Raw genomic sequence first — 117,663 nt, forward strand, 5'->3', positions numbered from 1 at the left:
CCTGGTTACCAGCAGGAATTCAAGGGGTTAGTGTGGCCATGCTGGAGCCGGCAGTGACCTTGTCCAACAAAAGAGACCTCACCTGAATGTCACGTAGCACTGGCAACATGTGCCCAGCTCTATAGTAACCAGCCCTGGGAGAGTAACCAACACGCCAGCAAGCCCCAGAGCAACCTAACAGAGCGATCACTGCAGGTGAGTACGGGCGTGAAGGTGGAAGGGGAGCGTGAGGTTTAACGCTGATTGTGCTCCCTGGCTGTGGTGGGAGCAGGGGCCATCTGGTGCTTGGTGAACGAGGGGTTAAATCCAGCTCAGCTTCCCTCCACCTCCTGGGAAGGTGCTCAGGGAAAGGGCTCTGAAAGTGGTTGCTTTGGAGACAGTGGAGGGATTCTTAGGGTGTTTGACTTCCCATCGCCCTTCCTGCTGCAGCCGTTTGATGTCTTGTTATTAACGCTTCTCAGACCTTGCTAACTGCAACTGGCCTGTTGTCTGCTGGGTCACCCCACCAGCTAAACATAACACTGGGGAGGAGAGTTGATCCAACCCCTCTCTGCAGAAGGAAACCTGGTCAGGGTGTCAGTCTCCCTTTGTGAAATCCAAAGGCGACAATGTGTGTGAACGGTGCGTACAAACGTCCCGCAGTTGTGCCGCGTGACGGTTCGGACTCTTGGAAGGTCAGGTGTAGCATGGGCATAGACGGGAGGCCTTTTCAGCAAGAGCAAGGATTTTATCAGTGCATGTCTTTTTGGCTGCTGCACAAAAATGTCTCCCTGGCCAAACACCTCCAGCAATTTCTATAATAAAATAAAATACAGTTTTATCCCGAGCCAAAATCCATCTTTGTTCGGTACTAGGAGGAAAGGAGTACTTGTGGCACCTTAGAGACTAACCAATTTGTTTGAGCATGAGCTTTCGTGAGCTACAGCTCACTTCATCGGATGCATACTGTGGAAACTGCAGAAGACATTATATACACAGAGACCATGAAACAATACCTCCTCCCACCCCACTCTCCTGCTGGTAATAGCTTATCTGACGGAGGAGGTATTGTTTCATGGTCTCTGTGTATATAATGTCTTCTGCAGTTTCCACAGTATGCATCCAATGAAGTGAGCTGTAGCTCACGAAAGCTCATGCTCAAATAAATTGGTTAGTCTCTAAGGTGCCACAAGTCCTCCTTTTCTTTTTGCGAATACAGACTAACACGGCTGTTACTCTGGTACTAAGAGGGTGCGTTTACACTACAGCATTTCATGCGGCTGAACCTGTATTGCCACCAGCAATGATGTAAGCAGCAGTGGAGATGGGGATGAGTTTCATGCTATCAGGTTGAAGACCCCTGTGTGCGCTTGGTCTAAGCACCCTCGTTTTCACAGTCGCTAGCACTTGTTGGTCGCACTGCTGTTGGCCAACGGTCATGCCGTCTGCTAGCCCAGGCAAAGCAATCTGAGGTTCGCCCTGGGTAGAGCTCTCCCAGTCTGAAGCCATACTACCTGGTGCTGGGGTACTGTGCGATCACTCAAACTAAACAGGGCCAGGCTTGGGTCAGCAGTTGGCTGAGAGACCTTCAAGGCACAACCCTGGCGATTCTCTAGGTGGTGCTCTTCCCTCTGAGTTACTGCTGGCCCAGTCGTAGGGGGCTTTACACATGAGATGCTGCTATTAAAAAGCCCAAACAATGAGGAGTCCTTGTGGCACCTTAGAGACGAACGCATTTATGTGGGCAGAAGCTTTTGTGGGCTAGAGCCCACTTCTCTTCTGCCCAAATAACTGTGTTCGTCTCTAAGGTGCCACAAGGGCTCCTCGTGGTTTTCGCTGATACAGGCTAACATGGCTGCCCCTCTGAAACCTGTCATTAAAAAGCCAGAGACACTATTTTCTTTCTTTCTTTTTTTTTGGCGGGAGTTATGCTTATTAGCGCTTGTGTCCTGGCCAAATTCTAACATGGTTAACCTGGGCCCCGTTTTGTCTGAGAATGGGTCGTGTATTGTTCTCAGGTATCACCTGATGGCTAGAAGTGAACAAGCTTCGAGCCAACGGTTCAAGATTTCTCTCTCTTTGGGGGCAGTGCTTCACGCCTAGCCGGTTTCACTGGTTGATTAATCGTTAATTTCGCTTCCTGTCTCCTGCATGGAGCATTTTTATGTCACTTTTGGTTTTGTTGCCACATCCTGGGATTGAGTCCACTAGCACAGGTCTGGGATTGTAGGATCAGGGCTTAAATTAGAACAAATTTATGTAGACTGTAAACTGTTTGGGGCAGGGAAACGGGGTCACCAGCATGCTCTTCCCCAGCTGGGTGTTAGCCAAGAAATATAGCACCAGAGCTGCTGCAGTTTGAGTTTGGGTGCAGGACAGTTCCTTCTCCATCGAGTCAGGGCAATGGCTAAGAGAAGCTCCTTCTTTACTTCCTAGCCCCCTGCGTGGAGCTCGGAAACAGTGGCAGCGAGAACTTGTGGTGGAGCTAGGGGATTCTTTTGCAGATCCCATGTTTAATGCTGGGCTCTGCATCTCTTCCATGCTGATGCTGAAGAGGCCACCAGACAGTTTTGGGGAAGTGGGGAGAGGATAGGAGTGGGGCCTGAGCATCTTTAATAGTGTTATTCTCAGGCCTTGGCGCTCTCCCTTCCTGGACAGAGAATCAGCTGAGGAGTAGAAAAAGGCACTGATGCACTTTTTGAAAACAGATTAAAACCTTCCAGTTTTTCTCTATAAGGATCCTGCTTAAAAAAAAAGCTAGTGAATTTCAAAGAAATTCAAGCTGGTGTCCCTTTAAGTACATTCCATCTCTTTAAACCTGCCAGGGAGGAAACCATTATAAATTTCCTTTCCTATACTGTTTTATAGTGTTAATGTGGACTGTTGAACATCTGCCACATTCCACCCCATTTTTGCACCATGTAAAATGATTCCTGTATATCATTTAAGTTCTCTCAAATCCTTTAGGGCGAATACTGACCATTTACATTTCTATAACAACCTTGCAACTGACTGGCTATATAACCATGGTCATGTTTCTACACCTCTCTGTGCTCTAGTTACCCCCTATGTATAATATAGATGACACTTACATTGACCCTGCTTTGTAAAGTGCTTTGAGATCTACAAATGAAAAGCATTGTTTGTATCCAAAATCTTAATACCTTGCTGGACAGTTTTATTGCTGTAAAATGTTTCAGAGCTCTGAATTCAGGGCATGTCACTGAGATGCCTTTAATCAAGAAACTAAACTTGTCTGGAGTGGAAGGGAAATGTAGATGATAAATGAAAGCTGTTATCCAATCAGAGGGACAGAAATTACCATGTGCCTTAGCTGACCAATCATACAGCTCAAATAGCTGAATATCAAATGAGCAGCCGAACAGTTCCTCCAAAGCTTCTGTAGCTTCCAGGTGTTTGTAAAAGCTATTGGTTAAATAGCTTTGCATGGCAAACACATCTGTAAAGCGTTGTGAACAGAAAAGTAACAAGCAGAAAAAATGGCTACATTCCTCAAACACATTGTAACTAACAGCTCCACCAGCTGTAGTGATCTCACCAAACGGGGGGGAAATGCCCGGAAGTCTGGCAGGTCTCCTGGGCTCCTTCGAGGGGAGGATACAGTTAAGTAGGAATGGCCCAGTGCTTTGTCAAACCCAGCTGCTAATATCTCCCTTGTGTGTGACGCTCGGAGCAGTTTGCAAAGCATGGGAGACAAGACTTATGTGTCGACACAAGCTCAGGAGGATTTAACAGCTTGAAAACGGCAAAGTAGGGGGCACGGCCAACCTCCAGCCCTAGTGTAGTCCAGTTACTGAGGCCTTTCAAGCTATGGTGATCAAGTTATCTGGTGAGAATGTATTGAATTTCATGGATACGTGTAAGCTTTGTTTAATGCTGAGGAAAGTAAGTACATAGAAAGTACCATGGAGTACTAGATGGAGCTACTATAAGGTGGGTGCATAACTGGTTGGGAAACTGTTCCCGGAGAGTGGTTCACAGTCATGCTGGAAGGGCATATTGAGAGGATTCCCATAAGGATCAGTTCTGGATCTGGTCTAGATCGTCATCAGTGATTTAGATCAGTGGTTCTCCACCAGAGGTCTGGGGCCCCCAGGGGACTGTGAGCGGGTTTCAGGGGGGTCTGCCAAGCAGGGCTGGCATTAGACTTGCTGGGGCCCAGGGCAGAAAGCCGCCGCCCCACCGCCTGGGGCTGAAGCCCAGGGCTCCAAGCTCCGCCATCCTGAGCTGAAGCCAAAGCCTGAGCAATTTAGCTTTGCAGGGCCCCCTGCCCCCACAAGCAACTGCCCTACCCCCTAACACTGGCCCCGACAGTTGTTGAGGCACAGGTGGGCCGTGGAGTTTTTATAGCACCCTGGGGGGGCCTCGAAAAGAAAACATTGAGAACCCCTGCTCTGAGTAACAGCTATCACACTGGTTCCTTGTACTCCCCCAGTCTGTCTGTACCCAGCTGTTTGTCTCTTGACTTATGCTTAGATTATCAGCTCTCTGAGGCAGAAACTTTGTACAGATCCTCCACCCTGAGGTTCTGGTCCGTGACTGGGGTTCCTAGGCATTGGGATAATACAAATCATATATAATAATCTGAAGCGTGTGCGGGCCAAACACAACAGAAGATATTGAGGGACTGGTAGCCAAATTGGTGAAACTGACTAGTGCAGATGGGGGGGGGGGGGGGGCTAAGCAGGCTACTAAAGGAAGCCAACAGTAGCCCTGGTGAAATCTATGCTAGATGGCAACAGTTTCATAATAGCATGTGCACTTCTGCTGTTCAACCCAGGCACGGATTGGGCTTTCGGTGCACTCTGGATGAGCCTGGAGCTGGTGCGGAACCAGGGTGCTGGTGGATGCAGGGCGGCCCCGATCCCTGTGCATGTAAATTGGACCCGGTTGAGGATTCCAGTACACAGCCTGGCCTCATTCTACTGTAGGTTTTTTTATGGGACATGCATCGCTGTGGTACCAAAGGGCCAAACTGGCTTAGAGGAGTCAAGTCCTCCATGCATGTATAGGGGCCACTGGTGCACAGAGCCAGGAGGATGGGTATATGGGGCAGGACCCCATGAAAACAAGAGTGGCCTGGACTGGGAGCATTCTGGGGCGGTGGGGAGACCCTGAGGGCTTCACCCCCTTAGTTTTGGGAAGGGAGAATGTGGAGTACATTCGGGGACAGATGCAGGGGTGGGATGGGGCCAAGGCATCCCTGTGGGGTGGGACACGGAAGGAGGGAGATCTCACTAATGGAGCATGTGGGGAGACCCTGCCCCAGGGGTATTGTGGGGGCAGCAGGGCAGAGCACCCCTATTTGTGTGGGGTGTCCAGGGGCAGGTCTCCCCCCTCTCTGGGGGTTGTGGCGGGAGGAGGCCCCCTGGCTCTATCTGTGAAGGGGGAAGGGCAGGACCAGACCCCTGCTGGGGGCAGCTGCGTTTGGCCCTGCCACTGGTAACCCTGTAACCCTCCTTCTCCTTCTCTGCTCGGCTGGCTCCTCCCTAGCTTGCTCCCACGCCACGTAAATACAACACTCTGCAACTGCTGGGGGCTCTGGCGCTGAACACAAGGTGCCTAGTGACCAGCAGGGCGCTAATGACCTTGCTGCCCATCTCAGTGGCACGCCTGGCATCTCGCACATCCGGGAAGAAATGCCCCTCAAGAGCTCCGTGTGGCTCACACGCTTGTCTCTTTCACCAACAGAAGCTGGTCCAATAAAAGATATTGACTCCCCCGCCTCCCTCTCCCATCACAGCTAAGGCTCCCATCGCAGGGTCAGGAGAATCGATTTATTGATGGACTCTTGCAGCCGAAAGGTTAAATCATAGAATTAGCAACACGCACCTGGCATTGTTGTTATCTGTGACATCTTCTGGCAGCCTGGCGGGATCCCAAGCCACTGGGCTAGGTGCTGTTCCTCAGCAGATCTCTAAGCATTTTGCAAAGATTCAGTATCATTAGCCCCATGTCACAGAAGGGGAAACTGAGGCACAGAGCAGGGACATGACTTGCTCAAGATCACTCAGCGGACCAGTGGCAGAACTGGGACCAGAACCAAAGTCTCCTAGGCCCTGTGCCACTGCTCTAGCCCCCAGGCTACACTGCTGGAGAGCACACATGCAAGACAAAAAAACAGTCCCCCAAAAGCTTGCTGCTATCCCAAATTACGGCCCTTTACACCTGAGGCCTGTGAGCATCCAGCTTAATGCTGCTTCTTCGGGCGCGTTACTGCTGTCGTGAACTATTCTGGTTACCGGAAGGCAGGGGAGGCCTGCACAGAGGGATTATATTTGCACAGACTGAGCAGTAATCACCCGGCCAAAGCACTGCTGGGGTCTGGATCAAAACTACAAAGGGTCCAGATTTACCAAACCCAGTCTCCTTCCCCATCAATCTTTCAGCTCCCATGACCTTCCCCCCACCCTCCCCAGTTCCCATCAGATACTCTCGGCTGCCTCGATCCCAAGCCTCCTGCCTTAATCCCCCTGCTCCCTCCTTTCATGATGTCTGTTCTGCGTAAACCTGTCTCACTGCTGAGCCATCTGCTGCTGGTGTGTTTGTTTATTTGGCTGACGCGCAATTGTTGCACTGCTTCTTACCGGCGGAGGGGCCCTGCAAAGAGTAACTCAGTGCAGGCAGGGATGGGGGCGGGTCTTGGGGGTTCCCTAACCTACATTGGACAGCACGGTGTTACGAATTATACCTGGTAGGACACGCACACAAGTGCTACGAATTACACCTGATAGGACACGCACACAAGTGCTACGAATTACACCTTGTAGGACACGCACTCAAGTGCTGCGAATTATACCTGATAGGACACGCACACCAATGCTGTGAATTATACCTGATAGGTCACGCACAGTTCGAATCTAGGCTGAGGCACAGAAATAAAGTCCACAACTGCAGAGTTCCCAAAAGACACTAAGTTTATTACGCTCGAGCGTGGTGCCCCCCTGCTAGCCAGGAGGGGACCCTGAATACAGATTATACAAAGGTTATATACTTTTTAGCAAAGCATGTTGCCCTTGTGCATCGGAAACCTTAGCCAATAAACAAACCCTTGTCTTATCTACCACCTATCCCTGCTTGGTGCATTCCTCGTGCTATACCAGTAGGTTAATTACACAGCATGGTCCTAAAGCCATGCATCAGTAACCTTTATTATCAGGATGGGAGGCCTCCCATCAAGGCCAAGAGACAGGGAGTTAGAGACTGACAAAAACCAGATCCTGGGAATCAAGGCAGGCTGGAGACAAGGAGGAGGATTTTCACATGGATTCAGTATCTAAGGATTACTCCTCCTGGTGTATGATGTGCTGGCATTCAAACAATGGTGGGACCCAAACCAAAATGGAGTCACATGTGCTAACTTTTCCTTAACAACGGGAAGGATCCAGATCCAGAATCACCCTGGTTCAGGGCTGCACGGCTGCCCTGCAGGGTCAGCTCACAATATCATGAGCATCCCCGCCTCAGGTCAGCAGGGCTGGGTTTACGTGGTCGAGAGTCAGCCGTGCTGTCTGTAAACCCAAGGGATGTCCGCAAAGCCCGCTGCGGGAAGAGGCGCTGAGGTCAAGCCAGCAGAAGGGTTGGGGTAGGGATAGGTCTGGGACACCTGTACCTGATCTATGTGGGGCTTTAAGTCGCCGGCTTCTTGTTTGGTTACCTTGAGAGCACAACCCTGGTTTGCAAAGTGGGTCTCCTCTAAAAAGTGACTCTGGGCAAGTGGCCCCCATTCGATTGGCCCCAGGGGCATCTCAGCATCCCTGCGCCACTTGTTAGACCCTCACATACGTTTTTACTCCCGTTTCCCTGTAGGAGCCAACGCGGCTGGCAGAGGGGGGAGTTGGACTCTATTATTCCTTGTGTGTTGTTTGCTAAGTTCCGGTCAGTTACACTTGCACAACCCCACTGAAAGCAGTGGGCATGGCACAGCTGCCGGGGAAGGCAGAACGTGACCTGATGGAGCTCTATGCCTGGCGATGTCTGAGAAGGAGAGGCCAGCTTGACTGTGAGTCTGGGATGATTCTGCAGGGGTGGCAGTTAGGGGAAAACATAGTTTTCCCTTTGTAAACTGAGCACCCCTCTCTCTGCCGTAGGCACTTACTGCATCTTGTGTGAAATTGAGCCCTGACCTTGCAATTTGCTCACCCGGGTGCCTCAGAGTGGTTCTGCGTGGCCACCAGGGCTCACTTGCCTGATTTTTAGGGCAGGATCAGGGCATTACGCTGCAAGCTCATTGGTTTAGGGACTTGATGTTGTTTGTACAGTACACCGTACTATATGGCCTTGATCCTAATCTGGGCACCACTGTAATATAATAATAAGGGTGGTCGAGTTGAGGCCACATTTCATCGTCATGTCACACGGGTCATGTTACTGAGGCCTGGTCTACATCTTAAAACAGATCGACCAAGCTACGTTGCTCAGGGCTGGAAAAAATTTTGCGCCATAGTGAGGTCGACCTAACTCCCACTGAAGATGTAGGTAGGTCAATGGAAGGATTCCTCAGTCAGCTGAATTACCACCTCTTGGAGAGGTGGATTAACTGCATTCACAGAAACCCCCCTTCCACGGATGTGGGAAGCACCGAGGCTACAGTGGCCTGGCTCTGCCCAGCTTGTCTGGCTGTGTGTGTCTGCTCATGCAGAGTTCTAGCCCCGCTGCCCTTATTGACTTTCAGTGGGACTCAGCCGGAGGCTCACCTGAGCTTTCATTGTGTAAGGATGGGACTCTGGGGGAGAAAATCCTGTGGCTTTGAAGAGCCCATCGTCCACGTCCCTCAAATGGCAGAAGTTTTGCTGGCTCGTGAGCTTTCCACCCTCTTGGACTGGGAGCCAATTGGACCTAGAAATCAGGGTTCTTCTGCCCTGAGATCTGATTTAGGATCAAAGCACCTGGCGGGACAGCCTTTGGGGGGTTTGAATCCAGTGTCTGCCATTTCTCCCATGAAATCTGGGGTGTTTGAGATCTGAGCAGTCAGCTCCAGAACCAATCTGTCTGTCGTAGGAGTTTCTAAAGGAACACCTACGTATAGAGCACGGCAACATAGGTAGTGCTAACAGCAGTGTCCCAAAAGGGTGTTTCTAGCGTGGACATGCTGACAAGCAGAGACAGCAGGATTTCTGGGCTTAGCTGCAGCTGTTAATTTCTACCTCATTCATTCTCAGTTTATTTGTATGAGATTCTCTTAGTTTACAGGCTGATTTTAAGATGAAAATACTTTTATGTTTGGGAAGGATTCTTACCAACCTAACCTCTCTACAGATGGCCTGGTGGGGAACACTGGGCTCTTCCAACCTTTGCTTCTACTTAAGGCCTTTCATTTTCAGTTGTTACTCTTTTTTTACAGAAACATTTCCAGGTTTCACAAAAGCGGTTGTTCCATTTTTACTGATTTACAGCCAAATTTGGGACCACTTGGGTACATGAAAATACTGATTATGGTAAGGAAATCTAACCACTCCATTAGGTGGGAGCGTTTATGTTAATAAGAAGTCAGTCGAAGTGTTAAAAACGAGGCTGTCTGTTAAAATAAGGCAATGTAGTGGAAGACACACGCATGGGTGTGCAAATAGGGTTCATGTCCAATTTATGAAGTAAACCACAATATTAAACTGCTTTGACTTTCAATACTTTTACTTTTTTCTATTAGTTGCTTTTTTACTGTCCTCCCCTCTCCCTATAGTAAATCTGATCTTTATCCTGAAAATTGTTAATTTTTTGCACTGATTTTCACCCGCTGTTTAATTTTTGTAACAGAATCATAGGAGGTCATCTACTCCAACCCCCTGCTCAAAGCAGGGCCAAACCCCAATTTTTGCTCCAGATCCCTAAATGGCCCCCTCAAGGATTGAACTCACAACAGGCCAATGCTCAAACCACTGAGCTATCCCTCTCCCCTACTAATAAATACTGATAAGTTACCAGGAAAGTTTAGCAAAGTAAAAACTGAAATCAAAGGGCCTCTCTTCTGCTTAAGCGCGATCAAGGTCTGAAAAGGCGGGATTCTTCAGCGTTGGAGTTTGCCCACATTTGTATTACCATAGTAATGGAGGTTTGAGGTTGTCATAGTGATGGTTGCTTAGGGGTTGGGTGAAGCACCATCTCGTATATCCCTCTCCCCCATTGGCTTGATCCCCCCCTTCCCCCCCTCCAAAGCCAGGCTACTCTTGGGTCCTAGTGCACCCTGCTTTGCCTTCAGCTGATGATGCTGCTGACACCAGAGATGTCCCCTTGGAGCCTCGTCCACGGGAGGGCAGGTTAGCTGAGGCGGTGGTGATAACACCAGTGACAGGCCCCTGTTAGGGTTTGCACGATCGCTAGCACCAGCAGAGCTGCCCCAGCGCTAGTGCAGCAGTGGGAAATTCTTCTAAAAATGCTTGTGCCAGAGACAGCTGAGAAGTGTAAAGTCAGGGTCCCCGCTGCGAGCCCAGCAAGACTGTGTGAATCCTGTGTCTCTGGGTATGTCTACCCTGCAGTCGGAGGCGTGAGTGCAGCTCGGGGAGGCATGCCCATTAGGAATACGGCTAAAGAAATCAGTGAAGATGCGGTGGCCCGGGCTTCAGCCTGGCCTGGGCAAGCCCATCGGGAGCCCCAGGTACAGCCTGTGCCGGGATCCGTGCCGCTGTGTCTTCCCTGCTGTTCTCAGTTTTGCTAGCAGGATTAGCGCTAGCATGCCTGTCTGAGCTGCAGTTACACCTCCCGGTGCAGTGTAGACATACCCTTAGATGCACTATCCCTCGGTAGGCAAGAGGACGCAGTCCAACCTGATTGGGTCCGGATAATGGCCTTTTTGTGCCAGTTGCTTCAGTTGTTGTAAATCCTGCTGCCTCTCCCTCTGGCTTCTCAGGAGACCAGGTTGCTAGGTTGAAGCTGCCTTTATTCAAGACAGTGTTGCTTAGTGGGTAGAACAGGAGACAGGGAGACGGACTCACTGAGTTCCATTTCCAGCTTCTCCCAGCAACTTTGCAGGGTGACCTAGGGCGAGTCACGTTTGTCTTTCTGTGCCTCGGTTTCCCTATTTGTAAAATGGGTCTAATACAATCCACCTGCCAGGGGTGCTGTGCAGCTTCATTACCATCTGTAAAGCGCCTTGGGCTTTTCCTGGGCAAAAGGCTCCAGAGAAGGGCAAAGTCTTCGTCTGATTCTCCCCACCCCTTAGTGGCAGGGGGCACAGAGAGGGGAGGAGTTAATGAACACATTTGAGAGTACTGTACTTTTTTAAGCATAGTGAGATTTACAGCAAAATTCTCAGGCCTGGGAGAGGTGCTGGGTTTTCTAGCAGGGTGATTTCTCTTCTGGACCCTTCTTGGGGGCTTAATCTGTCACATCAGCCTTTGACTAGTAAGAGTCTGATAATTTGAATCTGTGTTTCCTACTAGCTACTGGAAGGAAGGTGCTTTCAGGCCCAAGCTGTCTGTGAGATTCCGGGATGCTGAGGGATAGCAGGTGCTGGACTGGATCCGTCTGTCTGTCCCACTATCCTGCCTCTGATAGTGGACAGCATCACATGCCTCAGAAGAAGGTTCAAGTCCAGAGGCAGATTACAGTTTTGTGGGGCCCTGGGCCAGAGCAAGTGGGGGCCCCTTTCCACCCCTTCCACTTGCAGTCCCCCTGCCCCCTCCCCCATGCTCCTGCTGGGGAAATGGGGTTGGGCTTCCCCCACACCCCGGCAGGAGTGCCGGGCGGGCGGAGTGGGGCAAGCCCCTGTGCCCTGACCCCGCTCCCTGACAGGAGCGCCGGGCGGGCGGAGTGGGGCAAGCCCCTGTGCCCTGACCCCGCTCCCTGACAGGAGCGCCGGGCGGGCGGAGTGGGGCAAGCCCCTGTGCCCTGACCCCGTTCCCTGGCAGTAGCAGTGGGTGGAGTGGGGCAAGCCCCTGTGCCCTGACCCCGCTCCCTGACAGGAGCGCCGGGCGGGCAGAGTGGGGCAAGCCCCTGTGCCCTGACCCCGTTCCCTGACAGGAGCGCCGGGCGGGCAGAGTGGGGCAAGCCCCTGTGCCCTGACCCCGTTCCCTGACAGGAGCGCCGGGCGGGCGGAGTGGGGCAAGCCCCTGTGCCCTGACCCCGCTCCCTGACAGGAGTGCCGGGCGGGCAGAGTGGGGCAAGCCCCTGTGCCCTGACCCCGCTCCCCGACAGGAGCGCCGGGCGGGCAGAGTGGGGCAAGCCCCTGTGCCCTGACCCCGCTCCCTGACAGGAGCGCCGGGCGGGCGGAGTGGGGCAAGCCCCTGTGCCCTGACCCCGCTCCCTGACAGGAGCGCCGGGCGGGCAGAGTGGGGCAAGCCGCTGTGCCCTGACCCCGCTCCCTGACAGGAGCGCCGGGCGGGCGGAGTGGGGCAAGCCCCTGTGCCCTGACCCCGTTCCCTGACAGGAGCGCCGGGCGGACGGAGTGGGGCAAGCCCCTGTGCCCTGACCCCGCTCCCTGACAGGAGCGCCGGGCGGGCGGAGTGGGGCAAGCCCCTGTGCCCTGACCCCGTTCCCTGGCAGTAGCAGTGGGTGGAGTGGGGCAAGCCCCTGTGCCCTGACCCCGCTCCCTGACAGGAGCGCCGGGCGGGCAGAGTGGGGCAAGCCCCTGTGCCCTGACCCCGTTCCCTGACAGGAGCGCCGGGCGGGCGGAGTGGGGCAAGCCCCTGTGCCCTGACCCCGCTCCCTGACAGGAGCGCCGGGCGGGCAGAGTGGGGCAAGCCCCTGTGCCCTGACCCCGCTCCCTGACAGGAGCGCCGGGCGGGCGGAGTGGGGCAAGCCCCTGTGCCCTGACCCCGCTCCCTGACAGGAGCGCCGGGCGGGCAGAGTGGGGCAAGCCGCTGTGTCCTGACCCCGTTCCCTGGCAGTAGCAGCGGGCGAAGTGGGGCAAGCCCCTGTGCCCTGACCCCGCTCCCTGACAGGAGCGCCGGGCGGGCGGAGTGGGGCAAGCCGCTGTGCCCTGACCCCGTTCCCTGGCAGTAGCAGTGGGTGGAGTGGGGCAAGCCCCTGTGCCCTGACCCGGCTCCCTGGCAGGAGTGCCGGGTGGGTGGGCAGAGTGGGTTGGGATCCCATTTTTACGGCCCCCACCCCAGTTGTCTGGGGCCCCTGGGCATGGGCCCCGTTGGCCCTGTGGCTAATCTGCCACTGTTCAAGACCCCCCACTTCAGGGGGCAGATGTGGGGTAAACTGCCCTCCACACGGGGTCTTATCCCGCTCTTTAATAGTTAGAGATTGCCTTAAGCCCTGAAGCACGAGGCTGAATATCCCTTCCAAAGTTTTCCTTGTCAGTAATAACAACTGCAGATTCTCCATCTGGATAGAAATGTCCACTCCCTGTTTGAATCTTGAATTCTTGGCCTCAGTATAACCCTTCACCCGATCCACACTCAGCTTTAAAACGTGTTGATTAGCACGTTTTAACACCCTTTTATCCTCCTCTCCCCAAAGTTCTTGGGGGGCACCAGTAAACTTCCCCGCTCTCTCCCCCAGCGCTCGGGGCTCCCGCGGTGCCGACAGCCGGCCCAAAGCTCTTGGCCGCGTTACGCCCCGGCCCCGGGCGCCGGCCGGCTCAGGGAGCCCGCCCCGGTGTGCGCGGCCCGGGCCTCGCCCCGCCGCTCTCTGCCGGCAGGCGGCCGGGGAGCGTTAGGACCCCGAGCCGGGCGAGGACGTCCAGGAGCGAGAGCGGCAGGAAGGGGCGGGATTCCTAGGCCGCCTGCCCTCCGCCCGGGGGGCTCCCTGCCCGTGGGTCACATGCCGGAGCGGGACTTAACCCTCAGCCCCGATTCCCGGTTGCTGCGCCGTGGGCGCGGAGCAGCCGCTGTCCCCGGGGCAGAGCCCGCGGGTGGCCGCCGGCGATGGGACGCTCCTGAGCCGCTGGCAGCCGGGGAGAGGGGCTGGGCCGGCTGGTGGGGGGCTCGCGGATCTCTCGGGGGGACCCCCCCCTCCCCATGAGCGCCCCCGAGCGCGCAGCGGACGCCGAGCTGAAGCTGGAGGCGGTGATCCAGGTTGGTGGGATGGTTTCGCTTTTACCAGGGACTGGTCCAGACGCGGAGCTGAAAGGATCCGGGGCAGTGACTAGCGGGGAGGGGGGAGCGCCCGGTTCTGGTCTCACTCCGGATCAGAAACTCGGCCTGCGGGACCCCAGGGCCGTCCGGGATTTAACGCGCTTCCTCGCCTTGCAAGCGGAGCCTGTAAGTGAGGCGCCGACTCCCCCTCTCTGCCCAGGGCTCCGGCTCTCCCTGCTGTGGCTATTTAGCTATTGTACACCTCCCAGTGCCAGTGAGAATTGCTGGGGGACCCAGTGCCTGATTCGGGTTTCACACCGGTTTCACACCGCTTGCAGTGGGGCTGCTCCCGATTTACACTGGGGCCAAAGAGAGGTGAATCAGGTCCCTGGTATATTCCAAATACTTGACTGTTTGGGTAGCAACAGTGTATGTGCCAGTCCTGAAGGGCCTCCTTGAAAATGCTGGTTGATTTAAGGGTGACGTGCCAAGCTGATGCAGCTTTTAGGATATATAGGTGAAGTTTGAAAGGTTGTTTTCTCCCCCCTCCCTTTTTTTAACCATACAATTTCTGGAATATTATATCTTGCCTTCCCAGTTGTTGCTTGGACAGCTAGAGGCTCAGGGTGGGAGATGTATGAGCCAGCTATTAAAGGAGCGGTGGTGTATTTCAATCCATCCTGGAGTGTTTGTCTCCCAAGCATGTGCCAGGCATTGGAGTTATATGAGTGGTTTTTTAAAAAAACATCCGTTGCTCAGGTTTCAAGCTTGTAATCGCATCATCCTCGAAGTTCTCCTGCTGGCTGCAGAGTCCTCCAGTGGGAACGGGGTGGACAAGAACTCCGACGTCTGTTACAAAAACAGCCGGGGAGGGCCCCCTTACAGGCCTTTATCTATCTGTCTATCTATCGTAGAATGGGAAAGAAGCAGAAAAGGGCATGAGCCCAACTTTTCTACCCCCTGTGCAGGTCACCACAGTGTATTAGGGCACTATTTTTATCCCCTGAAATGAAAGCTGCCAAGGAACCAGGTTCGGCGGCAGGGCTGGGTCCGAGTCCAAGCCATTCCAGGCCAGGGGGAGAGTCTCTCTGGAAGATACCGTAGAGCTCTCAGGTGTGAGATGAGCCAACGGGTAAAGGATGCCTGTCCGTATTGCCCTGGCGGGAACGGGCGTGATGGGGCAGGGAGAGATTAGGATCGTGTTTGTAAGGGATTCTTGGGGGGTTTGCACCTCGAAAGTGTTTGCAAAGTGCTTTGCCCATTCCTGGGTTCTGGGGGTGTCACAGCTCTGAGCTGCACCCCGAGTAGCTTGGGTCCAAATCCAGGCTTCTCATGGGGTAAGTGGAGGGGCTGGGGCTTGGTAATGGAACTGGGAGCCTTTTGCCTCCAAGCTCTCGGTTTGGGTTCTGAACTGCCAGGAGCGGTGGAAGTTGCTTCCATCCTGATGGCTGTTCAGTGGCCTGTGTAAAGCGAGTGGGTTGGTCTCTGACCAGGTCCCTAGTGCTCAGATTTCCACACCCCACGAAAACCTTTCTGACCTCCGGACCCCTTTGCCTCTGTGGTGAGGCCGAGGATTGAATGGATGGTGTCCCGGTGGGAGCTTGCCCTGCCTGCGAAGGACCCACCATCAACCTCTGCGGGCTTTAGATCAGGCCCTACTTGAGGACTTCAGCCTCCTGGGTTGTCAGCCCAGCACTAGAGAGCGAGCGATGGGATGTGAGGATTGTTCTCCCCAGGGCCAGGAGCTGGAGGCTAGGATCTGGCGCCCCCTTGATTGGGACTGACAGTAAAAATCCTCTTGTCCTCTCATTCTCAGCCTGACCCCAGTGACTATCAGGTCTGGCCTGGCCCCGTGAATCTCTCTCGGGGAAGGGTGGGGTTGGTCCCGTTGCATCTGAAACAACCATCCATCGGCCTTGCTGGTGACAAGTGAAGGGGAAATGACCCAGGAGCCTGACGTGGACTTTCTCCCGCGTGATCTGAACCCAGGACAGGCAGGCTGTGACCAGGACCCCAGAGGTGCTCTCTTCCTCCCTGGGAAAAATGCTGCCACGTTTGAGCAAATGAGGATGAAAAATGGAACCCGCAGTAGCCGGCAGCCTGGGTGTTGCCAGGGATTTTTGTGGGATGTCATAAAGTCCAGTGGATTCAGTTTATTTATTTGTCCCTGGCTGAGTCCCATCATGGGGGTGCTGGGGCACTGATCTCTTACACTAGCATCTGGGGGTTAGGGGCCGCTAAATCTCCCCCTCCCCCCAATATTTCCTTTTCCCAGCTCCTGCTGACATTTCTTTCCTCTCCTGTTCGGGGTGAATTTGGTTCTTAGCAAAGCAAAGGACGTGTAGAGTAGCTGGGGGCTGTGTAAACTCCCCCATGCCCACCGCTGTTCTTGCTGCTCCTCCCTCATCTCTGCCCCACTCCTCCGTCCTGGGCCGCTTGCAGGCTTGGCCCTCTCCTGAGCAGGTGCGTGCAGTGAGTTTGCAGCAGGGCTGGATATGGGATAGGGTGAAACCCGCCAGACTTGCAGGATTTGAACCCAGGTCAGCAGGGTGGATGCTAATCCCCTGGTTCCATGCTGGCTTTGCCTGTGACGTTTCTGTGGACCTCGGTCCAATCCAGCTAGACGGAGTCTTGAGCATCCCACCCTCTTGTCTTTGGCCTCTCCACAGTGAGTCACCTGTATCCCAGTCACAGCTGGTTAGGAGGGGTGGACGGCCGGGCATTGTGTCTTGATTGACTGACTGGTGTCTGAGCAGCGCAAGGCTGCCTTCCAGTATGACCGTCTGGGGAGCAAGAGTTGCAGTCCCAGGAAGGTTCAGGGCGAGTTCAAGGGATTTGCCAAGGTGCACAGGGCCACGAAGGGCCAGGAGGAGGCCGTATGGGCTATGGAGGTCTCCTGGGGTAGCTCCTGTCCGTAGGGGGAATTAGCCTGGCTCCCGCGCTCAGCCTGCTGTGTTCATGCCCAACAGAAGCTGGAGAGCAGCGTGCTGACCTCAGGGGAGGGGAAGAGTTTTACCATTCGGAGCAGCTCTGAGGACGCGCCACCCACCCGCCTGCTCGCCCGGATCCGAGAGATCGTCGCCGAGAACCTGTCGGAGCAGGAGAGCCCAGGTAGGGTTGTGGCAGTCCTGCCCCCCTGCCGCTCTCCAGGTCCATCAGGCTAACCCGCTCACCGCCGTAGCCTACGGGGCTGAGCCTCGTGCTGCGGCAGCCCGTGGGTTCTGCCCGGCCACACTAAACCACAGCCACCAAGGAGCAGCTTCTCGGTGGGTTCTCGGCTCCTGGCCCTTGCCGGGCTGTGCCCACCTGATGGCTGCACTGGTAGCTTGCCAGTAGCCTCAGGACCAAGCCTGGATGGTGTAGAATGCAGCCGCCTTTGCAGAGACTAGACCCGAGCGTGCAGTGATCCCTCTGGATCCAAGCAGGGCAGCTGCATTGCTAAGTCCCCCATCCCCCATGCAGAGGTGAATGTCGCCCGGGCAAAACTGGTGCTTTGTGGCCCCCCCGACAAAACCTCCCTTGCTGTGGGGCCCACCAAGCCAGGGGAGAGCTGGGCCACCCATGACAGCCAGATTAACCCTTTCAGTGCCCGGGATTGTGCGCTGGTGGAGCGCCCAGCCTGGTGGCCCACTGCCAAAGGTGGTCGCTGATTTAGGCAGCAAAGCGATGCAGCCCAGGGAGGGGCTAGGAGCTACGGCTGCCTTGTACCTCAGTTGATATCTGCCCCCCAGTGCCCCCGACCCCACTTTCTTCTCCACCTCTTGGACCTGCCTCTATCCATCAGCCTCTGTAAAGTATCTCCTCTGTATTCAGTCCTGCCTCTGTCTTACCACAAAGGCCTCTACATCTCGTGCTGCCCCTGGCCGCTGCCTTGGGAGTCTTGTGTTTGAGGGCTCCCTGGAACTCCCTGCTGCAACGCTGCCCTGGGCTTGGCAGGAAGGGGACAGGGCTGGGCTAGCCCCACCTCACTCTGTGGCACCGATGGGTGCGTCACATGGAACGTGGGTGATCACCCATGCGGCCGCGTCACTCGTATTGTTGATGTCATGCCTGTTACCAAGACCTTAAACCGGGGCGATCTGAACCCCTGGTAGGAGAACCACAGGGCCAGCTTCTTCTCCAGGCAGCTGCCTCCCTGTGGCTCTGGGGTGGGCCCCCCCAGCTGGGCGCTGATGCCCATCCTGTCCTGCTCTGCTACGGTTCTCGCTCTTCTCCCCACAGCAGACTGCCCTGGGGAGATGTCGTCGCTGCTCTCCCTCCAGGAGGAGAACCGCATCCTGCAGCAGGAGCTGTCCCGTGTTGAGGACCTGCTGGCGCAGAGCCGGGCCGAGCGCGATGAGTTGGCCATCAAATACAACGCCATCAGCGAGAGGGTAGGTGTGGGAAGCCGTGCCTGTCCGGATGGGGGTGGATCCTCCCACCGCCCCCCAGGTCTGTGTTCAGGCAGGTGCTGTGTGCTCAGGGAGAAGTTCTTTGTGCCAGAAATGGGGCTTTGTAACGCGGGGGGAGGGGAGGTCGTCACTGGAGCTGGGCAAAACTTTTCATTCAAAACATTTTTTGCCCCCCAAAAGAGTTAAGAGTGACGTTGACTGAAACATTCCGCCGATTCCAGTCGATTTCACCAAAGTGTTTTGGTTGAAGTGTGGGCGGGGGAGGAACACACTGAAAAAAATTCTAAAAATGTCAGAACATTTCCTTTTGACGTTTTCCAAACAAAACATTTCAACTTTTCACTTTGAAATGCCCTTGAATTTTATGACAAAAATATTAAAGGGAAAATAAGAACATAGGAACGGCCATTCTGGGTCAGACCAACGGTCCATCTAGCCCAGTATCCTGTCTGCTGACAGTGGCCAATGCCAGGTGCCCCAGAGAGAATGAACAGAACAGGTCATCATCAAGGGATCCATCCCTTGTCTCTCATTCCCAGCTCCGGTCAATCAGAGGCTAGGGACACCATCCCTGCTCATCCTGCCTAATAGCCATTAATGGACCTATCCTCCAGGAACTTATCTAGTTCTTTTTTTGAACCCTGTTATAGTCTTGGCCTTCACAACATCCTCTGGCAAGGAGTTCCACAGGTTGCCTGTGAGTCGTGTGAAGAAATACTTCCTTTTGTTTGTTTTAAACCTGCTGCCTAGTAATTTCATTTGGTGACCCCTAGTTCTTGTGTTATGAGACGGAGTAAATAACACTTCCTTATCTACTTTCTCCACACCAGTCGTGATTTTATAGACCTCTATCATATCCCCCCTTAATGCTCAACGTCGAGCTGCCACGTTTCTTTGATCGACCCACAATCATTTTTTCCCAACTTTTCGATTGGCTGAAAATTTAGAAAAATCTTGTTTTTTCAGGTGACTCGAAATAACTCCACCCCCCCCCCCCCCATTTTTTGGCATTGCCTGCAGTGAACTGAACGATCAGCTAATTGCCCAGCTCTAGTCATCAGGCCTTAGTGAGATGCAGCAGGGCAGCTGAGTCTGAAGAAACATCCGCCCTTCCCACCCCCCGGGGTCTGCTTGGAGCCTCCTCCTCTCTTTGGCTTCCAGCGCCGGCGGTGAGGGTGCCGGGAGGGTGCATGTGCAGGAGGCCCATGCACTGGGGATGGGGCCCTGTATGTTCTGGCTTGGAAGCAAATCTTCCAGGTTCAATTTGTTTTGGCTCTGGTCTCTTGGGGTTGGCGACCTGGTGTGGGGACCCCCATCGCTTCGGGACTGTACCCCGGCCGGTCTGCTCAGAACATCTCGCCTGGTGTTAAACCCAACTCTTCCCCTTCATAAACACATTGAAACCAGCTGAGAGCTGGTTAGGAACCAGGGAACTGCTGTCCTCAGGCAATGATGCTCCTTTGCCACCACATTAAGCACTGCAGCAGGGCTAGGAAGCATGTTCTGATAGTTGGATCGCAGGGCATACAGCAGCTGAGTTTCCAGCTTGTAGAGCGTCTGTGCAGCATTTCAACTCAGCCCTCGCCAGTAAGTGCTGGGGGGAGAGAGGGCTCCTGGTTGTTGCTTCTCTGCCAGTGTACATTGTTGCAGCGGCCTTGGCTGCTCCTGCCTCGCTGGGGGGCCCGTGCAGTTGCATGCCTGGCTGATCTCGACCTCCTGCTGGGCGGAAAGTCCCAGCTCTCTTGCATTGATGTGCCAAGGTGGGAACATGCTTGCGGGGGCTGAATGGTGACGTGCATTCCGGGCTAAAGCCCAGGAGAGACATAGAGTTGCCACCCCTCCAGGATTGCCCTGGAGTCTCCAGCCATTAGAGATTAATCTTTAATGAAAGAATTATGTCATGTGATGAAACCTCCAGGAACATGTCCAACCAAAACTGGCAGCGCACAATGCAACGTGTTTCCCTGCTGGGGGGCCCTGTGCACAGCGGCCCGTCTGGGGCAGTGACCTGGTGGGATACGCAGGTTGGCTGATCCCGAGGGAAGTTGTGTGTGTTCTTGTCCACGCCTGGATCACGGGCCTGTCTGGGCGTGTTCTTGCGGGAAATGTGACCAGGGCTTGCTGGGACTTGTCCCAGAGGAAATAAACAGCCTGGTGGTTAGTGATTGGGATAGCAGCCGGTCGGTGTCCTTGGCACTCACCTTGGGGGCGGGATACTGACCTGCGCCCGACACAGCCGGGTGGGGGTTAAACCACAGAAAAGGCCCTTCCAGTGACACCGAGCATCTGATTTGAAACCAGCAGCTACAACGGAGGCTCGGAATCGCGCCCTTTGTGCGACTCCGGCTGCAGCGAAGGCCCCGCGGGGGAAGTTGGGCCAGAGGGACCCTCCCACTCCCAACTCCCGCCCATCGGGCTGCTTGAATGGAGGTTTTGTTGAGGGATTTCTCCAAGTGCAGTAACAGATCTCCGTGAAAAGCACTTAGGTCAGAGCCCCTTGGTGGGCTCTGGACCCCCGGGGAGGGAGGGTGGTGGGTGGTGGTTGCGTGTGTTCTTGGGTGTGTAGATAGCACCTGTAGTGCCGTATGGCAGCTGAACTGCACCGGGCTAATAACACGCGGTGCAGAGGAGTTTGCATGAGTAGGTCACAGTATGGACCCCAACCGAGGGGCGATTGCGGGAGCTGGAGGTGGGGAGTTGTTTGAAGGAGTGGACAGGGGTGGTATTAGGCTGTTCCCAAGTGAGGGGCAGTGGGAGAAGGGAGAAAGTTTGGAGTGGGGAAGGGGACTTAAGCTCACCGCCTCAAGAATGATCCTGTCTGCGGCCATCGGTATGTACTTGGGGCAGCTAGCTCCTCGTGCCACTGAGGCTACGTGTCTATATTTAGCATGCTAAATGGAAATAATAATAATTAATAAACCACAGCTCTGGGATAGTGCTTGTCATCAGTAGATCTCAAACCATGAAGTCAGGATCATTATCCCCTTTGTGCAGGTGGGGAAACTGAGGCACGGAGGGGGGGAAGTGACTTGCCCAAGATTACCCAGCAGGCCGGTGGCTGAGCCGGGAACAGAATGCAGGTCTCCTGAGTCCCAGTCCTGTGCCTGATCCGCGGGGCAACCTTCCTCTTTGCTAGCCCAGCCCATCCGTGGAGGAACATGTTGCCTTTCTCAGTCATTATTTCAAGTGTCGTCCTGGTTGGTGGTGACTGGCAGGTGCTCCCAGCTGCTGCTGCTGCCGTGGCCCGTGTTACAGCAGTTGCGGACGGTGGTGGGTCTGTCCATTTCCCGGTGGATTAGTGTCCCCGTTGTGAAATCACCGGCACAGCTGGCACTAACTCGCCCCTGCTGTCAGCCCCGGGGCCAAGGGCAGAGTGGCGCGGGGGCACTGACTGGTAGAGCAGAGTGCCGCAGGGCCGGGGCAGCACGCCAGTTGGGAATTGTGCAGCCTAACCCGGCACCGTTATATTCCAGACCCCCAAATTATGGGGGCTGGCGGCATCTCCGCACTTGTAGCCCAGAAAGTGGGGGAGCAGGGGCTGTGGCAGGGCGGCGCGAGCCCCCTCACGGTTTCTCATCTTCTTTGGAGGGAGCATTTTGGGCTAGCGACATTCCTGGTGTCCTTGGCAACGTGGCAGAAGAATGGAAGGAATCCCTGGTTGCTAAGGCAGCAGTTGCTAGGGGAGATGGTAAACTTTGTTCATTCCAGGGCCTGAGCCTTTGGAAAAGGCCCCTTTTACAGAATACTTAATAATACTAATAATGAGATGAGCAGAGAGGTGGGGCGGGGTCACCCCTTGAGTTTATTCCAGGCTCCACCAAGCTGGGACGATATAAACACTGGAGAGACTTGAAAACAATTGAGAATAGCTTCGAAATACCAGCGGGCCGGATCTTGGTGCCACTGACGGAAATCTCTTTGGGAGCAGGTTGGCCCTGCAGTTGGGAATCCTTTCCCCCCCATGTGAGCGGGAGGCCCCCGAAAATGAAGGCTACATGTCTGAGGCTTGGTAACTCTGGCTTCTTGGTCTCGGGGACCTTGCTTGGCTTCTCTAGGGCCACAGAGGTGGTTTTGATGCACGTAGCTGCCGTCGCAAATGCAGCAACAAAATCCAGGGGATGGGGCACCACGCTGGGAGTCGGAAGTCCTGGTGGTAATTCCCAGCTGTGCCACTGACCTGCAGCCTCAGTTTCCCCAGCTGTAAAACAGGCACAAAGATATTGACTCTTCTTTGTAAAGGGCTTTGAGACGTAGGGATGGCAGACTGCCCAATAAGCATTACGTATTGTTGTTGGGTTTTTATTTTATTACACAATTTAATTTTTTTTTTTTTTAAGAGAAAAACTGATTTTCCTTTTAGCTCCCGTTTTGTAGCCATAAGACCCAAGGTGATCTGGCTCATCTGTTCGCTTGCCTGATAATTTATTTTTTTCTTCTTTTCCCCATGATTCCTGCCCCTGTTTAAAATAATGGTTTAACTGGATTTTCAGCAGCAGGTACGACGTCTGTAAGCAAACAGGTGCAGAGTCCGGGAGCCGAGCAAACGGGACACCCAGCAAATCTGTATGTTTCAGGCTCGTATGTGGCTAGATGTAAGAGAGAATGCGTGTGACTAGGAGAAGAGGGACAGATCAGAAACAAAAATATGAATCAGTTCTAATATTAGCTCTTGTACTGCGCTCCTAACATGCCTTGCAAATATGGACCGATAATATTAACCCCATTATACTGATGGGGAAACTGAGGCCCAGAGAGGGGAAGGGACAACCCCTAGGTCACCCAGCGGGTCACTGGGAGATCTGGGAATAGAACCCAGCTCTGCTTGATTCACCCGATCTGACTGGAGAAGAAGCGGACCTGATCTCCTGGGGCTGCTGCATGGCTAAAATCCGTTGCATTTTCTAAGCATAGAAACAAGTCTGTCTTTTAAAGAAAGTGAAGTCAGGGCGTTAAACTTCCAGACAGGCACAGCCGCTAATGGGCCCTTTTCTCTGTCGGGAGGCTCGGATTGGCCCTGCGGCCCCTTCACCGGGTATTGAGTGGCCTGTCTCTCAAACCTGTAGAGTTTCTGAAGTGCCAGTTACCATAGTCTCTTGGGGCCGTGTGCTGTAAGTGTCCAGAAGTGGACATGGGAAGAGCGGTGCCACCGGCTGTTGAGATGTTGCCCCTTCTCTGCTACGTTAGCAAGCTGCCCCCCGAGCGCCGTCGCTGGGGAAATGAGCCAGCGTCTCTTGGTTTGAAACACCTCTGCCTGGAGTAGACGTAAGAGCCCTTCCCCCTTCTCTACACATCAAGCACCTCGAAGCACGTCATTCACGCAAGCGCCGTATGGGGTGGGTGCATGTTGTTGTGCCCACTTTACAGATGGGGAAACCGAGGCACAGCTGATGAGCATGTCAGGGAGTGATGAGCCTTGACATGTTCCTTGTGTCCTGAGCCCTCCTGCAGAGGCAACATGCCCTGTGGCACGGTGTGTGCAGGGGGAGCACCCTGTTCATGAGCCACCCCCTCAGGCTGGCACTGATTAGTTTGGGGGCGGGGTGGGGAGGGGCAGTGTCCTGGATCAAGACCCTCGAGGATGGAGAACCGGGGGGGGAGTATCACTGGAGCTCTCCAATACCAAACGAAACTGAACTCCGCTGAATCTCCGTAGTGACGCTGCTTGGGGGGAGTTCTGCACGGCGCTCTCTGGCTGCCTTGTGGGTCTGCCGACGTGCCGAGGACGGGGGCTAGTGTCTGTCTGTCCATGTCTGGTGCAGACACCTGGCCAGCAGTCTCCAGCTGAGCATGAACTGGCTGCTCCGCAGACCCCCCCGGCACCGGGTTGGTCACGCGACCCCCTCTGGGCCTGTGCAGGCAGGCTGGAGCGGTGGCAGGCCACGGATTACGGTCGCTCTGTGTCTCGTTTCCGAGCTGCCCATTAGAATGTGAATGCGTCTCCAGGCGGCTTAGGGGAGACAATGCACAAACTGGGCCCCGCCGGCCGCTGGATTTCTTAGCCTGTGTCTCGAAGGCGCCGGGGCTTTGTGCCTCGCTGGAGCAGGGAGAGGGAGGGCTGTGCCAGGATCTGGGCACGCATATGTCTGGCGACGCTGCCTGCAGGATGGAGCCTGAGGATCCGGCCCCCTCTGCGCTCCCCGAGGACCCCCCTGGGCTTTACGTGAAGAAGCGAGTGGAGCGGGCAAGTGGCTACAGCCTGGGCTGAGCTGGGCTCGCCGGTGGATGCCTGGGGCGGGTGGGGGTGCTGGGGAGGGAGTGGGGGCTGCCGTGTGCCCTTGCAGAGGGATGCCAGGAAGGAACCTGGGGGTGGGGGGGCAGGGAGGGTATTGACTGGGGAGCTGTATGCCATTGCCAGCCATGGCTGATCATCACTGGGTGCAAGAACTGACTTGCAGAGCCCCTCCCAGGGATTGTGGCACACAGACTGGCTTCTTACATGCCTTGCCCTAGGGAGCAGAGCTGTGCCAGGCTGTGCCCTATGGGGGCAGGGGCGGGGGGGGTCTTCCCTTCGAAAACGGGAGTAGAAAAGAGAGAATTTGGGAGGTTCTTCAACCTGCGCATTTCCCTCCCTTCCTAGAGTCCGGCAGAGGGGGCCCTGCTCTGCCTCGATGCCCTCCAGGCTAGAGAGGGTCTGTGATCTCCCTGCTCTTCCTTCTGGCCTGGAAGAGCCCCCTACAGTAGCTGGATACACCAAGGGTCCAGATCCCTGGGCCCCCTACCTTATGGTGACCCATTGGGTCAGCCGGGGGGACAGGATTGGAGTGTGCTGGCCAGGAGAGCCAATCCCTTCCGCTCTCTCTGGGACAGGCTGGCCCCCACTGGCTATAGGCCTGTCCGGCTGGCATTTGCTGGGGAAGGCAGAGTGGGTGGTGGGACCCGGCTGAGCAGGTGGTGGGAGCTGGTTGCTGGGCAGCGGGGTGGGCTCTCTGGGGAGGATTTTGTTCTGTGCACAACACCGCCCCCCCCGCGCGGAGGCAGCCGCGGGCTTGCTGATCTGGATGGCGACCACCACTGCGGGGGTTGCAATAAGCTTTGGCTTTTCGCCGCCGGGTCTCCGGCTTGAAACCTACTTCCAGCCCCAGAGGGATGATTTTGGGAGCCCTCTTTGTGCTGGCTGAGTTGACACCTTAATCCTAGTGGGCGGTTTGGCCACCACCACCCAGCTGGCCACAATTGGCTGTTTTTTCTCTAGAAGCCCCAATAATTCAGTAGGGGCTGGGGGGTGGGGTGGGGGGGATCCCAGGGTTGGGATAGCGGGCGGGGGAGCATCAGAGCAGGGTTGCGGGGCACCGGCTGAGCGGTGTTGGGGGGGGAATCCAGGGCTGGGATAGCGGGGAGGGCATCAGAGCAGGGTTGCAGGGCACCGGCTGAGCGGTGTTGGGGAGGGAATCCAGGGCTGGGATGCGGGGTGGGGGGCATCAGAGCAGGGTGGCGGGGCACCAGCTGAGCTGTGTTGGGGGGGATCCGAGGGCTGGGATAGCGGGGGGGGGCATCAGAGCAGGGTTGCGGGGCACTGGCTGAGCGGTGTTGGGGGGGAGAATCCAGGGCTGGGATAGCGGGCCGGGGGGGCATCAGAACAGGGTGGCAGGGCAGCGGCTGAGCTGTGTGTGGAAAGGGTAGGACTGGAAATATCATCAGAAGATGGTGCAGGTGACGACTGAAGCATCTTGCCAAAGCTGTACGGGGGGGATCCCAGGACTGGTGTCTTGCAGATCAGGACGGAAACACCCTGGCAAAGCTGCATGTGCGAAGCTTGCGCCGGCCCCTGTCGAATCAGCTGTTGGTACCTGACTTAAATGAACCCTAAAATGCACCAAATGAGTCGACGGCCCATTTAAAAACAAATCCAGCTGGATTCCCCGGGTGACGAAAAGCCAATGGGTGAGCTCTTTGCGTCTGGCCTGATGCGCTGGTGGAGATGGCAGCTCTCTGCGCTTGGCTCACCCAGGGCTGCAGGGGGTGGGCTGGGGATGATTAAATTCTGCTGCGCAAGCAAATAAGTCAAACTCCTCCCCCCGCTTTTCTTAAGGCCGCCCCCCCATCTCTTCCTTCTCCCCCCCTCTTTCTTTGAGTTTTCCATCGCTCCTTCTCCCTGCAGCTCAGCTGTACCGTTCCTGGGGAGATCTGGTACTTCCCCTCCCTGCTTTGTGTCCAGTTGTGGGCATGGGGCTGGTGTCTGTGCTCGGGGCGGGGCTGGTTCCTCCCGGCTGTCTGTGCTCATGCTGTCTGTTTTATGTCTCTCCACCTGCTTCCCCGCCACAGCTAGAGGAGAGCTTGCGCCTGAAGGGGACGGACCCGGTGACCAATGCTGACGTGGGTATCCTGCAGCGGAAGGCTGTTGCTGGCTGGAAAGGCATGAACCCCGTACAGCACATGGGTAGCGAGCACAGCCCTGTGACCCTGGTGCCTCAAAATACTCAAGACCTCCCCACTGCCCCGGCCAGTTGGGTACATGGCTCACCACGCTGCCGAACCTGTCTCTGATTAGAATAGCTGACGAGGGGCTTGGACCAGCCCCCTCCTGGCTGAATGTCCCACTCGACATCCCTGCAAAGGCAGGATTCTCCTCCCCATGACGGAGCAGGAGCCAAACCCGTAACCCACAAAGTTCTACAGAACGGGATAACTTGTGCCAAGTTCACACCCACTCAGGCCCTGGGATGGGCCTGATCCAAACCCTGCTGAACTCGGTGGAAAGGCTTCCATTGATTTCAGCGTGGATCAGGCCCTGAGTTCCTACAGATGCTGCTCGTAGATGGTCCGTCCTCTGACTGACTGGACAGGAGCTAGACCCCCCGCCCCCGTCTCCCGGGCCCTTGTGCCCCTCGTGAGACACAGCTGAGCCTCGAGCATGGTAGCTCATAAATCACACGTAAGGGTTCCCAGCTCCCTCCGCCTTGTCTGATGAGCCTGGCCCCGTTTTTACGTTCATGGAAGGAACCAAACCCCGACCGAGCATGTGCTTGTGTGTAACATTCCCAGGGAAAGCTCTGTGGCTTATGTGTCCTGTCACCGTTGCTTTATACTAGGAATCCCCATTGGAGGTTGGATGGCTCCTGGGTGGGAGCTCCCTTACTGAGGTCTGTGTGCATGTACAGGAGAGACTTTTATCTTGCTCAGCAAATAAATTAACAAATCCTCCCCCCCCCCCCCCCAGTAGATGATCTAATTTTTTCTGCCCTTGTTAGAATATGTGCCAGGTATTTTTAATGCTTGTTAATGTGGCATAATGTCTCCAGAAGTTACGTTTCCCCTCGGTCGGCCAGGCCCACGTCATCTTGTGCTTATGCAGCTCCCCAAGGGTCTGTGCCCAGCAGTGGGAACTGGTGTTATAGGTGTGTCCTCTCTCCACTAGCTGGGTAACCTTCCCCCCCAGCCCAGTGCAGACAGGTGGAGTCCTGTTCACTCCAGCCTGGTTTCTGACTCTGGGGTCATGTGATAACTCAGATGATATTCGATCAGGAGTCTGCCTTTCCATATCATGCAAGATGTGATGTTGCCCTGATGTGAATTGCCCTGTGTCCCCCATGGCTCTTGGAAGGGGTCGCACTATTATGTATTCTGAGGCTAGCAACCCAGCAGTCTGCAGCCACTTGCTACAGATTCCAGACCCCTTTCCTAGCCTTTACAACGGCTGCCCCTGAAGGGCCACCCCACCAGCTAAGCAGTGTTGTTGCTGTATATCCTTTCAGGCTTTGGTAGCCCAGGAGGCTAGCTATGTATATGTGATCTTTTTTGCAGTCTTCTTTGCAAGCAAAACATTTCATCGCCAAGTCCCTTGGGATCTTAACTTTGCATGCAGATGTCTGTCTACGCAGAGTTGCTGTCTTTGCTCTCAGAACTCTGGGGAGCACCGTGCAGTGACATTTTTCTCACCCAGGCAGGGGTTCGGTGCATGGTTTGCATTGCTGTGTTCTGACGCATGGGAGGGTTTGCTTTGCATGCCGCGGGGCTCTCTTTCTGTTGACAGTCAGGGAAGAGCACGCAAGGTTAGCAGCATGCAGCCCCTGTGTCACCCGGGTTCTATGCTGTGTATGTGGAGTGGTTCCAAGCACTGATCTCGCAATGTTTTTTGCTGCGGAAGCTGGAGCAAGCCATCAGCTGGAGTTGTCGGGGGTTGGGCACCAACCGCTTGGAAGAGATGGAGCTGAGGAGGAGGAACCAAATGGTAAGGAGCTCGGGATGGCCTCTGTTCTGTTGGCCGCAGTGGTGCAGAAGTGGACCCGGTCTGTAATACATTGAGTCTCTTCTCTTAGATAAGATGAATGGAAATCAAGGATTTAGAGAGGCTGTGTGGCCTAGTGGATAGGGCATTTTTCTGGGTGTCAGGAGACCTGGGTTCTGCCACTGATGCTGATCTGTCTGTGACACCTTTGGACAAATCATTTTGCCTCTGTACTGTACTGAACGTGTGATCAGCGCTTAGCATGATGGGACTCTGATCTCGGCTGGGTTCTCTGTTACAGTAGCATCTACAGATGAAAAGCCACTGGTATCTCGGACTCTGGCAAAAGGTGAATACCTAGCAGCATGGAGGGGAGTGCTTTCCAGGCATGTGGGAGGCTGGAAGTGGTGGAGACCCGACAGTCAGAGTGGCTAATCAAAGCAGCAGCAACAAGCTGTTCAAAGTGTCTTTGCCCCTTCCTGCGGAGGGGGCAGGGTGGCATGAGGTTCAGCTGGGTTCGGTGCAAAGAAACCAACTCCGACCAGAGAGGCTGGCACCGATGGTGCCATCAGAATGTGATGTGACTCAGAGAGGCCTCTGCTGCAGAGAAATAATATTTATACCTGACCCCAGTGGGAACCCCAAAGCTCTGGCCCGTGGCGGAGGGGAGCTGCCAGGATAAATACTCTGGTCCTAATAGCACTGTCAGCTGTTGAGTGGCTGCTTTGATCTTTTGCCCATAGCTGGGGAAGGTGAGGCTAGACTGGTCAGTTTCACTTTCCAGGCCTTCTACTCTAGCTTGAAGGCTGTTGAGGGCGAGATTCCTTCCCGGGTGCGAACAGCTCAGTAACGCTCTGCTCCTTCGGCAGCAGGAAGATCTGCGGAGGCGACCGAAAAGGAAGGGTCCAGAGGCCTTTCTGTGCAAACGTAGCATGTTCTCACTGAAACATAGTGATGATCCTTTCTGTTCATATTAGTTTTTTGTAGCTCTGTCTTTCTCTGCCTCCGCTGCTGGATATTTACTTCGACTGCAAGCTCTTCAGGGCAGAGGCTGCGTGTGTGGTCTGGGTTTGTGCAGCGCCTGGCACAAGGGGGTGCTGATCCGTGACGGGCCCATAGGTGCTATTGCCATGCAAAAAGTACTAAGAATGTCCCTTTAACCCTGTCCTGGCAGCAGGTTTCTACAGAGCATGAATTCAAAGAAGCTGGGCACTGTGGCTCCCGGGGGAAGCCCTGGATTCTGCTGGGGGCTAATCCTCCCAAATGGGACAGGGGACAGGGGTGGCTCAAGGGGCCAGATCGAGTGCGCGGGAGGCCGGTTGGCAGGCGCGTCTGCAGTGACCCTGTCCCCCATCTCTCCGGGCCCAGCTGGAGCAGGCCCTGCGTCTGGAGACCGGGGAGCGGGAGCGGGAGTCGCTGGAGAACAAGAGCCTGGCCCAGCAGAACGTCGAGCTGCGGCGCCACCTGGAGGAGGAGCAGGCCGCCTACAAACGCAAGCTCCAGGCCTACCAGGAGGGCCAGCAGCGGCAGGCGCAGCTCGTGCAGAAGCTGCAGGCGAAGGTGGGTGTCCGGCACTGGACGGCCCGGGGTCTGCTCGGGGGGGGGGTCTGTCTGCGGGAGGTGCGGCTGCAGCTGGAGCAGGCCCACCGGAGCTGGCTTTGCTCTCCCTGGGACTAGCCCGGCTACCTGAGCTAGCAGCGATCTCGTGCGCTGGTTCTCTGTCCGCCAGCCAGCGCACGGCTGCGGCCCCCTGTGACAGCCTCAGGGCCATGCAGGGAGTATGTCGACCGAACCCACAGAGAGCTGCATATGCCACCTACAATGGTAAATAGGTTGAGAGCCACTGATCTAGTGGGGTCCAAGCCAGCTCGGGCACGTCTACCCAGGCTGCCCTCACCCCTCCTGATGGCCGTGTAGGTGTGCCCAGGGCGGCACGGGCTCTGAGACGAGCGGCGAGGGGTGTAGCCTTGCAGTGACTTCTTAGAGTGGCTTGAAGGAAAGGAAGAAGCTGCCTGACCCAGGCAAGGAACCCTGAGGCTGCTGCAGAGAAGGCCCTTTCTGCTTTCTCCAAGCTCGTCTGCCCACTCAGCTCTGGCTTGTTTCAGTCGTTCTGATCATCGCGGTTTGGACACTCTGGGATCTGCATAGCTGGGGTTTGGAGGCTGCGGATTTAGCTGTGTATATACGGCACCCATGTGCAGCCACCTCTGCGGGGGAGTGTGGAGTGGCAGCCAACCCAGCACCCTGCACTGTACAGAATATTTTGGCTAAGGATGTCTGAGCAAAACTGGCAAAGTGCTCCGGGATCTGTAATGTCCATGCAGAGCGGGCAGGGCCTGGGCTGGAAGGAAAGGTGCCCCCGGCCCCCAAAATGGCCGGGGGCTCAGTGCAGCGGCCTCGAGGTGACTCAGTCTTCCCTGGAGTCATGGACTAGTCTCTCCTCAAAGAGCTGCTCCATCGCCGAGGGCTCTCCGTCAGATGGAGGGTGGTGGGGCATTGCGGGAGGGGGAAGGGGTTAGCTGTGGGAGAGCTAGGGCCCTGCTGGAGATAGCTGAAGATTCTCAGCTTATGGGGTGTGGAGACCAGTCTGTCCCCCTCCCCTCACTTGCAGGGACTGTGCATAATGCCTTAGTGCTTAATTCTAGGTAGCTGAACCTACCGAACTAGTGACTTAGGTGGGGTGGAAGGGGCCTGCCATGAGGGTCGGCTGATGATGGTTAGGATTTCAGGAGTGAGTGGCCTTGCAGGGCACTGTGGGTGTGGCAGGGAGGGTGGGGGCCCGGCCAGCTCTGTGGCTGTGTTTTCCTTGTCCTGCCGAGCATCCGCGGAGCCAGGCTGACAGCGGGCTCTGAGCTGCTGCGTTCCTGCAGGTTCTCCAGTACAAGAAGAAGTGTGGGGAGGTGGAACAGCAGCTGCTGGAGAAATCAACCGAGCTGGAGCAGCAGAGACTCACGGTGAGTGTCGCCCTCCTCCCAGTGCCAGCGAAAAGCCCGAAGGACCCACGCCCACTATGAAACGATGTTCCTGGCTGGGTCCTTGTCAGTGGGATTGAACCGGCGACTTCTTGATCGAACAGTAAGAGCAGCGGCTGTCTGAGCGGAAAGGCCCAGCTCCGAGCCAAGCCTGTGACTAGCGGGGACGGCACCAGGCGGCGTGGGGGTGGGTTACACCCGCCGTTGTTTTCTGCCCACCTGCCGGGGGCCGGCTGGCTCAGGGACTCGGTCACGGCAGGTGGCCCTCTCGTGTTCCTGCTTGATTGGACCTGCTGGAATGAGCCTGTCCCCCCCGGCCGGTTCCTGCTCGGGTAGATGGGAGCCCAGGCTGCACCAGCCAGCTCTGCAGCTGCTCTAACTGGCCCCCTTGCCCCAGCCTCGGCTGCCAGGCCAAGGCCTGACCGACTCGTGGCGGTGGGTCCAGGCAGGGCTGGGGTGGTGTTTGGGGGGCGCTTGCCCCACGCTGCTCTTCTCCATCCCATGGCCGAAAGGGACGGCCTGGTTCTCCAGGGCCCCTAGCCCCCTGCTAACCAGCCGCTGCCCATGCCCTCCCCCAGAGCCGGCTGGACATGACGGACTCGCGCCTGCGCCAGGATGAAGAGCACAGCAATGACCTGGAGAACGCGCTCATCCGGCTGGAGGAGGAGCAGCAAAGGTGTGTCGGGGGAGGTGGTTGGAGGGGTCCTGTTCACGGGGCTCCACCTGGGGCTCAGGTGGGTCTGGGCTGCTGCATCCTTGGAGCCCCATTCTTCGGGGCCTCTATTGCACCTGCTGCCTGGCTGGACTTCATGCTGGGCTGGGAGAGCAGCTTCCTTGGAGTCTGGGCTATGCCAGGAATCTACCATTGGAGTCCGTGCTCCTGGTATCGCCTGCACGTAGGCCCAGCATTTCCCTGCAGCTGAGTCACCGGGGGTTGTGATTCTCCAGCTAAGCAGGGTCCGGCTGGGTTCATATTTGGACAGGTGACCTCCAAGGATGCCTGGTTACTGTAGGCAGTGGTGTCGCCGGGTTTTACCCCCACCCCCCCAGGAGTACTGCAGTATTAACCCCTAGCACAGGCCTAGGGGTGCTGCGCGACTGGAAGTGACGTGTACTTTGCGGCGTGAAACTGTCCTGAGCACTTTTGCTCACTATTGGTCCCCTGGTGCTTTGGCTGAGTCAGGGCATTAACTCCAGCCTCACGGCCAAATTCCCTCGCAGGTTATTACATTGGGCTTCCCCAAATCTCCTCTTCAAATTCAATTGGACGGGCTCTTTTCTTGCTTCCTGTTGTGTGCAGCTGCCACGCTGTGCCTCAGAGGTGGCTGCCTGGCAGTGGTGGGTGAACTGATCCCTGTAGCTCCCTTATTGACAGTGGGCTCAGTTAATGCCTGGAAAGGGTCATGAGGCACTCGGCTGGAAGGCGCTTGAATTGAGGAGTGATTGTCTTATTCTGAATGAAGTGTTTGGATCTGTGTTGTTCGGTGTCTCAGAGCTGCGATGTCAGGGCCCATCCTCCACGTTGGGCCCTTTGCCCCATGCCAGAGTCAGTCTCTTGCCGGCTCTGCGCGGGCCCCTCATTTCCTTCTCAGCCCTTGCTCTCTTGGTCAGTGCCGATGCTCTCGCTGTGTCCCCGTCTCCAGGAGCGCCAGCCTGGCCCAGGTCAACGCCATGCTGCGGGAGCAGCTGGACCAGGCCAACGCCGCCAACCAGGCCCTCAGCGAGGACATCCGGAAGCTGACGACCGACTGGACCAAAGCACGCAACGAGCTGGAGCAGCGGGAGGTGGAGTGGAGGCGAGAGGAGGAGGTTAGGGCCAGAGAGATTCAGTGCGGCCCTGGTTGGCATGTGTCATTCTCCCTTGTGCATGCCCAACGTGTGTGCACCGTCCTGCTGGGCAGAGACGGATCCGCACGCATGCTGCCAGTCCCTGGAGAGGTGATTCGTCCCCTCCCCTGCAACTTCCTTTTACCATCAGTGGGAGCCAAGTCTCTCTGCTCCGGGCCTTTCTGTGCCAACGGTCACTGCGTCGCCCCAGAGGTGGCTGCATTTCAGTGGGGCTGTCTGTGCATAGCTGGGTCAAGCCCTTTGTGTGGGGGAAGGGGTCCTGCAGCATCAAAAACTCTGTATAAACTTAGCTCTTGCTAAGAGTCCTGCCTGGAGCTGCCAGTGAGGTCAGCGGTGACTGCGCCTTCGGGATACCGAGAGCAATGCAGGGCGCCCCAGGGAGCAGGGCTCACTCACTTGTGGGGCTTTATGGACGATCAGGGCCAGGTGCTCTGTATCCAGCCAGGCAGCGAGTGCCTTGCTGTGCCCTGTGCTTCCCCCGGGGTGCGCTGGCCGTTCCCGTTAGCGCGTCGCTTTGAACGGGGGCGTGGCAGCATGGGGGGGGGTGCCTGGGGAGGGGGATCTGGCTGTCACTGCTTCTCCTCTTCTCTCCCTTCCCAGTCATTCAACACCTACTTCAGCAACGAGCACAGCCGGCTGCTGACCCTCTGGAGACAGGTGGTGGGCTTCCGGCGCCACTTCAGTGAGATGAAGACCATGACCGAGAGGTCAGGAGGAGTGTGGGGGCAGGGTGTGTGCGTGGGGCAGGCGATCGCTGGGCTCTTTTTCTTTGAAAAGCACAAGGAGCTGGGCTTGGGAAAGCTACCTGAGCGGCCCAGAACTCCGTGGCTTACAGTGCCTCCTCCAGGATCCCTGTGAGAACAACCTGAGTGCAGAACAGCCCTCCCGATCTCCCCCGCACCCCCCAGACAAACCCGTTAGCCCATTCTGGGAGCCATGTTTGGCTGCCCGGCCTGATTTCCGCTTCTCTGCGTGTCCTGCCTGGGGGCCTTTAATGACCTTCTCCCTGGCAGGGGCGGTTCTGTAAGTTCTGCAGGCAGGGGAGGCGGTGTCGGTTCTGAACACTCGGGCTCCTGTGGGTTTAGATCCCAGCCAAGCCCCCTCGGAGGGAGATGCCCTGCAGGTTATGGGGCATGGGGTTCTGTAGATCCCTCAGCGTGGGCTCCTCGGGGTGCCCGGGCCCCCGGAAACGCCCCTCTCTTTGGGACTCGGGTGCAGGGACCTGTCGGAGCTGAGCAACGAGCTGTCCCGGTCCGGCCGCACCATCCACGCCGCCTGCCTGAACCTGAGCAGCAACTTGCGCCTGTCGGAGAGCAGCGCCGGCGCGGCCCTGGAGAAGCAGGCCCTGCTGCTGGCCCAGCTGGAGGAGCAGCTGAAGGACAAGGTGCGCGACATGATCCAGCTGCAGGTCAGGTGTGACATGGAGAAAGCGGAGCTCGGCACCAGGTACGGATGCCCCCGATCAGGGCCAGTGTCCCAGGCCCTGAAGCTTGGAGCTCGCCGGTCTGGGAGATGCACCGTGCATCCACGGGGAATCGGAGCGCTGCCCCCCCTTGGAGGTCCTTGGCTTGGCGGATGGGGCTAGTGGGCTGAGCATATCCTGCTCATGGGAGAAGGAATGGCAGAGGTGGGCCCGTCTGTCCCATGTTATGACCATCTTGGAGCCTTAACTTCCCACCGGCCCTGCAGAGCGGCGATACTCAGACCTCAGTGCCTGGCTCTCTAGCTCAGGGGGTTAGCGCGGTGGTCTCAGAACGTGGAGGTTGCCGGTTCAAATCTCATGTGGGCCTGGGTAGCGGTGTTGGCCTCGGATCCTCCAGGAGTCAAATTAGCAATTGGTGTTACCCAAAAGAGCCCCAGCCGTGGGGGTTCAGTGTTTCATTTACTATTTATATATTCTTGGTTATTCGGACCCAGTGTTGTTATTTTATCAGCTACAATTGGTTAATAACACCGGAAAAGCCTCCTGATTGGTTAATAACTTAGGTCAATAATTACATCCCGTGGTGTTTAATATTGTGTGCGGCAAAGAGCCGCAGGAGACACATTAACGAGCCGCTCGTGGCTCTGGAGCCGCAGTCTGAGCATCACTGCTGGAGAGTAACATGGTTCCTGGTTCCAGCCGATCAGGGGCTCCCCGCAGAGCCATTCGTTTGGGTCCCCAGGTGCCAGGCCCAGGACATGGGGTGTGGCCTGGTCTCCCCCCGTCTCTTACTAGACATCAGCTGGGCAAGCTCAGCGCCGTGGGGAAAGGGCTGGGGGAGGGGACGTGGTGTACGTGGAGGATGTTAGTGGGACATGGAGAGGAGAGGAAGCTGCCATGTGCCCCAGCCAGGGCTGAGATACCGGGGTGGGGGTTTTCCCAGGGCACTGTCGTCATGAAGCATCTCGGTCCCTGGACCAAATATGGAGTGGTAAACCTCTCTCTAGCACGGCTGGGGGTCCCCAGGGATCTCCAAATGCTTGACCTGGCCCATGGCCGTTGAGTTCTGACCCTGTGCCGTGTAGTACGGGCCCCTGGCCATTCCTCTGCTTGCCCTGACCAGCCCCCCTCCCTTGCTCCAGAGTCGCTGAGACGACGGCCACCGTGGAACGCTTGAAAGCCCAGAACTCGGAGAAGGAGAAGACGGTCGAGACGCTGACCCAGAAGCTGGAAAATCTGGTGAGAGACTCAGCGTGACTTGGCTGGTTGCCGGAGGAGATGGGAGCGTCTGAAACCAACATCCATCTTGGTGTCTGTGCTCCAGCGAAGGGCCCACCAGCAGTCAGCCTGCCACTCCCCGGCTGTTCGCAGCACAGTGTTGGGCCTTCTGGAGAGAGCTGCGAGCTGGAGCCAGAAACGAGCCGTGGAGCGGACGTGGGGGTCTCGAGCGCCGCCTGGCTGATGCCGTGTCTCTGCTTTCAGGAGGCTGCGCGGGCGCAGGAGCAGGCAGCGCTGGAGGCCGAGGAGATCGAGGCCTTGCGGACGGAGTCGGAGATGCTCCAGCAGACGCTGCGAGACCTTGCTCAGGTACAGGGCGCGCGGGTCCCGTGAGCGAGGCGGGGTGCCCCAGAGAGCAGGGTTCTCCGACTTGTGAGCAGTTACCGAGTCGTAGAATTGACAGTCAGAAGCAACCCCCCGATCATCTAGTCTGATCTCCTGTATAGCTCAGCCGCCAGCACCCGTACAATAAACCCAAGAGCCGAAATGAGACCAACGTTTTACAGCCCACAGGAGACTAGACTGTTCTGTGCCACAGGCAGAGAACGGGAGGGACCCCGGGGCACCAGTGCCCGAGGCTCCTGCAATGGCAGGAAACTGATCAAGTGAGATGTACCCAGGTAATCCCGGCAAGTGACCTGCACCCACATGCTGCAGAGAAAGGTGAACTCCCCCAGCTCTCTGCCAGTCTGACCTGTGGGGAAAGATCAGGGAGAGGCGCGGGCCTGTCACCCAGCTGATGGGCAGGGCAGCAAATGGATCACCTGGAGGGAGGAGCTGCCCCTCTCTGTTTTCTCGGAGTCATCAGGGGCTGAACTGAAAAATCCAGAGGAAAAATCCGGTTCAAGTCAAACCAAAACAAAAAGGTCTTCACGTTTTGTTTTGTCCACTCGAAAAACTAAAAAAAAAAAAAAGAAGTTTTGAATGGACCCAGAACGTTTTGAGTCGACTCAAAATGATTTTTTTTTTAAATTCAGTTTTGGGGTGGGGGGTTCCCCTTTTTAACCTGGCAAAACTTTGAAGTTGAAACAAAAAAAGTCGCAACCAAACTTTTTGAAATGGTCGGAATGAAATGTTTTGACTCTTTTTACATTTTCTTTTTCCCCTGAAGCTAGTGGTCGAATTCACCCTGACGCCCGTGGGGAGCTCCGGGCCCCAAAAGCTGTTGATGAAAAAACTAATTTGCTGGGAAAATGTTGCCCTGCTCCAGTCGGGCTTTGAGCAGTAGCGGTGTCGCGCTCTGGAGGCTGGCGGCCTAGGCCCCCGGCTAGCGGTGTCTGGCGACGGGAGCCTAGAGACCGGTTTGGCATCCTGGTGCCTGTACCCAGTGGCTCGCCATTGTCTCTCCCGCTCAGGCCGTCCTGTCCGACGCCGACAGCGCCATCCACCTCACAGGCACAGAGCGAACGACGGACGTTTCGGACAGCGACGCCACGGGATTCAGCCTGCGGGGCCTCTCCTCCAGCCTCCGCACCCCGTCCCCGCTCCGGCGCTCCTCCCCCCGGCGCAGCTCCTCCCCCCGGCGCAGCCTCTCGCCGGCCTTCTCCGACTCCACGCTGGCCGTGGTGCACTCCGCCTTGCAGAAGAGGCAGCTGCAGGTGCAGGTGAGGGGACAGGACCTCCCAGAGCACATGGCCATGGGATTCCTTCGTGGCGGTGGGCCAGCCCTCGACTGGGCACCCAGACGTACTCTTGCTCCCCAGCTCTGCGAGGCTGCGTGGAGTGGGGCCGCTGAGCCACGAGGACCATCTGTGGGGTTATAGATGTTCGGGCTGCATTTCTGTGGGGCTGTTTGGTGCCCACCAGGGGAGTGGGAAACGAACAGAGTTGCAAGGGTTGCTCTGTTGATAAAGCAGCCTGACAGGGTAGTTGCTGGCTGGAAACACCTGGGGGATTTTCGTGCCTTGCAGGGAATAGGATTCTGGGGAGGGCGGTTTGGAATGGGTGGGATTCCCATGGGAGATGGTTGTTCAAAGGGCATGGAGTGTGGTCAGCCATGCAGGAAGCCCCGGTGGCAGGGGGTGTGGATGGCGGGGTGCACGGGGGTTGGGCAGTGCTGCAGAGGGAGAGGAGCTGACTCTCTGGGGTTTCTGCTAGGACATCCGCGGCAAGTACGAAGCCATCCAGGAGCTGGTGGGCTCCCTGAAGAAGCAGCTGGCGGAAAGAGATCACGAGCGACGCTCCCTGGAGCAGAAGATCCTGCAGCTGAAGGACGACGTCGACTGCTCCTTGCGGGCCAAGGACGATGCCGTGCGGGAAGCCAGCCGCTTCCGCTCCTCGGCTGACCTGCTGGGCAGGTACTTCCATGGGCGCTCCCCCCTGCCCATCCCCCTGTGCTCCAGCATATCCCGGCTGATGGGACGGGTGTCACATGGGCATTTCTGCCCTGCTGGCATCCTGGAAGCGGAGCCTGCTCTAGGGGCGACTTTCTGCACCACAGATCAAGGGCCCTGGAACGTGGGGAGGGTTGATTTTTGTTCCTTAAAGGTCTGTTCAGCCCCCAGAAATCTGTCTGTCTGTGCCCGTCTGTCAGTGAGAAGAGCAACCTGGAGCGAAGCCTGCAGGCCCTGCAGCAGCATGTGGAGGCCCTGCGGCAGGAGAGCGAGAGGCTGCAGCTGGCCAACAGCGACCTGCAGCGGCAGCGAGAACACCTGGAGGACGAGAAGGACGACATCGCCAAGGACAAGGAGCGGGCGCAGAAGGAGATTGAGCGCGGGTTGGTATGGGGAGAGTGGCCAGCATGGGTGGGGGGTGGGTGTGGAGGAAATACCAAGCCAGAGACAGAAGCTCCTCAGTAGCTACCCGGCTCCAGTGAGCAGCACCCTAGCCCGGTGCTCCAACGTGCCAGGCCTTCCTCCCCTGAGCACCCCAAGGCAAGCCCTGCTGGTGCCCATGCCCAGCATCCCAGCCCTGATCCTGGGGCCCAACTCTCCCTGCCAGCTGAGGTCTTGCAGACCCAGGCTGCCTGGCTTCCAGGTGAGGTGAGATTTCTCCATGGGTCATTTGAGCTGAGCTGCTATAAAACCAACCCCCGTTAGTGGTGTTTTCCCTTCTCTTACTGCGGACACCTAGGCCAAACCCTCTGCTTGGCTTGTTTAAGCTTAATCTCCTGTTGGCGTGGTGGTTCAAAGGGAGGGCGCTGAGTGATGGGCAGGGCTGGTAAAAGCAGACGTTCTTGTATGAGGCACCACAAGAGGGCAAACCACTCCTCAATCATATCCAGAGAGAGACAAGGCGGGTGAGGTCATATCTCTTACTGGACCAACTTCTGGTGGCGAAAGAGACAAGCTTTCGAGCCACACAGAGCTTTTCTTCAGTTCTGGGAAAGGGACTTGGTGTGTCCCAGCTAAATACAAGGTGGGACAGATTGTTTAGCATAAGGAGTGAAGAAGAGCTCTGTGGAGTTCGAAAGCTTGTCTCTCTCACCAACAGAAGTTGGTCCAATAAAAGATATCACCCACCTTGTCTTTTTCATATCCTGGGCTCAACATGGCTACAACGCTGCAAATAATCTCACATATATATAGTTTGTGTGTGTGTTCTGGCTATATCTAGAAAAATGATCGTTTTTTTCAGAGCCATAAAGATTCAGAAATGACCCTGTTGATTTCCTTCAGAATTTCCAAAAACCTCACTTCTGTCCTGAATGTTTTCAGGCAAAAAGGAAGCTTTTGGAGAAAGCGAAGGCAGGACTCCAGAAGTGGCTTGGGGAGGGAAAATTTGCAGTGGGGACAAAATAGAGCCATAGAGTCAGTGCTTAATTTGTAATGGAAAAGATGCCAGGGCTCAAGCAATTTTTTTTGTTTCATAACTGACATGCCAGGCCCTGAGGTGCTGGGGCTCTGAACTGCCAGGCCTCGAGGTGCCTGGGGCTCTGAACTGCCAGGCCTCGAGGTGCCTGGGGCTCTGAACTGCCAGGCCTCGAGGTGCCCGGGGCTCTGAACTGCCAGGCCCTGAGGTGCCCGGGGCTCTGAACTGCCAGGCCCTGAGGTGCCCGGGGCTCTGAACTGCCAGGCCCTGAGGTGCCCGGGGCTCTGAACTGCCAGGCCCTGAGGTGCCCGGGGCTCTGAACTGCCAGGCCCTGAGGTGCCCGGGGCTCTGAACTGCCAGGCCCTGAGGTGCCCGGGGCTCTGAACTGCCAGGCCCTGAGGTGCCCGGGGCTCTGAACTGCCAGGCCCTGAGGTGCCCGGGGCTCTGAACTGCCAGGCCCTGAGGTGCCCGGGGCTCTGAACTGCCAGGCCCTGAGGTGCCCGGGGCTCTGAACTGCCAGGCCCTGAGGTGCCCGGGGCTCTGAACTGCCAGGCCCTGAGGTGCCCGGGGCTCTGAACTGCCAGGCCCTGAGGTGCCCGGGGCTCTGAACTGCCAGGCCCTGAGGTGCCCGGGGCTCTGAACTGCCAGGCCCTGAGGTGCCCGGGGCTCTGAACTGCCAGGCCCTGAGGTGCCCGGGGCTCTGAACTGCCAGGCCCTGAGGTGCCCGGGGCTCTGAACTGCCAGGCCCTGAGGTGCCCGGGGCTCTGAACTGCCAGGCCCTGAGGTGCCCGGGCTCTGAACTGCCAGGCCCCGAGGTGCCGGGGCTCTGAACTGCCAGGCCCCGAGGTGCCGGGGCTCTGAACTGCCAGGCCCCGAGGTGCCCGGGGCTCTGAACTGCCAGGCCCCGAGGTGCCCGGGGCTCTGAACTGCCAGGCCCCGAGGTGCCCGGGGCTCTGAACTGCCAGGCCCCGAGGTGCCCGGGGCTCTGAACTGCCAGGCCCCGAGGTGCCCGGGGCTCAGCCCTGGCAAGCCCCAGCACAAATTAAGCCCTGCATAGATTCCAAGGCTGGATCACGTAGTCTGACCTCGTGTATAACACAGGCTGGAGAGTTCCACCCTTTGGACTAATTAGCTCTTTGAAGTCCCTTTGCTGTGCTCCCTTGCAAGGATAGCCAGTGACAAAGGGTGTTAAAGGTCCCCTGCTGCCAGAGCACAGGGGATTGTGTGTGAGTCCCTCTCTGTGCCCTGCAGCCACAAACAGCTGGAGCAGCTGGAGGTGAAGAAATCCAGTCTGAAAAAGGAGCTGATGCTTGTTAAGGAGGCTCTGAACAAAGCCACCCTGGAGAAGGAGGTGTCTGAGAATGAGAAGGTGGAGATGGCAGAGGCGCTTTCCAAGGTAGGGCTTTGCGCCCCGAGAGGCAGCCGGGGATGGGGAGGGAGGGGGCAGGTATTACAGTGGGGCTCGGGAGTAGCTGTTGGGCTGGCTGGTATGGGTGCGTCTGATGGATAATGCTATGGTAGCATCGCTCGTTCTGCCACTTCCAATCTACAGGTCTGTTTTAAAGGCAGCTCCCCGAGGAGATCTTGACGAAGGATGCTCCCCTCTCTAGCGCCTCTCCTCTTAGGCCTGCAAACAAAACTTCCCTTCACAACTCCCTGATCCGATGGGCAGATGCTGCCCGCATTCTAGAGGGGGAGCACTTCCTAGTGGTTAGAGCACAAGACCAGGAGGCAGGATTCCTGCGTTCTGTTGCCTGTCACGCTGACCGCTGTTGGCTCGTTGTTTCATGATACTCCCCTGTTTGTCTGTATCCACCTGTTCTCTCTTGTCTTGCACTTAGATTGTCAGCAATCTGGGGGAGGGACCATCTTGGTCTGGGTTTGCAAAGAGCCAAGCACGGTGGGGTCCCGGGCCATGGGGTTCCTAGAGCCGATGGTAATACAAATAATTAGCTAACAATGGATCTGCTGTGGGCTCTTGGGCAGGCCACTGACCTTCTCTGCTTCCTCCATCAAAGTGGGAGAAGGATCGTCCTGGCCTCACGCAGGTGTCGTAGCCTTGATTAATATTTAGACAGTGTTCGGAGGTCCTTTGAGACGCAGAGGGGCAAAGAGAAGTTGCCTGAGGTCACCGAGCGAGTCAGTGTGAGAGCTGGGAATAGACCCCAGAACGCCGTCCCCAGCTGTAACCATTGGAGGGCGCTGCGTTTCTTGCAGCCATTTGCTTTATTTTATGCATGCCGCACTGGGACAGTAGGGGGGCTGCCCCAGGGCTGGGGGAGGGGTCCTAGCCCTCAGCTTGGCTAGTGGGATTCACACCCCTGGCTTATCCAGGCTTCTATCCGCGTCCTCCCCTGCTGGGCGGCTCTCCGCTCCCTGCCGTGCTCCGTGGGGACTCCTGTGCCCAAGTTGGTGCAGTGACCCTGATTGTTTGATCTCTCTCCCCCTGCCCCACGTTCGCAGGCGGAGGCGAGCCGGGCCGAGCTGGAGCTGACCGCCAGCAAGCTGAAGGCGGAGGAGGCCTCGCTGCGCGACTCGCTGTCCAAGATGAGCTCCCTGAACGAGGGGCTGGCCCAGGATAAAATTGAACTCAACAGGATCATCAGCCAGGTCGGTGCCGCCATGGGCTTGGCAGTGCGGCCCAGCGCCTCCTGGGGGCCCTGGTCTGGGGACATTGACCTTGGCAGGCAGCCTGCGGGGAGAAGGGGCATTGACTTGAATCTCTGCTTTTCCAGGGGAATCATAGAATCTCAGGGTTGGAAGGGACCTCAGGAGGTCATCTAGTCCAACCCCCTGCTCAAAGCAGGACCAATCCCCAACTAAATCATCCCAGCTAGGCCTTTGTCAAGCCTGACCTTAAAAACCTCAAAAGAAGGAGATTCCACCACCTCCCTAGGTAACCCATTCCAGTGCTTCACCACCCTCCGAGTGAAAAAGTTTTTCCTAATATCCAACCTAAACCTCCCCCACTGCAACTTGAGACCATTACTCCTCGTTCTGTCATCTGCTCCAACTGAGAACAGTCTAGATCCATCCTCTTTGGAACCCCCTTTCAGGTAGTTGAAAGCAGCTATCAAATCCCCCCTCATTCTTCTCTTCTGCAGACTAAACAATCCCAGTTCCCTCAGCCTCTCCTCATAAGTCATGTGTTCCAGTCCCCTAATCATTTTTGTTGCCCTCCATTGGATGTTTTCCAATTTTCCCACATCCTTCTTATAGTGTGGGGCCCAAAACTGGACACAGTACTCCAGATGAGGCCTGACCAATGTCGAATAGAGGGGAATGATCACGTCCCTCGATCTGCTGGCAGTGCTCCTACTTATACATCCCAAAATGCCATTGGCCTTCTTGGCAACAAGGGCACACTGTTGACTCATATCCAGCTTCTCGTCCACTGTAACCCCTAGGTCCTTTTCTGCAGAACTGCTGCCTAGCCATTTGGTCCCTAGTCAAATGGGGGAGCCTCAATGGGGGACAAGCACCCTAGCCCAGTCTGTCCTAGATCGATGGAGGGTTGGCCTGGCCCATGGCTCCTTCCCATGGGGAGGGATAGAGGAGTTATGGCTGAGGCCCCTGGAGGAGGAAATGGGCAGGGGGTGAACAAGGATCTGCCCCAGGTACCTGGGGGGGGGGGCTTTGTTTCCCAGGCAGGTGACGGTCTCTCCTGTCCTGCCCCTGGCAGCTGGAGGAGGAGAAGGGGGCCATGTTGGGGCAGAAGCGGGAGGTGGAGCAGGAGAAGGCCTCAATCCGCGACGAGCTGGTCCGGCTGGAGCAGGAGAAGCTGGAGCTGGACACGGAGAGGCAGGGGCTAGAGCACTCCCTGCAGGATGTGGAGCGGAGCCGGGAGAGGCTGGAGAGGGAGCTGCTGGCCCTGCAGAAGGAGAGGATGCAGCTGCAGGAGCAGCTGGGGCAGGTAGTGGGGTGGAGCGCAGGAGCCACATGGAGGGCATGCACTTGGGGGGTGCATGTGGGGGTCTGATTGCTAGATGCTGGGAGCTGCAGGGGTGCTGGGATTTGGGGGTCAAGTTGGGGGTGCTGGGGAGCAGGCTGGGGGGTGGTGAGGGCCTGGGTGGGAAACAGGCAGGGGGGTGTTGGGAGCTGGGGGAACAGGAGGGGGGTGGTGGGGGCCTGGGTGGGGAGCAGGCGAGAGGGTGGTGGGAGCTGGGGGAACAGGAGGGGGGTGGTGGGGGCCTGGGTGGGGAGCAGGCTGGGGGGCGCTGGGAGCTGGGGGAGCAGGCGGGGGGAGGGCCTGGGTGGGGAGCAGGCTGGGGCTGCTGGGAGACGGCCGGCACGGGGCAGAGGAGCAGGCTGGGGGTGCTGGGAGCCGGGGAGGCAGGCGGGCACCACAGATGAGATGGGTCCCTCCGAGAGTGGCTGGAGCCTGGCTCCCTCTCTGCTAGGGGGCTGGGTGCCCAGGGCATGGCCTCCCCTCCAGGCTCAGCTCTGCCTGTTGTCCCCTCCCCTCCCCGCCAGCTGTCCCGCCAGAGGAACGCGGCCAGCGAGGAGCTGGGGCAGGCCCGCCGGGAGCAGGAGCGGCTCAGCGAGGCCCTGCTGCGAGCCGCCAGGGAGAAGGAGGGGCTGATGAAGGAGAAGGCCAGCCTGGTGGTGCAGCTGGCGGCGTCGGAGCGGGAGAACAGGGGGCTGGCGGAGGAGATCGCCGGGCTCCGGTAAGGTTTGGGCAGGCCAGGAACAACGGGGTCCCTCCTGTGGCTGGACACATACAGCCCCTGGCCTCTCCCTCCCCACGGGTGCTGTGAATGGGGATCCCTCGATGGGCACCCTGCCTTTGAGACCATCTACAGGGGTACTGCCATCCTGGAGCGACTTGGCGCTCGGGGGGGGAAAGAAGGGTTCCCCGGCACCGCCCCTCCATGGTGGGGCCAGCCTGTGTTTCCCCTCCCCTTCCCATGGGGGCTCGTCCCCTTGCCATGGCCAGGCTGTCCCCACGGCCCGGGCCACCCCTGCCTTCCCCCCTCACTGCTGGCTCGCCCGGGCCTCTGTTTTGTGGCCTGCGCTGGGAAGGTGCTGTTCACCCACGAGTACGGCCGGGTGAGGCTTAGTGGCACATGGAGACGAGGCCTGAGTGCTTGGCACCAGTCCAGAAACCCTAGCAACCCCCCTGGGATAGGTGGCCCGGAGCAAGGACGAGGGGCCTGAGCTGTGGCGCAGGGAGGCTGCACGTGCCTCCTTGCTGCTCAGCTGTGAGGTTCGAGAGAGGCTCCTGGGGCCGCTGGATCCAGGCGTGGCAAGCTACGGGCGCACGCTGCAGGGGCCAGGTGCCCAGCGAGCTCTCCCTGAAGCAGCTGCCTGTGTGTGTGTGTGTGTGTGTGTGTGTGATGGTTACCAGGGAGCAGTGTTTGCAAACAGGTGTGTCAGGTCAGGGAGTGGGGGAGCACGGAGCCTTCCTGCCGAACGGCAGCCCTGGGTCTGTAGGAGCGGGTGGAATCTCTCATGTCGCAATCCCCAGGCAGGTCAGTGTCTCCCCCCAACTCCGGCCTTTCCTGTCCCGTCTCCTCGTTGCCCTCTCTATGCCCCATGCACGTCCCAGCCCTGGGGTCAGATCTGTGCCGGGGCAGCCGCCCTGGCTGGGACGGAGCTGGCCCTTCACCCGCCCCCCTGCGCTGTCAGGAGGTGTGAGATTGCGTGGGCACCTTCACCGCTGCCCTGCAGACGACCCCACACCTGTGCATCTGCAGGGAGCGCCCAGTGGTGCAGGCCTCTCCTGGGGTCCCTGAGGCCCCGCTGCCGGGAGCTTCCTGACCTCGGGGCAGAAGTTTGCAGAGGGAGCGACTTCCTGGCACTCTGAAATACACCACTGTGCCCATGGCAGGAGGGTGCATTGGGGTGGCTTTCCACGCCTCCTTGGAGGGGCCCAATGGGGATTTTAAGGGCTGGTTGCCCCCCCACTCAGAGGCCAGGGTGCCACCCTGTGCCAGGACCCACGGCGTGCCTGTTCAGTCGTCAAAGCAACGTGCTTCACGTCGCGGATCGTCCGCTCAGGGGCCGTTTTGTTCCGGCTTTGTCCAGCGCCTAGCACACTGGGGGCCTGCTCATCACTTCCTCGGCGGTTTTCTCTCTCTCTCTCTCGGCTTGAGACCTGGGGCGGGCGGGCAGGGGCTGGTGATTGGGAGGACTCACTCTGCTCGCACTTTCCCAGGTCGGAGAAGGATGCCTTGGAGACCACCCTCTTTGACATCCAGCAGCAGCGTGCTCAGCTGGACGCCCGGAAGGAGCAGCTGGAGGCCGACAGCCAGAACCTGCTCCTGGCCAAGGAGATGCTGCAGGGTAACCTGGGCCTGGCTGCCCTACATTTCCTTCAGTTCCCACCTTCACCCCTTTCCCGTGTCTGTCCCCCATTCGCCGAGCTGCTGCTGGCGTCCTGAGGCCCACCAGGCTCTGGTGGCTGGATTGAGAGGGAGGAGGAAGCTGATTCAGTGGGTAGGAGACAGGACTGGGAGCCCTGAGTTCTAGTCCTGCTTCTGCTGGGGAGAATGACCTCCTCCCCTTTGTAATGAGCTGTGTGGCTGAAAGTCCCTAGTTAAGGGCTGTGAGAGAGTCAGGGTCCCTGTCTCCTCCATGCTGCCAAGACTCCCAGACCTCGGGAAGGGCTGTAGTTAGCAGATCTCCCTTCACGCTGTGGATGTTGATCGGATCCTCATTGCTCTATCCCCAGTGGAGCTGGCCAGCATCCGCAAGCAGAGGGAGCTGGACGTGACCCGGCTGGAGAGGGATAAGGAGCTGCTGGCTCAGAAGTTGGCTCAGACGGAGCAGGAGGCCCAGGTCACGCTGAGAAACAAGGAGGTGGCTCACGAGGAGGACGTGGATCGGCTCCAGAGGGAGAAGGTACGGCACAGGGCAGGCCCCATGTCTCACTCAGACCAGTGCCATGTTACATACCCCAGCGGCTCAGCCGGGCTGGCTCAGGCAGTTGGGGGAAGGGATCCCAGTGAGTCAATGGCAACATCTCCTTGCCTTCTGTGGTGCTGGCATAGACCCTGCAGTGGGAGTGCACGAATCTTTCCTATGAGTTTCAGGGGGAGAGGCAGTTAGCTGCACCCCCACCCCCCTCACTGCATCCCTCCCTGTCCCAACCCCGTCCCACCCCTCGCACCCCATCATTGCATCCCTCCCCAACCCCCCTCACCTCCATCCCCCAGTCATTGCATTCCTCCCCCGTCCCATCCCATCCTGCCCCCCACACCTACCCATCCCAGCTCTGTACCCCTTACAGCGCTCTCCCACCCATTCTCTCCACCTCCCAGAGTGGCCACCCCCCACAGCCCTGCACCCCATTCACGTCCATACACTGCTGCACTCCCATTATGTCCCCTGTGCCCCCCCACATCCTCATGCACCTGTAGCCTTCTGCCTCCCCCTGCATCCCCATCCACCCCACATCCCCCCACCCCCACCTCTCTCCTTCACTGCCCCCTCTCACCCCCACCCTGCTCTTGTCCTTGGCCTCTTTCCCTCGCCATCCTCCACCCATCCTCCACCCCCGTCCCCACCCCATCTTTTCCCCTCCAGCCCACCCTCCTCCCTTCCCAGCTGGGTGACTTAGGCAGCCCCTGGAAAAGTGTATGAAAAAGTGTCTCTGTGTAGGCAAGTGTGTGTGTGCATTGTATGTGGGTAAGAGACTGTGTGTCTTTGTGTAGGGAGGTGCATGTATTGTCGCCTGTGTGTATACCTGTGTGAATACAATTTTCAGCCTAACGCTTTGACTTTTATTCCTTTTACTGGCTTGCGCACAAAAAGAGTGTATGGCCTAAAATGTGTGGGTATTCATTTCATAACAAGTTTTTAAGAGGGAAGGGAACACTAAAAGAAACGTATTCTTTCTTAAAGAGTGAATGTTGTAGACTAGGCATTGCAGAAGAGCCGATGTATCACACACGTCTCCCCACCTTTGTCTTGCGACATTATAAATGCTTTGTTGCAGACTCTCTCTTTTTATGTGTATGTCCAGCACCGACCACCCTGGAGCCCTGATCTTAGATGGGGTCTCTAGGCACTAAACAACAATTGTAATAATAAATAATGTGGAAGTACATGTGTTAGTGCGTGCTAGACGTGTACACATGAATACACGTGTGGTTCTGCATGTTGGTGTGGGAGTCAGTTTCTACAGATTTATTTATATAGGTTTCTGGACAGGGGCATTTCTGTGGTTGTGCTCTCTGGATTTGTATTTGGACTTCAGGAGTGGGCCTTTAATGGACCCAGAGCAGCTGTGATAATGTGTGTCCTAATTCCACACACAAAATTACAATAACTTTAGTGAACAAAAACCATGGAGCTGGTTACGACAAATGGGAAGAGGGGAGGGAAAGAATCAGAAAAACTTTTTTGTGAAATTTCATTTTTTTTAAAAAAATGACCCTTTTTGACTATTTTGCTGCCAGCTGTAGCGTCCTGTAACAAGTAACAACTGAACTTAGCATAACACATTGGTCAAAACAAGAAATACGCCTGTTTGGGTCGTGCAGTGAAAATGAGCATGCGACAGAGAGTGGGGGAGAGCAAGCGACGGAGGGCGGGGCGATGGAGTGAGCGGGAGGCGGGGCCTTGGGGCAGGGGCGGGGCAAGGGTGTTCGGTTTTCTGGAATTAGAAAGTTGACAGCCCTGGTGGGAAAAGGGCCACGGAGCCTGCCAGGCCTTCTGTGGTCTATGGAGGAGTTAGCATGGGTTTGGGCAATTTGGTTTGCTGGTTACTTTCCTTGGGACCCGCAGCTCTGAAAGCAAAGGCCTCCAGCCCTGGAACTCTCCATCAGCTGCGTCAGTATTAGGGCTCACGTGCACCTCCCTGGACTCCCGGGCCGTGTGAACCTTTAGCCCATGTGCAGCTCTGCTATCCCCTCCGGTAATGGGGAGGGGCTCATGCCCGAGCCGTGGCTTTGGAGCCTTCACCTAGAGCTCTGGCGTCTGCTGCTTGGTCCGTGCAGGAGACACTGCGCCTGGATATGGAGTCGGAGCGGGAGGAGCTGCTGCACCGGCTGAGCCACGAGCGGGAGGAGCTGCTGGCCCGCTACGAGGCGGAGAAGGAGGAGCTGAGCGAGGAGATCACCGCGCTGCAGCAGGAACGGGACGAGAGCCTCCTGCAGGCGGAGAACGAGAAGCAGCAGGTAGGGGAGGGTGCGCGGGGGATTGGCACTGCTGCCAGCCCCGGCCTGGGGGAGGCTCCCATTAACTGCAGCCGAGAGCTGGGGCCGGATCCTGGCAGGCGCTCAGCGCTCTGAGCAGCAGCAGCAGCAGCTGGCGTGTGGTGGAACGGGGCAGAGAGCAGGGCCTGCCCGGCCCCACACCAGCCCCAGCATGTGCCGGCTCCCAGCTGGCAGAACAGCCGCTGCGGCTCCCACCCACTCCCCAGAATCCCAGAGCTCCAGCCCCTCTGCGCCTTTATCGCCATCCCTGCCCCCCCGAGTTCACCCCCTGCATCTCACCCCTGTCGCACGCCCTCTGAATTTCTCTCCCTCGCTGGGATCTCTCCCGGCCACACAGGCCCTGTCCCTCAAGGAGTCGGAGAAGACCCTCCTGTCGGAGAAGCTGGCCTGCGCCCAGCACAGCCTCGCCGGCGTGACCGTGGAGATGGAGCGGCAGAAGCGAGAGGCCATCAGCCGGCAGGAGCAGGACCGGGTTGGTGTGGGTGCTGTGCGGGCATCAGGAGGGTGGGAGATGGACACACGCACATGAGACGGTCGCTGGTGGTGGTGAGCGCGTTCACCGCAGTGTTTGTGGAGGGGGGTGCTGATTGCTGCCGCCGAACCGAAGCAGAACTCGGGAAGCAAATGTCACCACCAGCTCGCTCCTAGGTAGCGCTTTCTATCAGTTGATCTCCGAGCACTTTACAAACCAGCATTAGCTCCATTTTACACCTGGGGAAACTGAGGCACAGAGAGAGGTGACTTGCCCAAGGTCACCGGGCAGGCCAGTGGTAGAGCTGAGAATAGAACCCAGGTCTCCTGAGTCCCGGGATAGTGCCCTATCCACTAGGCCACATTGCCTCTTGTTGCCCTACACACCTCCATAGATGCTTAATCTGTATCTGCAGAGCCTGTTTCAGGTCCTCTGCTGAGACATTTCAAACCTGAATTGCAGCAATGCCACTGCACCTAACTCCTGGCCCGCAGCCACCCCCCATGCAGCAATGCCTGTGCACCTTGTTCCTGGCCTGCAGCCCCCTCTTTTGCTCCCCTCCTGTCTCCCCAGTGTCCCCTCCCACCTTGCTCCTGATCTGCAGGTCACTTCCCAGCCTAGCTCTGGGCGGAGACTGGCTGCTGCGCTGCGTCACGCTTCGCCTTGAGCTCCGTGACGCAGGACGGGGAGGAAGCCAGATGCCCGTCTCCCCTCCTGGAGCACCAAGGAGAAGCTGATTCCTGTTCACGACGAATGCCCCCTGCCTGTACCTGGTGGCTGTGCAGTGCATGTCGCGGGCAACCGCTGATTGGCAGCTGGCCGGGTGACCCTGGTAAATGTGACCCCAGCGAGGGGGGAGCCGGTGCAGGCCAGTAAGGGCTGGGCCGTTCTTTGTTCGCAGAGCACCATCAACGCCCTGACCTCGGAGCTGAAGAGCTTGCGGGTGCAGTTGGAAGAAACCATCGCGGCCCACGAGCGGGAGGCCCGGGGGCTGCAGGAGCAGGTCAAGGAGCTGGCCAGGCAGCGGGAATGCACCCTCCGCGAGGTGAGTGCGGGCATGGGGAGGGGGATAGTGGAGTGGGCCCCACTGCCAACCTCCCCCTTCCAGAAGGGGATGGAAGCAGGGGCAGGAGAGAGTCACTGGGGGGCAGAAGTGGAGCCATGAGCCACGGCGGATCTCCTTCAGCAGGGCTTGACAGTGTTGCGCTCCTGCAGAGGAGGGTGCCGGGGGGGGGGGGGGGGGGGCAGGTGCTTGGAGATCGTGCCAGGGCCGCCTCCTGCCGAGTACACGGTCCCCATGTGTGCTGGGACAGCAGGGATCTGAGGGCGGCCGCACCCGTCTTCTGCCACGCAGGTGGAGGAGCTGAAGACCCAGCTGCGCATGGTGGAGGATGCCCGGGACAGCATCCGGCGGGACGTGATCGAGGCCCACCGGAAAGTACGGGAGAGCCAGGAGGGCCACGAGGTCCAGAGGAAGGACATCCTGGACCTGCGGCGCAGCCTGAGCGACGAGGCCAAGGAAAAGGAGGCACTGCAGAGCTCCAACCAGGAGCTGCGGGCTGCTGTCAAGCGAGCTGAGAGTGACCGCATCAGGTGAGGGGGGGAGCCGCCGTGGGGGGTGGGAGCGGGGTATGTCGCTGCATCCCACTGGGATCTGACGCCTCCTTGGTCCCCAGCCTGAAGCGGGCCAACGAGGAGAAGGAGCAGAAGCTGGCCACCCTGGAGGAGGCGCGGGCAGCCGTGGGCAAGGAAGCTGCCGACTTGAGGAGCAGCCTGCAGGAGGTGGAGCGATCGCGGCTGGAGGCCCGCAGGGAGCTGCAGGAGCTGAGGCGACAGGTGTGTGTGTGTGTGCATGGGGTCGAGGGGGGCACAGGGGGACGTGGCTGGAAGGAGCAGGCTCTGCGGCACTAGGAAACTGGGCCTGCACCTTCCCCAATTGCTCAGGACCTGGCCTCTGTGCAGGCGAAGCTGCCTGGGGCAGGGCCCTGCTCCTCGGATGAGCCTGTTTTCCCTGACGCGGTGCCCGATTTACCCCCTGGGTGTGACCCCTGTCCCGGACTGTGGGGCTGCTGCCCCCGCGTTTGGGGGCGCGACCTCCTCCCACGGCTGGGAGCTTCGGGCAGGGAATCAAACCCCAGAGGAAATGTGCCCTGCAGGCCCCTCCTCGCCGGAGCTGATGGGAGGTGGATGCTCCTCTGTCCTCCTGGTGAGGGCTGGGACTGGGCAGGCCCATGGTGCCGGATCCCCAGGGTTGTCAGAGGTTGAACGGCTCCGAGGGGCCGTGGGGGAAGGCGAAGCAGGGCTTTGAGTGAGGGGCTTGCGAGGCATCGGGGAAGAGGAGGCTCTGCCCAGCTGCCCCCGAGCCCACGCTGACGACTCTCTGTCGGGAGGACAGGAAGGTGTGGGCATAGTTGGCATAGCAGAGTCTGGGCCACCGGGCCAAGCATCTGTAGTTCAGGAGGGGCCGTGAGTGTGTAGGATCCCGCCCTTCCGGCCCTGGGGCGAGCTGCAGTTCCCCTCGCTGGCCCGGAACAGCTTTGGTGCCTCTCCGTTGTGCTGCACCACTCCCATCCGCGGGGCACAGTCATGTACTTCCCCACCCCTCTTCCGGTGCCCCCAGATCAAGGTGCTGGACAGTGAGAACGCCAAGAAGAACAAGGAGATGGCAGAGCTGCAGGCCCGGGTGGCACTGGATGAGCAGCGGGAGGAGGAGAGCCGGCGGGAATCCTTCGGCCTCAAGCAGAAGATCGTGGAGAGCGAAGCCAGCAGGGAGTTTGCCAGGAAGGAGGTGAGCGTGGGGCTCCTTTGGTCTCGCATGCTCCTCCCGCCTCCGCCCAGGAATTCTCTCCTGGTCGTGCCTGTCGGCCACCCAGCTCTTGCTCATCGCGATGCCGCCGTCAGGGACCGGTCATGCTGTGTACTGCCCATGTGGCCCGGGTGTGGGGAGCAGATGCGTCCCTCCAGGGCAACTTGAAGGAGGCTCATGGAGGTTAAGGCCAGAAAGGACCATTACAGCGCTGTAGTCTGACGCCTGGTTGGACCCAGGCCAGAGAACCTCCCAAGTAATTCCTGCCTCCAGAACTTGCCGACCATACTTCCTCCTTGGTCTTCTTTGCCTGTCCCACTTGGCATGATAAAATGGAGGAGAGTGGCCCAAAGTGGTGGAGACCACGTCCTTCTGGAGTAGCCGTGTGGCCAGGAGGACATGTGGCTTTTGCACGGAGGCGGCTGTGCCACGCTTGGTCCCGTGTGCTCTCACTGGGCTGGCTCTGCCTACCCAGAATGCCTTTCAGCCCTCGCTCTTGCCTCCCCAGCTCCACAACCTGCAGCGGAAGCTGTCGGAACAGGAGGGCGAGTTCCGGGTGAGGGAGAAGGACCTCCTGGGCAGCCTGGAGGAGGCCCGCGGCAATGAGAAGAAGCTGCTGGACAACGCCCGCAACCTGGAGATCAAGCTGGAGAACGCGCAGGCTGAGGCGGCGGAGCTGAGCCTCCGGCTGAGCGCCGCCGAGGGCCGCGCCCTCGGCCTGGAGGCTGAGCTGGCTCGAGTGGAGGGGTTGAAGCGGGACGTGGAGTTCAAGCTGGGGAGCCTGCATTCCGCCCTGAGGCGCACCCTGGGCATCAGCCGGGGAGGCCGGGCCCCCAGCCCAGCCATCAGGGGGCGTAGCAGCTCCCCCAAAAGACTCTTCTCTCCTACCAAAGGTAATGGGTCAGGAGAGCCCTCGGACACAGCCCTGAGGAGGCCCCTTTCTCTCCTCCCCAAACCTCGAGGGCTTGGTTGTCTTCAGTGCCCTGCTGTGTGGGAGTGGCATCTGGTGGAATGGAGCCAGGACTCCTGGGTCCTATTCCTGGCCGTGCCACTGGCTTGCCATGGGGCCTTGGTCAAGTCACTTCCCTTGCCTGTACCCCATCTTTGCAATGGGGATAGGAGGCCCCTGGCGTCCTGGCAGGGTTGGGAGGCTCAATCACTGAGGCTTGCAAAGCACTTGGGGGTGCCCAGGTGGAAGGGCCTGGAGGAGGGTGGGGTAGAACTATTGGCCTGAATGGCTGGCTGGGATTCACTCCAGATCCTGCACTGCTCTTCACGCCTGTCCAGTGGCTTCTCCCTCAGGTCCTCCCTGTTCGCTGCCTTGAGCCCTTCAGGGTGGGGTGAAGGGCCCTTTGCGGCCCTGCTGTACTGGAGAGGGTCTTCTCTGGCCGGGCTGCAGCTCCTCTTCCTGCCAGTAGGTGTCCCCCTTCTCCTTGTGGGATCAGAGCCGGGGGCTAGGAAAACCCTGACAGGTTTAGTGCTGGATTCCCCATTGTTCCCTGCCCGATGATTCCCCATCTGGCTAACTCCCGCTCTGCGGGGAGCCCAGCTGGGGCCCACCATCTCTCCCCTGTGCCCGTCTACCCCTAGGTGACAACGCGTACAGCACCACGGACGGGCGCGGCAGCCCCACCCCACAGGCGGGCAGCCCCGAGCGCAGCCCCAGCTTGCGCCCTCTGTCTCCGGAGCGCGCCCTCTCGCCCGGCCGCAGCGAGCAGCTGGTGGCGGATATCGACCCTGAAGTGGTGCGGGCCGCCCTCCGGGACTTCCTGCAGGAGCTGCGGGAGACGCAGCGCGAGCGGGTACCGGTGTGGGGAGGAAGGGGTTAACATCTGCCCACGCTGCTCTGCCCGAAGTGCGAGCAGCCTGGCGGGTCTCCCGACTGCTGATCGCCCCCTCCTGTCTCGCCCTCCTCTCCGAATCCAGGATGACCTGCGGGCCCAGCTGGGCAGCCTGACCCGCCAGCTGGCCGAGATGGAGTCGGAGCGGGACAGCGCCAGCACCCGAGTGCAGCAGCTGCAGAAGCTAGTGACGGAAAGCCAGGAAGGTAAGGGCTGTGGTGGGGGCGTGCAGAGGGGCCTGTGCCCATCGTAATAATGAGCGCTCTTGGCAATGCTTCACCCATCTCTAGGGCCTTTCAAAGCACTCGGTGTGCAGATGGATGCATTTTGCCTCACGACCCCTTACCCTAGGTTAGTCTTAATAGCCCCATATTCCAGAGGGGTAAACTGAGGCACTGAGAGGGGAAATGACTTGCCCCAGGCCAGTGGCAGGGTCAGGGTCCCCACTCTTCTAAGCCCCTACTTGCACTGTCTCTTCAGAGTAATTTGCATGCTGTTACCCATGGTGCTTTTGCAGTGGTACCTTTTGTTTGTAAACTCGGTGCTTTAATGCCCTTATGCCAGTGGGCTGGGCTACCATGCAGAGGTTATACCCAGCTGGCAGGCACGCAGGCTTGGTCCATTGCAACATGCAGCAGGCCCTAGCTCATCTCTCTTGTTGGAAATGCAAGGACAGACCCAGAGAACGAGAGCAGCACCGTAGGAGGCCGTTAGTGAGTCTCCAGGCCAGGGCTTGTGAGATTTTCTAGAGTCCCCTCCCATTCAAGCCTGTGTGTGCCGTCTCTCCCATGCACCTGCATCTTGTCCCTGTGGCATCTGCATCAAGCACTAGATTGTTGTGTATCGCTGCTCTGTGCTCTTTTAAACAGCTTGTTACTGCCCAACCCCCCAGAGGTGGCTGCATTTCAGTGGTGGGTGAAAGGATCCCTGTATTCAGTTTTTGGGATCACTTGGAATGAGAGGAACACTAGGAAATACCAGCCCTCGTTTTGAACCACTAGCCCCCAGCAGAGCCTGGGCATCGCTTGGTATGGCTGCCCCCTGCCAACACTTGCAACTGGAGGTTTAATCCTGAACTGGGGATTTCCAGGCACTTGGGGTTTTGTGTCTTGGCTCTGGCGTTCTGTATTTGGCTGCCCTCTTGCTGGGCTGCTCCCCTCCCCCCTCAAGGGACAATCCATTTTCCTCCTTTCTCTAAGTTGCCACAGCTAGGAAAGCTCAGAAGACAGCGATATCTTCCCAGGCTCCCAGAGCCCTGTTCCTACATGCGGTGTTGGGAACGCAGCATTTCGGGGATGCTTGGTTATTCCCTGCCCTCTCCCCTTTTGTGGGTGTCATGCTTTCCCCTTGCCCGGGTCTGTGCCCCTTAAACCTTTCCTCTGAGGTTCACTGGGAAGGGGGCCATTTTGAAATCTAGCTGTACATAGAATATCATAGAATATCATAGAATGTCAGGGTTGGAAGGGACCTCAGGAGGTCATCTAGTCCAACCCCCTGCTCAAAGCAGGACCAATCCCCAATTAAATCATCCCAGCCAGGGCTTTGTCAAGCTTGACCTTAAAAACTTCTAAGGAAGGAGATTCTACCACCTCCCTAGGTAACACATTCCAGTGTTTCACCACCCTCTTGGTGAAAAAGTTTTTCCTAATATCCAACCTAAACCTCCCCCACTGCAACTTGAGACCATTACTCCTTGTCCTGTCCTCTTCTACCACTGAGAATAGTCTAGAACCATCCTCTCTGGAACCACCTCTCAGGTAGTTGAAAGTAGCTATCAAATCCCCCCTCATTCTTCTCTACCGCAGACTAAACAATCCCAGTTCCCTCAGCCTCTCCTCATAAGTCATGTGTTCCAGACCCCTAATCATTTTTGTTGCCCTTCGCTGGACTCTCTCCAATTTTTCCACATCCTTCTTATAGTGTGGGGCCCAAAACTGGACACAGTACTCCAGATGAGGCCTCACCAATGTCGAATAGAGGGGAACGATCACGTCCCTCGATCTGCTCGCTATGCCCCTACTTATACATCCCAAAATGCCATTGGCCTTCTTGGCAACAAGGGCACACTGCTGACTCATATCCAGCTTCTCGTCCACTGTCACCCCTAGGTCCTTTTCCGCAGAACTGCTGCCTAGCCATTCGGTCCCTAGTCTGTAGCGGATTGATTCATTCTCAAGCATTATTTTAGCATCAAAATTAATTCCCTGGTTGAGGGGGAACCACAAGGAGAGGCTAAAACTTTTTTACGTAGGGCTTCAAAACCACTTGATCCTTCTTATTGTTACGTGTAGCGACCAGAGGCCTCGACTGAGATCAGGGCCCCATCGCGCTAGGAGCTGTGCAGAGGTAGTGAGCGTCGGCCCCTTCCCCAAAGGGCTTCCAGCCTAAATAACCAAGGCAAAGAGCGGGGGGCAGACGGTCAGTATTATTATCCCCCCAGGGATGAGAGGAGCAAGACACAGTGTGTCTTCTTGTCACAAATCTGCAGGATCTGTGCTACACCCCAGCTTTTGTCTCTTGGAAGAACCCCTTCAGTGTGCCAGAGCCCCGCACTGCTTCCTAGACTGAGCTACGGGGCTCCAGCCCTCCTGCTTCACGCCGTGAGCTGTGCTCAGCGAGTGGGACTGAGAGAGACTCCTGGGAGAGATGAGTGCGTTCTTTGGGGACGAATGCGCCCCAGCCAGTATTTGCAGTGACCCCCTGGGTGGATTAGTCGTCTGGAACACAGCAGAGGAAGCCCTTAGCTTAGCACAGAGGATAACGGTTAAAGCATCGTCCATTCTGGTCAAGCCGCAGTTCACCAGCCAAGCTGTAGTGGGCTCCCATGTTCGGGCTCTGTCTCTCTCTGACTTCGTCGCTTCCCCGGTCCGAGAGCTCCCAGCCTCTTCCAGAGGTCAACACTTTATTCTCTCCCGGTCACGGCTCGGTCCTTTACTCTCCAGGCAGGCCCCTGCTGACCGGAGTGTCCAGCCCACTGAGTGTCGATCCATGAGTCGTTGATGCTTGCGTTGTCTCTCTGGACCCATTGTTAATCTGGGTCAGTTTCAGGCAGTTCCTTAATGGCTCTATTCATCCCACCCAGACAGGAAGGTGAAACACACTGCTATGTCTGTCTCTTAGGGCTGGTTTACAAGTGGGAACTTAGACTGGCATAGCTACATCTCTCGGGGTGTGAAAAGTCCACACCCCTAAGAGACATAGCTAAGAACATAAGAACGGTCATACTGGGTCAGACCAAGGGTCCCTCTAGCCCAGTGTCCTTCTAGCCCAGTGGCCCATGCCAGGTGCCCCAGAGGGAGTGAACATAACAGGGAATCATCAAGTGATCAGTCCCCTGTCGCCCACTCCCAGCCTTTGGCAAACAGAGGCTAGGGGCTCTATCCCTGCCCATCCTGGCTAATAGCCATTGATGGATCTATTCTCCATGAACTTATCTAATTCTTTTTTGAACCCTGATAGAGTCTTGGCCTTCACAACATCCTGTGGCAAAGAGTTCCACTGGTTGACTGTGTGTTGTCAGCCTAAGCCTTGGTGTAGACAGTGGTAGGTGGACAGAAGAATTTTTCCGTCGACCTAGCTACTGCCTCTCAGGGCAGTGGATTACCTGTGCCAAAGGGAGAACCCCTCCCATCAATGTACATAGTGTCTAAGTGTCTACGCTTAAAAGGCTGCATCGGTGCAGTTGCGCCAGTCGCACTTTAATGAAGACGCTCTACGCCCATGGGAGAAAGCTCTTCCGTCGGCATCATTAATCCACCTCTGCGAGAGGCGGTGAAGCTCTCCCGCAGACATAGCGCTGTCTGCCCCAGCGCACGGGTCGGAATAACTACGTCACTCAAGGGTGTGGATTTTTCACTGCCCTGAGCAACATACCAAAGTAGTTCTGCAGTGCAGACCTGCCCAAAACGGAAGCGATACAGTGGTGCAGCGGCAGTGGTTTAAGTGTAGACATACCCTTAGTCTGCCCTGAGAGCAGACATAATCCTTCCCCCTCACTTGGTAACAATGCAAAGTATAGGGAGAAACTGAGGCACACGTCGGATTCATAAAAACATTACCAAAAATTCCCACTTTGTCCCACGTCATGCAGCTGGGAACTGAACTCACTTCTCCTGGATCCCAGCCCAGTGCTGTGAGACGTGGCCCATGCTGTGTGAAGAAGTTGGCTATCACTGGGTTTATACGTTGAGACTCCAAAAGGCAGCCCCCACTCAGGTGCTGAAGATGTCCCCTTCAGGGACAAGTGTTTATTCAAGCTGCATAGTAAAACTTAGCTCTGAGAGTGAGTGCTTCACATCTTCATTGGTAACGGATTTTCTCTCCCTCACCCTTTGGGGTAGGCAAGCATTAGCCTCATTTTACAGATGGGGAAACTGAGTCACGGAGGGTTTAAAGAACTCGCCCCAAGGTCTCGCAGTGCATCAGTGTCAAAGCCAGGATTAGAACCCAAGTGCTCTGTGCCTCCTATTTGCCGCTGGCTTCTGGTGCAAAGTGCCCGCATGCCCCCTCACTGGCTCTGCGCCCGCGTTCTCTGCTTCAGGGAGGCGCAGCGCGGACGGCAAGCTGAGCAGCGCCCAGACTGCCCTCCTGCTGCAGGAGGAGACCCTCCGCCGCAACGACCGGGAGCGCAAGGCATTGATGGACAAGGTGACGGCGCTGGAGCGGAGCCTGCAGTCGGCAGACAGCGACCGGCGAACAACCCAGGTGCAGAGGGCCGGAGGCAGGTCGCTGGCCGGGGAGGTTCTAATGGATCAGGGATAGGAGCAGAACCTGAAGGCAAATACGTAGAGAGAGGATGAATGAGGACACCAGGGGAACAAGGCATTTCAGACGGGTTGAAGTGAGCCCTGTGTACGCTCGTTGGTTGGAATTGGGGTGGGGGGATCAAGGCCATTTGGGGCACCAGGGGGTTAAAATGAGCGTTTAGGGCCTCTCTTCCGGCTGCAGTGGGCACTGAATACCAGCTTGATGCACCTGCCTCTGGATTGGGTGCTTAGAGATTCACCATCGTTCACCCTGGGTGGGCAAGGAGCTGGTTTTCCCAGCTCTGTCTCCCTGGCTGGTGGTGAACGGCCTGGGCTGACTACAGTGGGGATGCCCGGTGCCTGCAGCTCCTGGCAGGGGCTGAGATCATTACTGCAGATCTCCTTGCCTCCGGTGGGAGATCCAGGCGTGGAGTCCAGTCCACTGCCGTGCTCCTGGCGGGGAGCCAAGAGCCGGGGGGTGGCTGGGGGCAGCAGGGTGTGGGGATTGGGGAGGCCGGGCAGCAGCCCAAGCTGGGAGTCTGGCAGCCTGGCTTGGAGCAGAGACTGGGCAGCAGCCTGGCTGGGGAGCCGGGAGCTGGGCCAACAGCCGATGTAAGTCTACACAGACACTGCGTCGCCCTAACTACGCCGACATGAGCCCTGCGCCTCTTGTGGTGGTGGAGATATGATGTCGGTGCAGTAGGGCACTCACATGGGCAGGAGCACAGCTGTAGTGTGGACACTGGCATAATTAGTTCGACGTAGGCTGCTTCATGTCGACCTAACTGTGGAGCGTAGACCAGGCCTTAGACTTGATGGGGCTGGGGCGCCCCCATCTCTGCGAGGTTTCTGTGGGATAGAATGCGGATCGAGGTCCAGATCCACTCGGAAGTGGCTTCATTTTGCATGCTAATGTGACCGGGACCTGCTTGCCTGACCTCTGATTTACTTACACCCATGGAGATCAGGGCCCCATTGCACTGTGCATTGTGTGTGTATGTACATAGGCACTCACACACATGGACACACGTGGACATGGACACGGACACACACCTGTGTACACTCAGACATGGACACATTCACATACCGACATGGACACACTCACACATGTGGACATTCGCACACACACACACTCACACACACTCCTTGTCCCCAAATCACTTACACGGACCAGACGGACATAGCGGGAGAAGGGAAGTGACTTGACCAAGATCCCCCGGCAGGCTTGTGGCAGAGCTGAGACCCATGTTTTCTGAGTCTCAGTCCAGTACCCTGTCCCCTAGACAAAGCTGCCTGCCCCTGATCTGTCAGGCTGTGGGGCTCTGTGCCATCGCAGACCTCCCAGAGGCGTTGGGAAAGAGATCCAGCGGGGTATTGATCTGCTGAGCTGCACTGTGCAACAGACAGGGCATGAGGGGTGAGACTCCTCCAGTAACTCCCTGCCCCCCAGGCTGGCACTGGGGCTAAATCCAGGGGGCCGGAGGGGGCTCTGCTCCATCCTCCTCTTGCAGCGGGCGTGCACCCTCGCTGTGCCTTGTGGGGCTGGCTCTTGGCGGCGAGGGGGCTTCTCTGCCTGGCGGAACTCTTTGCTCACGGTCTCAGGGGCGCCCCGTGTCTGGGCTGTGTGTGTTATGTCTGCCGGGCTTGGAGGCCAGCCATGCCTTTGGGTTAAGGAACAACGCTGGGAGGCTGCCAGTCTGGCAGGGCCTGGGTCTGTCGGCTCAGATGGAGGCCAAAGAAGGCGTTCTGCTGAGCGTGCAGCTTGGGAGCGGTCTGGGAAGGGGAGGAACAGTCTTTCTTGCAGGGGTCTCTGCCACTAGCTGCGCTCGAAGCCCCGGGAAGGGCCAGGTCCCGGGACGGGGGAGAGTGTAGCCGCATCGGCTCTCCCTGCATTCTGCCCTTGCAAAGCAGGAGGAAACTTGCTGCATCTTCGTCTCTTAGGAGAACTTCCCGGGGCTGTGGACTCAAAGGGGAGGGGGCTGTGGGCACCCCTCGAGGCGAAGGCCAGGCAGATGGGCACCCCTGAGAGCCTGGCTGTCCAGGGTAGGGCTGGCAGGGCCCTGCTCAGCACAGACGGACGCTTAGGGCTACACCTTATAACAGAGCCAATTGCCGCCACACTGGCTCTTGGCTGGACGTGTGGCCTGGGGAGTGCCCAGCATGCAATGCGGCTTGCTCTGGCCAGCCTTGTCGCAGTGCATGCTGGATCCTGTGTTGTCTAGTACCCCCTCCTGCACCCTGTGCTAGAGCATGGAATTAACCCCTGCCCGACCAGCCTTTGTCCCGGATCCCAGGGATAATTCACCTCCCCTGTTCTCGCGAAGATCTTCCAGCTCCGGGGATCTCTGAGCTGACTCTGGGGAGGAGGCCAGCGGATTGGTGGCCAACATGCATGCTGGTCACTGATGCACTGCGCTCCTGGGGACAGAGAGGTGTCTGTCCCCCATCATGGCCTCTGGGTGCAACTGGGACTGTCACTTGGCGAGTAGGCTGGGCAGCAGAGCACAGGGTTCTCCCAGGGTTGGGGCTGTCTATTACTGTTTAATATTTGTATTGTGGTGGAACCTAGGAGCCCCAGGCCCGGACCAGGACCCCCTTGTGCAAGGTGCTGTACAAACACAGAACAACATGATAGCATCCCTGCCCCAAAGAGCTTAGTTCATAGGGCCCCCCCCCCCTTGAGAGCCCTTTGGCTCTAGGGGTGCTGCGTCTTTCAGGCTTTTGGCTCACAAAGGCCAGGGCTGAGCCCTGGCCCCTCTTCGCAGATTCCTGCTGGCACCTGCAACGCTGAGAGCTGACCTGCCAGGGCTGTGGCTGCCAGCCCCGCCTCAGCCCTGGCTTGTAGCACATGCTGGCTCCTATCCCCTCCACGATAGCAGGGGAAGCCAGCCCCACTGCTGTGTGTCAGCCCCTGCTCCCCACCGTCCGTCGGGATGCGGGGTGACGGCTGGACGTGGGAGCCCACAGTCTCTCTGGCCGAGCATTGAGCAGCAGCTGAGCCAAGCCATGGCTTCCTGTGTGGCGCTGGAGCTCTATTGAATTCCTGCCTTATTGTAACCAGCCTCCTGCATGCCTGGAACGGGAGCGAAGGGGGGAAGGACGGGATGCAGGGCCTGGAGGTGGAATGGGGCCCAGCTGGGCTCACAATGGGGCCGTGCAGTCTCTGCAGATGGAGACTTAGGGCCGGGTGCTGCTCTCCCACTCGCCCCTCAGGCTGCTTCGCGCACCCTTGTGAGCGGCCACACGGTTCAGTTTCACATTGGCCCCCCTGTCACGCTGCAGCGGACGTGGTCTTGCTATGCAATGCTCAGGGCTGATGTGCATGGGCAGAGTCGCAGGGGGAGAAGGGGTGTAGGGCTGGGATAACGGAGGGGGCTGCGGGTCAGGCTTGAGGGGCACCAGCAAACCTGGGGAGTGGGCCCAAGTGCCGGAAGGGAGAGGCGGGACACCGTGGGTTGAGCATTGAGGCTCCTCAGCAGAGTTGCAGGGGGATGTAAGATTGGAATAGCAGCGGGGGGCTGCAGGGTAGGATTGAGGGGCATCAGCTGGGCTGGGGCAGGAGCCCAGGCTGGTATAGCAGAGGATGCTGCGGGGTGGCACTGAGGGGCGTCAGGTGAGCTGGAGCTGGGGGGAGCCCAGGCTGGTATAGCAGGGGATGCTGCAGGGTGGCACTGAGGGGCATCAGGTGAGCTGGGGGGAGCCCAGGCTGGTATAGCAGGGGATGCTGCAGGGTGGCACCGAGCGACATCAGCCGAGCTGGGACTGGACTCGCTGGGGTGGTGCAGGCGAGAATGCAGGCACGTCAGTATTGCTGTATAGGGACCCTCGGGCTGGACTAGCAAGGGGGCTGCAGATCTTTACGGCTGAACGTCAGCAGAGCTGGGTGTGGAAGTTGAGGCAGAGACTGCTCAGGACTGGCCATGCCATTCATCTTCCGTGAGCCCTGAGCTTACCCTGTAAGGCCCCAGAGCCAGATGAGCCCTTAGCCTGGGGAGAGGGGAGGCGGCTGGTGACTCTTCTCCCCGCTGTCCCCCAGGAGAAGATCAGCAAGATGAAAGCCAACGAGGCCAAGCTGGAGAACGACAAGCGGCGCCTGAAGGAGGTCCTGGATGCCTCGGAGAGCCGCTGCACCAAACTGGAGCTGCTGCGGCGCTCGCTGGAGGGGGAGCTGCAGAGGGTGAAGCTGGTGCTGAGTGACCGCGAGGTGGAGATCCAGGTGCTGCAGGACCGCGGTGACACGCTGCAGAGACAGGTAGCGCCGCCGTGGCTTCTGGGCCGGGCCTGTGCCCCGTGGCAGACCGAGGCCGTGGCAGCCTCTTGGCACTGGCTGCGCCCTCTCCTCCTGCGGGCACTCTCTGCGTTTGAGGGGAAGGAGCCGTGATGAGGCACAAAGGCCCACGCTGCTGACGGGCTGCCCCTGCATGTCATAGAGCGGCGCTCTGGGCCAATTCTGCCCCAGCGTGGGGGGCAGGGAGTGACGTGGCGAGTGGGTCTGTGATTATGTAGCCTTGGGGTCATCATCCTGGTGCGGTGGGTGCGTGAGCACCATGTTCCAGCCCCTAGGCAGCAGCTCCCTACTCATGAGCTGGGGTGTGGATTCGATCTCCCCGGGAGTCCAGTCCATTGCTGTCCCGAGTGGGTGTGACCTACTGGCTAGGGGGCGTGGCCTAGCACACTGGACTCGCCGGCTCTGCAGGCTGCTCCTCTTCGAAGGATCCCTCACGGCAGCCGGTTTGGGTAACGCCAGCAGGGCTGGCACCGCTCCAGCCATCCCGGTGCGGCCCCTGCCGCTAAGGGCAGGGCTTTGACCGCAGAGCCTTTGCGACCATCGGATAGTAACTCGGGAGATGCAGCCGTGGGCCCTGGCTCGTTGCCGGACTGTGCCGATCCCACTGCAGGTCACCGACAGCGAGATGAAGGCCAACGCCCTGCAGCTGTCTGTGGAGCGACTGCACCTTACCCTGGCCAAGGCCGAGGAAGGCGAGAGCGCCCTGAAGGACAAGGTGCAGGGCCTGGCCCTGTCTCTGTCAGAGAGCAGCGCCAATGCCGGGGCCACCCAGGAGAAGGTGCTCCAGCTGCAGAAGGCGCTGACGGCCAGCGAGCATGACCGCCGAGTGCTGCAGGTGGGACTCGCCCGGGGCTGCAAGGTGCAGAGAGGCAGTGTGTGTGTGTGGGGGGGTCCGGACAGAGATTTCCAACAGGATTGAGGGACACTGGCAAAGGTGGGCGGGGAACTGGGCCAGGACTGGAGTTCCCCAAGGCTTCCAGCAGGTCAGGATTGGGCGCATTGGTAGATCTAACTTGGATGGGCCAGGACTGGCCGAGCCAGGAGGGGCTGCAGGGGCATCAGGAGCTGTAGGGGAAACTGCTGGCACTGAGCCTGACGGTAGACACCTCCTTCAGTCCCACACCATCCTCCCCGTGCCAGCCACCCCTCCATACAACATGGGGACCGGTTCCCCTCCCCATTGTCTTTGCTGCGAGCGGGTGGCTCCGTCCTGCTAGTGCTGGGTTAATCAGTCCAAGCTCATGAAGCGGGGAGCTTTGCCGGGATCTGTTTTGCACAGCCTGGCCCCTCTGTGCCGTTGGGGTGTCACCGTCTCCTCTCCTGTCACAGGAGCGGCTGGACGCTGCCCGCCAGGCGGTCTCAGAAGCCAAGAAGCAGAACAGCGGGCTGGCCGACCGGGTCCAGGTGCTGAAAACCGAGCAGCTGGAGCTGGAGGTGCAGAAGGAGGAGCTCGAAGGGCAGGTCCGGCAGCAGCAGGAGGTGAGGACACGGGACCAGGTCGGGATTGGGGGCGACTGTCCCATGAATGTAGTCCGAGCTGGCCAGAGAACCATCCTGCTGCTGATCAGCTGGGCTGGTATCGGGGCAGGGAGGCAGTAGGGGAGCTGACTCCGTAGAGACGGAGGAGTGCTGCAGTGGGTCACTGGGTCATGTCTGGCTTTCCATGGTGACCCCAGTGAGAGCATCATTTGAGTGCCACCGGCACAGAGAATGGGACGCGTATGTGGGGCAGGGAGAGCGGTTTCCCCGGAGCACCCTGTGCCACTCATGTCCTGTGCTGGGACGGTGACCCCAGTGCTACATAGTCATGGGGGGCTGGAGGGAGGTTTTCCTTGGAGCATCCCCTGTGGGGTCACTTGTAGCTCCCCCCAGAGAGCATTTGTACACAGGGCTCCCTGTGGATCTGTGACCTCTGCCTGTCCAAGCAAGGGCATTGGGAGCTGAAGCTGCCTTTCCTTGGTGTTTGGGCCCTTCCTGCCCCGCAATCCAGCATTCCCAGGGGGCTGAGCCCCTCGGTTGTTAAACCCCCACTGTCTCTCGCGCTGCTCTGTGCCGACAGCCGCGTGCTGGGCACAGGCACTGAACTCGGGTCTCCCCCATGGAAGAGCTGATCTCTAACCACTCGGCTACCGGGCCGATCCCACGTGCCTATCACTGGAGTGGCTCCCTGCCCTGCGACGTAGCGCTCAGCCACGTCTCTCTTCCCCTGCTGCCCAGCTGCTGCGCCAGTGCCAGGAGAGCGAGAGCGCGGCCCTGCGGAGCCTGCAGAAGCTGCAGGAGGACAAGCACCTGCTGCAGGAGCGGCTGGGCAGCCTGCAGCGGGCGCTGGCCCAGCTGGAGAGTGAGAAGCGGGAGGCGGAGCGCTCCTCCCTGCGGCTGGAGAAGGACAAGATGGCCCTGAAGAAGACCCTGGACAAGGTGAGCGGCAGGAGCAGGGGATGGGGCTTGTGCCTCTTTCTTTCTGCTCGTATGCGTGGCTCCCGGTGCTCTCCCCCCGGCACACACAGCCGGAATGGTACAAGCCTGTTTGTAGGCTTCTTATCCAATGTCCCTCCACGAAATGGCACCAGGATTAGCCATGGGGGGATTGTTTGGGGAATTCGCTAGTTCCATGCCATCTTCTCTGCTGGCAGGGGGCTGCCTGATCTTGGACAGAGTATGGGGGTGACTAGCAGGGGTTGCAAAATTCCACAGGATCCTGGGTCTGGCACTGGGTTTGAATCCCGAGCTGGCATTTGTACTGAGAGCGAATGGGGGTGAATGCTCAGCTTGGCTTCCAATCAGCTGTGACTGCTGGGGCGTGAGGGATATTATCCCTGGCATCGCAGGGCGTTACACTCGGGAACGGCCTGAAATCTCCTCTGTCCGTTCAGTGGCGCTTCGGTCATTGCATTTGTGCTCCTGTGCCTGCGATTTCAACTGGCAACCCATGGAATTATACTGGCCATAGCAGACAGCCCCTTCCTGAGCGACCCCCCACCCGTCTGCCATGGGGAAAACCCACGCAACAGTGATCCACGTTCAAATACTTCCCCATAAAGCGGTGCCTGGCAATGTGCTCTGAGCCAGCAAACTCAGGGCAGAGAGAAACATAGCCAGACTCCCATGATCCTCAGCTGCTGCCTGCAATCCTCCAGAGAGCACAGCTTGGGGACCCAATCCTGTTGGAGGAGTCGTTTCCCCCTCCAGAGAGTTCTGGTGTAAGGGCTCTGGTGAAGAGTGGGGGCCTTATTCCTCCCCAGAAGTGAAGGTTTACAATGCAGTGTGGACGCTCAAGTGCAAGCTTGGAACCTCCAAGTCCACCAGCCCGGCTGCTACGGGCCAGGGCGTAGTGTGGAGTGTAGCCATAACCAGTGTGGCCTGACCCACCCTCTCTCCCTGGGCTTGCTTGGCTGGCAGGTGGAGCGCGAGAAGCTGAAGACGCACGAGGATTCGGTGCGGCTGTCAGCGGAGAAGGGCCGGCTGGACCGCTCCCTCAATACGGTGGAGGAGGAGTTGGCTGAGGCTCAGCGGCAGATCCAGCTGCTCGAGGTCAGCCATCAAACCTTCCCCACTGAGTGCTTTGTCCTGAGCAGACAGGGTGGGGGGCGCATCTTTCCAAAGCCCTAGGCACAGTCCTGGTTCCTGCTGACCCCCGGGGGTGGAAACACCCCGCGGTTCTGCTCGCGGCTTCAATCACGTGCTGCCATGGCTGTTAGGACGTAGCCAAGATCCAGGGTGTGCCGCACCCTGCCCAGACTATGCTGCAGGGTCAGGGCGCTGTCGACGGGGCCTCTTTATAGGCTCCCTTGCCTGACCTTAACCAGGGTCTTTGTGCCTCAGGCAGGACATATTTTCATAGTTCTGCACAAAAAACCACTGGGGGTGAGGGGAAGGAGGGGCCAGAATGGTGGGTGGGGACAGGTGAGGGATGAAAGGACAGGGTGGAAGTGGGGGCAAGGGACACAGAGGGTGAAGACGTGGGTCTGAGAAGGGTCAAATACAGTTTAATTTACAAGGCAGGTGTGCTAGGAAGGGCTAGTGCTGCCTGTTTTCTTGGCCCTCTCCCTGCAAACAGACTAACGGCGGAAACCCCGAGCTCCCATTGCAGGCTGTTTCCCAGCTGCTCCAGCCCGGTGGACGGGCCCCAGAGCCGAGCGGGGTGGACAGGACGTCATCTCTGCCCGTGGGTATAACACGAGGGGGAAGGTGGTTTGGGAGTTAAAGCCCAGGCCGGAGTGTAGGTCAGGAGATCCGGGCTCGCTCTCTCTGCTTGGCCACTGGGACGCTGTGTGAGCTGGGGCCTGGCGCTTGCCCGCTCTGTGCCTCCGCAGGAACGCAGGGATGGGGACGGCGCCCTGGGGCGTGCGACGCTGGGCTGTGGAGGCAAGGGGCTGTGGAAGTGCAACTCGTCAGAAGTTTAGGGGGGACCCAGCCTCGACTTTGCCCTGGCATTGAAGGGTTAATCCTTCCTCTAGGGAGACGGATAGCGGGGAGCAGAGGAGGGGGAAGAGCAGTGAGTGAGCAGCACCCGTAGCTGTGCTGATGAACAGCCAGTGACCTGCCCCTGCTGCCAAAGTCCTCCCTAGCGCCTCCCAGCTACCCTCCCCCCATTCCTTAAGCTCTAGCGAGGCGCGTCTCAAGGTCACCCTCCCTTCCGGCTGCCCAAGCCGGGGCACAGCCTCTCCCTACACGGGCTGAGACCCATCACCTCGTTACACACCTGCACCCTCCTCCCAGCACCAGCCTGGGGCGCTGAATGTGTCCAGACTCCCAGAATGCCCTGCTGCCACCAGAGGCGCCGGGCACGGCTGCCCTGAGCAGATACAGGAAGCGGCAAAGCCCCCAGGACTGAGGCAGGCAGGGGCCCTGCAGCTGTATCCCTGCCCAGGGCCTGATCCAAAGCTCATCGTGGTCGATTGAAAGACGCTCATTGATCAGACTCATGTGCAACTCCCCCACCCCCTTGTCACCTGGAATCCTTGGCTCTCCTGGGAGCGGGGAGCCTTGCTCACCTGGGCCCCTCCCCTAGCTCAGATAACCTTTGAAACCTGGCTCTCACAGGTGTGCTTACTGACTTCTCTCTTTTGGTTGGGCTGCTGGTCCCTGCAGGAGAACCTAAGCATGGTTAGAAGGACGATAACGTGTTCCTGGGTGAGTTACGCCACTGGCTCAGTGCTTATAGCTAGTCCTGTGTGCGGGAGCCTCTCACCCAGCCCCCCCCGTACGACGCTCCCCCTCTTAACAGAGAGCCAGTCTAAAGCAGGCCAGGGCTTGCTGCGCATTATTGTTACTCATATTACAGCCGGCATAACTGCCATCAGGATCCTATCATGGGAGGCCCCATACAGGCCTGGAGTAGGAGACCACCTTGCCAGGTTACCATCTGTATGGACAGGGGGTGGGAGGGGAAACTGAGGCACAGAGCAGAGAAGTATCTCGCCCAAGGTTACACAGCATTTCAGTGGCATAGCCGAGAATAGGGTAGAAGCTGCCACGGTTTGAATACGCTGCCGTTGAGTGCAAGCAACTCACTGGGGATTGAACTGGGGCCCTTCATGAGCTGCTACGGCTTGTACGAAAGCCCCCAGACTCCTGAGCTGGGGGCATTAACGGTTTCGTAGCCTCTGTGGCGTGAGGACATCCAGGGACCTGTAACACGCACTCTGAGTGGGTTACACAGGCAGTGACTGAGGTGAGAAGCTGCCGCGGGTGTTTCTGAGAAACCAGCAGTCAGGGTGCCGCGTGACATGCCGGGGACTTCGGCTCCTGAGCCTGCTCTGGGGCTCCCGCTCTAGTCCGGCTGAGCCCTAGGGGAGTTTTGTCCCACGTTCTCGGGTGTGCAGGAGCAGGTGGTTATGAACCGGAGCCTGCGGGAGCCCCCTGCGGTCGATGGCCTGTGTGAGCGCATAAAGTCCTGGGGCCTCGTCTACACTACAGCACTTACTCCATCGCCACTCAGCTGTGTTGCAACCAAAACTGGTCAGCAAATGTCTTCCAGTTGGGAGCCAGTTAAGGGTTTTCCCTTCCCACAAACTCGGTTTTCTAACTTGTTTCCACTTAGGGGGGCGGGGGAGATCTTTTCAAAAAAAGGAGGGTGGGAGGCAGGAGGGCCCCAAAATCCCAACAGAAAATGGCACCATCTTGGTTTCCAAAACCGGAAATGAAGTGGCGCTGGGTCAGTTTTGAAACCATTAGTTTTATTGTCCTGCTTGGAGCATTGAATCAAGGCTGCCATTGTCCCCTGGAGAATTTTTGTTCTCTGCCAGGAAAATTTGTTTGGTTAAAATATGTCCCCCAGCTTGCATTAAAACCTTCAGCAGGCTGGAAGGGGAACGATGCTTGTGCGTTGGCATGCGTAATCATGGTTGAACCCTGGGCGGGGCCTAGGACCCTTAAAATAGCCACCTTATCGCACAGCAGCCACGCAACCAGCTTTGAAGGTGGGGTTAAATTTGAAGCCAGTGCAGTGCTGAGGTCCACCAGACCTAGTGTGGTGACGAATGGTCACGTCCAAGGCAGCAGAGAAGCCGAGGGACTGTGCAGTGGACTTCAGCCAATACTTGGAAGAACCCAGGCTGCAGCCAGAGACAAACCCAGTGCGGGTAACCGGTCAGATGCTGCTGCCGTGGCAGGGCACTTGGAGCTGAAAACAGGGCGCTAGCCTGTGAGGGAGCGTGGGAGGGGGTGACTCCTCGCCAAGGTGGATGGTGGCCCTTCCACATGAACCGAGGTCTGAGGCTGGCTCCTTCCTGTGTCAGACACAGCGGCATGGTAGGATGGCGCCTCTGTTTCCTTTTAAAGTCCCTGGTGTCTCCAAGCAAAGGAGGACGCACGTGGGGGGGCTGTTGCGGCGCTGGCTGTGAGACGGCGTGGGCTGTGTCAGTAGGGAGCAGGGAGGGGGGGCGGGAAACGAGGCCGGTGGTGGCTAATGAGGGCAGAGTGATGTGATCACAAGGGGGGTTGTCTGGGCCTGGACTAGAGCAGAAGCCAGAAGGGAGCGGGTGTGTCTCTGCAAGAGAGAGAAGAGCCGTCCGTCCCCGTCCCCCCCCCCCCCCCCCCCGAAGGGATACTTAACCAGCTTAAGCCGTGGAGCCAAGGCTCTCCCAGCCCCGAGAGAGCCGACTGGCTCAGAGCCTGGGTTGCGGGCCGGTGGCCCTCAGCAGTAACTCACAGACAGAAGGGGTGCAGGGGACTTTTTTTTGCATGCGGGAGGGGGAGGGGGGAGAAATCCCAAGCTGGAATAAATCAACCCTCAGAGGAGGGCGTGTGTGGTCACTAGCTCAGAGTGGCCCCTTGCCTGTGGAAGCCTGGATGTATGGACCCTCCTTTCCCTTGTTCAGGCTCAGGTAGCGGAGATGGAGCAGACCCAGTCCCAGAGCCTGGTGGAGACGGCCACGCGCCACCGGCAGGAGCTGCAGCTGGAGATCGAGCGGCTGCGCGGCTCCCAGCTGCAGGCAGAGCGCACGCTGGAGGCCAGGGAGCGAGCACACAGGCAGCGTGTCAAGGGGCTGGAGGAGCAGGTGAGCGGCTGGAAATTGACTCGCCGGGAGCTCCCCAGCAGCCAGGGTCCCTACAGTGCCCGCGGCTGGGAGAGGCTGAGACTGGAGCAGTAAGTTCCCCCGCAGCCACTGCCCTCCCACCGCTCCCTTCCAGCTCCCATCCTCCCGGATTCCTTTGCCTATTCGGGGAAATAGCCCTGAAATCGTGCTGCACCGTCTGGCTCTGCCATGGCTTCGGGGGACCCCCATGCAGCCAAAGTGCTGACTGGATTCCCCCTTTTTTTTTTAACCCTCTCCTTCGCAGATCTCGACGCTGAAGGATCAGCTGCAGCAGGAGCTGCGGCGGTGCCAGTCCCATTACTCTCACTCCTCCCTCCTCTCAGGGAACTAGGCTCCCTGCCACTCACTAGCGACACTGTGACCAAGGAGCCTTCAGTGCTAAGCCCCCTCCGGCTTTATGCTCCAGCCCTGCGGTGGGGAAATTGGGTTTGTATAGAGGGGGGATGCCCCTGCCATGGGGACCACCCTCCCCATACGGCCCTGTGGATTCCTTGGGTGCTCAGCCCTATACAAAAGACAAGCACGCACACACGTTCCCCTGAGCGTGCATCGAGTCAGGGCCCCAACGGGTTGACATGGAATCGGGGAGCGTCTCAGAGCTGCTAAGTTGCCTTCTCCATGAACGTATCGTTACTGATACGCTATGAATGAAAAGTAGCTTGGTAATCAGTGACAACCGTCAGCCTGGGTCTGATTTTCAGCAGCGCTGAGCACCCCCAGATCAAAAGTACAGTCCATTGGAGCTGGGGATGCTCCGCGCCGGGAAATCAGGGCCCCGGTGGCCTTGCTTAGAAGCCACCTTCAATCCTTTTGTAGCATCTTTCCAACGGCGAGTGAATTGTTACACTGAATAGCAGCCCCCTTCCTTCTGAAGCGGGGATAGAAGATAACGTTTGCTAGTATTCAGAGCAGGGGAGTGAGGACTCCTGGGTTCTCTTCCTGACGCTGACACATCGTATGATTGCCTCACTCTGTGCCTCAGTTTCCCTATCTAATGCAAGGCTAATAATACTGACCTCATAGAGGAATTCTGAGGCTTAACTAATTACCCGTGATGTGCTTTGAGATCCTCTGCTAGAAGGTGCTCTGCAATGGGTTTATTCGTAAGCAATATTATTAAGTTTAATAGAAACAGTGGCTTCTTTGTCCAGAGGGTCATGTTGGGGGCTAACATTTAAAATGCATCTCTGAAGAGGGGAGTGCATTTGCAGGCCGACGATTGAATGCCCCTGGGTGACTGGAGTCCAAACATGGGCTCAGTCACCAGTGAAATGGGTTTGCTGATCTGTGTCGTCCCGCTATTTCATTAACCTAAAAGGCCCCTTTAAGCAAAAATATATTTTGGGGGTGGGTGGGGACCAAAAAAAAAAAAATCTACAACCAAGCTGAACTAGGTCTTGCAAAACCAGCATTTACCTTCTCAGCAAGGACATTTCTGCCATTCCATTTTTTAAAAAAACAGGACTTTCCTAAGGGTAATACGCTAATGGAGGAGAATGTATATTTGATACATGTCATTTTCTACTGCAGTTTTTACCAGAGGTTTGGAAACTTTTCAATACTTTGTCCTAACCTGCTTCTGCAGCTCTGGTTCATCCAATGTGGTGTTGCCCAGAAGACCCATAACCCTTTCTATAAAATGGAAGGTGGAAGATTTTGTTTTATCAAGGATGTGAGCGTTTGAGTTGGGTGCTCTGCTCTGTGCTGGCCTTCCCAGTTTTTTTCCCTTAGAGCAGAGAAGGGTCAGTTTCACAGAACCCAAGTCTAAACAGCTGTTGAATGTTTGCTCCTCCTTTCCAGAGGTTTTCTCCTTTCCAGGAGCCAGCAGCATCATGCTCTGCTTGAGCATGTTGTCTGAGAAAGTACCCACAGCGTGACTGTGTGTCCATTACCATCTCAGGGCCCCCGCTTCTCCCAGCACCCTTCTCACATCCAGCGCCTGCACTGGGATGACTTATTGTAGTAAGCAATATGAGCTTGTAACTGCTTCCTGAAACCAGTAGGTGAATAAACTCCACCATCAGAGCTATAGTGATTATTTGTGCCGGCCAAATCTTAGTTTACTGCAGTGCTAGTGATCAGGGCGTGGAAAGTTGAATGACCCTGACACCCAGAAGAGCTGAGATAACTGGGTTAGGAGACAAATTGACCCTGAAGAAGTTCTTTTTCCACAATAGTAACAAGTTGATCATTAGTGTCCCTTAGAGTGAGTAGCCTTGTCCTCAGTGTCTATTTAAAGAGACCCTGCCAGCTTGGGTCCTGATGTCTGAAAAGTTTTAACTTATTCCAGGTAACACCAAGATCATGGGCATTTATTTTTCTTGAAGTTTAGTTTGTGAATTTGACAGCACTGCGTGTTTAGTCAGTTTCACTGTGTCCCTTGTTCTATTGGGGGGGGGTTAAGATCGGAAAGTGTGATTGTTAAACGCCACGCCTTTGAGCCAGCGGTGGCCCCCTCACTCAGTTTGATGAGCAGAGCTGTCTAGGCTAATTACAGTAGCATCTCTTCAGACTTTTCTCCTGCCATATTGGCTGCTCTGGTTGTGTGTCAAATGAAAGAATGGGCTGAAGAAGGGCAGCTGTTAAATTAGTGCAGGAGAAGGAACTGCACCTAGTGGAGGTGGCATTTGCAGGGAACTTTTCTCTAATAACCACTGTCCCGGCTTTCCTGGTAAGGTGACTAGAGCAGCTGCCCCGAGGGCTCTGATCTTAGCCCCCAGCACTAGTGTAATGTAACCCCCACTAGCACAGAGTTCTGCCCCACCCTGCAGCCCCCCCCCGGCCCGTGCAGCTGGAAAGGAGGAAGTCAAATTAAGTCCATGGAGGCAGCCCAGGGCAGAAGTGAGCCTGGCTCACTCAGCCATAGCATAAGCTGTTTACTTAGAAAGCCTGGCCAAGCTCTAGCTTATCTGGGGCCCAGGCAAGCACCTTCTCAGCTCAGCTGTGCTCCATTCACAAGTCAGACGACCTAACTTTTGCTCTAGGCTCTGAGTCAACCTGGGCCTAGACTATTCTCAGTGGTAGAAGAGGACAGGACAAGGAGTAATGGTCTCAAGTTGCAGTGGGGGAGGTTTAGGTTGGATATTAGGAAAAACTTTTTCACTAGGAGGGTGGTGAAACACTGGAACGTGTTACCTAGGGAGGTGGTGGAATCTCCTTCCTTGGAAGTTTTTAAGGTCAGGCTTGACAAAGCCCTGGCTGGGATGATTTGATTGGGGATTGGTCCTGCTTTGAGCAGGGGGTTGGACTAGATGACCTCCTGAGGTCCCTTCCAACCCTGATATTCTATGATTCTATGGGCCCTTTCCCTCCCCTGCATCAGCACTAACGCTTCTGCAGGAACCGCCCTCAGTCTGTCCGTGCTCAGTGATGCAGGTGTAACTGATTGGAATCCAGCAAACAGCTCTGAGGCTGCCTAAGGAAGCCACAATGCACCTGTCCCTTTCAGACAGTATTAGCCCTGCAGGAGCCAAGACTTAATTACAAAATACCAAAAAAAAAACCCCACTAAAAAACAGCACACTTTCAGGCTGTAGTTTTTTTAGTCCTTTCACGCCTGGAAAAATTCCTCTCCTGGCCAGTCTGTGATACTAAATTGACAAGGCTTAGGCTTCAGAGTAACAGCCGTGTTAGTCTGTATTTGCAAAAAGAAAAGGAGTACTTGTGGCACCTTAGAGACTAACCAATTTATTTGAGCATGAGCTTTCGTGAGCTACAGCTCACTTCATCGGATGCATACTGTGGAAAGTGTAGAAGACATTATTATATACACACAAAAAGCATGAAAAAATACCTCCTCCCACCCCACTCTCCTGCTGGTAATAGCTTATCTAAAGTGATCACTCTCCTTACAATGTGTATGATAATCAAGTTGGGCCATTTCCAACACAAATCCAGGTTTTCTCACCACCCCCCCCACCCACACAAAATCACTCTCCTGCTGGTAGTAGCTTATCCAAAGTGACCACTCTCCTTACATTGTGTATGATAATCAAGGTGGGCCATTTCCAGCACAAATCCAGGGTTTAACAAGAACGTCTGGGGGGGGGGGGGGTGAGAAAACCTGGATTTGTGCTGGAAATGGCCCAACTTGATTATCATACACATTGTAAGGAGAGTGATCACTTTAGATAAGCTATTACCAGCAGGAGAGTGGGGTGGGAGGAGGTATTTTTTCATGCTTTTTGTGTGTATATAATAAGATCTTCTATACTTTCCACAGTATGCATCCGCTGAAGTGAGCTGTAGCTCACGAAAGCTTATGCTCAAATAAATTGATTAATCTCTAAGGTGCCACAAGTACTCCTTTTCTTAAGGCTCAGGCTGAGCACCCACAGCAGCAGCGTGCTAGGAGGGCGTTACTGAAATCCTGGTTCTCTAGCACAAAAGTTTTCTTACAGATGGTGGATGGTTTTCTTTTTAAAGTGACCAGGTTTTCTACTAGAAATTCCTACTTTTTGTTGTTGTTTTTCACTTGCATAATAATTAATCACACCAGGAAGAGGGGTATTTTTATAGATTACATTGGTACTTTCTTGATGAATTTGGACATTGGGGGAGGAAAAAGGAGAGCTTGCCCCGCACGGGGTTGGTGCTGCGGGGAATGTCAGACTGTCAACTAGCTCACCTGGCATTTGAAGTCCCTAGTGGTCAGTTCCCTGTAAGCTGAGGCAATGGAAAGACCAACCAGGAAACTCTGTGTCTCTGCGTCAGAGTTTTAAACATGTCCAAAGTTTGTATAAATGTTTTACAGGGGGATTTAAAAAAAAAAAACACAACACACCACAGACAGGACAGTGCTCAGCCTGCCTCCCCACTTTTGCTGTCAGGGAGCGGCACCCGGTCCAAAGTCACATTAAACAGGAAGAAAAATGTGTGCCAAGCGAGTGTGTGTGATTTCATTCTCTCCTGCAGTAGGTTGCTGCCATTGGACTAGAATTATAGGGCTGGAGGGTAACTCAAGAGCCAGTCCTGGGCCTTACCCAGTAGCAGATTGCTATTTGATTCATGTTTATAGATTATAAAGCCAGGAAGGACCTCCTGACTTAATTCGTGTTTGAGTTAACATGAGTATATAGTTTTACTGCTGTCATACAGATCCCCTCAGGCTAGCGGTGAAACTGACAAGGATGGTCACTTTCAGGTTGTCACCAGGTGGAGCTGGACTATCTGACTCCTGGAGCCATACCTGCACTAGCTCCGATCAAGCTAGCACGCTAAAAATAGCAGTGTGCCCACAGTGGCGGGATAGGATAGCTGCCCTGAGTACAGTCGAGTCGGGACCATTGATACATATGTGGGCAGCTAGTCCAGCCCGCTGCTCCACTTCCATTTTTAGCATGCTCCTTTGTAGACCTAAATTATCCTGCTCCTGCTGGGGAAAGCTAGAGGCGAACTCGTCGAAGCTAATGCTTCATCCAGCGCTGTCTTGGTACGGATTGAGGTTCTCTAGGCTGGCAAGGAGGGAATGTGGTCTGAGCCCAGGGACAAGTTACTGCTGCTTAATCAGCTCCTGCTTGGCCGCCAAGGGATTGAAGTGTACAGTAGAACCTCAGAGCTATGGCCACCTTGGGATTGGGGGTTGTCCGTAACTCTGGAATGTTCATAACGCTGAACAAAGCAGAGTTCGGGCTCCACATCCAGCAGCTGACACGCCAGGCCAGGTTTCTGCAGCAGCTGAGCCCCTCCCGGGGCTGCCCCCTGCGTGAGGGTGAAGAGGGGGAGACAGGCAGCCCAGATGTGCCTACCTTTGAGATGCAATACAGCCATAGTACAGTATTTGCTTTTCTTTTTTTGGTCTCTGCTGCTGCCTGATTGGTTACTTCCAGTTTCACATGGTGTCTGGTTGACTGGCCAGTCTGTAACTCTGGTGTTCGTATCTTGGAGGTTCTACTGGAGTTAAAATGAAGGGCTGGAAGAGGAAAGGGGGAGCTACAGCAGAAAGCACTAGGCTACTCCCTTCAGCCTAACCAGGACTCTGGCATTTGGCTCGGTTACAATGTTTGCAGGATGCTCCTTGCTGTCGGGATTTTGCTGAAGCCGCAGTGGCGTAATGCAAACTATTTTCATAGTAGAGCGTGTGGCAAGTCACTGACCAGCCCTAGCCGTTCCTCCCCCAGCTCAAGCTGTGAGCAAGCTCAGTGCCGCCAGCCGTGACCTTTTCGGGTTGTTTATTTTTTTAAAACATTCATTTTGTACAAAAAAAAAAAAAAAAAAAAGGAATTATCCGTACAACGCTACAGCGAAAGCAAGAAAACCAGAACAGTACAGGAGAATGCAGTGCTGCGGGGCCCCTCAAAGCCCTGGGAGCAAGTGAGGCTGGGCCAGTTCACCGCCCGCAGTCAGGGTCACATCTGTATCAATGGCCCAGCTTCTTTTTTACAAAAGCTATTTTGCAGCTGCTGTACTCAGCATTGCCATTTAGGAGCCTAAATCTCATTGACTGCCAATGGGATTTAGGTTCCTAAATCATTTACACACAGAAATGCTGAGAGCGGTAACCCTAAATACCTGGCTCGAAGGGAAGGAGGGGAGGGGTCCCCCCAGTTGGATCAGGTCTGGAGCTGCAAGAAAGACAGATTCCTGGCTCATTGAGGCAGAGACGGCCAATGATTTTTAAGTGAACAGTGGACCACAAGGCTTCCCTGCAGGTGGACACGGCTGGGAGTGGTACGGGGGAGCTGGCACCCGCCCGAGGAAGCAGAGAGATGAAGGAGCAAGAGCACGGGGAAAGAGTTAAAGTCCGCACCTGAAAAGGGCTGACTTTGGTAAAGCACAGAGGGAGATGGTACGAGTGGCCTCCATCCACCCTTCTGTGCGGTGTCTACCTCAAAAGAGTCATTTTCTCTTCAAGTAAGGACCAGGTGGGTGCAGGCACCAGCATCATCCGAGCGCTGAGTTTCTGAAGGGCCGAGCTCCTACAGTTGCGGTTGGCTGCAATGGGCGGAAGTTATTTGCTCTGGCAGCTGACCTCTCTAGCCCGTCATCTCCCCCATGGGATCCAAAGTCCCTGCACGGAGAGAATGGGCTTCTCCCATCTCTGCAGCAGCACCCAACGACGAAACTGCCAGCTGTCAAAATACGCCCCGGGCTGCCTCTCGGGCAGTACAACGTACCTGCTGCGGCCCAGCTCAGACATCTTCAGCCGAGCCGCTGTTTCCCTCACGGCAGTCGCCGCGGGTCAGGTAACAATCGGTGCTATCCTGACACTTGAGCAGAGGCGAATGGGGGCATGTGCCAAGCTGCCACTCAGCCAGCCGGCGCGTTCACAAGGAGATGGGGCGTGAGGCAGGGTGGGGGTGGGACGCAGCGGGCAGAGCCCAGCTACAGCAGCGCTGTGGCAGCTACAGAGTTGACCAAGCCCGGCACAACTTTGGGGCCAGATGGGCCCCAAACAATAGAACCTTGGGCCAGCATCCAGGATGAGCTTCGAACTGCACCCTGGTCCAAACCAAGGAATAAAGCAGCAGCCATCAAATCCACTGGAAAGGAGGAGGAGGAGGAGGAAGGAGAGACGGGGGCAACGGTCTAAGAAAGCAGCAAAAGGGTGGGGTGGGGGGGGGGGACAGACCAGAAATTCAGACAACCCCTTACACTTGTTCTCTTGGATACTCTACGTATAAATTGAGCCAGCAGCCCAGCTGGGCTGGCGTGCGCCAGCTGCGTCCAATCAGACTGCACTGGCTCAGCCCAGCCCCTGCCGGTGACTCTTCCAATATCATAAAAAGTAATAAAAAAAACATAAAAATCCCTATATTATGTGCACAAAATGGACTTCTATGCTGTTTCATGCACCATGTTTCCTTAGCACCATTGATTTCATGAGCACAATGACAATGTTATTCTACCGGGGCAGACGGAAGGTAGCTCGGGGAGAGAGCTTTCCTCTGGGTCGGCTTGGCCTGGCCTTGAGCAGTCGTGGCCTGTGCGTCTGCTGGGGCATCCGCCGTCCAGCCTTAGCAGCCGCCGCAGCTTCTGGCGCAGGAGGTAGCCACGGTCTGGCAGAGGCCGCTGGTTGCCAGCACACCGCATTTGGAGAACTTGTCACGGCACAGGTCAGCTGTGGAGGGGAGGCGAGGAACCATGAAGGAACAGAGCAGAGCTCGGGGGAACGGAACACGAAGTTTCAGGGTTTTGTCAAAACTGAAAACCAGAACTCCAGAAAGTTTCTACAGCTGAAGATTTGTTTTTATCCCTGTCTCCCCCGGGGGATAAAAGAAATCAGTTCCCGAGCAGCTGTGTCCAGGAGTTTAGCATCTTAGGAGCAGAGGGGCCAGCCTGTCCTAGGAGGGCAGAGCGAGGACTTAATGGCTGGATCCTCTGCCAGCTTACACACCTGCCTCACCAGCCCCTCTGTACTGATCGAAGAGTGATTCGCACCCACTGAACAAGTTTAGGGTCCCCACAGGGTGTGAGCCAAGTCTCCCCTCCCCGCTTTTTGGAGAGCTGCCATTCAGCCAGCCTCCAGCTGAAATGTCCCTGCCCGGGGTCCTCCAGAGACCAGGACCTGTCCCGTCTTATGGGCCAATTCACACTGTGGCAGCAGCTCAGCCCCGGGGGCTCCTGGCGCGTCACTTCCTTACCTCGGAGCAGCTCTTCGTGGGCGCAGACAGTACGGACACAGATTTCCTTGTTAATAACGTACACCCGTCGAAGGCTGAAAGGGAGACCAGAACACACGGCCTGAGACACCAGGGTGGAGGGAGTCCTGGACGTGGAGAGTGGGGGAAGGGCTCTTTGCTCTCTGCCCATGCTTGTGCCAAAGTGACCTGTATTTTCACTGCCAGCAGCTGAGTCAGCAGCAAAATGGGGGAGAACTCTTCCCCTCTAACACAAGCCACAGGGCAAAGGCTCTGGGGGCCCGTGAGAAGGTGCTGGACCACCAGTGGCTCTCTGGTACCTATGTCCATACTAGCTCGTGGCTGTCAAGGGAGGCTCACTCAAGGTCTGCCCTGTCTCCCCCGCCCCCCACGTGTTACCACGAGTGGGTTGTGCGCGTGGCCACTCACGCTACACGCTCTGGTTCACTGGCTAGTGAGGACAAGCGTCACAAGCCCCTGCCCGTGTGTAGCTCAGATTCACTCCGGGCAAAGGGGCAGCCCCAAACACGGTTCGTCACACCGCGAACTCCGAGCAGCCCAGACGGAACTGTTTGTTTTCCTTTATTAAATGCAGAACTGGGCCATCTTGGGGGATGCTCCTGGGCCGGCCTCTGAAAACACGGGGCCTGGCCCTCCAGCCAGGCCATGCGGCGGGTGCAGCCCTGCCTGCTGCTTACCTGTAGAAGCAGATCTCGTTCAGGCACTGCTTGCAGGGCTTGTGGACGGAGTAGAGCCTGGTGCAGGGATACTGCTCCTCCCGGCAATCTGCCCAACGAGAGAACACAGGCACTGGGGACCGGGCACTGGCACGACATTGAACAGTCCGCGGACAGCCGCAAACTCAAGAGCAGCTGCTGGTGCTCTGGCATTGGCGTGCATGGGCGGTGCCTGGCTCATGGGGGAAGCTGAGAGGTAGGGATGAGTGTTTAACAGGGACCCACAATTTCATTTCAGATCCCTTGGTCAGCAAGCCACCCATCTCCCTTAACCCTTCCCTGAAGGGCAGCCTCTCCTGATTCTTCTGCACTGGCTACTGGTTCTGCAGCATGAGCCCAGCTGGAGTTCGGACCAGTCTGGGGCAGCGCAGGGCTGGGGGAGATCTTCAGTGGGCCCAGTCACCATCTCAATGGGAGTGCCATGCCAGGCACTGACTCGGATGTTCCTCAGCCTCAGCCTAGTCCTGGTTCCCTGAGTTAATGAAGTGCCACACAAGCAGAGTGGAGATGGAGTAGGAATGTCCTCTCTCTATTACTCTTTTCATCCCGTAGGATCCCAAACGACTGTACCCACGTGCATGGGAATTGCTTTCAGGAGCAGTGAAATGCGGCCACTTCTAGGGTGGAACAGCACAACTGGTTAAATAGCCCCACAGCTTAGGGCAGAAAGTGAAGAACTTTATCTCCAATGAAAACTGGATGGGGGGGGCAGGGCAGAGGGACTTCAGGGAAGGAGATTTTAGTTACTGGAGCCGGACAGCTGAGTTAACGCCTTTCCTCTTGTGGCGAGGGCCACGGATCTTTAAAGAGCACAGTGGCCAGAACCTCAGCTTTCGACGACACCTCCAAAGCACAGTAGCGCCCCCTGCAGAATGCTGGGGCATTGACCCAGCTGTCAGAGGGGGATGCCCCTCAACTGCATGAACGCCGGAGCCTTGCTTAGCTTGCAAACCCTGCTACTGGCACGGCTGTAGGGACCAGGAGGCAAAGTGCCCCCCCCCGGAGGGGGGCAGGAATGCCTACAGCTAGTATCTCAATGGGTGAAAGGGCAGGTGCTGATCTCGTGCTGCTACCATGGGTGGGGGGGCTTCGCAGATAAATACCCTGCTGCAAAGAATGAACAAGCTAAAAGCCACATCTTGCAAGGGCCTTGAATTGCACGGGGCTGGAGGGTAACCAGCACTTGGCAGGAGCCAGGCAGCTAACCCCTCGGGTGGTGCCAGCAGCCACGGTGGGGCCATCCAGCAGTTCCTGGAAAGCTGGCCTCCCTAGGCAGGGCTCAGGAGTTCTCCGCCTCCTTTAGTTTGGCCCGGTACAATCTGGAAGGTGATCTCGATTTTCCCTTTTTTGGGGGCGGGGGGGGAGAGAAAGCAGGAAAAATGTGATTTCGCGACACGTGCCAGAGTGGGACCATTGTGCTGCGAGCAGCCGATCTGTGTTTAGCTTGGAGCGGAGCAGAGCAGAGCACCCCGGCTTCTGTGCACGCTCGGCAGGATCGCTGGCGCTGGCCTGGAGCATGGCTTTGGCTGGCCTGCGCTGTCCCTCTGCCCCCACCCTGCAACCACGGCCGGTCAGCCAGCTGCGCGTGTAGCAGCCCTGCAACACGTCACCGGGAGACGGCCGACTTCTAACCCTCTCAACTGCTCTCAGCAACGTGTCCACCTCTGACATCGCAATGCTCCCAGTGGCGGAGCCAGATGGCACAACCCGAGCGATGGGTCGTTGGTGGCGGGCCGCAGAGTGAGCCTGCCCCCGCACCCACCCAGCAGAGTGGGCTCCTGTCCTGTGCCCGGCTCCCCATTCTGGGCGGTACAAGCTGGCGCGTGGGATTGCAGTGCCATATGGGTGTCATGATGGACAGGCGGCTGGGCCAAATTGGAGTGAGTGGCGCTGCAATGTGGCATGTGAGGTCACAGCGCCATGGGACCCCGGGCACCGTGTTGCAATGCTCGGAGTGAGGAAGTGGGTACAGCCCTGCGGGACAGGAGTGGCCACTGCTGGGTGACTGCAGGGTCCCCAAAAGGCATCCCTCATACACCTGGAGGCCACTGGGGGGGGTGTTGCTCCCCACCCTTATTAGCTCTGCCACTGAACGTTCCTCCTACAGGCACAGGTCCGATTCCTAACCCAAAGGCAGAGCGGTAACCAGTGGGCAAGAGAAGGAAACTCCATGGGGCTTTCAGCTGGTTCGTGTCTAACTCTTGGGCAGTGATGGCAGATGGTGTCGCAGGCAGAGTTTAGGGAGAAGGCGGAGGAGACCACCCCCCACTGCTCCTGAAGCTGTGAGTGAGGGGGAGAGAGAGGAAGAGGGATTGAGGAACAAATAAAGTGAAAGTCAAACAAGTGCATCGGAGTGAAAGAGCCAGAGAAATGCTGCTAAATGTAACAAGGTTCATTTGTAGCCTCCAGGGCTCCACCGGGCACCATGGCTTGGAAATCTATCCACGCGGGGGGAAATCAAGGGGGACTTTGTGCTTTCTCTGGGGTTTGGACATTTTCTCACCACAGAGGAGGGGCTGCGCAGTGCAGGGTCTTTAAGCTACTCTCCGACATCCGTTAAAAAACCAAGGGTCACCGAGAGCATCAGCTGGAAGAGCCCGATCCTGCAATGCCGGGAGAAACGCTCCTGGATTCTGCAGGGCTGCTCCCAGAAGGGAGGGCTGCAGGATCTGGTCCAAGGGGAGAACGCTCTGTCCCCATCTACTATCCTGTTTGTTAATGGCAGGTTCTCTCTCAGACTCAAGGCAGCCCCGGATCAAAGGCAGATTGGCTGATATGTGGGGCAGCCATGTCGGAGGAGATACAGGTTTCTTGCGCTTCTGGCAGACCTCAGACGATATGCTCACAATCGGTCAATGGTGGTTTGAAGGATTAGAAGGTACAAGGGTGGCCTCATTAACTCCCTGCTCAATTTAAAGCGTTTCCTGTAAGCGAAACGTCGTCAAAGCTAGAAATCCACCAGGCAGCCCCTGCCAGCTGGAGAGAGCCCCCAGCCCCGCCTCCCAGCTGTGGTGTCTCCTGCACGTTCCACCCCAGGTTGTCCTGCCTGCATGCTTGGGGGCGGAGGAGGGAAACCAGTGCCCTGGCTCCTCTTTCAGAGCTCGAGTGAGCCGCTTTTTCCACCTCCTTTATACTTTCCAGCCTTGCCTCCTGCAGGCCCTTCCTCCCACTCAGAGCTGACTTCAGGCATCTGCAGCTCCCGGAGTCACCCTACGGTTCGGAGAACAACAGGCTGCGGGTCTTACCAAGAGGTCCAGGTTCTGTGGGTTCGGTCTCGGGAAGAGCTGGAGGGGAAAGACAATAGGTGGAGCTGAGAACACAGCACCAGGCTGGGAGTGGGCTGCAAACTGGTATAACTCATGCTCCTGTCTATCTACGGTACATACAGGGCCCCCGTTTTTCCAGCATCTCGGACGTATTGATCCTCACCATGCCTTGCCAGGCAGGGCGGGCCATTCTCCCCATTGTGCAGATAGGGAACCGAGGCCCTGAGAAACCAAGTGACTTGCCCAAGGGTCACACAGGGAGGCTATGGCAGAGCACACAGGTCTGCACAGTCCCAGGCCAGTGCACTAACCACTGCGCCATCCTCCCTCTCTGGGGTAAGTGCTACTGCCCAGGAAAGCTACACACACACTGGACACTGTTTATACTCTGCTCCACATTTGAACAGCGGATCTGCTCCTCGGCTAGTGCACGGCAGCGGACATACTGACTACAATAGGACCACACCGGCAGTGGACACGGCTGCCCACAGCCCCCCTCCGCCAGGAGTGGTGAAGGCTCCACAACGCACCGGGGGTTGGCGCTGGGATGATCTCCTGCTGGGTCTGTTGCTGGGACTGATACTGGAACTGCTCTTCGGGAGTGCGCTGGGTGACATCTGCCATGGAGAACGGACATGTTCAGTTCAGGTTAATCAGGCACCACACGCACCCCCTGCCAAACGGGGCCAGAGACCCCAGCACTCTCCCTCCCCAGGAGCCTTGTTTTATTGGTCATTTTTCCAGTTTTCCCCGGGAGCCTCGTTTTGCAGTTTGGATCCTCCTCCATTTCTTCCTGAATCCAGCAGTGAAATATCAATGCCACATAGTAACTGGGGCAACAGATTGCATCATAAAACCCCAGAGGACTAGACCTTCCCTGCAAGATCAAGGCAAAACAGAAGCCAGGCTGGGAACGGCAGAATTCATATTCCCAACAAAGCACAATTATGCCGCCTCCATGGCACGTTAGTTACACTCCAGCCAGTGCTGGCCAGCTGGAGCAAACAGGGCAGCTCAGAAGAGCAGATGAGTGCTCAAGAGAGAAAGTGCTTACCTTGATAGTCATAGTAATCTTGATTGTCTAAAAACAAAACAAAAACAAAGCACAGAGAAAGGTCTCATTTTAGGAACAGCAAAGACCCAACACAGCATGTGGAAGAAGGAAACAAACTGCTCTTGTTCTCCCTGCACAAAACCTGTCTCGCCCAGTCATCTCGGTGGTGGCTGTGTCTCGCTTGGGATACTGACAGATTTCCTAACCCCAAGGGCAATGGAAATCCCGGTGGTTGCATTGTACAGGGAATCCACTCTAGGGTTTACAAGTCTGCTCTGAGTTGCTGATCGCCCAAGTCAATGGGAGGGAGAAGTGATCAGCATCTCTGGGGGAAAAATCAAGGCATAAACTTTCACCCACTGCAGTAGGGGAAGACATGGTTTGAGCGAGGACACGGTCAAAACTTTCTAAAGCGACTAGTGGAGTGATCAAGACACCGTACAGGGGCCTAGTTTTCAGAGATCAGGTGTCCAGCACTTGCTGAAAGATGTTTCAAGTTGGGCCCCCCAAATTACTCGTCGCTTTTGAAAATCTTGGCCATTGGTCTCTTCAGCCCATTTCCAGCGACTCTCCAGGGGGAATGTAAAATCCCAATAATTGTTTTTTTTCCAGATCAGATTAAATGATAATCCCAGCAGCCTGGACAACACTCCCTCACCGTAACGTCTGAAAGACCCTGGCTGAGAGAAAGCAGGTACTGAAGGCATAGCAGCTGCTACCTTTGCCTGGGCTTTCCATGTACCACCCCCACCAGTGTGTTGCAAAGAGCATTGGGCTATAAAGCACGTTCGGTTTAATTCAGTGACAGTTACCGTACTGGAACGCAACACAGCTGTACCTTTAACAAATCTTAGACTCATCAAGGTTCATGGGCAGTGAATACACTTCTTGGAAGCAGCCTGGCACAACAGAATACCAGGAACCATCGGAGTTTAGTTGCTATATTGCAATAATCATTTCCCTGAAATCTCATGAGCCACTCTGAACAGGGGAAGTAGAAACCTGAGTTAGCCAAACTTCTGTTAATGGACTAAATTAGCTTTGCCAGATGGAAAAAGGCAGATTATTTTACTTGGGAGGACCCTAAATTGCCCAACCTTCTCTATCAGCTAGGGATGATCGTGGGCAGCATATCAGTTGTGAGTTTGTTGGGCGATGTGACAGTGAGAAACATTTCATGCAGTTTAAAGGCAACAGCATCCTGGAATGTAGAACTGGGGGTGCTTCTGTTTGTCTCTGGGCACCTTGTTACCAGGGACATAGCAACAAATCCTGCCCAGTCCAGTCCCCTGCACTGAGATGACCCAGGGAGGTCCCTTCCAGTCCTACAATCCTATAAATCAGAAGAGTTCAGTGAAGCGCATCAGACATTTGGGGGGGAGGTATCGATAGCTCAGTGGTTTGAGCATTGGCCTGCTAAACCCAGGGTTGTGAGTTCAATCCTTGAGGGGGCCATTTAGGGATCTGGGGCAAAAATTGGTCCTGCTTTGAGCAGGGGGTTGGACTAGATGACCTCCTGAGGTCCCTTCCAACCCGGAGATTCTATGATTCTATGATTACCAGAAACTGGTTTAGGGGGAAGTTTAATGGAGCGACATCTGTGGACTGGGATTGGAGCATGGGTTGGGAGGAGATCTCGCCAAGGACCTGAAAGGTGTAAATACCAGGGAGGGAGAGGAAAGGGTTGGCGTGGGACAAACTGGAATGAAATCAAAAAGGGGACATTCAGACTGAACATCAGGAAAAAACCCTCCTAGATGGCGAGATCTGTTAGGCAATGAAGCTGCCTCACCGAGACACACAAAGAGCAGGTGTGTATGTTGAGGGATGGAGCGGGCGGAGGGGGGAGATATATACATGAAGCCACCAGGACCACTCACCTAACTGAGGGTCGTACTGGGAATACTGCAGCTGGTCAAGATAAGGGGGTCCTTCGAGATCGTACTGTCCCTGGGCCAGGAGCGCTGCTGGGAACAGGCACACACACACACACAGGAGAGAGAAATCATTGTGGTTTACTGAGTGATCAAAGTATTTGACCCTTTCAAAACGGCCCCCCACGCCCCTCCCGCTGCTTTTCCCTTGAGTACGGGGCAGACACGGTGTAAGAAAGCTGCCCCCACTGCCCGTGGGATGGACACGTAGAAGGGGAGCCAGCATCCTAGGCACAAGCCAACATCCAGGTGTCTGTGAGTTCAATCCCCCCTCCCACACCACACCCTCAGCAGCCCTGGAAGAGCCCCAATCCGCTGGCCTAGCAAAGCTCTTGGAAATCAACAACTGGACTCCACCGCCATGTTCACACGAGGGTGGACGTGGTCTGAACTGGTTCACCAGCCCCCCCGGAACAGCCCATCGGGGGAATGTTAGACCAGTAGCAATGGCTCCTTTGGGTGGGTGAAGAGCTCAGTGCCTGGAAGTCGGCTTCACCCCCTGCTGCTTTGACAACAAGCCCTTCGCTGCCTCAGTTTCCCTGAGAGTTTCATCGTCAGGGCTCGTCTGCATGAAGAGAGCTGACCTGACGCTCAGCCCCAGGATCGCCAGCGTGTGTCTCCGTGCAGCGTGGCCAGCCACCGTTCCTGGCAGCTGGGAAGGTCGGCTCAGGCCCGCAGGGGCTCAGTCGCTGTGATTGCCCCTTGTCAGGGTTTGGACAGGGCCGCCTGCAGAGCAGGAATTCTCAGGAGAGGACTCCAGGTCGACCCGAACAGCACCAGCACCGTACAACCAGGAGGAACAGTGCAAGCCGGGCGGGAGTCTGAGACAGTTACTTGTCCCACGATGGCTCTACCGAAGCAGCCTCAACTAGCGGGAGCTGAACTCACATAGCGGCGACCCCGAAGGCCGCACAGTGCATTGAACTGAGCTACATGGGCCAGTGCTCTCCGTCTCCGCTGATCAGATGCACAGACTGTGGACTGCCTCCCCCCGCCCCGGGCAGGGACTCGCAGGGGTCCTGGGAGAGCGTGCTTGGCATTGTCCTGCCTCATACATCCTCCTCCTCACTGCAGGTGGGAACTTTATGAGGCCTCAAATTAGCCAAGTGCGTGAACGTTTAGACCCAGCTGTGAGCCACCACCTCTCGGATGAGGCGTCCAGCCGTGTACTCAAGCACTAGGATTAAGGTTGCCAGTTTTGGGTGTGTTCCTGGAGATTTCATCACATGACATAATCTTTAATTAAAGATTAATCTTTAATTCCAGGCCAATCATAGGGTGAGTCATGCTACACAGAGACAGCACAAATGAGGGCCACAATCTCCTGCAGGGACCTCAGAGAGCACGAACCGTGCTAGGTCCCAAAATCAGCAAATGAACGATCTCAAGTGTGGGGCAGGCCTGCAAACTGAGGGAGTCCGTCTGCTCCTGATCCTTGTCCCTCATCCTTTCCTACACCCACAGCAAGGTCTGGTGCCTGGAACTGGCTGGCTGGCAGCTTGGTAAATTTGTCTTGTCAAGCACAAGTTCAGGGAGTGTATTAGAAACGGGCGTCCCCGCCGAGGTGCACAGACAGACAGTCACCTGACTGACAGCCCAACGGATTTACGCGTGGCTGGATCCAAGTTAAAACCACCCTGGGGGTCCAATCTGGGCTGAGCTACCGACAATGCCGGATGCGGAGCAAAGTGGACATTTAAGGCCCTCTCCTCTGGATGTGCAGAGCACGTGTCGCACCCACGGCCCCCTGAGTGCCGATGGGGTACCCACGTCCAGATGGAAACATACCCCCAACCCTGCTGTGCTTATGGGACGCATGCACGCTAGTCTCTTCAGCCATTGCATTCAAATGCAGCTAGGAAAGCCGATGCACTGCAAGTCGAGGGCTTTGCAAATGAAGCAGGAAACTGAGACAAGTCTCCCTCCGTCTGGAAGTCATTGAGTGAACAAGAGCTCCTCCACTCAGCAGCAGATGGCAGAGGAGGAAGGAGAAGAGCTGGCTTAGGCCCAGAAAGAGCAACAGCCTAACATGACTCAAGGCCAGGTAAAAACCCCAACCCTTGCAAGAAGCTGTAAGAGCCGAATCACTGCTCAGCACCCATTGTTTTCCCCTGTCCATCTTCAGGCCCCACGGTGGGGTTGGAAAACGCACTTCCCCTCGGGATGCACATGGAAGTCTGGAAATTCCCACAGGGTCTCTCCTCCCTGCCACACACACTTCATGTATAAAACAAACACAGGCCGAACGTCCAGTGGAGATCACTACCCACTGCCCCTTCCCTATCTGCACCTCTGAAAAAATACACCCAGCTAGTCCCCGGGCCTGCCCCTTCTGCCTGAGGCCCCGCCCACCAGAGCCCCGCGCCCACCCCCCCCGGCCGCCAAACCAGCTCAACCCCCAGGCCGCCTTCCAGCCCCTGAGCGCCAGCCCAACCCCCGAAGCAACCGGCTAGCCGAACCCCAGCCCGAGCTGAGCCCCTGCCGGCCTATGAAATCTGCCACTGTACTCACCTGGCTGCCACCCTTCTGAACCCCAACCCTACGCTGCTCGCCACAGCTGCCACTGTTCATCTGGGTCAAACTTCAGCCTTCTCGAAATCAGCCATTTTGGGGAAATCTCTCCCCCGCCAACCCTCGATCGTAGGCACAGCTCTGCCAGTGGCAGCGAGAGCCCAAGTGTAGACAGGCCTCAGGGACCACAGGTATTTTATAGACCTGCCAAGTTCAGATGACACGACGGTGAAAATGCCCGAGCGCCGTCTACACTCGTGCTCCTGCTGGCAGGGGGGAGATGCCCCAAGAAGCTTTCCTGGAAAAAGCACACACTAGAGCTGGTCAAAACAATTTTGTCGAAAGATTCCTAGGGCATGTACGGTTCTGACGAAACTTTCACGGAGATTTCGCAGGTCCAGGATGGAATTGCTGGTCTCAACCAGAGAGAGAAAGATGCAGCCGAGCCAACGGCGTGGAAGGGGACTCACCTGGGATATGACTCCCTCAAAAGTTGTCATGGGATGGTAAAACCGGTTCCCCTCCAGCTCCCATGCACACACACCCTTAAAGTGACACCGCGTTAAAAAGCACGTTCTTTCACAAACTCGACTCTTCACGTTTGGCGCATATTTCTCACTGTTAACGCCACTTTGCTTCTTTCAGTTCCACCCAAGGATCAGATAGGCTGGCTGGTTTCACTTGCTGGATCTCATGTAATAGCAGGAGGCTGCAACATTAGGGCTGCAAATGCTGCTAGGGACTGCGGTCCCTCCCAGCCCAAAACATAATGACGCAATCAGAATATCTGAAGAAATTCAGAGAAATGTTTCTAGTGACCTTTGATTTTGCAGAAGGTTTGAACAGCAACTCTGCGCGCTGAGAGCAATCCACAAGCATACAGGGGGACTCAGGGAAGCTGCGTTCTATCCCTGACTCTACCACGGCTGGGTGAGCACGTCATGTCCCCACTCTGTGCCGCCGTTTCCCCATCTGTGAGGTGATGGTAACACTCCTGGCCTCCTTTGTAAAACACTTTGAGAGCTACTGATGGAAAGCGCCAGATATGCGCCAGGGGTCATTATTAACACATTTTAAAACCGTGGCGTAGGCAAGACAAGATGTGCGAGCTGGTTCATCGAATCATAGAAATGTACGGCTGGATGAGGTCACCAAGTTCAGCCCCCTCTGCTGAGGCAGGATCAAGTAAACCCAGATCATCCCTGGCAGGTGTTTGTCCAACCTGTTCTTCGAAACCTCCAGCAACTCTGCAGCCTCCCTAGGTAACCTCTTCCAGTGCCTATCTGTCCTTATAAGTTGGAAAGCTTTTCCACAGCAGGGGAGCCCTGACTACACTAGGGTTTAAAGCCATGTTCGCTAAAAGGTTTTAGCTCATATGTTTAAACCGCCTTTCCCCTCTCCAACACACCTCTATCCTAGTCTAGACATACTGTCTATACATGACAGATTCTTCCTGAGAGCAGAGATTGTGCCTTTGTTGCTTGGACAGCACTTATGCATCGTATTTAACTGCTGAGACGTTTTGCACGTTTAATGATTCACAGCTGTTATCTGTTGTCAACAGCAAATTCAGGTCTAGAGAAGCCTGAGGACACAGCTGTAGTGTTGCCAGCTCTTGTGATACTGGATTTAAAAGTTCCCAGCTCCTGGAGTCGTGTGAATGTATGAGAATCTCAACTTTCATTTAAAAAAAAAGTTCCTAGCATTCATGAGTATGGAGAAAAGCTTGCAAATACCAGCCAAGTGCATCCAAAAGGCTCACAAACCAGAAGGGAAGGGAAGGGAAAAAACACCCCCAACATGTATTTTCTTGAATCTCACAATTTTAAAGCAAATCTCATGATTTTGGGGGCTGGACTCGTGATTTTTTTAACGCTTGGGATTGGGGATACTGAAGCTATGCCCTACATTGTAGAAGCTGCTTCTAGCACAGAGCGGGGCTGGCATTGGTACCAGTATTCCCTTGCGCGACAGACACGCTCATCACCACTGTCCTTGATCAATACTCTAAGAGATGAGCCATATTCATAGTAAATAGGCCTAATGGCCTGTGATGGGATGTTAGATGGGGTGGGATCTGAGTTACCCAGGAAAGAATTTTCTGTAGTATCTGGCAGGTGAATCTTGCCCATATGCTCAGGGTTTAGCTGATCGCCGTATTTGGGGTCGGGAAGGAATTTTCCTCCAGGGCAGATTGAAAGAGGCCCTGGAGGTTTTTCGCCTTCCTCTGTAGCATGGGGCATGGGTCACTTGCTGGAGGATTCTCTGCTCCTTGAAGTCTTTAAACCACGATTTGAGGACTTCAATAGCTCAGACATAGGTGAGAGGTTTTTCGCAGGAGTCGGTGGGTGAGATTCTGTGGCCTGCGTTGTGCAGGAGGTCAGACTAGCTGATCATAATGGTCCCTTCTGACCTTAGTATCTATGAATCAGACACTTCTGAAAGATGGGTCTTTGCAAGGGGTCGGACTCCATGAATGCCTAAGGCACCCCTGCCCTTGTCAGCCTAGGATTTTACTAAAACTCACAAAGGGAATCTGCTCTCTACTGGTTAAAACCCTACAGGGAGAAGGGTCTAGACTCAGCTGTACCCGGAAACTCATTCTCACCCGAGAGGCCAGTTTTCCATCTTTCAGCTGCAGTAGCCCACAGACTATCACAACGTGAGCTCTGTCACCTCTTGGGACAAGGTGAGGAGGAGTATTGGAGGTTAACTATAGACTGTTTGGGAATGTTAATATGGTTAACAACAGGTGTGCAACACAAGATCCCCCCCCCATTTCTCCCAGACTCCTTAACTGGGGTCGAGAGTGAGTTGGTCATTAGCGTAGACAGGAGCAAACTGGTTTCAACCCCATCTGGGGAGATGGGCAGGGGGCTTGTGCATGAAATCACCTGTCACCCCTGGCTAATGTAGCCAGGGTCTGACTACTTGATTCATCCCACGCAACTCCTCTCACCCCGGGATGGCGTTCCAGGATCAGTCCATGGAAATGTTTCCAGGAACACATCGTTTTATAAACAACAAAAATTAAATGAATGGGAAGAGCTTGTGGAAAATCACTAAGAAGTGGGGGCAAATTCAGCCCTGGTGGAAGCAGCTGTTGCTGCACTGAAGTCAATGGATTTGCACTGGGTCTAGTTTGGACTTTAGTCTCAAAGTTTTCCTCACATCCACATAGGCCATCAAAACCACGCGACTTGAAATGTGTTTTCAAGGCCCAATCTTGAGATTCATCACAGGGTCTGAGACCTTTCATAGTGGAGACAGGAGCCCACAGAAGTCAGTGAACAAGCTAGTGAAAGGCACGTGCCCGAGGGTACGTCTACACTGTAAAGAAAAACCCAGGGCACCGAGTCTCAGAGCTTGGGTCAATTGATTCAAGTACATGGGGCTCAGAGGATGCGGGGTTAAAAATAGCAGTGTAGACATTCAGGCTCGGGCTGGAGCCTGGGCTCTGAAACCTGGCGAGGGGGGAGGGTCTCAAAGCCGGGGCTCCAGCCCGAATGAGAATGTCTACACGGCTAGTCTAGTGCTAGGCTGTGAGACTTGCTGGCACGGGTTTTTCCTCTGCAGTGGAGACTTACCCTGAGAGAAAGGACGGCCCTGTGCTTATGGCACTGGATGGAGATGCAGGAGACTGGGGTTCATTTCCAAGCTCTGCCGTAAGTCTTGTGTGTGACCTGAGCAAACCATGATCTTTCCATGCCTCAGTTTCCCCGATGTGTAGAATGGGGGTAGCAAAACTTCCTTTTTTCTGAGCTAGTTGGATTGCAAGCTCCAGAGGCATGAACTGCCTTACTGTCTGTGCAGCTCCTAGTGCAACGGGGCCCTGATTTCAGGGTGCTCCTGTCATATAACCACCACCCACCTCCCCGCTCTTCAGTGGCTCGGGGACACCTGCTGTGTCTGCAAATTCCTCCCCTTCCCCATTTTCAAGGTGACACTGTTAACCCTCCCCCCTCTGGAGAACACAGACTGTCTCGGTCCCAGAGGGGTCCCTCAGAGGAACGCCAGCCATGGAGCCACCCCCTGGCTGCCAGCTGGAGCCGACTGCAGAAGCTCCAGCAGTGCAAGGCTGGTTGCAAGGAGGATCCCAAACAGGGCAGGCTGAAGGGAGACAGAGGGAAACCCCAGCACAGTCCAATTACGCTGAACAAGGGCACAGAGGCGCCTCAGCTAGGTTAGCCCCTGACCCACCGCGGCGTTGGTGGTTATGTCCCACTCTCGGTTTCCTCAACAAAGTTCTCCCCGGCTCCATCTCCTCCTAGATGGTCTGCCCACCTGCTCACACCCCTCCCACCTCTACCTGCCTGGCCCGGGTTCCTGCCACCAGTTCTGTATTGCGGGATGTGTGGCAGGATGGGCCAGCTCTGAGCAGCACCTTCTCCCTCCCTCCCTACCTGACAGTGGCCGTCAGGCAGCCGGGCAAAGACGGGTTGGCTCCTTCTCCCCACCGGCGTTGCCTCTGTGTGGGCTGGTTGGGCCTGCCCTTAGGGGTACCAGCTGGGCGTGGCATGACAATCTCAGGGGAGCGCCCGGAGTTGGAGGGGAAGACCCATCTCCGACTGCTTGACCAAGGAACAGCCCAAGTGCCCGGCTGCCGCATGGTTCTTATGCCACCTGCTACGGGCCTGCTCGCCAGCTCTGCACATCAGGTCTCCACCTGTGGCTGCTGAATGGTGGATGCGCGGGGTGCTCAGTGCCTTGTTGGATTGGGTCCTAATTGCACAATTGCTGCCTTGCGAGTAGCTGGGCCTGGGGCAGCCTGCGGGTTCATCAGCCTTCCACTGAGATCTCTTGTTGCAACGATTGTCACGTAAGGAAAGCTCTAAGAGATGGAACCACACGGGTCACCAGCTGTTCTGTGCACTGCCTGGTCCCTTCCCCTACCTCCCACGCCCCTCACCTCTCCTCTAGTCTTTCGTTCCCCACTCCCTGTCCAGCGCCAATGCACATATGCTCTGGTCTCTCTCGGCCCTGCCTGGGAACGTTTCCCACGTTTGTTACCCTCTGTGCAGGCGGTGGTTGAAAAGGGACCCTGGTGGCTCTGGTCAGCACCACTGACTAGGCCATTAAAAGTCCAGTTGGCTGCCAACAGTGGGGCAGGTAAGCTCCCTGCCTGGCTCTCGAGAAGCTGCCGGCATGTCCCTCTGGGTCCTAGGCACATGGATGGCCATGGGGGCTCCGCGCACTGCCCCTGCCCCAAGCACCGGCTCTGCAGCTCTCATTGGCCGGGAATCACAGCCAACGGGAGCTGCGGGGGCAGCACCTGCGGGTGAGGGCAGCGTGCAGAGCCCCCGGGGCCACTTAGGAGGCAGAGGGACATGTCACCGCTTCCGGGAGCCACCTAAGGTAAGCGCTGCCCAGAGCCTGCACCTCAAACCCCCTCCTGGAGCCCACACCCCGTACCCCCTCCCGCACCCCAACCCCTTGCTCCAGCCCAGAGCCCCCTCCTGCACTCCAAACCCCTCGGCCTCAGCCTGGCGAAAATAAATGAGTGAGCGAGACTGGGGGAGAGCAAGTGATGGAAGGAGGGGGGAAGGAGTTAGTGGGGGCGGGGCCTTGGAGAAGGGGCGAGGCCTTGGAGAAGGGGTGGGGCACAGGTATTCAGTTTTCTGCAAATAGAAAGTTGGCAACCCTAACTAGGACCAGCAGCCTCTTCGCTGCCCAGGCTGGAGACATGCAGTCTAACCTCACAGAGCCATCGCCATCCTCCTGCCCTGCTCCGGGGACAGACACCCTACAGCCTCGTTAATTATCCACATAAACCAACAATCAACAGTGATGCCATCTCCCTGGCGCCCCCCCCCATCCCTCCACACGCCAACAGGGACAAGTGCATAAAATGTCATTAATGATGCAATAATCTGCTGTTACATAGGCCCTTGTGTCCCTGGATCTCAAAGCAGCGGCCAGCCCGCCAGCACTGCCGGAGGGTAGGGAAGGGATGTCGTCACATTTCACAGGTGAGGAAACCGAGGCCCAGAGAGTCTAAGTGACAAACAGGGAATCTGTGACAGAGAAGGGAATTGAACCCAGGCCCATTAAGGCCAATCCACTGCTGTAGCCACTAGGCGGTCCTGTCCTCGGTTCCCTTTTTTTCTATTCACTCCTGAAGCCCCATGGATGGAGACTGTTTCGCCCCTTCCTCTGGACCCTCCCCCTGCTCTTGACTTTCTACCTTCTGCCACATTGCCCCATAGGCTTCAAACTCCCTCTCCCCTTCAAATCGCTTCGGATCACTCCTCCCCCTCCACGCCCCTCTTCCGGGAGGCCGAGCAGTGACTGCCAATCCTGGGAGAGGCATTTGAGTCCGAGCTTCAGGAGATGAAAACTCTGCCACACTTGGAGAGCCGGTCGGTCAGTGCATCGTACACCTGAACGGTGTCATTCTTCTGCTTAGATCAGAGGCTCTGTGGGAGAGGGACTGTACCTCTCCCCCCACCCTCTGGGTTTGGTCCGTCACTGACCAGGTGGGTGGATCTCTCACAGTGACTCTACCAGGTCACTTTTCTCCAAGGTACACGCATGCCAGGCTGGCCTGCCCATGCCAGCGGGCTCGGGGCTGGGATGCCTTGCACTCACCTGGCAGACACAGCAGGATGAGACAGACTGCTCTCATGGTCACGGGGGGCAGTGGGGAGGAGCGGAGCAGGGCAGTGCAGGAGGTAGTTGGAGGAGCTTTGGGAAGTCTGGAAAAGAAGATGGGAGAAGGGATTAGCAGGAGGCTTTGGACGTCGTCCCAACCATGTCATTACAGGGACAATCCCTAGGTGTCTCCTGGGGATACTGCCGAGATACCAAAGGGGCATTCTACGCCCTTCATCGTCGTCTCCCAGGCCAATGGGGGTGGAATTACTGTGGGCCGCTGGCTGGACAAGGCTGACATCCTGCACATCTAGCTCTAAGCTCTCCTCCATAGAAACACTGAGAATGAACACTTCCGAACACCTGCCATTTCTGTGCCATCTCCCAGCCACGGGTTTCAAAGCTACTTGACAAAACATTAATGAAGCCTGAACTGCCCCCCCCTTTGAGGATCATCCTCCCATCACAGACAGAGACACTGAGGCTTGGAGAATTTAAGTGACTTAACTAAGGCCCCACAGTATGTCAGTGGCAGAAAAGAGACTGGAACCCATGCCCTGACTCCCCCCGCCCCTTAACCACAAGATCATCCCTTCCTCCCCATCAGGAAACCATCCGCAGCCCCTCCATGTGCATGCTCCCTGCCAAGACCAGCTTTTTTTTTTAAAGGCGTGTTCCATGCTGTCTACTATAATGGGCCCAAGCCCCCACCCAAGCCCCCAGATGCTGGTGAATCGCCGGAACATGCAGCATTCCTTCCCTTCCTGATGGAAGCAGAGCGTGTCCTCTGTGCACATGGCAGAAAGCCTCATTGGAAAGCTCTTCTCCAAGCTCTAAGAAGAGAGGTCCAGCGCCGACAGAATTGCACTGACTACCCTTCTACCAGGAGCATGCCCAGTGCCTGTTGCTAGATCTATAGGGCACCGGGCTGGGAGCCAGAAGAGACAGGTTCGGCTTCCATACATCTGCATCAGAGCTGACCTCGGACAACCGCCATGCCTCAGTTTCCCCATCAGCAAAGTGAGGATAATGTTACCGACCTTCCTTTGTAAAGCATTAAAGATCAGGTGCAAGGAGCCCCGTAAGAGCGAACTGACGATATTTCACCATTTCTTTTTCAGAAGGATTGTCGGGGAACACGACGAATTTCATTGCTCTGAGACAACACAGCAGACAGCATTTATCCCTGACCAGCCAGTGCACCTTAATTCCGGTTTCTGTCGCACCATCTGCTAGCAGGCTGGGACCCTGCCCCCGCGCAAACGCACACTTCTACCACTGCACCTTTCCTCATCCCTCCCAACATTTCCAATGGCTAAAGCGCCCCGCCCTGCCACTCAGGTTCGGCCTTTCTGCCCTGCTGCAGATGGAGACAGAGGGTCGGACGGGCCAAACCGGAGTGGCACTGCGATCCTCTGCACTAGGTCTGTATACCTCTTGGTTTGGGGGCCCTTCAACCAGGACAGGGGTTTTGGGGGGGGTCAAAGCAGGGCAGGCCCATGAAACCCAGGCCTAGGGTTGCCAACTGTCTAATCACACAAACCCAAACACCCTTGGCATGCCCCTGCCCCACCCCTCCCCCTCCTCCGAGGCCCCGCCCCCTTCTCCTAGGCCCCGCCCCACTCACTCCATTCCCCCCTCCCTCCGTCGCTTGCTCTCCCCCACCCTCACTGGGATGGGGCAGGGGGTTGGGGTGTGTGGGGGGGGCGCGGCCTCTGGGCTGGGGCCGAGGGGTTTTCAGTGTGGGAGGGGGCTCCGGGCTGAGCCTGGGGCAGGGGGTTGGGGTGCAGGAAGGGGTGCAAACTCTGGGAGGGAGTTTGGGTGCAGGAGGAGTTGAGGGCTGTGGGCTCCAGGTGACGCTTACCTCAGGCGGGTCCCAGGAAGCGGCCAGCATGTCCCTCCGGCTCCTAGGGGGAGGGGCGGCCATGGGGGCTCGGCGCGCTGTCCCCGCCTGCAGGTGCCGCCCCCTGCAGCTCCTGGCCAATGGAGAGCTTCTGGGAGCTGCGCGGAGCCAGGGGGAGGGAGCCTGCAGGCGGGGGCAGCGTGCAGAGCCCCGCTGTACTGCCAGACTTTTAGCAGCCTCAAATCTCCCGGTTTGGCTTCAGTATCCTCTGCGAGATGGGCCGGATTCCGGGAGACTCCCGGTGAAACCGGGAGGGTTGGCAACCCTACCTTACCCAGTCCTGGGTCCTATGCGTATTTCTGCCACTGCCCCACACTCTTGTCTTGCAACACCCCATAGTAATCCAGTTCCAAGCTCCCCATCCAACAAAGCACTCAGCCCTGGCCTGCAAAACCCTTGCTTCTCCTACACTGGGCCTCAAGAACAGAGGCTGCCAGGCAGAGGGAACTATGCAATGTTGTATCCAAAGGGTGCCAAGAAGTGATGCTGCCAAACTCCTTGCACAAGTGACCAGGGCTGGATTTGAACCTGAGCTCCCCAACAAGAAACAGGCAATGCCGTCGGCCACTTTCCTTGGAGCTCTCAGCAGCCTGTGCACACTGGTAACCCCAGTGCAGAAGGCAGGCTGTTCCCAATTAAAATCCACACAGTCCGCCTCTTTCCACTGGGGTGATGGAAGTTTCTGGAGGGCAAGCCCAGCCCGGCTAAGTGAGAACACATGCTGGGCTCATTTTCCAAAGGTCACTTGACATAAGCACGTACTCTCCTTGTTCTTACTGTATCCACACAGGGTGAACAGCTGGCTGACACCGAGCCAAGTGCCTGGCGGATCTTAACATCTCCCCAAGCGTGTCCTGATGGTGGGAGGTGAGCGAGAGCATCCTTCTTCCCAAAACAAGATGCCTATCTGAGTCACAGCGCCCTGGGGGGAGCAGGCTAATCATCTCCTGGCAATAGCCCATCACGGATGCTGGATTGCAGAGCGGAGGATCTGTGATCTCTGATACGGTTTGTTGTGCGCGGCATCAGAGTCACCAGCTCATCCTCACCTCAGCGCAGGGTTGGGGGGGATCTCAGTCCAGCTCCTAGCGGGACTGGTGTTTATATCCCAAAGCCTCCACTGTGGAGACAGGCACTTACTTCTCCAGCAAGGTGAAGGACCATTTTTGACTGAATTCTCCTCCGGCCCCTAGGGAGGGTCCCTCTGGGGATGGATGGAGGCACGCTGGGAGAGCAGGGAGGGAAGGGCAGCAACCTGGAGAATGCCTGGACTGCCGCCAACGCGTGATCTCTATCCTGCGGCTAAACAGAGGCCTTCAGTGCCGTCAATCCAGCACCGTTCACTTCCTGCTACTCCTAACAGGCCCCAGCTAAGCTCAGAGTCCCATTGTGCTAGGGGCAGTACATACACCCTGCAAGAGCGAGTCCTTGCCCTAGTGAACTTTGCATCCAAGCCAGAAAGGGTAGGAGAATTATGATCTCCACGGTGGAGACGGGGCGCTGAAGCACAGAGAGATGAGGTGACTTACCCAAGGTCACACAGGGAGGCACTGGACCCAGATCTCCTGAGTCCCAATCCAGTGCATTATCTTCCAGCCTTTCACGCCGCCCCCCCTCTCCCCCCACGTTCATGTGAAACTGAAAGTCTTCCAATGTCTCAGTAGAGAAATGGCTTTCAATCCAAGCCAACTCAGGCGAACGTGCTCCATCTTCCTCCTCCGCATCCCTGGGGGAGGCAAGGCGTGGGACGGCGACCTGATCTTGGAGTGGAACAGACTCATCTGCAAGGACCTCATCTCAGCCACTCTGGTTCAGGAGAACGATGCACAAGTGGCGAGAATGTGATTTCTCTTGGTCTACATCAATCCCCCGCCCATCACACGGGGAAAACATGACCAGGGTTGTCAATGCTTAGCCTGACTTTACTCAGCTGTTTGTTTTTTCGCTGTTTTTAACACCAGGATCATCTGAAGCCAGGAGACATACAAAGGGGAATCAGTGGAGGCATCACGGATGGTGCCCTACATGGAGGGCAGAGAAGTGACTCCAGGTAGCATCAGCCTCAAAGGAAGGCAGAACAAGGCAGTACCCCTGGGTGCGTCTTGGGTCACCTCCAAAGATGGCCTCTGACTCAATCCAAAACCTCAAGCGATGGTCAGCACTGACACACATCTATGCTGCATCGCTGCCCTGGCTTCCCAACCTTCATCTGAACCCCCTGTTCTCCTCTCTCATCACACAGGGAATTGCTTAAAGATGGTAACTATATCAGCATGGTCCTCACATGTTCATCAGTAGTCCTTGACTAATCACATGCTTCAGCGTTCTCTTCTCCTCCCACTGAAATGCAGCCACCTCTGGGGTGGAATGTCATGGCTGTGCGATAGAGTGCAGCAGCACGAGGAAACTGTTTATTTGATGGAAAATTGGGGCATAGACTAAAGAAGTTTTTTCGTGGAAAAAGTGTCTGAGTCCCACTGCAAATCTCAACTTTTAGTCGAAAAACTGAATACCTGAAAAAATTTGATTCGGGAATGCTGCTGCGGTGCCTTCTGGGAGCTGGTGTTCAGCTCGTGGCCCCATTCTCCTCTACAGGCAGGTTCCGACTACATCTGCTGTGATACACCATGGTGGCTCAACAAGAAGGGCGACAGTGGTGTATCGTGGGAGATGTAGTCTGACCAGGGACCTGGCCCATAGAGTAAAATGGAGGCATGAGACCACCAAACTAAAATTCCCATGAAGCAGTGGGGCAGCATTTCAAATCAAAATTTTGAGGTTTTGGGGTGGAAGTTTTCTTCTTTTTTTTCAGCAAAAATTCAATGTTTTCCATTAAAAAAAAATTCAGGTCTAAGTATAAACACCATAGTTTGGCACAAGAAGTGAAGAAAACCAACCAACCCCACTGAAACCCAAGGGGAACATCATGGGGCAGAAAGTATGGTCATTGCTCCCAGAGGAGTTTGAGTGGCTAAGCAGTGCTTGCTATGGGGTCATTCCCAATGCCCAAGGGGGTGAGAGAAATATGCAAACCCTGATATAAGAAAAATAACGTAGTTGGATATTTCACTTTTGCCAGAAAGTTTTTTGGAAAAATTTCTTGAAGGGTCCCCAGTTCCGCAGCATGTTAAACTACCTACCAGTATTACAATATCTGTACAAAACGCTCTAGCAAGGAAGTAAACGCTTCCCACAACTAACAAGCTCTCCAGTAAAATCTGAGAAGCCAGGCCCAACTATGGATGCTCTGTATCCCTTGCAGAACTAACAAATACACCAAAACGACTTCAGATTTGGGCACGAAACCAAAGACGTAGCCTGGTTTTGCCCATGGAGAACTGAAAGCCAAGGTGCGTTAGGATACGTCTGCACAGCAAAAGACGACGTAGCAGTGAGTCTTAGATCCTCTGTCTACAGACTTGGGTTGGTGGCTATGTAGACATTCCGGCTTGGGATGGGGCTCTGAAACCGATCTCCCTTTCCAGGCTTCAGAGCCCAAGCACCAGCTGGAGCCAGAACGTCTACATGGCTATTTTTAGAATTGTAGTGCGAGTCTGCTGATCCGAAGTCTGTAGACCTGGGCTCTGAAACTGGAAGCCGCTGTGTTGTTTTGCTGTGTAGATGTACCCTTAGTTACCAAGTAAGTGGATCTCAGGTTGGAAAAATCAGTTTTGGACATGAGATTATATAAAGAAAGGATTGCTGGCATAATTCCCACCGATTCATTAAATACACTGTAGCGTAAGTGGGTTTCCTTTTGGAGTTCAGCTCAATTTAATGACGTGAACTGGGGGGAGAGTAGGAAAAAGAGACCGGGGTTGTATTCTTGGGTCCTTGGGCAAGTCACTGCCCCGCCCTGTGCCTCAGTTTCCCCATTTGTTAAAAAGGGATGATTCTTTCATACTTTTGTAAAGTGCTTTGAGATCTCTGGATGAAGAGTGCTAGATAATAACTAGTTTCAGAGTAGCAGCCGTGTTAGTCTGTATTCGCAAAAAGAAAAGGAGTACGAGTGGCACCTTAGAGACTAACCAATTTATTTGAGCATGAGCTTTCGTGAGCTACAGCTCACTTCATCGGATGCATTCAGTGGAAAATACAGGGAGGAGATTTATAAACCCAGATAAACGTTTGGTGGTGGTAGCAGTGGAAGTCCAAGGGCAAAGGGTAAAATAGTTTGTACCTTGGGGAAGTTTTAACCTAAGCTGGTAAAAGCAAGCTTGAGGGATTTTCATGCAGGTCCCCACATCTGTACCCCAGAGTTCAGAGTGGGGAAGGAACCTTGACGTGGTGGGAGCGGTGGAATAACTAGCCAATTTCTTGGTTTTAGATTGATATGCAAATACTCATTTGAAAAGGTTACAAAGAAACAAACAGAAACAGTGCTGTGGAATCTTCAACTGCTACAAGCGGCAGGGAGCTCGCGTCGATGGGTCACCTGACAAAGCAACTCCAGCAGCGTAGCGCCCCCTGGCGTCCTGCTGGGGCAGTGGGTTCATGCAGACGGCAGGATGCTGCCTCGTTCTTGCAGCAGCTGGGGCTTCGTTGGAGAACTCGCACCTCAGTACTGACAGGAGCAGACGCTGCTTAAGCTTAAGTGTTGTGCGCAGTGTTGTGTAGCCGTGTCGGTCCCAGGATATCAGAGACACAAGCTGGGGGAGGCCACATCTTTTATTGGACCAACTTCTGCTGGCGAAAGACAGAGCTCTTCCTCGACTCGAATACACCCTGCAGGTTGTACAGCTGCCAGCCAAAAGACTTGCTGGTGCAGCTTGTAAAGGGAGGGGGGACAAGGGGGTGGTAACGGGCCAACAAAAACCGCATCTTTTTCGCCCTTCGTCTTTCCCCTCTATTTTGCCCATCTGTTTACCAGCTTCTCTGGCAAAGATGCCGTTGCGACGGCTTGCCCACCGCCTGGACTGCTGCCGGTGTCTCGTTAGTGCCAATGCAAGGTGGAACGTGTCCTTCCTCCTCTAGATAAGGCATCCCTGTTATCAGCATATGAAGCTTATTTCCCAAAACTCCTTTGTGACCAGCACCGCTAACCTGTGCTTAACGGACCTCTGCACAACCTTCGCTAAGCACATTTAAAAAAAAAGGGGGGGGGGATTCCCCTTTGTCAACTCCCCACCCTCAAAACAAAGGCCCGGCTCCCCCATGCACTTACCCACATGCTTAATTTAACCCCCAGGAGTAGCTACTATATGAGTCAAGGGCAGTGTGGGTGTTTGCAGAACAGGAGCCAAAAACAGTCTGGCAGCTGCAGGAACAGCAAATCACATGGGGAGGGAGGGGGAAGGATATGTTTTAAAAGATTCTTTTCCAGACTGATGTGAACTGAAAAAAATACACTGGCATAGATCGCCGCTTTAGTGCATGTGCCCCTTTAAGAAACAGCAGAGGTACAGGGGTGGTGGGTGTGTGTAGAGTAGGATCACATAGCCAAACTCTGCAATTAGCACAGACTGTGGTCAAAAGCCTCCTATTTAAGGGGCCAGCGTACAGGTTGAAAGTCCCACTTCTAATGCATCCAGCAGCTCTTTCCAAGTGTCCTTTGATTTCTCCACGCATGAATAGAGACTTGCTCTCCTGAGCTACAGAGGGGAGAATTTCTTTCCTCTTTCTCCCCCCGCTGCCCATGCCTGTTTTCCTTGGAATGCTTCCCCCCCCCCCCCCCCCACCTTAGCCACCCCCAAGGTCCTTCACCGAAAAGGAAATACTTGCTCGATGCTCTGGGCAAAGTGTCCTTAAAACAGGCCTGGACGTAATACGCTTCGTTCTTTAGGAAAGGTTCCTGGTATTTCCCCCCCTTTGAAGAAATGCCGTGGAACTCTGCTTGCGTGCGCAGAGCATCGAAGGAGGCCATTTCTGCCCGTGCTGATGCTCTTCTCCCCCCACCCCTGCCCCTCCCCAGCTTCCAATCAATTAATCCAGGGCCAAACGCCCCCTTGATGCAGTCAGCTGGAAAAGGAATGAGGTCAATGATCCAGAAAAGCACTTTTCAAGCAAGCAAGCTAGATTCCTCTTGGGCTGCCAGGAGTCCTAGTCAGAGCACAGGGGTGGCTGGGAGTGGGGCCTTTGCCCCAAGGCAGGATGGGATAGCTTAGCATTTGAGGACTGGACACCGGGCTAGACAAGACCATGCTGGGTTCTTCGCTATTTGCACGTGCTTGGCTTTCAGTGGTTTGCAGAGATTTGAGCCCATTTGGGAAGGATTCCTTGGAAGGCTCTGTGTGTCCCTTCCTAGGAGCAGTTTGCTTTGGAGAGTCACGCCAGGCTCCCATCAAAGCACAAGCAATGCCGTGATAGCTTTGGGAAGCGAGATTCGAGAATTGCATTTAGGAGACAAACAACTGATGGTTAATTGTAGGCAACCGTGGAAAGGCGGAAGGTGCTGCAAAGCTTCCATATGCAGTTCTGCCAACGCCCCTCAGTCCCCACACACAGTTCCTCCTGCTGGTCCACCCTTTCCTCTTCCCCCTCCAGTTTGCCCACGCTCCTCAATCCTGTCCTGCAACTTCCCCCTTCCCCCGGCACTCCAGTCCTGCCCTCCACCACCCACCGCGTTGCCAATACACCTCAATCCAGATCTCCAGCACCTCCTGCTATTCCAGCCCTAGGCCTTCCACCACTTTGTCTCTACACCCCGCCATCCTAACTTGCAGCCCCTGCGGCTGGCAGTGAAATACACAACGTTACTGAAAGCTTATTGCAAGATTTCTCCCTCTCGGGGGTGAAACAGAGTTCGACTGCTCCCCTAGATCATATGCTCCTTGTGTCAAGGGGTATTTTGCATCTTGTACAACAGTGGTGAATGAATAGCAAGGATTACAAAATCCGCCAACATATTGTGACTGGGGATGGGGGTCAGAGTTTGAGAGCCCCGGCATTTGTTTGTGGCTTGACAAAGCCACTTAGAGTTTTGCAAACCCTCTTGTGTCTTGTTCTGGAAGCCCAGTCAGCACACAGCTGCGGCCCACGTGACCTCCTCAGGGGCACAGGTCATCTTGGATGCTGCCCACAATGGTAAATAGGTGGTAACCACTGGCCTAGCTCCAGGACAGGGAGCCTGTGCTGTTGGCTAGGGACAAGCCCATCATCCTAAAGGTCTGTAGGCTCTGTTCTCACTCCTCCCAATTACACTCTCCCCTCTCCCTTTCTTGTCTCAGTCTTGCCTCTGAGAGGCATATGAAGCCAATAAATCCAAGTCAAAACTTCCAGGCCCACCATGTTCCAGTGCCTTTGAAATCAGGCCAAATGAGCTTGCCCGGCCCTAATAAAACACTTAACTCTTTTCCTGCCGCTTGTGTCTGAAGGAGTCCAATCACTTTACAGACACAAACTCTTACAAAGGCCCCTGTGAGATAGGCAAGGATAATGGTCCTCATTATACAGACGGGGAAACTGAGGCACAGTCCGGGGAAGAGAGTTGCCCAAGATCACACAGAGACCAGAGTGAATGAGGCTCATTTGCCTCTTAATGTGGGGTTCACACTGAAGATTCAGCTACCCAGCAGACAGCAGCCTGCCCAGTAGGCAACACCCGCTGATGAGAGCGCACCCCACCCCAGCCAGCAGTGGACTAGCTCCAAGGTTTTGGTGGGAGTCTTTGAAGCCCTCAGTTGGCCAATCCTCACTCCTTCAGGCCTTATCTCCATTCGGAAAGATTCCTGCCCATGGCAGGAAGCATGCGCTTCACAAAAGCATGCGCCAGTGGATAAAATGCCTGTGCCCTGGCTACGCAGCAGTGCCGCCGCTCTGGCGCTGGAGCACGGGTACCGCAGCATCTCGAAGCTTTGCTTTGGTCTCCCGTTGACGTCTACAATAGACGAGGGTGCTGTGATTTGCACATGGTCTGTAGGCTCTGTTCTCACTCCTCCTAAGAGTCCAGAGTCAACGCGCCAGGGCTGAGCCTTCCGCACCCAGGGTGCAACACGTGTCTGCACATGCAAACCGGCCAGCTCGGACCCCACAGCTGGCAGCCCAGAGAACAGGCAAGTGGGTGGCATCCCAGGAAAGGGCAACTGCCTTGGGTCAAGGGGGTGGAAACGTCCACAGGAGGGGAGACCAGTTGGAGCTGGGCACTGTTTCAAAAAAACCCTTCCCCCACAGGCTGCATCTGGAGCTCTGAAGCTTGAGAAGTCTGGTTCCAAGCCAGTTCTCACCCCACCGGGGCTATAAAGGAGAGGGGAACAGATTCAGAGTCCCACAGGGGAAGGGAAAAGGCCAATCCCGTCTTTTCTAGCGAGTGAGGTGAGGAGGAGGAACACCCCCCGTTGTCAGCCCACGTGCACGGGACGCTGGAATTCAGCTGCCAGAACTGGAGGTGCTGAGAAGGAAAATGGGGCCACCTCCCTGCCCAGCTCCCCACCACTGCCAGATGGACCCAGGGCCCCTTCCTTTGGCATCCCAAGAGGCACTGGGTCTTCTGGAGCCCCATCCTTCAGCCTGACCTGCCACACCGAGAGAAGCACGTGGACTCATCCTTGTTTTTAACCACAGCTCAAGCCTGGCACTCGTCCAGCGCTGCACTTGTATCTCTTCTACCCCAGAATCCAACCGCTCGGGCGGCTGGATCCAGGAGGGTGCATCTAACTCCCACCTCTGACTTCTGCCTCCCTGGATTTCAAGCCTGAATGCATTGTCCTGAGCGGCGCAGTGCTTCAATTCCACCAAGCCAGACTCGTAGTTCTCACAAAGAGATGGGAGAACTGGGCCCATTCACAAAGGAACATCAGCCTGGAAGGGCCCCCCTGACTGATCGAATCCAGGCTTCGGCTATTGCTATTTGCCAGACTTTGGATGTCAGGTTATTCTATTTTTTTCTTTAAGTTACGGGGTTGAAATATGTTAATTCGTTGGGTTGTTAGCATGTGCGAGTGTGGTGGGCATAGGGTACGGGGACAATGGCAACCGCACACACCAAGTCCTCTATCCACACAGTGGGTAGAGCACTGCCAGGAGCGAGAGGGAAGTACAGGCTCCATGACGGCCCATTCAGACCTTAGCCTCTCGGCCAGGACTGCGTGACAAAGGGATCAATCAGTCTCAGGTGGGGTGACTGTGTGCGCGATGTAGACTGGGGACGTGGGCAGAGATCATGTCTTTTGTCTGAACATTCGTATCCCTAAACAGCGGGTGGCAACGCCCGGTCAGTTCATCTTTTTCTAATCAATTCTTTGCGATTCACTTACACCTCAAAAGCCAGCATTTATCTCAGGTTTCAGAGTAGCAGCCGTGTTAGTCTGTATTCGCAAAAAGAAAAGGAGGACTTGTGGCACCTTAGAGACTAACCAATTTATTTGAGCATAAGCTTTCCAATGCGCTTCCCCGTGCAGCGAGCACGAATCAACTCCATTAGCTCTATTTTCATCACTACCATCCAAGATTGGCGATGAACTGAAATGGAGTCAAAATTCTGAGCTAACCTGCCTAGGGGAGGCAGCGTGGGCCAGGGGATTCCATTCCCGGCTCTGCCACTGATCTGCTTTGTGACCTTGGGCAAGTCACTTGACCTCCCTGTGCCTGTTTCCTCTCCCACCCTTTGTCTTGTCCGTTTCTACTCTAAGCTCTTCAGGGCTGGGACTGTTGCTTATCAGGGGTCTGTCCACTACCTGGCACAACGGGGCCCTAATCTGATCGGTACCTCTGGGCACTGCTGTAATACCAAAACCAAACAATATTGCTCCATAGAGTTGGTCCCTGGGCTGCACAGTCTGTTTATTGATACAAAGGGCCACGACAAAGGATGGCCCTTTGAGCCATTAGACTGGTCACGGTGGCCACTGCTGGTTAGTTAATGTCACAGCTTGTCCTCTTGTCTCCACAAGCTGCTGGGGCTGGTCTCCACTTGGCAATTTACTGAAATCCCTCTTAGTCCAGAAAATGTCCAAGTGTAGACAAGCTCTGATTCTCCACAAAGCCGCATTCGAGCCACCAGCTCCCTCTTCCCCTGCCCTGAGTCCTCAATTCATCCTTTCAGCTGTCAGCCCCTGCCCCCTCTTGGGAAGCTCACCCAGTGACATGCTGCTACATTCACTCCGGGCATGCCCCCTGCTTCCCACCAAGAGTGAGTGGTCGAAGGGTCCCAATAGACGGGCACTAGCCATATGCATCCCAGTGTCTCATTTGGAGCAAATCAATGGAACATCATCAGTCAACAGGCACCAAGACACACACACACACTCTCCAGGCTCCAACTCACCGAACTGAAGAACGCCATTAAATGTACCCCCACACCCAGGCAGAGTTGGAAAGAGGATAGATTTTGCTATGAAAGATGTGGCTGTTGCTGGAAGTGGGAGGTGGGAGCTGGAAGTGGGAAAATCTGCCCAAGTTTATGGAGGAACTTTCCTTTCTGCTCTGTGCAGGGGTCTAGCGCTCCAAGAAACCAGATGTTTTTGTAATGCACATCTGGGAACAATCAATCTCAGAGAAAGAACAACACAGTCGCCCTCTTTCATTCAGTTAAACCCCACCTTCCAAAAGGCTGGCCCCCTCCCCCAACTTTTTACACAGCAATCCAGCTGCCAGAGAGTGAGAGAACAAAGAGAAAGAGAGGTTTCAGGTTTTTTTGGCCACTGACCAAAGGTAAAACTCACTGAAGTGGGCTTAATTCCCCCCACCCTGTACACACTTTTTGGGGGGTGGGGGGAGACATTAACAATCTTTTGTACAGTTAGTTTCCGGGGGGGTGGGGGGGGAGTTAGAGCTTCCTTCAAAAGTTAGGATATTTTTAGATTTATTTCATGGCTAAACATCTGTAATTCTACAATTGTCTAGTTCTAGATTTAAAAAATGTCGTCCCCCCCCCCCCCAAACCTTTTTCCCCCCATCAAACTTTTTGGCTGCTCAGAACAATTGCTTTTTGCTTAAAGCCCAGAGTACAGCTTTCCAGAGCTGAGCTCCACCTTAGGCTGGAGAAACACAAACACATTTGGCAAGAAGAAAAAATGCAATTGAGGGGATTTCCACCCCCTCTTCCTCTATTCAACCAAGAAATTCTGCATTTCCGCACTTTGAGCTAACTATACACTAAAATCATACCTCCCATCGTCCCTCCAAGTCGAACCCAAAGATGTCACCTCTCCAGCTGGGAAGCGTTCCGCTCCCCAAATCAAAGGGATATTATCCCAATGTGTCCTCTCACCCCTTCTCATTCTCTTACCAGTTTGGGATCTATGTGCCGGTTTCTTCCTTTCCAGATGCCCTGATCCCTTCTGTCTGGTCTAAAAGCTCCAAAATGGGACAAGTAGCTCCTACCTCCAACATGATTGCACCACTGGGTCCTAATGCTACACCCAGTGCAATCTCAGTCCTGCTTCCTTTAAAGGGAAAATATAAATGGAAGTTACTGCCAGTCTCTGAGTTGCAGGATTATTTTTTAAACTCCTCAAACCCTAGCGGCTGAGAGATCAAGGAAAGAAGAGAGGGGCTGGAGGTTTTGTTTGTCCAGGGCCAAGCACAATGGGATCCTGATCCATGATTTGGCGCTCTCAGGCACTTTTGCAGGGCAGATAATTGAAATACTAAGAACGGAGGCTCAACAGATTGGGAATGGGATGCAGAGCACTCCCATACTGGCTCACTGGTGCCAGCACAGCCCAGGTGGTCACCGTGGTGGTCAGGAATCATTCCCCTTCATCAGCTTTTCAGTGGGAACAACAAAAACACTGGTGGTTTTAGCCCAGGCCTCAGCAGACTAGTGTGCACCTAGCAAAGGCCCCATTATAATTCATCCAAAGTCCTTCTCAAGCCAATTAAGATGTCTACACTGCACCATAAACCCTGGCTTTGGGCCCAGACTCCCCTTCCATCCACACAGACCTTGGTCCAAGAGGCCCTCTAGGCTCAGGTCCCCGGCCCCTGCTGCACATGGGACGGTGAGCGTCCGAGCCCCACTGAGACTCAGGGCCAAGCCGTCACTTTGCAGCGTGGACGCAGGACAAGCCGCAGCTCCAAATTAGTTGCGTGTAGCACAGTAAGGACGTGTTCAGACGGCCGAGAGGCCTGGGTCCAGCCTGAGCTCAGGCCTGGAAACAGTGAGTCCACGAGTGCGGCTCCCACACGGCTGGGCTGGCAGTGCAGCGTGCATCTTGCCCCAGAGATGGTTACCCGAATACACTCTTACTGATGATTCGTATCGCGGTGGCACCTAGGAACCTGCACCACGGACCAGGCCCCCATTGTGCTAAGTGCCGGACAAACCGAACCAAACCACCATCCAACCCTGCCCCAGAGAATGGCTGGTCTAACTGGCTTTGGCTCAGGCTCTGAGTGTTTGGGAGTGAGAGCAAAGAGGCCAAGGACAGAATGGAATTCCTCTTTCCATGCTAGAGCTCTCTTCAGTGCCTAGAAGCATCCCTCCCAGTCACTTCTCCTAGGCCCTGCTGGCAGAGCAGCCTGCCGGAGCTTGCACTATTGTGGCCTTGGATGCTCCATTTCGTGGTTAAACAGAGGATGGCAGTCCACAGACTAGCATCACTACACTGCCGTAAGAAAGTGAAGGCCATTCCCAGATCTCCAAGCTCCTCTGCACTATAGCAGTGCAAAGTACTTCACAAAACTGGATACTATCCCCATTTTACAGAAGGGAGAACTGAGGCACAGAAAGGGGAGCGATTTGTCTGTGGTGCCACCGAAAGTCAGAGGAAAAACTGGGAACAGAACCCCCCAGACTCCATTTCTCAAAGCACTTGGCCCCGCTGCTCCCCTAAAAAGAGAACACACAAGATTAAATTAACCCCCCTGCAAAGGCAGGAATATTACTGGCTGAGATTTTTTTTTTGACAAATCTTTTTTGTTGTTGTTGAAAAAAATGCCCATTTTCTGAAACCCCAACTTGTTCGCGAAACAATGCTGGGTTTGACACATTTCCTGCCTTGAAAACCAACAGGGAAAAAAAAATTCAAAAAAAAAAAAAAAACGTCAAGACATTCTCCACCCAAAAAATGACAGTTTTCTAGATTGTAATGACTTTTCATTTAGAAATGTAAGCCATTAGACTGAAAAAAATGGAAAAGAAAAAAAGCAAAATTCAAATATTTCAATGGACCTGAAATGGGGAAAAAAATTGGATTTTCAGTTTGCAAAATACCTGAAATTTTGACTTTTGATCCTGATTTGAGATGGGGGGAAAAATGAACGCCTGAAAATATTTACTGGACAGGAAAACCATTTCCTGCCCAGCTCTAGGCAGAATATAGTCCATATTGCCTCTCAGTAGAGGTTGCATGAGTGTTAAACTGATACTACATTTGTTGTACAAACAGGACCTATTCCAATAACACAGAAGCAGAGGATCTGTTTGTGTTACCTCTTCTTCCAGGCTTTACCTGGATAGGAAGTAGGGCTCTCAATCGCAGGTAACTCACGCGATTAACTCAAAAAAATTAATCGCAATTAATTGTACTGTTAAGCCATAGAATATCAATTTATTTGAGCATAAGCTTTCGTGAGCTACAGCTCACACGAAAGCTTATGCTCAAAGAAATTTGTTAGTCTCTAAGGTGCCACAAGTACTCCTTTTCGTTTTGCAAATACAGACTAACACGGCTGCTAGTCTGAAACCTGTCAGAATATCAATTGAAATTTATTAAGCATTTTGTATGTTTTTCTATATTTTCAAATATATTGATTACAATACAGAATACAAAGTGTACAGTGCTCACTTTATATTATTTTTATTACAAATATTTGCACTATAAAAATGATAAAAGAAATTTTTCAATTAACCTCATACAAGTACCGTAGTGCAATCTCTTTATCCTGAAACTGTAACTTACAAATGCAGATTTTTTGTTACATAACTGCTCTCAAAAACAAAACAATGTAAAACTTTAGAGCCTACAAGTCCACTCAGTCCTACTTCTTGATCAGCCAATCACTAAGACAAACAAGTTTGTTTCATTTACAACAGATGCTGCTGCCTGCTTATTTACAATGTCACCTGAAAGTGAGAACAGGCATTCACATGGCACTTTTGTAGCTGGCGTTGCAAGGTATTTACGTGCCAGATATGCTAACCATTCATATGCCCCTTCATGCTTCGGCCACCATTCCTGAGGACATGCTTCCATGCTGATGATGCTCCTTAAAAAAATAATGTGTTAATTAAATTTGTGACTGAACTCCTTGGGGGAGAACTTGTATGTCTTCGGCTCTGTTTTACCTGCGTTCTGCCATTTATTTCGTGTTATAGGAGTCTCGGATGATGACCCAGCACATGTTCGTTTTAAGAACACTTGCACAGCAGATTTGACAAAACGCAAAGAAGATATCATGTGAGATTTCTAAAAATAGCTACAGCACTCGATCCAAGGTTTAAGAATCAGAAGTGTCTTCGAAAATTTGAGAGGGATGAGGTGTGGAGAATGCTCTCAGAAGTCTTAAAAGAGCAACACTCCAATGCAGAAACTATAGAACCCAAACCACCAAAAAAGAAAATCAACCTTCTGCTGGTGGCATCTGACTCAGATGATGAAAATGAACATGCATCAGTCCGCTCTTCTATGGATCGTTGTTGAGCAGAATCCATTATCAGCAAGGACGCATGTCCTCTGGAATGGTGGTTGAAGATGAAGGGACATATGAATCTTTAGTGCATCAGGCATGTAAATATCTCGCGATGCCAGCTACAACAGTGCCATGCAACCACCGGTTCTCACTTTCAGGTGATGTAAACAAGAAGCGGGCAGCATTATCTCCTGCAAATTGTAACCAAACGTGGTTGTCTGAGCGATTGGCTGAAGTAGGACTGAGTGGACTTGTAGGCTCTAAAGTTTTACATTGTTTTATTTTTGAATGCAGTTTTTTTTTGTACATAATTCTACATTTGTAAGTTGATCTTTCGCAATAAAGAGATTGCACCACAGTACCTGTCTGAGGTGAACTGAAAAATACTATTTGTTTTTTAAAGGGCAAATATTTGTAATAAAAAAATAAATATAAAGTGAGCACTGTACACCTTGTATTCTGTGTTGTAACTGAAATCAATATATTTGAAAATGTAGAAAACATCCAAAACATTTAAATAGACGGTATTCCATGATTGTTTAACAGTGCGATTAATTGTCCGATTAATTTTTTTAATTGCTTGACAGCCCTAATAGGAAGTATGAAAACTTTGATTTTGGAAGGTTATGTTTTCTGGACATATATGTATTCAAACATGCACCCCGAGAGAGCATCCATTAGACGGTAATAAGGATGAAGAATCCAAGATGAGGGAGGAGAGCTTTATTCTCACTGGAAAAAATAAAAACTTCAAAGCAACTGACACAAAAGTTTTAAAACTGTGCACAGTGAAAGGTAAGTTGGGTGAGGTAATATTTTTTACTGGACCAACTTCTGTTGGTGAGATAGACAAGTTTTCAAGCTCTGTGTAAGCTCGCAAGCTTGTCTATCTCACCAACAGAAGTTGGTCCAATAGAAGACATCACTTCACCCACCTTGTCTCTCTAGTATCCTGGGACCAACACAGCTACAGCCACACCGCATACTAAAATGAAAGATGCGAGTTGCCAGAGAAAATGATTCATACAGCTGAAAGGTACATGAAAAACAGGGGACATCAGAGACATAAGCAAGTAAAGGCACTTGTTTAAATTAAAGCTTATTAAAATTTAATGTCAACAATTTAAAGTCTAGTTAACCTCACATTTGCTCAAGAAGCCCTATGGAATTTCATAGCGTTTAAGGCCAGAAGGGGACCATTAGGACATCTCCTGTATATCACACCCAACTAAATTTCACTTGGTTACCCCTGCGTTAACTTGGGTTAGACTAAACCATTTCAGCCCTCAGGAGACTGACTGTTGTGTGCTACAGGCTGAGACCAAGAGAGACCGAAGTGCCGCCAATGCTGGAAGCTGGAAATGATTAGGTTGATGATCCTAGCAGGTGACCCATGCTTCATGCTGCAGAAGAAGGTGAAATCCCCCCAAAGTCCCTGCCAATCTGACCTGGGGGAGAATTCTTTCCCAACCCCAAATTTGGACATGAGGAACAACCCAAAACATATGAGCAAGACATCAGCCACGCATGTAAGAAAGAAGGTTCTCTGTATCATCTCAGAACAGTGGTCCACCCTGTTCTGTTTCCTATCCCAGTTTAGCCACAGCTGGCGATGCTTTAGAGGAAGGTGAAAGGAAACCCCAGAATGCATCCAGGGGAAAGAAATTAACAGAGCATGGTAACTTTTCCACCCTATAGAGCTCTGTAACAGGGATGGGGCTCTCTATCCAGGTCTGTAAGTCGCTTTAAAAACGCTAGTGAGACGGTACCATTCTCTAGGCTTCTAAAGTTACTTCTATAGAACCCTGTGGGTTTCATCCCTATTAAGTTCTGTAGGAATGTTCCATAAGGCATTCCTTTGAGAGACATTCAGATGCCTGGAACTGTGAACCCAAAGAAACTTTAAACTAGCCCACATGTGGTTCTGTTGCTATCTGCTTGGATTGTCAGTTCTTTGGGGCAGGGATGGTCTTTTTGTTCTGTGTTTGTACAGCGTCTAGCACAAGGAGGGCCTGGGCCATGACCGTGGCTCCTTGGCACTACTGCAACGACACTGATATTTCTCTTACAGAATTACAGAAAGCAAATACGTTCTGTAACGTCTGCACATGTACCTTGTTGCATCAGCATCCTCTGTATGTCACCAGTGATGCCTACTCTCCATCCGCTCCAAACCAGGCCTCCAAGCCACTACTCTGTCCTCTGATTCCCTCCTCAAGACCTTTGTGGAACAGCTATTTAAGGATGTGGCTGCACAGGTCAAAGGCAGGTTCCTGGACCACAGGGCGAGGGGATGAGCTTCTGCCCGCTGCCACTTACAGGTGGCTCGTGGCAATGTCCTGCAATGTATGAATAATACAATCATTGAATCGTTAAACACAAACGCTCTGTGCTGCAAGATCACCACCACAAAAACCATTTCTACCTTGCCGCCTATGGAAAATTGCCAGCTGATCATGGCCAGGTAGGCACAAGTAGGAACTTCTGAAGTTTGTCATCTAAAATTAACTGACTCAAAACCACCCAGCTTCCTCCACAACATGGTTTTGATTCCTGTTTCCCTCCAAACCTCGTTATGATAGTTAACCCACTCATTGCGTTTTATCTTGAGATTGCAAGCTTTTCAGGAAGAGGCCACCTTTCATTCTGTGTTTGCACGGCTCACGGTGTGATGGGGTCCCAGTCAAGATGACAGCTGGGTGGGAATTTTCTGACAAATTGGGGTGTTTTTTAATTTTCATGAAAAAAAACCCAAGTTTTCAAAAACCAAAGCCATTTGTGAAACAGGACGGGGTTCAGTGAACTTCCTGACTTGAAATGATGTTGAGAAAACAAAAGTTTGACATTGTCGAAATGAAAAATTCCAGTTCTCCTGTCTGAAACTGCTTTTTATTTGGAAATTTCAGCTAATTAGGATGTTAAAAAAAAAAAAAAAAAAAGGTGAAGAAAAGGGTCACAATCAAAATGAGAATGTTTCAATTGACCTGTACATTTTTTTTGTTTGTTTTTTTTCAGGTTGTGAATATTTTCGAGGCTGGCTTTTCGTCTCCCAAAAGTTTTGAACTCTTGAAAATACACATGGTGTGGGAAAAGCTCTAGGCGGGACGGGGGGCTCCAGATGGTACCTTAACACAAAGTAACCACCACCATCTCAACAGGAGGGGACAGGTGGTCTGTACAGGGGTAACATACGAACCATTCTGATGAGGCCCAGGTTAGAGGTGTGAGTCACCTGTTTGCATACACATACTCCATGCGAATTGACCTAGCGTGAGTATAAATAGCAGGGCAGCCGTAGTAGTGCAGCAGAAAATACAGACCCACCGGCTTCAGGGTAGGTTTCCGTTTGGCCCGGATCAGCTGGGCCACCTCTGATGCTGCTGCAGCTATGCTGCTGTTGATCCTTGTGCTGCCTCAATGGGGCAGAGGAGTCACACCCCTAGCTCGTTGTGTAGACGTAGTGGGGGACAGCAGACACCCACAGCTGGCTGGCAAGAAGCATGCCAGGCCCCTCCTTCTCCTTGGATGAGGGAAGAATGCAGGTCTATCGGGAGACAGGGTGGGAGGGACCGGAGAGAGATTTGGACCTGGTGGATAACGCAAGCCTTCAGCCTTTCTGTCTGGGCTCTGGTTCTAAACAAAGCAGTCCCTTGCCTGAAGACCACCACCACTGAACTTTGCCCTTATGCAGCATCTTCTGCCCAAGCCACTCAAAGCGCTTTACAGCTATTAATGAACCTCACAACCCCACCCGTAGTAGGAAGCTAAGGACTAACCTCATCTGTAAAAAAAAAATGGGGTAACAGACTGAGAAAGACTAAACAATTTGCCCAAGGTCACCAAGCAAGTCAATGGCAGAGCTGGGAGTAGAACACAGGAGTCCCGTCTTTTGGGTTTTAAACCACAGGACTCTCCCCTTCCCTGCACCTAGTAAATCCAGATACTGAATCTCAGCTGAGCACTCAGACATGAATTACAAACAAAGAGCCCCACAGATCTCTGTGGGAGAGACAGACAAGCCCACCGGACTGGGAACATTCGCTGTTTATTTTGTCTGGCCTTGGTGTTGATGTTAGCAATGGTGGCTGCTGCCGCCTTTGTCTAGACGTTCCCTGTGTGATCGTCTGACAAAAGATGCGAGCAAGCACATTAAATTGCTGGGTGCACATCCAGAGTCAGAGCCTGGCCGGCTGGCTGCTACCAGACCCACAAGCCCGACTTTGAACTCGGCAGCAGGATACGGCAAGCGGCCACTAACCCGCCAGACCTAAATCTCATGCGAGCTGCCCGCACCAAGGCTGGAGATGAGGGAAGCAGAAATGAGCGTCCCATCCCGATCTAACGTGGATCTGAACCATTGGGGTGGTTCCAACTCCAGAGCCAGACTTTATAAACGTGGGTCTTTTCAATTGGAACCCGAATGAGGCTTTGAACCCAGCGCTCCAAAGAGACAAGATGCTGGCTGAAACTCTAGCACGGAAGACTTTTGTTTGCCCTCTGCCCAGGATCTTGCACTGCCCAAAAGGTACCGGCAGCTTGCTCCAAACCTGACAGATCGAACGAGCAAAACGAGACATTTCCTCACAAAAGGAGCATAGATCGGCCGCTGAGTTTCAGGGTGAGTTGAGGGGTTAAGTCCCTTGGACCCTTTGAAAATCCTACCCATGGGCAATAAGTGAGTGAATGGGAAGACTCCCCTTCCTGGGCTTCCCCCGGCCACAACCACAACCTGCCTCAAAACCATCACCCAAAGTAACACCCTCCTCCGCACCCACCACCCCAGCAACCCATACCCCCCTCCCCTATTCCCTCCTGCCTGTCAGCACTGGCTTCACCCACAGGTCACTTCGCCCCTCCCACCCCCCCAAAGTCCCATCATGTTCCTGGCTCTGCCCCGCTGGCCTCCAGCTGGTGGTGGTCTTGCCCTGGAAAGGGCCACCTCCCCCACCCCAAGGGATGGCAGCAAGGCAAGCAACAGCGGAGACACACTCTCGACTCCCGCCTATCAACAGTTGTGCAGTAGCTGCCATTATTCTTGCCAGGAAGTTAGAGAAGTATGGGCTGGATGAATGGACGATAAGGTGGATAGAAAGCTGGCTAGATTGTCGGGCTCAACGGGTAGTGCTCAATGGCTCCATGTCTCGTTGGCAGCCGGTATCAAGTGGAGTGCCCCAAGGGTCGGTCCTGGGGCCGGTTTTGTTCAATATCTTCATAAATGATCTGGAGGATGGTGTGGATTGCACCCTCAGCAAGTTTGCAGATGACACTAAACTGGGAGGAGTGGTAGATATGCTGGAGGTTAGGGATAGGATACAGAGGGACCTAGGCAAATTAGAGGATTGGGCCAAAAGAAATCTGATGAGGTTCAACAAGGACAAGTGCAGAATCCTGCACTTAGGACAGAAGAATCCCATGCACCGCTACAGACCAGGGTCTGAATGGCTCGGCAGCAGTTCTGCAGAAAAGGACCTAGGGGTTACAGTGAACGAGAAGCTGGATATGAGTCAGTGTGCCCTTATTGCCAAGAAGGCTAACGGCATTTGGGGCTGTATAAGTAGGAGCATTGCCAGCAGATCGAGGGACGTGATCGTTCCCCTCTATTCGACATTGGTAAGGCCTCATTTGGAGTACTGTGTCCAGTTTTGGGCCCCACACTACAAGAAGGATGCAAAAAAATTGGAAAACATCCAGTGGAGGGCAACAAAAAATGATTAGGGGACTGGAGCACATGACTTATGAGGAGAGGCTGAGGGAACTGGGATTGTTTAGTCTGCGGAAGAGAAGAATGAGGAGGGATTTGATAGCTGCTTTCAACTACCTGAAAGGGGGTTCCAAAGAAGATGGATCTAGACTGTTCTCAGTGGTAGCTGATGACAGAACGAGGAGTAATGGTCTCAAATTGCAGTGGGGGAGGTTTAGGTTGGATATTAGGAAAAAC

General features: G+C 55.4%; 2 protein-coding genes and 1 long non-coding RNA gene across 10 annotated transcripts; 2 read left to right on the top strand and 1 right to left on the bottom strand.

Moving 5' to 3' along the window:
• Positions 1-13,658: 13,658 nt before the first annotated feature.
• CROCC (ciliary rootlet coiled-coil, rootletin) lies at positions 13,659-74,122 on the top strand. 7 transcript variants are annotated; one of them, XM_043531729.1, is made up of 41 exons: positions 13,659-13,958; positions 16,928-17,069; positions 18,180-18,331; positions 26,612-26,662; positions 27,379-27,429; positions 28,434-28,517; positions 29,883-30,074; positions 31,385-31,468; positions 32,065-32,162; positions 33,130-33,295; positions 33,935-34,041; positions 34,553-34,780; positions 35,900-35,996; positions 36,240-36,344; positions 37,391-37,639; positions 38,133-38,332; positions 38,569-38,751; positions 41,037-41,181; positions 42,249-42,395; positions 43,468-43,698; positions 44,259-44,452; positions 45,943-46,070; positions 46,459-46,628; positions 48,728-48,907; positions 49,284-49,418; positions 50,320-50,463; positions 50,773-51,011; positions 51,095-51,254; positions 52,039-52,206; positions 52,733-53,117; positions 53,815-54,026; positions 54,151-54,271; positions 58,606-58,769; positions 62,847-63,062; positions 63,709-63,933; positions 64,428-64,577; positions 65,316-65,516; positions 66,498-66,629; positions 68,190-68,231; positions 70,421-70,600; positions 70,884-74,122. In XM_043531729.1, the coding sequence occupies exons 1-41, from the start codon at positions 13,902-13,904 to the stop codon at positions 70,968-70,970; spliced, it is 6,402 nt and encodes a 2,133-aa protein (XP_043387664.1). In that variant the 5' UTR covers positions 13,659-13,901; the 3' UTR covers positions 70,971-74,122. The 7 variants fall into 7 exon arrangements, with proteins under 7 accessions (XP_043387664.1, XP_037737178.1, XP_043387663.1 ...); XM_037881250.2 differs by lacking the exon at positions 27,379-27,429; XM_043531728.1 differs by lacking the exons at positions 27,379-27,429; positions 68,190-68,231 and having other exon boundaries at positions 26,612-26,797.
• A 2,670-nt stretch (positions 74,123-76,792) lies between these two features.
• MFAP2 (microfibril associated protein 2) lies at positions 76,793-108,513 on the bottom strand. 2 transcript variants are annotated; one of them, XM_027831422.3, is made up of 9 exons: positions 108,379-108,513; positions 95,309-95,415; positions 86,156-86,239; positions 84,276-84,302; positions 83,752-83,838; positions 83,201-83,239; positions 79,917-80,004; positions 79,222-79,295; positions 76,793-78,698 (listed from the first exon to the last, which is right to left on the bottom strand). In XM_027831422.3, the coding sequence occupies exons 2-9, from the start codon at positions 95,343-95,345 to the stop codon at positions 78,595-78,597; spliced, it is 540 nt and encodes a 179-aa protein (XP_027687223.2). In that variant the 5' UTR covers positions 95,346-95,415; positions 108,379-108,513; the 3' UTR covers positions 76,793-78,594. The 2 variants fall into 2 exon arrangements, with proteins under 2 accessions (XP_027687223.2, XP_007069350.2); XM_007069288.4 differs by having other exon boundaries at positions 86,156-86,242.
• LOC122463259 lies at positions 97,663-101,862 on the top strand. Its single transcript, XR_006286444.1, has 3 exons — positions 97,663-98,081; positions 99,176-99,473; positions 101,542-101,862. It is a non-coding gene; the product is annotated as an uncharacterized LOC122463259 (long non-coding RNA).
• Positions 108,514-117,663: the final 9,150 nt, after the last annotated feature.

Source organism: Chelonia mydas, chromosome 18 (assembly GCF_015237465.2).
Source record: "Chelonia mydas isolate rCheMyd1 chromosome 18, rCheMyd1.pri.v2, whole genome shotgun sequence".
Lineage (NCBI taxonomy): Eukaryota > Metazoa > Chordata > Testudines > Cheloniidae > Chelonia > Chelonia mydas.

What these genes read in the sequence shown, in the direction of transcription:
- CROCC (XM_043531728.1), top strand. Translation starts at nt 13,902, where the DNA reads ATGAGCGCCCCCGAGCGCGCAGCGGACGCCGAGCTGAAGCTGGAGGCG. An exon ending in TCGGCTGACCTGCTGGGCAG is followed by an intron (nt 38,333 to 38,568) that starts GTACTTCCATGG and finishes CCCGTCTGTCAG; the next exon opens with TGAGAAGAGCAACCTGGAGC. An exon ending in GGGAGACGCAGCGCGAGCGG is followed by an intron (nt 54,027 to 54,150) that starts GTACCGGTGTGG and finishes CTCCGAATCCAG; the next exon opens with GATGACCTGCGGGCCCAGCT.
- MFAP2 (XM_007069288.4), bottom strand. Translation starts at nt 95,345, where the DNA reads ATGAGAGCAGTCTGTCTCATCCTGCTGTGTCTGCCAG. An exon ending in CATCCTGCTGTGTCTGCCAG is followed by an intron (nt 86,243 to 95,308) that starts GTGAGTGCAAGG and finishes GCCTGTTCCCAG; the next exon opens with CAGCGCTCCTGGCCCAGGGA. An exon ending in AACGAGATCTGCTTCTACAG is followed by an intron (nt 79,296 to 79,916) that starts GTAAGCAGCAGG and finishes TCTCCCTTTCAG; the next exon opens with CCTTCGACGGGTGTACGTTA.